Source organism: Erpetoichthys calabaricus, chromosome 13, assembly GCF_900747795.2.
Source record: "Erpetoichthys calabaricus chromosome 13, fErpCal1.3, whole genome shotgun sequence".
Lineage (NCBI taxonomy): Eukaryota > Metazoa > Chordata > Cladistia > Polypteriformes > Polypteridae > Erpetoichthys > Erpetoichthys calabaricus.
The window spans coordinates 67,189,422-67,333,600 of NC_041406.2; the positions used below are offsets into that span (position 1 = coordinate 67,189,422).

At 38.7% G+C, this 144,179-nt stretch overlaps 3 protein-coding genes across 10 annotated transcripts in view; 2 read left to right on the forward strand and 1 right to left on the reverse strand.

Moving 5' to 3' along the window:
- The window catches only part of akap9 (A kinase (PRKA) anchor protein 9), a 268,377-nt gene extending 259,327 nt beyond the window's left edge, over nucleotides 1-9,050 (reverse strand). For 5 of the 7 annotated variants that reach the window (XM_051936181.1, XM_051936179.1, XM_051936183.1 and 2 more), the window contains exon 1: nucleotides 8,790-9,050. In XM_051936181.1, the coding sequence (XP_051792141.1) occupies nucleotides 8,790-8,837 (48 nt within the window). In that variant the 5' untranslated portion in view covers nucleotides 8,838-9,050. The remainder of the gene's footprint in view (nucleotides 1-8,789) is intronic. The other 2 variants (XM_051936178.1, XM_051936184.1) reach the window with 2 other exon arrangements.
- A 38,188-nt stretch (nucleotides 9,051-47,238) lies between these two features.
- Nucleotides 47,239-94,963, forward strand: LOC114663397 (transcription termination factor 1, mitochondrial). Of its 2 annotated transcripts, XM_028817110.2 has the most exons (3): nucleotides 47,239-47,333; nucleotides 87,005-87,058; nucleotides 93,664-94,963. In XM_028817110.2, the coding sequence occupies exon 3, from the start codon at nucleotides 93,704-93,706 to the stop codon at nucleotides 94,811-94,813; it is 1,110 nt and encodes a 369-aa protein (XP_028672943.2). In that variant the 5' UTR covers nucleotides 47,239-47,333; nucleotides 87,005-87,058; nucleotides 93,664-93,703; the 3' UTR covers nucleotides 94,814-94,963. The 2 variants fall into 2 exon arrangements, with proteins under 2 accessions (XP_028672943.2, XP_051791881.1); XM_051935921.1 differs by lacking the exons at nucleotides 47,239-47,333; nucleotides 87,005-87,058 and adding an exon at nucleotides 50,161-50,283.
- LOC127530003 (uncharacterized) lies at nucleotides 69,535-70,596 on the forward strand. Its single transcript, XM_051935552.1, has one exon. The coding sequence runs from the start codon at nucleotides 69,535-69,537 to the stop codon at nucleotides 70,594-70,596; it is 1,062 nt and encodes a 353-aa protein (XP_051791512.1).
- Nucleotides 94,964-144,179: the final 49,216 nt, after the last annotated feature.

The following is a 144,179-nucleotide window of genomic DNA, read 5'->3' on the forward strand; positions in this document are numbered from 1 at the left end:
AGCCATCAAATTTAACTGAACTGGAGAGATTTTATATGGAAGAATGGTCAAAAATACCTCCATCAAGAATCCAGACACTCATCAAAGGCTATAGGAGGCATCTAGAGGCTGTTATATTTGCAAAAGAAGTAATATCTCTGTTGGGGTGCCCAAATTTATGCACCTGTTTAATTTTCTTATGATGCATATTGCATATTTTCTCTTAATACAATAAACTTAATGTCAGTGTTGAAATACTACTGTTTCCATTACGCATGTCATATATTAAAAGGAAGTTGCTACTTTGAAAGCTCAGCCAATAATTAACAAAAATCCAAAGAATTAAGAGGGGTTCCCAAACTTTTCATATGACTGTGTGTGTGTGTATATATATTATATATATATATACCCGCTAGGGGGTGCCAAAGAACATTGTTTCATGAGCTCTGCATTGGATGGACTTTATACAGCCTGGGGAGTGAAGAAAAGCCTGACAACAGCTTACCATCCCCAGGCCAACATGCCAGAGCGAGTGAACCGGACCCTGAAGAACATGATAGCATCCTATGTGGGTCAACGCCATCAGGATTGGGATAAATGGCTCCACGAGCTCCAGTTTGCCCCGAACACCGCTGTGCATGAAGCCATGGGTGAGACACCTGCTTTGGTTGCACTGGGCAGACAGCTGAAGGGCCCGCTTGACCGACTCCTTCCCAGAGCCCCTAGTCCAGAAACCACCAGTTAGAATAATTTATTTAAGCTTGAGGAATTGCGGCGAACAATCCAACAGAGGTTGGCGAGTTCGAAATCTAGACACACCAAGTTGTATAATGCCCGGCATAAGGAAACGCACTTTCAGCCGGGTGATTTGGTCTGGATTAGAGCTTACCATCTCTCGGATGCCTGCAAAAGGTTCTCCTCCTTCCTTCTAACGGCGTTGCGATGTTATTGTAATACGAAGGAAACAAACAGATACTCAAAGACATTCATTAAACAATGCCTACACAGAAGACACCAAAAAACTCAGCAAACAATTGACTCGAACCAGACCCCCCATCCCACTTGGTACACACTCCCTTATCAACATGGTGTGTCTGAAGGTGCAGCATGCATCCTGTCCAAATCAAGCATCAGAATTGCACACAAACCCGCAAACAATCTGCGCACCGTCCTTTTCAACGCTAAAAACAAGAAATCGACAGCAGAAACACAAAATGCAGTTTATAGCATTCCATGCAGTTCTTGCCCAGCGGTATACATAGGACAAACATCAAAAATAATTGCAACTCGCATACAGGAACATTGCAACGCCGTTAGAAGGAAGGACCCACGATCACAGATATATACACATACAAAATCATCAGGACATACAGTACATTTAACTGGGACAATGTACAAGTAAGATTTAAGGCCAGTACTAAAAGTGCCAGAGAACTGGCTGAATCATGGCTATCAGACAAAAACGCCATTAACAGACATCTGGACATAAACCCAGCATATGCAAACTTAATTAGAACATATTCATAATAAATAAAACGTTACGACCAGTACCACCACCACCACCCCCCCAACGAATTGTGCTATATATTGCCTTTGATTCTTGTAAGTCTAAGCATTATCCTGTGATGAAGGCTCCTGGTAGGGGCTGAAAGCTCAGGAATAAAAACTACTTTATAATACGCGATTCATTTTTCTCCCTTTGTGGATCTCCAGCTGCTAATATGCAAACCGTATCACAGACCTTCGCTTCCATATATTATAAAAAAATCTTGGGAGGGAGACGAGACGTGATCTTCTCGGAAGACAATTTGACGTCCCGCAAGACAAGGCAGCAAGACAACATTTAAAACAAGTTCACGGACATGTAACCTCTAAGTTGTTGGAATGCTTTTGGCAGACACATGTCATCTGCTCCCAGCTCTTAAAACAACGACAAGCAACAAGCAGAACATGCAGCTTGCCAGCAGATGATCCGACCGTGTCTCCTTAGCATGCTTTCAACACCAACCCCCTTCACAATGCAAGCAGCAGAGATGCGATGTGGCAAAAGGACAGCTACAGGCTTTGAAATGATTGACGCGCAGGGCGACAAGCAAAAAATGCAGCTCACCAGCAGCAACAAGCCAGCAGATGATCGGACCGCTTCTCCTTAGCATGCGTTCAGCCAACCCCCTTCACAACACGAGCAGCGTTATACGTCCACTACCGGGGCCGGAAATAAAGGACAAGTATTGTTTTTACAAAAGTTTTAAAGTAAATGTAAATATAATGCATATGTAGCAATTCCCATGAAAATAGTTATAAAGAAAAATTCTTGGAAGGGAGACCAGGGAGACGAGACATGATCTTCTCGGAAGACACTTAAAAGACCCGTGAGACGAAAGAGATTGGCCACGGAACGTCTCGCGGGGACCTTAAACATGAGACTTGGTGCCAAGAGATTGTCCCAGGACCGTCTCGCGGGGACGTGGAACATGAGATTCTTGCAAGTCACGCACTACTTACAACCATTTTCAAATAAGACCATGGTCATCAAAACTCTGTCGTGTAAAGGGTTTTAGCAGACACAGGTCCTGTGCTCTCAGCTCATATGAAGCGTATATGGACAATACTGTATATGTATATATAAATAAAATACGCGCATTATATACAGTAATCTCTCACTGTATCGCGCTTCGCCTTTCGCAGCTTCACTCTATCGCGGATTTTATATGTAAGCATATTTAAATATATATCGCGGATTTTTTTCTGGTTTGTGGATTTCTGCGGACAATGGGTCTTTTAATTTCTTGTACATGCTTCCTCAGTTGGTTTGCCCAGTTGATTTCATACAAGGGACGCTATTGGCAGATGGCTGAGAAGCTACCCAACTTACTTTTCTCTCTCTCTCTCTTGCGCTGACTTTCTCTGATCCTGACGTAGGGGGATTGAGCAGGGGGGGCTGTTCGCACACCTAGACGATACGGACGCTCGTCTAAAAATGCTGAAAGATTATCTTCACGTTGCTACCTTCTGTGCAGCTGCTTCGTGAAGTGACATGCTGCACGGTGCTTCGCATACTTAAAAGCACGAAGGGCACGTATTGATTTTCGATTGTTTGTTTTTCTCTGTCTCTCTCTGTCTCTCTCTCTGTCTCTCTTTCTCTGCTCCTGACGGAGGGGGTGTGAGCTGCCGCCTTCAACAGCTTTGTGCCGCGGTGCTTCGCATACTTAAAAGCCAAACAGCCCTACTGATTTGTTTGCTTTTCTCTATCTCTCTGACATTATCTGCTCCTGACGCGCACTCCTTTGAAGAGGAAGATATGTTTACATTCTTTTAATTGTGAGACGGAACTGTCATCTCTGTCTTGTCATGGAGCACAGTTTAAACTTTTGAAAAAGAGACAAATGTTTGTTTGCAGTGTTTGAATAACGTTCCTGTCTCTCTACAACTTCCTGTGTTTCTGCGCAAATCTGTGACCCAAGCATGACAATATAAAAATAACCATATAAACATATGGTTTCTACTTCGCAGATTTTCTTATTTCGCGGGTGGCTCTGGAACACAACCCCCGCGATGGAGGAGGGATTACTGTATTCGGTTGTACTTGAATGTCTTAGGCCTGGGTGATACAGAATTATATTGATTTTGTGATTATTTTGATCCGAAGTGAAATATTCTATGTATCTCGATATGTTCTCAAAATACCTTAAGCCTTTATTCCTTAAGAGGGTTTTGGCATTATTGCGCTTAAATTACTTACCCAAAAATGACTGGCTATTATTCCCCTCATGTAGTAAAGGAGCTTCAAATGGCTGGAGAGTAATAAAACAGTACTCCAAAATTATTTTATATTGTCATGCTTGGGTCACAGATTTGGCAGAAACACAGGAGGTTGTAGAGAGACAGGAACGTTATTCAAACACTGCAAACAAACATTTGTCTCTTTTTCAAAAGTTTAAACTGTGCTCCATGACAAGACAGAGATGACAGTTCCGTCTCACCATTAAAAGAATGCAAACATATCTTCCTCTTCAAAGGAGTGCGCGTCAGGAGCAGATAATGTCAGAGAGATAGAGAAAAGCAAACAAATCAATAGGGCTGTTTGGCTTTTAAGTATGCGAAGCACCGCGGCACAAAGCTGTTGAAGGCGGCAGCTCACACCCCCTCCATCAGGAGCAGAGAGAGAGAGAGAGAGAGAGAGAGAGAGAGAGAGAGAGAGAGAGAGAGAGATAGAGAGACACAGAGAAAAACAAACAATCGAAAATCAATACGTGCCCTTCGTGATTTTAAGTATGTGAAGCACCGTGCAGCATGTCGCTTCACGAAGCAGCTGCATAGAAGGTAGCAATGTGAAGATAATCTTTCAGCATTTTTAGACGAGCGTCCGTATCGTCTAGGTGTGCGAACAGCCCCCCTGCTCAATCCCCCTACGTCAGGATCAGAGGAAGTCAGCGCAAGAGAGAGAGAGAGAGAGAGAAAAGTAAGTTGAGTAGCTTCTCAGCCATCTGCCAATAGCGTCCCTTGTATGAAATCAACTGGGCAAACCAACTGAGGAAGCATGTACAAGAAATTAAAAGACCCATTGTCCGCAGAAATCCGCGAACCAGCAAAAAATCAGCGATATATATTTAAATATGCTTACATATAAAATCCGCGATAGAGTGAAGCCGTGAAAGGCGAAGCGCGATACAGCGAGGGATTACTGTACAGCATGCAATTTAGTGGTTTTAATAACACTATGGCCAATTCAAATACTCTAATCCAGTGACAAGAATTCCTGTGCTAAACAAGACTGGGTTCTTGCTATAAGTAAGGAATAAAAACTTTATAATGTGAAGTGCTTTAATTTTGCACATTAAAACCAAAATATTATGTTTTTGTTAAAATATATCACACAATCCAATATATGTTACATTTATTATTAATATTAAAAGTTAGTAAAGGTGCCATACTGACCCACATATGAATTGCATTATTTTTTAAATAAATAATATATAGCAATATCAAAAAGATCTGCACCACTTAGCCTAATGTCATCACACTTCAAAAAGATCAACTAATCTAGGATGAATCTTGGATCTCACCAACTAATTCAATACAATTTTATAAATAGGCCTCAGAATAATCCTTATATCACCTGATATGTCAGGTACTGCAGAGCCTTCCTTTTGCCATTGAAAATATCATTTAAAGAATTTTGTGTCCATCCCAAAAGCATAACACCCTTATGTTTACCCAGAATAAACCTGTTAGACAAATGAGATCTTCCAGTGCTGGCTTTCGAACATTCTTAGCTGCTAGACAAAACACTACCTTTGCATCTCAGTTTCTGTGGAACTCTCCCTTTTCCAAAGGTGTCATTGACACACAATGTTGAAATGATGCCTCAAAGCACACGTTTTCTTTCATGCATTTAAGCTCTGCTAGTCCTGGATTTTTAGTAGCCTTTTGATGTGCTAATGTTGTTGCATCAATACACTCCTACATACTGTACGTGTGGATCATCACTTTGCTTTCTGTATGTCCTGCCATCAGAAAATCAGCAGACTGTTCCTTGAAACTCAAGCATTTGTTTGTGAACATTTATTAACTGCTATATAGAATAACAAGAATGAGTTCTATGACAGACTTCTCCTTTCAGGGCTAATTTCAACCCTGTTACCATTACAGTGAAAGAATGCTTCCTTCTCCCTGCAGCCCCAGGGCTGTGGAGTTGAAGTCAAGGAGTTGGGAGTCGGAGACAATTTTGGGTGCCTGGAGTTGGGGTCGGAGTTGGCAAAAAATGTACTGACTCTGACTCCTAATAAAATTTAAGTTGTAATGAAAAATAAAATACAGTAAGTTCAAATGTCCCATTTCACAAACAATAGTCCTAATTATGTTCTTCTCAAATGTAAGAATAAAGCCCAGTGCACAGTTGTATTACTACTAGTGTGAAGTTCAGCTGAGCTATTATACAACCTGACATTCACATATTGTAATCTGGATTATGGTACATTGCAAAAAGTGTTTTCATTTTATTTCAGATATAATGTGTTTAACAAGTTCATTTGAGTGTAAACGAGTATAATAATTTAGGTGTAGGTGTGTGCTATGGCTTGATGTGTGTTCAGGGGTTGTTGTCTTTTGTTTAAACTGGCCAATACGGTAGAGAGTCAACTTCCTATCCAGTAGTTCTGTGGCTAAATGACGTGTATGTTGCCTTCCTTCAATCAACATGGAAAATACATTAGCATATTAAATACAGAGGAGTCAGAGTCGGAGTCAGAAGTACCGGAAACTAAGGAGTAGGAAGTCAGAGTTGGAGTCGAAGGATTTATCTACCGACTCCACAGCCCTGTGCAGCCCTATACAAGACAAAGGAATTGTAATAGCATATTTTGCTTGAATATTGTGCATCTTTTGAGGCTCATTATCAAAGAAAGGTAAAACAAAGACTGCTTGAATGTGTTTGACTGGTAAAGGAAGCCATGGAATAATTAAATTGCTGTTTCAGAGGATCTTGGCAGCTAATACAAGTTTACTTTAAAGGGTAAGTGGTGTATACTGTGCACAAGTATTTTTTTTTTTTTTTTTTTTTTAATTTACAGAACATCTTCATAGATCCACCCAAAGAAATCAGAAGAAATCTGTATAACCAAACAAAACAGTGAAATTATGCTTTTATGTGATTTTAATGCTAGGAGTTATTAAAAATTTAATATCAGCTGCCTTAGAAAGTAAGAGAAAAACTAATCTGAAATTAATAAGCAAAGCATTTCTGACAAAGTTTTTGTTTAGGTTTTGATCTTCTAAATTTTAAGTGCTCTAAACAATCATTAATCAATTAGCCACACATTTTGTGAACATTGTACAAATAAAGGATTAGATTTTTAAGGGTTATACCCAAAACCATTCTCAACATATAATGGCAAATAAACACACTAAGTTATTAACAAAAGCATGTTTGTTTTCTTTTAACCGTAGCACTGTAACTAGTGCAGACAAACACTATAACTGGAAAACATTTAAATAAGCCTACCTCTTAAGCCTCGGTACCAGAACACAAATATCAAGTAGCAACAGTTGGTAGCGGTAGGCAAAACCAACCCTACCACAATCTCAACCCAACCATGAAACAGACATTACAATGAGTTTTTAAATGATCATCAAACAAACAATAATTTGGAAGCACAGAGTATCCTGTGATATCAAATACTTCCAGCGATACATAGTCTCCATTCAAAGGGGTCCAGGCATCCTTACCTCCACTGCCAGCACAGAGAACGTCTTAGGTACTAGGGTCTAAAAAGAAGGAGTCTGAACAGGCAAAACCACTGGCTGCAGTTCTACCAAGAAAATCTGTGGAATCTCTGGGTTTTCCAGATGTTACACAATTTCAAAGGTTCCAGCCGATCTCGGTGAAACACCAATAATTTTTTTTAATGTCAGGAATCTAGATCCTATGTTCCACTGAGACCAGAGGGCAGCCCAAAGAGAATGTCAACTGGCTGCTGGGCTGCCTGCAGTTAATTCATGAACGGCTGAGTGGTAAGCACATAAAACAAGTGGCAGACAACGGTCCCAGGCCATAATCAAACTCAATCATTAACAAAAGCAGGAGCATCTGTTTTCCTTTAGCGGTATCACAAGAAATGGGGCTAGTGCAAACAATCACTACAACTTGAAATATTCAAATGAAGCCTCTCTGTTTAACCCCTGTACCCGGACTCGTACACCTGGCAGCATCAGTCAAACCAAAAACTCCACCGTTTTCAGAAGCACACCATGAACAAATGAAACCATTAAACAGGCAATACAAGACATTTTAAAATGAATGTCTAAAAAATAAATGAATAAAATTTAAAATCTAATTGTTAGATGCAGTGCCGCAGAGCACCCCTGGGAAGTCAAATCCCAATTCCCACGCTGCAATATTACAAAGGAATATTTATTCATAAATTCACTAAACTGAGCAATACAAAGGAAAAAATGTACAAGACAAATAGTGTACAGCCCGTAAGTAACTGAATCCCGTTAATATTCACTCTGACAACACAGTGCAATTTAAGCTACAACCAAAAGACGCAAATGGAAACATTTCACAGTAGTTTACGGAAGATTATTATCTGAATCCACCAAAAGGTGCTCCTTTGACTGCAGATCGTTTTTCAAAACTGTGACAATAGTCGAGAAGGACGTTAAAAGAAAATGTTTAACGTTGTAAATGAGTAGAATGCTTTATTACGTTTGTCCTTCATTTGCAGTGCACGAAACATATGCCGCTTGACTTTAAATCGGATGACCAATTGTAAATTATAAGGTCAGTTTGTTTGCTGGTCAGCACGTGCATCGTAAAATGCTGCATCGGGTCAAAATTGTTATTATCACAGTACACTACAATAATGGAACACATGTTCCATTAAACTGTTCATCCCATTAGTGCTGATTCTGATTTTTAAATAATTCCATAAATACTAAAGAAACTACCGACCTTTACTTTAACCCGCCTTGGAAAATTACATTCTGTGGAAATGTGTGATTTTAAAAGCTAATCAAGCCATTTATAAAATACAGTACTGAAGTTTACTTATGTTGCCTTTTCACTGGATTGATGGTATACTTTACAAATGCTAACTTGACAGCACGACCAAAAACAATCCAGCAAACCAAACGTAATCAGATGTAAATCAAATCCATGCAAACAGAACAGTCACTACAAAAACACACTGTCAGAGGAAGGTCTTCAGTTTTTAAATATCAACACTGTAAAGAAAAGTGACAGCACTGAAAGACGAAAACAAAATTCATTAAGACTCTGCTGACAGCTGCCAACATTTTGCACTCACCTTCGCTTTACCGGCCTCCAGCTTCTTCTGCCGTTCCTCGTCTTCCATGACTGTAGTGGCTCCTATATCCAAAAAAGAAGGCAGCAGCTCAAGCAAGTTGTCAGTTTAGACGTGACGATTCCACACAGCTGATATTGTTGTTTACCCCGGAAGAGCTTCTATCTAAGTGTGCTCATAGTGTTTCTGGATTAGCAATGTGAGCTACCCCCCCCTTTTGCCACCCAGTCGCCACCGCCATGTTTACGTCCACGTTAACACCGGACTGGCAATGATGACGTGTACGAGGTGCGCGCGCGTAAGCGAGCTAGCGAGCGATTGAGGATACCTCCTGCAAACAGACAGGCGCAGTCTGAGAAGCACTCGCGGAGCAGGTGTCACACCTGCTCCCTCCCTCTGCTCTTATCTCTTTCTGCTTTAAAGTACGGAGGCGGTGACTGCTGTAGCTGCACCATACCTAACATTTTTTCGAAGCTGCGTATTTTTTCTGCCATTATATAAGCAGAGGAAATTGGATCTGGAAGCAGACTTAACTGAAACTGAGTAAAGGCGCAGGAACACTGAATGGGCAAAACATGTAATGGAAAATTGGGATCAAGCAATGTATGGTTTATATTAAAGGTGTTCCAGAACCAATGGGCCACATTTATCCGTCTACTGAAAAGTAGATTATGATAAATCCCTTTTGATAAATAAATCCCATGGTCACATCATTTTATAAGGAGTCCAGATGCGTACTTGGGCCAGAAAACGAACCAGTTGTGACCATGGTAACGTGATTGTATCATTCATGCATGCATTCCTACAATTTCAAATAGTGCTAGATTTCTGTTCTGAGCAAAGAGGTGACTGCTAAAGAAAAGCCATAAAATGAGTTAAATTGTAATGGCCATAGTTAACTGAGATCAAAATAAGCCAAGTTTCTTGAAAAACACAATATGCTGAATTTGGCACATCATCTGAAACCCCTAGAAACAAGTGGTGATTATTATTATTAAAAGTTATTAATAGATACGAACTTTTAATATTGAAATTGAAGTATTCTATGAATGAATTTAACAGATTTAGGAAGTGAAACAATATGTTATATTGATATATCTTGATATTGTAGATATTGGCCAGGGTTGAATAATTTGCCATATGAAAAACTTTTGACTACAGAAGAGGCTTTAGTTCAACAAACGAATCTAGTCTTGAGGCTACATTTTCATAAATAGTAAAAAAAACACCTGTCTTCAATATTTTACATTGCTGTCATATAAATATCAGTATACTTTGTTCTTGCTGGGATAGGCTCTAGCTGCCACGTGACTGTGCTCAGGATAAAACAATTTTGGAAGATGGATGGATGGTTTTTATGGCTGCACCCTTTACGTGTGTTATTGAGTTGTCCTTGTTTACGGCACATTGACAAAAGCAGGCAGAACAAAATTGCAGTAGCAAATTCGTGCAGGAAAACCTGCACAGCTGAGGTGGAGAAAAGAGGAAGAATTTAATTTAGTGGACATTTATAACATCAAAGAAAAGTTCAACTGCATCTTAAAATATTATTAGCTGTAAGTTTTATGCCTTGTGATGAGATGTCCTTTCCTTTGGAAGAGTTTGTGAATACAGAACTTTACCTCCAGAGCTAGAGACATGCAAATAGGAGTGGGTGATAAACCAGTTGAACCAGTTTACTTGAAGAAATTCCTCTTGTGGTATGGATTTCAAAATATTTTTTCACTGGTATACTAAAAATATAAATTACATTGACTTAGGCACCTTAATCGCTTTTCTCTATCTACTTTATATTATTAGGATGCACACCAATACTCAGATTTATTATATTATTTATGTACTAGCCACCCTACCAAGACAGGTAATAGAAAAATTTAAAAATATTTGCTACGTCCAATATGTACCTTCAGCACCTTTCCTCTTTATTTGCATGTGTCTGAACATCTCTTTACCAGCACTACTTTTCTTGAGCGCTTTCCTGTAAAGCCTGCTTCTTAGACTCCATTATGATTTTCAAGGCATCTTTCTCGCCTTATGTTTGCTTTTATGCATTCTGTCTTTTCTGTCAACATGCCTCCTATGCTGTTTCTTCTCTTCATGTGTCTCACACTCGCACTTCTCAAATCACGTCACCAGAGCCAAACTGACCATTCACACCAAAGCCATACTAATCAATCATACTGCTATAAAGGACTGGACAAACACACAAACCTTTTTGTCGTATTATATAGTAGATCAGTCCAGTTTGTTTATAATGCTTATCTCATTAGTCAAGTTATATAACTCCAATGTGGCACCTTGCATTAAAGTGAATTTTAAAATTGGTATTGGTGGCCATCTTTATAGTCACAGCTATATACACACACATATACTGCAAATAAAACTGCTCTAAAAAATTAAAGGAATACTTTGAAAACACATCATATCTCAATGGGAAAAAAAATCATGCTGGATATCTGTACTGATGACTGAGTAATGTGTTAGGAATGAAATGATGCCACATCATTTGATGAAAATGAAAATTATCAAGCTACAGAGGACTGAATTCAAAGACATCCCAAAAATCAAAGTGAAATAATGATGCGGCAGGCTAGTCCATTTTGCGGAAATTTCATTACAGCAATTCAGAATCATACTCGGTAGTTTGTATGGCCCCCACGTGCTTGTATGCATGTCTGACAATGTCGGGGGGGGGGGGGGTCGTGCTCCTAATGACACAACGGATAGTGTCCTTTGGGATCTTTTCCCAAATCTGGACCAGGGCATCACTAAGCTCCTGGACAATCTGAGGTGCAACCTGTTGACATCAGATGGACCGAAACATAAGGTCCCAGAGATGTTCTATTGGATTTAGGTCAGGCGAGCGTGGGGGCCAGTCAATGGTTTCAATTTCTTCATCCTCCAGGAGCTGCCTGCATGCTCTTGCCACATGAGGCCGGGCATTGTCATGCCCCAGGAGGAACCCAGGATCCACTGCACCCGCATAGGTTTTAACACTTGGGTCCAAGGATTTCATACCGATACCTAATGGCAGTCAAGGTGTGGTTGTCTAGCCTGTAGAGGACTGTGCGTCCCTCCATGGATATGCCTCCCAAGACCACCACTGACCCACCACCAAACCAGTCATGCTGAACGATTTTGCAGGCAGCATAACATTCTCCACGGCTTCTCCAGACCTTTTCACATCTGTCACATGTGCTCACGGTGAACCTGCTCTCATCTGTGAAAAGCACAGGGTGCCAGTGGTTGACCTGCCAATTCTGGTGGCAAATGCCAATCGTGCTTTACTGTGCCGAGCAGTGAGCATCAAGGCCCACTAGAGGATATCGGGCCCTCAGGCCACCCTCATGAAGTTGGTTTCTGATTATTTAGTCAGAGACATTCACACCAGTGGCCTGCTGAAGGTCATTTTGTAGGGCTCTGGCAGTGCTTATCCTGTTCCTCCTTGCCCAAAGAAGCAGGTGCTGGAACTGCTGATGGGTTAAGGACCTTCTACAGCCCTGTCCAGCTCTCCTAGAGTAAATGCCTGTCTCCTGGAATCTCCTCCATGCCCTTGAGACTATGCTGGGAGACACAGCAAACCTTCTGGCAATGGCACATATTGATTTGCCATCCTGGAGAAGTTGGACTACCTGTGCAACCTCTGTAGGGTCCAGGTATCGCCTCATGCTACCAGTAGTGACACTGACCATAGCCAAATGCAAAACTAGTGAAAAAACAGTCAGAAATGATGAGAAGGGAAAAATGTCAGTGGCCTCCTCCTGTTAAACCATTCCTGTTTTGGGGGTTGTCTCATTGTTGCCCCTCTAGTGCACCTGTTGTTAATTTTATTAACACCAAAGCAGCTGAAACTGATTAACAACCCCCTCTGCTGCTTAACTGACCAAATCAATAGCCCAGAAGTTTCATTGACTTGATGCTATACTCTGATTAAAAAGTGTGCCTTTAATTTTTTTGACCAGTATATATATATATATATATATATACACACACACACATATATATATATATATATACATATATATATATATGTATTCAAGTATAACTTTAAAAAATAAACAGAAACTTCAGAGCTGAAAAAAATTGCCTTATTAAAGTGTAAATCTTGTACAATGTAATTTTATATAAGTATCCTAAAAGAAAAAGGCTATATAATAAATTCAAACATAAATATTATTTGCACAATCTCAAGCCAGGCTATTTAATTATCTATCAAAAGCATACTCAAGTGACTGGATTCTAAAAATAGGTTAATAGCAAAATTCATCTTGTTGTGAATGGTTTTTTTTTGTATAAAAAACATGTTAAGTCTTCATAGAATACTTTTGACAAAGCGTGTGCAAACTTTACCATTCAGTCCTAGGCACTTCTTAGTATTTAACTCTCATAATTTAAAAATTAATATGCAATACACTCTGAAATGAGTCTTATGAAATGATTATCATTAAGTAAATGGAATACATAATATGGTTTAATCAAGTGTTATTCAACATCCATTTCATTTTTATTTATTGATTTTATTTGAAGAAAATAAAATTACATGCAATCAAGTCAAACAAACTAGAATTCAAACCCCACCCAAAAAAAGAGAGGAGAGCCAACAACAAGAAAACAGCAAAGAACAGAGAATATCCTTTACCCCAATATATATGCTTATTGTTAAATTTTATTAATCAGATCTTACCATATTTAAAAAAGTTTTAAACAGATTCTCTAAGTGAGAATTTATTTTATTCCAATTTAAAATAGTATAAAACATCAGTTACCCACTGACTTATAACAGGTAGGCTGGGATTCTTCCATCTGAGCAAGATCAGTCTGCCTGCTAGTAGTGTGGTATAGGCAATTACAGCCAATTTGTCTTTCTCCATTCTAAGCCCATATGGGAGTACACCAAACACAGCTGTTAATGGGTTAAGTGTCATTGTGATGCCAAGGCTTTCTGGCAGGCATTCATAGATTTTTGTCCAGAATGATGTTAATTTGGTGCATGCCTTAACATCCCTTTCAGAATACACAGGGTAAAATGAAGAAATAATTATCCTAAAATGAACACCAGGTTCACCTATAAGCAGCTCCTGCTTTACATACCTGAAGTTGATGCAGGTCTTTGTCTCTTGGAGAATGGAGTTGTGCAGCTGATAGTCTGGCAAATTTTTACTTCCACCCATCTTTTTTTAGACATTTCTCAGAGCTGAAGCTTTTATGTTTTATCCCTCGCACTCACCACCTGCAGATGTCAATTCAGGTTTAAGGGAACTGGAGCTCTAGACCAACAGAAAGTTTACCAAATTAATAATTTAAGATAAAGGAGTACTGTGTCTGTCAGTAACTTAAGTAGAAAAGGCCACTTGCTTCTGCACACATACATAGTAATTAGTAGATTCAAAGAAAGGATGACTTTGTTTTTAGAGTTTTTAATAAACATGTTTCAAGTATACTAGTATGTATAGTTCTTATAACAACACCATTTAATAGTTATTTTGCTTTACATCACTAAAGACTGTCTTTAAAAATGTATGTTACTCATAATTGTGTGGCCTGCACAGAGAGCAAACACTCAGGAATTATTACCTATCCTCTTCAGCACCTGGGAGGCAGCAGCCCTAACTATAGCACCACAACATTGTCATTAAAAACAGTTTTTGTCAGATTTTTTAAAATATAAAAGGTTTTTCAAGTCAAAGAATTTTTAGAATGCCATGTTTTTCTGTTTCCTATTCAAACAGATTAATCAATATAAAAACTTATCAGAAGTATAAAAACATGACTAAAAATTCTTCCAAATTTCTTCCAGAGTGAAAGCATAGCAGCAGGAATGTGTGCCTCTCATCAAAAATTTATAGTACAGTCCTCCAATTTCTAAATTAGATACTTAATGCTGAAGAGCATTTTGTTAAAACTAAATTTCCAACATGCTGATATTCTGCATGATATCAGAAATGTGTCAAGAAAACAAAAAAATAACTGAAATACTTTAAATAAATACTATACACTCTAAACTTTATGGTGAGGTGGGAGGGGAAGATGTGGAAAGCTAATTCCTAAATTCTTTTCTTTTGTTATTAACTTAATTATTTTGAGATATCACAGGTTTTAGGGGTAAGCACATGAAACATTTCTCAGTTCAATACAGGCAAAACTGATAACACAACTGAAAAGGACAACAGACATCAGCCACACACATGCACTTTAGAACAAGTCATGCACTTGAAGCTAATCACTCAGGCATAGCCAGTGCTTGGATGGGAGACCATCTAGGAAAAATCTTGAGTTGCTGATGAAAGAGGTGTTGATGCAGCCAGTAGGGGGCGCTTACCCCGCAATCTGAATGTGGATCCTAATGCCCCAGTGCCATGATGGGGACGCTGTGCTGTGAAAATGGCGCTGTCCTTTGGATGAGACATAAAACTGAGGTCCTGACTGTCATTGGAAGAGATCCCAGGGCATCTTTTGTAAAATGTAAGGTGTATCTTGATGTCCTGGCTAAATTGCCCACCTCAGCCTAGTCATTCTGGCCCCCAATCATCCACTTTCTCTATTTGGCTATCTCACCACGTCACCACCTAATAGTAAAGTGTGCTAAGCATACTGGTGCCAAAATGGCTTCAGTTGCATCATCCAGGTAGATGTTAAATGTTAGTGATGGTTGAAGTAGCTCCCCACTCACTATGTAAAGTTCTTTGAGTAGTGAGAAAATAGCTATATAAATGTAAAGAATTATTATTGATTATTATTAAGAAAAATGAAACGTGAAAACAAAAACCAGATTAACTGTGGTTATTCATTAAACTTCATTAGCTGGAATGTCAAGTGTCTTGATCATGGTGTAGAAAGGAAAAAATATCACATAATAACACTTTGAAGTAAGATATCACCATCTTATAGGAAACCCAATACAAGTTCAAATACTTATTTCCCACAATAGTACATTAACCCCAATAGACAATGAATACAAATTCAATAAGCAGTGCACCACATATACATTAAATAAAACATCAGACAATGTATACAGTTGTCAGTTTGAATAGCTGTTGAGCAGCTTTATTACCTGTAGATAACAACCGTCCCTGTATCAAGTGGTCGAAGTGCTAATGGTCCTATACTGCTTGCTAGAACAGAGCAGGGAAAAAGTGACTATGCTGTTAAATAATTTAATTAATAAATTAGTTTAGGGATTATCAGAAAGAGTGATCTTGAGACAGAAGAAGATCATGGCACAAACTTAGGAAGATCTAACAACTGAAAACAGAATGTAAACCAAAAGTTGAAGTCAAAACCTAAAACAAGCAATTATGTTCCTTTATTTGATAAGACTGTATTAGTTTGACTAATAGATGAGTTTGTACTTTTGTTTCAAATAAAATATAGAGGCCAAATTAGAGCATGCCAGCCTCTTTTCTAATGGTGGAATGAAAGACATCACCTCACAATAAGCCCATGTGAATGCACAAAAAGAATGCCTGAAATGACTTCTCAAAATTAGCAATAAAAATTAACAACAGCTCTGATACAAATCATAATAATAATAATAAATAATTTAAATGAAATAATACTGTGTAATGTTTGATAAGACCCTGACATAATTCTGTGGTTGAGGTCTTTAAAAATGCTGTTTTCCTTTCAAATGCAGCACATAAAACATATGTCCTGTACTGAAGGGAGCTTTATGCCAGTAATATTCCACCTAGAGTTTAACACCCTCTGCAGTGTTCTTTGAGCTGAGCAGGGGCTATTTCAGATGTAATGCAGCCAGTAAGAATGGATTCCACTGTGTACCTATAGAGATTGGCAAGCATGGACTGTAACATTCAAACTTTTCTCAGATACAAAATGAGAAATTGTTGTCCTTGCGCTAGTCTATCTCAAATTTATGTGAAATAAATATATGTCAATTCCAAGTAACTGAAGAAGTCAAATCTTAATTAAAGATCAACCTAGTCTGGCGAAAGTTGGACAGGAGTTTAATTTCTACTATGACAATAAAACTAGAGGGCTATGATTATGATAATGTATTTTACCTCCAAGGTCATCTATGACTCTGAAGGACATCATATTGTATGAGTGGGCAACAAAATGAGACAGAGTACAACACTGGATTATCTGAGACAGTACTGGTAACAAGGCTTCATGCGATTATCAGACAATGAACAGACAATAGAACTAAATCAAATATACCTGTTATCAATGTGTGTGATACATGATGTAATTCACATTAAAATTGTATATCACACACATCTTTTTCAACTCAGACTATACAGAATGTACCTGGGTCAAGGATTTATTTGTGAGCAATGTGTTCAGGAATCTGCTTTGTCATATAGTTTGATAATGTCCTTTGCTCAGATATTGTTGGAATAAAATCTATGCTTATTGATCAGTTTATGAATCAGAATAATCACTAATACATAAATAGAGCATTACTGCTTAGTGAACAATTTATTGTGATAAATTACACTATACTGCTACCTTACTATTTTATCTTACTCAGTTTTAAGAAACCTTACCTACCTATCACAGCACAATGGGAAAAGGATGTCATGTTTTACCTCAACATTTGAAAATTTAAATTCAGTTAATAAAGAACAATTAAAAAGGTTTTTAGAGTGTGGAATAGATTTATTAATGTTGTCCTCAAAAACTGAACTTTCTCTATCATTTTGGATATTTACATATTTTTGAATAACTTCAAATTCTGCTTTCTCTCCTCTCTGGATGGGTGTGAGGTTATTTGATCTATTTTGAATAATATGTAGTATTAAAAGTTTACTGACTTGTGTTTAAATTTTAGTAAAGCAATTTCAAAATCAATACAAGTGAGTTTAGAAAATACAGACTCAAAAACTGCTTATTCTGATAATTGTTAGTAAATGTTCTAATTTGGGTGGCACGGAGAGTTGGGTTCGCTTCCCAGGTCCTCCCTGCGTGGAGTTTGCATGTTCTCCCCGTGTCTGCGTGGGTTTCCTCCAGGTGCTCCGGTTTCCTCCCACAGTCCAAAGACATGCAGGTTAGGTGCATTGGTGATCCTAAATTGTCCCTAGTGTGTGCTTGGTGTGTGGGTGTGTGTGTGTGTCCTGCAGTGGGCTGGCGCCCTGCCCGGGGTTTGTTCCTGCCTTGTGCCCTGTGCTGGTTGGGATTGTCTCCAGCAGACCCCCGTGTCCCTGTGTTAGGATATAGCGGGTTGTAGAATGACTGACTATTCTAATTTGTTTAGAAAATGTGGGGGGAAACTACCAACAGGAAAATGTGTTTCCAAAAGGTTTTCTCTCTAGTTATTAGAGAGATGACTTTTTTATGGACTGCACTTCTTTGCTTTTCTAAAATATGTGCTGTTTTAAGCTCTCTGGCACTGTAAAATGCATGAATAGTGTGGAGGTTATCAGATGTCTTTGGAATGTAGGAGGAAATCAGATTAGTTGAAGACAACCCACACAAACATGGACATAATGTGCAAACTCCACACAGATAAAGACCAAGCTGGGAGGGGGAGTCAGACCTAGGTTCCTAGACTGGTATAGCTGCACTATGTCAGGTTTATTCCACTAAACCTTTATAAACTATAAGAATATACTCTACTATATATACTGTATGCATATGAGCAACTTTCTTCTCTTTAAAGTAATTTATCTGAAGATATTTTGGTTGTGAAAAATAATAAATTATTAAAAGAAAACAACCTAGCAATCTAGCCTTGATTTACATATATTTCTGTTGTGCTTCAGTGAGATGTGTGATACTTAAAGGAGAGAACATTCTCTTTTATTGTTACATAAGTCATCTTTTTTAGCTGTGTTAAATGAATTGATTGGAGTTTTTCCAGCAATGAAAATGATACACTCAGCTTTCTCCTAAACAATTTGGAACAATAATTAACTAAGAAATACAAGTACTTAACAGCCAATATTAGTCAATATTAGCCTTTTGGAAAATTTAAGTCTTTAAAATAAACATGCTGTTTTTGTTTGACTTCACTTTAAAAATCCTAATGCTTGAAGAATAAAATAGAATATTCATAAGAGTTCAGAGAGCAGTGCTGATTAACTGGATATAAAATGTATGAACCTCCATTCCCCTGTGATCATTATTACACAAGGCAGACTGACAGAGTGTGTTAAGACAAAATCGCTGAACAAAGAATTGTTAACCCATGGTATAGGAAACTGACTTTGCTGTTAGACAAGCCTGGAAATTGCCCTGACAGCCATGAAAAATATGTGCACATTTAACTAAGCAACCTCATATACTACAAATAAAAAGATCTCAAAATGACCTTGAAATCAATTTACAGCACCATAATTTCAAGTAGGGTGGCGCAGTGGGTAGCGCTGCTGCCTCGCAGTCAGGAGACTCGGGTTCGCTTCCTGGGTCCTCCCTGCGTGGAGTTTGCATGTTCTCCCCGTGTCTGCGTGGGTTTCCTCCAACAGTCCAAAGACATGCAGGTTAGGTGCATTGGCGATTCTAAATTGTCCCGGGTGTGTATCCCCTGTGGTGGATAATTTCAAGTCTGCTGAATTACAGTGAATGTATGGATTTTTTTGTCAGTGGGACACAGCTGATGAAGAATGAGCCAAAGACAAAGAAAACTGCAAAAATTATGTAAAAAGACCAGGGATATTGACACCACTGTGGTGTAATATTACACCACCTTGTTATTTGTTAGCAACAGAGGTTTGACATTCTAGTATGGAATGGGTATTTTGAAAGCAGCAATTTATAACAGGATTTCATCTGAAGATCTATACTGTAACAATCCAGTTAGTGGGGGAATGAGACGCAGACACATAAGATGGAAAAAGGCCCCTCGCAGGACCATTTATTAAAACTTGTCTGAACCGAACCGTTAACAGGTTCTCACTGTATGGCCTCAGGAGACGCAAGTTCTTAATACTATCTCTGCTATTGTGGCCTTGGAAGATGCTTGTTGTACATCTTGCGTTGTTAATCTCAAATCACACCTCCAGAGTTAGTGTTCTTCTAAACAATCCACTAATATCTCCTGAGTAGTTTCCTCTTAAGTCCAGGTGGTCCAGGTGGCCAATTGCCATTTTATTCTGTCTGTGGAATGCTATCTGTGTTATTCTCTCTGATGTTACACTATTGTAAGTATAATCCCAGATTTCTGTAATAGCCACCTGAACAAAACTGCTGAGGATTTGTAGTCATAGGCAACTCTTCAGGTGTTTACTACATGCTGTATGTGATATCTATGAAATATATACATATAATTACATGAAATTGTATGTTTTCATAGTAAAAGGCTCTATACTTAAGACTTAATCCATTTTTAGATGGATAAATAATAAATAATGGCTATTTACAATGTGAAAATATCTTAGACATTATCAGTTACTGTAATTGATTCGATATGCAGAAAAAAATTTGTGAGGCTGCTGAATATCTGTAGGAATGTATGCAAAGTAGTAAAAAACGAACAAACTCTTTAGTACCCTTTTATTCTGTAAAATTTCTGGACCCCATATTTAGGAACTTGTTTGTGTTTTCATCATATTTTTATTGAAAAAAAGAACAACTATCGCTCTGCAGAAAGTAGGGACTAATGTTTAATGTTTAAGAGTCACTAAATAAAAAAGTAATCTTTCAGTGTTGTATTTTTTATGTTTCAGCCAGGGTTTTCCACTGAGTTGTGTTTTAAATTTCATTTCATCTTCTGTTCGTTTCTGATGCAATTGCTTATGTTTTTATTATTAATGATGTCTATTTGTACAATTATGAATTTTGTATGTAAATACTGTAGTTAATATACTTTTATGGAATGTATGTAGTTTTGGTAGTTTATATGTTTCAATGCTTGTTCTGTCTTGTTCCATGTCTTTAGATAGATAGATAGATAGATAGATAGATAGATAGATAGATAGATAGATAGATAGATAGATAGATAGATAGATAGATAGATACTTTATTAATCCCAAGGGGAAATTCACATTTTGTGGGTGGACCACCTGTCAGTTACAATCTTGGTACTGTCCCCAGCCCTATAGAAGCTGGGAAAAGCCCTCTGTCACATTCATATGTGCTAGGTTGTTGGTGAGTTAGCTTGTGTTTATTGCTATTTTTGATTATTACTAATTCTGTGCATTTTTTTAACTCTTTTTCTTTGTGTTTTGATTATTCTCTTAGATTTTGTATAGGGACTGTGTTTGCTTTTGGGATTGCCTGTTTTAAAGGCATTGACTTCTGTGCCTTTTGTGCTGGTCGGGGCTTCTTTTTACAGAACATTTTTGTTTCAAATAAATCATTTAATTATAAACATTCAAAGTTTGCCCTTGCATGACCAGCCATGGAATTTGATGCTCTTTAACTAATCTAGTGGGCACTCTGAGCACGTTTTGGAAAATTTTGGGACTGGGTTGCATTCTTTAAGGCTTCATGCGACTTCAGCCCTTTATGTGATGCTGAAAACACAACAACATTGAACTACCTACAGTCACTATTTTACTAGCTACTAGATTATTATACTTTAGGCTACAAAGCTAATCAAAGATGTACTATATATTAATTGAGGACACATAACTTTTATACTTAAAACACTCTTTACATATATTAAGAAGTTCGGGTGTGCTTGAGGGCTGAGCAAGTACTGTAGCCTTTCAATGGATTGAGGTCAGCAGGTAGATTCTAGAACTTTCTCAGTCTGTTTTGTGGTTGCATGGGCCAAAGGCTACCAAATCAGGATTGGGCAAAAGCTGGAAAAAAGGCCTGGACAGGTTTCTAGTCCATCACAAGGACCCCTCTCACTCACACACACAGACACAGACACAGACACACACACTCACACACACAATATTCATAATCAATTGACCATTTGCAGTTGGCAATTAAGATAACCTAAGTATAAAATAAATAAAAACGTTTGTAATTAATTCCTTATTTGCTTGAGTGTGTATAGACATTCATGAAATAGGACTTTCAAAGCTATTCAGTTATGAAAAATGTTAGGGAATAACAAAAGTGAAAGGCAGACTTTATTACAGAGACTGACCATTATGGATATCAGATGAGTATGGCACTCTGATGTTAGAATACATGGTGACCTGATTATCAAACTTCCAAACTGGGATAGTTGGGTAGCATGTATTCTCAGGCATAAAGCCCATCATCATTTGTTCAGTGCCTGTTTTATCTTATCATCAACAGTGATGGATGAGGGCGCAAAAAATTTGCTTTCACAAATAAACACATATGATTATAAACAGTGGTTGAAGTGGAAACAAATCGATGGCAGAACTGACTATTTTTGTCTGCTTCTTGGTCATCCTTGCAATGCTGTTCAAATTTAACACAATTAAGTTCTTAATTAAGCTTCCCTCGTCTGAGTTTTGAATGCTCTATCATAGGTATATTACACTGTACTGGGATCTGGGGTATGGGAGGTTTCCCCTTGGAGTTTTGAGAGGATGTTTATTTTGGCGGAACAATGTTTTATTAGATGGACAGCCTGTAAAAATTGCGACATTATTCAATTATTTATCAGAATGCATATCCTGCAATAGGGATTGTCCCCATTACCTGGACATCTGGGCATCCTAGTAAATGATAGTAACGATGAAATAGGGAATCGTTATAATGTGTAGATAATGGAATTTTGAACTTGGTTTATTGTAAGATAAACACACACCACAAAGTACTTAATTCATATGTACTGTATACAATCTTATCGTATGTTTACCTTGTTTGCATTTTATACTTAATCGTTAGTAATAATGGTTAACTTACCTGTCACTAATTAAAGCATAGGGAAGACGGAGATTTATGCGGCAGTGTCTGCATGCACCGAGCTGGAATTGCTAATAAAGGGATTGCAGTCCTGCAGATGCATAAGCAGCCAATAACAATGACTTTCTACCCTACACATGGTAGTGTGCTGGTTTTTTATTAACTTGTGTTGGGGATCTGTTTGCCATCAGTAGCATCTATCAGAGGTGAAAGAGGAAAATTTATAAAATATACAGTACAAGTTGGTGTAACCACTCTCAAGGTAGAATTGAAACAGTGAACTGATTCATAGTCACACAGAATGTTTCTGCGTTTTAAGTTAGATAAGTTTTCAGATTCGCAGATGCTTTCCAAAGGGAGATTTTGAAATTTTAAAACAGTGCACAGCAGTATCTGTTCAGGATATCTCAAGGAAAGTGGAAATGTCTTGACAAATTTCCTTTAAGAATAAGTGTGTCACTTTTGAACAAAATTGGTCCCTGGGTGGCTGTTATTACATGCGAACAGACTGCCAGACAGACATATGGCCTTTGCAATAGGTGCTTTTCATATTATATACTAACGCACTTAAAATGTTAATGAGGCAAAGAAAATTTTATTATTCTATGCCATGATCAGGGACGGCATCTGTATTCTTCTTGAGCTGGATATCAAAGAATTTATATAACACATTTAAGTACTGTTTACCAGAAATATATTGATATTTTAAGAAACTACTTAACAGCCAAAATACTGCATCAACCATGCACTGTAATACATTAGTTATGAGAAGAACAGGTCAATCAGGTTGCATAGGAGCTGTTAATTCAGTATTCAGTTTTTGCATTTTGCAATGGAGCATGCATCTGTAGTCTGCAGTGGGCTGGTGCTCTGCCCGGGGTTTGTTCCCTGCCTTGCGCCCTGTGTTGGCTGGGATTGGCTCCAGCAGACCCCCGTGACCCTGTAGTTAGGATATAGTGGGTTGGATAATAGGTGTATGGATGGATGTATCTCTAGTGATTATAAGCATGCCAAGGGGCACACTTCTCTACCAAAATTCTCCTTTAGTGGGTAAAATATGTTGAAATGCAGTAAACTGTGAATGCAAATGTATTACTAGTTAGTGCTATTGGATCATCAGTAGAAACTTTATTATAGAAGGCATTACTTTAATGATATTTAAAATTATCAAAAATGATCAAAACATAAAAGCCTAGATCTTCTTCAAGCAATTTTTTGTGTGATGTACAAGCAAAAAAATAAGGACATATTCATACTTATAAAGAGATCAATTTAGATGTGTCACAAAAGATGTCAGATGTCACTCCTTTCAATTAGCATATTATGAGACTCAGATTAAGGCACTCTCTGGAGCCTTGTCTATTGTCTCAGTGTATGGTCCGACTGTGATGAGTGATGTCTTGGTGAGGGAGACATTCTATTTGCAACTTCAGTCAGTGGTTGATGGGTGTCCGCAAGGTAACACTCCTCTGTTCATGGTTGACTTCAATGTGACCACTGGCACTGACAGGGCTAGCTATGAGGATTGTGTCAGTGTGGCGACCGTGGTGAAAGTAGATCCATGTTCTTTGACTTTGAAAAAGGCCAGGGGCTGCGGATTCCTGGATCCTGAGCCACATTGTTGGACTTGCTACTCCAATACTGCTGGTGCGGTGAAGGAGATTGATCACATCCTCGTGGGCAGACGTTGGGGTCTCCTACAGAACTGCAGGGTCTACAGGAGTGCCCACTTTATGAATTCTGACCACAGACTTGTTGTTGCTACTCTGAAGATCCAGCTTAGGTCCAGTAGGCTACCACCTACTAGAAGAATGAGGCTCGACCAGGCTAGGCTGTTTCTAATGAGACTGCACGCAGTTTGTGTAAGGAACTTACAGACTTGGGTGCGACTGCTGATCCTAATGTGATAGGAATCTGAAGGTTGCTGAGGTTTGGGTTGGTGTTGCCGGTGTTCCGAGAAGGAGGTCTTTCCTCTCGCAGGACACCCTTGATATCATTTCCCGTCTGTACTGGGAACTGAGAAAGATGGCTGCGAGGGTTCTAAGATAAGAAGGTGTTTGTTAGAGGAATCTCTGAGCAAGTGACACACCATTTGGTCTAGTGATTCATGTCCTGCTTACAGAGGAATCAAAGCATTATGCACATATGAATCTGTTCCTCAGAGATTTGCAGTCAGGCCATGTGATGGAACAGTCCTTACAGATGATGCAACAATTGTGACCCACACTGGGCTGACTACTTTGGGAAGCTGTTTAAAGTTGATCCTTCGGCTGGGACATTGGACATCTCTGGGTTCATGGTTCTTGAGGCTGACCCTCCAAATAGCTGTGAACAACCCAATCCCACTGAAATTGCACAGGTGGCAGACCAGCTGTAATGATCTGTGGTATCCAGGGTGAACTTCTCCAGACTGGTGGTAAGACTGTCCTCGTTGCATTGCAGACATTGCTTCATTCCAACTGACCGGAAAAACGACAGTTGTCGTCCCTATCTGGAAAGGGAAGGGTGATTGCCTAGACTGCAGGAACTACGGGGGGAAAACACTGTTCTCGGTGCTGGGTAAGGTCCTTGCTAGGTTTATCCTCAATAAGATTTGCGATCACTTGCTCTCCTACCAACGACTGCAGCAGTCTGGTTTTACATCTAAGAAGTCTACCTTCGACCGCATCCTGGCACTGAAGGTACTCATGGAGTGCAAACACGAATATCAGCAGAGTTTCTTTGCAGCCTTTGTTGATTTTCGTAAAGGTTTTGACTCAGTTGATCGAGCTGCCCTGTGGAGCATCCTGAGATTTTGTGGGATCCCCCCAAAGTTGCTGGATATCATGGCCAGCCTCTACACTGGTACTGTGAGTGCTGTGCTGAGGGGAGGCAGAATCTTTGAATTTTCCCCAGTTGATTCTGGGGTTCATCAGGGGTGTGTTCTTGCTCCTGCTCTGTTCAATGCTTGCATGGTTTGGGTGTTGGCCAGAGTCAGGGGGTCCAGCAGCTGTGGATTATCTGTTGCTGAAGAAAGATTTACTGATATTGACTTTGTTGCGAGACATGGGCACTATCCAGTGATCTGAGATGAAGTCTGTGGAGAATCCTTGGGTACCATTGGTTTGACTTTGTGTCGAATGAGCGGTTGCTCACGGAGTCTCAAATGAAGTACATTACCTGCAGTGTGAGGAAGCGTCAGTTACAGCACTATGGTCATGTGGCGCGATTTCCTGAGAGTGATTCGGCTTGCAGGATCCTAATTGTTGTTGAGTGGCTGGATCAGGCGAAGGGGACGCCCATGGCTGCGGAAGATAGATGGTCATTTCTAATAGGTGGGACTGGACAGTGTGTCTGCCTGGAAGGTTGCCAACCAGGATCCCGAGCTGTTTTGTCGTGTGGTGGGTGCAGCAACACACTGTACCAGTGCATGCTCTCCAACCTGACCTGACCAAACCTTACAAAAGACATACCGTACATCCCAGTAAAGGACTATAAAGACAATTTCTGATAATAAAAAACATTCATACTTAAGTTGATGGAAGTGAAGGATTTTAACAATTTGTATTCACATATATAACCATGAAAGAAACAATTCTAGGCCATATATGTAAAAAATGCTTAATTTTTACTCAGTACACAATGAGTAGATCAGCATACTACACATGTTTTAAATGACAAAATAACATTCAGTCAACAATAAAAACAGTTCTACAACATTAAATCACAGTTGATTTAATTTGGCTTTTTTGACACTGATCAACAGAAAAAAAACACTTTAATGGCAAAGTGAAAATGGATCTCTGCAAAGTGGTCTAAATTAATTACAAATATAAAAAAAAGTAATTGATTTTTTTGATAATTATTGATGCCCTTCAAGTCAGTATTTAGCAGAAGCACCTTTGGCAACGATTCCAGCTTTGAATCTGTGTGCAGTGGTCTCTATTACCTGTGCATACCTGGACACTGCAATTTCTCCCCCATTCCTTTTTGAAAAACTGCTCAGGCTCTGTCAGGTTGCATGAGATCATGACTGGACAGCTTTTTCAAGCCCAACCACAAATTTGTAATTGGGTTAAGATCTGGCTTCTGAATAGTTCATCCTAGGACATTAACATTGTGATTTTTAAGCCATTCCTGTGTAGCTTTATGCTTGCATTCGTTGTCTTGCTTCCTTTTACCCTCTTCCTTCACAAACCTTCCAGGGCCTGCTGCAGAGAAGCATCCCCACAGAATGATCCTGCCACCACCACTATGTTTCAAAGTGGAATGATGTGTTCTTGATAATGCACAATGCTTATGCTAAATATGACACTTACCCTGATGGCCAAAAGCTCAATTTTGGTCTCATCAGACCATACAGCTCTCTTCCAGCTGGCTACAGAGTCTCTCATGTGCCTTCAAGGAAAGTTTTGCTTAGATTTTTTTTTAAAGTGGATTTCTCTTTGCCACTCTTCCATAAGACTACAACTGGTGAAGCACCCAGGCAACAGATGTTGAATGAACAGTCTCTCATCTGAGCCACTGTAGCTTGTAACTCCTTCAGAGTTATCAGAAGTCTCTTGGTGGCCTCCCACACTGTTCTTCTCAGGTCTTCTTGCATTATCGCTCAATTTTTGTGGACAGCCTGCTCAAGGTGTTATGATACGTGAAAGTTCCCAAGCAGAAGTCCCAAAATCTTCCAAGAATGCTCACTAGAGGGGGATATTACCATGAAAACCCAGGCTTTTAATAAGGTCAAACACAGGATCTTTACAAATAAAAATGTTTATTTTTTCACAAAAATGCTGTGAACAAGAAGTAAGCTGTGTGGTGCACAACAGGCAAAAAGGAATTGCCTGAAACTCAAGGAAATCCAACCAAACAAAGTCTGAATACATAATCCAATCAAAAACAGAGCATGATGTCAAAAACCCAGTAAATCACAAAAAGCACATCAATATCTTAAAGAAACACTCACCAATTCCCAAGCGCTTTTGAATAAATTGCATGGGACTGTGGGTTGCCCCGCCTTTATAGAGCTAAGAACAGTCCCTTGTGGTTATGAGCAAGTGTTCCCATGTCTTGGGGAACGACCCACAAAACACATGGTACATAACACAAGATACATAAACACATAGAAGTTAAATAGTCAACTATATTGACATAAACAAAGACTAAAAAAATGAATAGGAATTTGAACCCCAGCTAAGGGAGGAACCCTTGCTGAAATATAACACTAGGCAGCTGTAACATACTCTTTCCATTACTTAATGATTGATTTAACTGGACTCCAAAGGATATTCAATTGACTACTTTCTTGTATTTATCTTGTGCTTTTTAATCACTGTTCACTGAGTTACTTGGAGTGTTCATTTGTTTGTGTTGCGTAAAAGGCAACATTACACATGAACAGAACCCAGACAGGTCATCTGACAGGGTACAAAATAATAGTAATCAGGGGACTACTTAATAATCAGGGAACACCATTAGTGCTTCAGTGTTTAACAGACACTGTAATCTTATTTTGGTTATATATAATGAATTAGTTAGAAAAAAGCATGTTATAAGTTAGGATATGCATATCCAAAGTAGACAAATCACAAAATGGAAGTGATTAACTCTTGGAGGGATTGATTCATATCATCTCAGATGTATTGGAATCATCACGTGAAGAGTACAATAGCTCTGTGATTCTAGAAATAGTGTCCTATGGCCTATTGCCTTAAAAATCCACAACAAGGAATGGACAGTTTAGTCTGATAAGTGTAAAAATAACCCCAAGTTATGTGAGATGGCCTTTCTCAGCCTTGATGTAACAGTGGAATATGGGTCAGTGTGGTATCAGCTCTGTTTGTCCTCACTTTGATGACTTTGACAAAACACAGATAGGATGGCTTCTTGAGTGATGGAAGGAATGCAATGCTGCAGTGGTTCTGCATGGCTCATGTCATAGTCTCACATTTGCACTGATAATGTGATCTTTTAAATCAACAGCTCAGACATTACACTAAAAATATGATCAAATTTTGTTTTTCTAAATCATTTTCTAATCTGTCAATCACCAAATATTTTATGTTCTTACCAAACCTGGTTAATACTTCGGTACACATGGCAGTCACAGAAAAAACATAAAATTGAGTCTGTAATGAAGTAATAAATAAAACAGAGGAATTAAATAAAATTAAAGACACAGCCAGATCAGAATGAATCATAAAATAAACACAAGCATATAAGACCTAAGCAGATCAGATATTAAGACGGGCTACATTTTTTCAGTTTTTCTGTCAAAACTTTATTGGGGGAGATATTTGATTCCCAGAGTAACTGCCAAACATGTTTAAATCTAATTCTTTCAGAGTACTTGCTTGTTTTTAGTTTTAATTTGTTAGCTAACTTCATGTTTTCATATATTAATTAGTTTCATTCTGCGGTGGGTTGGCACCCTGCCTGGGATTGGTTCCTGCCTTGTGCCCTGTGTTGGCTGGGATTGGCTCCAGCAGACCCCCGTGACCCTGTGTTCGGCTTCAGCGGGTTGGAAGATGGATGGATGGATTAGTTTCATTGTGTTTTTTTATTTTGTTTTTTCATTTGGTTTGTTGTTGAATTTGTTTTTGCGTTTTACTCTTCAGAGCCACCATAGAAATCTAACTCCCTATACTTTCTTTCAAGTGAACATTCATGTCAAATACATTTTTATCTGGTGTGGCGGGCGGCTGGGGACTGTGTCCAGCCGGGACGCCTGGAAGGACCGGGAGAGGGACTATGCCTTCCCCAGACCACAAGAGGGCAGCTGCCCTGGTTTGTATGGGGGCCACGGGAACTGAGTGTGAAAGCTTAACCCTGCAAGGGCCCGTGGCCACCGCTAGGGGGCGCCCAGAGGATTGAGGAGCCCTGGACATCAGCACTCCCGCCACACTCAGAAGTGTTGCCAAAAGGATTACCAGGGACAGCCGGACTGCTTCCGGGTGCTCATGCGGCACTTCCGCCACACCAGGAAGTGCCACAGGAAGATCGTCAGAGGGCACCTGAAGCACATCTGGGTGGGTATAAAAGAGGCCGCCCTCCTCCAGTCATTAGCTGGGAGGAAGAAGGACAAAGCTCGGGAAGGAGGAACAGAGGCGGTGAAAGAAAGAAAGGAAGGACCATTGGAAGGCCCTGACTTGAAGGGTGTTTGGTGCAGGGCCACTGTGTGCTGTGCGGGACTTTATTGGGAACTGTAAATAGTGTAAATAAAAGCCGTGTGTGTTGGACTTATCGGTCTCTGCCTGTCTGTTTCCGGGCTAATTTTCACAAAGCTTATATTATTCCTGAAATGAAGGCACAAAAGCAGATGATTATTTGGGTCATTTAAATTTCTAGAATATTATTCATATATTGCTCCTTAATATATTTTGTGTATAATAATTTATAATAAAAATGCTATACATTTATACTGCTCTGTGAACATATATATTTCTATATTTTTTTTTTCCTGAGAAGCAAATGAACACAATTGACTGCTTGAAAATTATCCTGACAGTTAGGGATACCTTTCATTATTTTAGATGAATTTAATGATTGATACAGAAATATCCTGAATTCTCTTTAGATGTCATGTTATAGGATAAGGTAGATAACTACTTATGCTATTTGAACATTACATAAAAGACAGATCAGACATTTTCTCCCAAAACAAAAGTGTTAAAATAAAGCTCTCTAATAAAATAACTAAAATATAATGTATTAAACAAAGCAACCACAAGTAAAAGATAAACCATTAAAGAACATAAAGTAGCAAAATAGAATGATGGAAAACACATCTGAAAAAAGTCTGCTGCGTCTCGTATAACTGTTAAGTTATGGTAAGACCTAAATGCCTGCTAATTTTATTCTGACCACAAGCTCACTTAATTATACTGTATACTAGTTTGATTAAGAATGCATACATTAACAGGACAGCAAAAAATTACCTTGACTGTCATCTGTTCAAGAACAATGTTCTGTAATCTTTAAATTCACTTTGATGAATTTATGTGAACACCCATGTTTTTATTAGTGGTCAGTGTTTTTGTGCTTTGCTGCTTCATATTTTGCCACTACTAGGAGGGTTGATTACTTATCTAAAGTTTCTCTATTGGAGCAGTACAGCTCAGACTGTGCTTTGGTGATGACCTGCAGCCTTAAAATGACTTTATAACTGTCTCCTAACTAACACAGTGGGAATGCTTCAAATATAATGCCATGAATAGCTTTTCAGTAATAAACTTTCCAGAGTGTGCAGTAAATAGAAATAAACATAAATAACATCAATATTTAATGCAGCCACCCTTTTGCCTTAAAAAGAGCAGTAATTCTTTTAGGTATTCTTTTATGCAGTTTCTGAAGGTACTTGCGTGGTAGGTTGTTTCAGGCCACTTGCAGAACTTGTTACAGTTCCAATGCAGAATTTGGCTGTCTTACTTGCTTCTGTCTCTGCAAGTTAATGCTAGACTAGCTTGATGATGGATCAGCGCTCTATAGGGGCCATACCATCTGTTGCAGGATTCCTTTTTCATATGCACATTTTTGTTTACCTTATATGCCAAATAAATGAAAATGACAACAAATGTTGGTGTTTTTTTCTTTGGATTCTCTTGCTATATACTACTGCAATACATGAAAAAAGAAAATTATGCAATAATGAAGAAAAGTAGACAACATCATACAAATACAATATGTCCCCCGTGACCCTGTGCTCGGATTCAGCGGGTTGGATAATGGATGGATGGATGGATGTATACATGTGTGTGTCTCTGTGTAAACTGCAATGGATTGGAAAAGGCGTGCCTTGAAAGAAGGGGTGACACTTTGATAAAGTGGTTGGTACACATTATGGAATTAAGGTATGCTACTTCTTTGTCATTAGGGCACAGCACATGATTCTGATTGAATGGAACTTGGACTATGGTGGCTTTTAAAGTGTAATATCCATGAGGCCAATTAATACTTTCCAGCTCATTAGATGGCAGCACCTGACTGGAAATAGTAGGACCATATTACTTTTTTATAACGGGCTATCTTGAAGCTGCCAGGAAAACCAAGTCCTTTAAGGGTCGCTTAGGACTAAGGGGTCTGGGGATACCAAGAAACACCAGTAGAGTTTTTGCTTGTGTTCTTGTAGCTAAAAATACAGCCACTCACCCTACCATTGGCCAGAAGAGAGAATTAGAGGAAGCTTAAACCTTTGCTGCCATATGCTAAAGGATCTAGACTTGGGAGGAGATTTAGATTGATGGTTTAATAGTAAGACGAAAAGGCTATGTTTGTGAGAGAATGTACCATTTTGGTACTATTTAGTAAGACAAGTGGTTGAACTGCAACACCAGATCACAGATTGTGGTGGTTCTTTGCAGTGGAGCAAGTGGATGAACCCTAACTCCAGATAGATAAGGGTTCAAAAAGCCTTCTTTGAGCTCCACATTCAAGACCACTAGGGGTTCATGCTTGGTGAAAATGAATATACAGTTCCAGTTTCTAGGACTGCATCATCACAGGGATGGGGAAGGGTCCCACTTGCAGTGCCACTTAGAAAGAAACTAGCCATAAAAATGACAGCTGCATGCAAATAATTTAGCAATGCTCCGATTCCAATTAAAGTGCATTAAGCTGATTTATATCCGTATAGTATTACTGGGTTCATTGAATATTCAAAGATAGTCTTCTTTTGTTGTTGTAATATTACCTTGCTCATTCTTAAGGAACAAGTGCTAGATTAAATAATATCAAATAAAACCAGGTTATATGAACACAGTATTAGTGTTCATTCCCATGCCTCTATGAGCTGCATAGATGTCCTTAGGGGAATTATTTTTCCTTTCTCCATTCAGTTGGTGTAAGAATCATCCCTGCTGTAACCCTGCCCTTAGGAGAGAAGACAGCATTGTGCTAATTAGAGCGCGATGCAAGAAAAAGAAAAATAAGAATGGCAGTAGAAAATGGCTGACAACAAAGAGAATTTTACACAGCTGGTTGTCTAGTAAAGTGCCATCCATTCAAACACTGAGACAATAATCGCTGATGTATCAAATGTACTATCGGTAAGGCATTTATTGCCCTTTCAATTTTGGTTTATTCCTTTTCCTGGCAACCAAGATTACATCTTATAATATTTTATAATGATGTGTAACCATTGCTTAATGTTCATAAGTTTGAATGGTCATAGCACTGCCTATTTTATTTTTAATTAGTGTTTTATTGGTTCGCTAGTGTCAGTTACTCAATCAGTGTTTATTTTATGAATTTTGTGAATTAGAATCAATGATTAATTTATGCCAAATATTAGAAGTCCAAACCCACTAGCTTTGTTTGGTTATTTAACCTAACCAAACATTCCCGTAATAATGTAGTGAATCCAAAAGCATTGCTAGAATACAAATAATATTCAATGGAACTTAAACTGGGAATTGTGAAGGACTGGTTCCCTAACTACTCTAGGTTTGCTTTCTGCCTTGTGCACAATGCTGTTGCCTCCTGTTTCCTGTATGTATTTAACATCATGCCATTGTAAAAGTACTACCTGGAAGGGTTGGGGCTTCTTGTGAAAGCAAGAGTGACTTCATGGGTCATCGTGTCTTATATCCTCAGGTCTACAGATGGTAGAGGTAAAGATATGAAAGACAGTACCATCTCTTGACTCAGGATGGAATTACAATCATTACACAAGCCCTGAGAATGCCCATTACTCACATGTGTGACAACACATAGAAAAGTACAAATGAGTATGACCATTGACCAGGCCGCATAAGATCACATGAAGAATTATTATAAGATAACAGTATGGCCTCTGGAAATCAGAGTTATCCCAGCAGCATCTGGAGCAAGACAGGTAGAATCAGAGTCAACCGTAGAAGAATTACAAACTCATCACAAATTCTCACTTACATGCATACAGTCTCACAGTTGCCATTTTAGTTCCATCATTCACCTTAATTGGCATGCCTTTAGATGTGCAAGAAAAACAGAGTAACGGGGGAAAATCTCTCAAGACTGAGGAAGAATGTGTATACTGGATAGACTTAGTGATGGGGACAGTAATTGAACTTAGGCCTCTGGAATTGTAAGGTAGCAACTAAAACTATAGTGTGTTATCTTAAAGAAGGAAGTAAGTGATTTGAAATTCGAATTGAAGGCTCAGGAGAAAAATTAGGTTAAAAAAACAAAAACAAACTGAGGCCAAAACTGAAAGTCAAGAATCGATCATCAAAATCCATAAAGAAAAAACAAACTTCGAAGTCTTATTTTACGCAAGGGTCAAATACCAAAATAACAAAGAGAATTGCACCAGTAAGTTTATCCAGTCTTGGATAGTTTGGGGCTTACAAGGAGTGACCTTTATACTGTCGCTTTTGATGTTATAGTGATGTTATCCAGTGCATGATGGGATGGTTACCAAATCAGGGCTCTCAAAATGGTGTTACAAAAAATAAGAGAAAAGGGTCTGGCTGTCAAACTTAATAAACAGAAATTCAAAACCCATCAAAAAGAAAGAGAGGAGAGCCAAAACTCAAAGCAAAAGCTGCAAGGAAGGAAGAGTATCCTTTTCCATTATATCAAAGCTTGTTCTAAAATGTTATTAATTAGATTCTGCCATATTTTAAAAAAAAGGTTTGAACAGATCCTCTAAGTGAGAATCAGATTTTTTTTCCAATTTCAAAGAGTATAAGACATCAGTTACCCACTGACTTAAAAGGAGTGGGGTGGGATTCTTCCATTTGACCAAGATACGTCTTCGTGCCAGTAGTTAGGTGAAGGTAATTACAGTTTGTTTGTCCTTCTCAACTTTAAGCCCTTCTGGAAGTACAACAAACACAGCTATTAATGGCTTAGGAGTGATTGTGACACCAAGGCTGCCTGATAGGATTCAAAGATTTTTGTCCAGAATGTTGTTAATTTGGTGCACACCCAAAACATATGACCCAGTGTGGCTGGAGCTAGATTGCAATGCTGACATGTTGAATCTTGCCCTGGATACATTTTGGACAATTTTAAACTAGATAAATGCGCTCAAGAAAAGATTTTAAATTGAATGACTGAGTGCTTTACACATATGGAGCTAGCGTGTATTTTGTGCATGGCTGCCTTCCACTCCTTTTCTGAAATAATAAATGAAAGATCCCTTTCCCATTGTGCCCTGGGACCTTTGAAAGGAAGGGACTTTAAAATGTTTTTATAAATTGTGGAGATGCTATCTAAGTTTTCTAGACTGATGAATAATAGAAACAGGTGGAAGGTGAGGAAATTTGGGCAGGTTCTGTTTAGCAAAATTTCTAATTTGAAAGTAGTGGAAAAAGTGTGTTGATGAGAAGTTATTTGGAGCCTAATCGTTTGTAGGATGCAAAGACATTATCTCTGCACAAATCTCTAAGTCTTTTAATTCCGGACATTTTCTAAACATTAAATATTGTGTATGTTTGAGAAGGTAGAAAAAGGTTGGTGTCATGTAGAGGTGCAACAGATAAAAGCTTCTCTGTCTTAAAGTGTTTCCAACATTGGTTCCATACTCTGAGTGAATGAAGGGCAATTGAATTATTAGTGTATTGATGATAATTCGTATTTACTGGAGTACAGAGCAGGGAATATAAAGAAGTACTGCAAGATTTTAATTCTGTTGCAGACCAGGATCTATATATATAATTCACTAAGCCGCCGACAAGTAGCCACCCATGGAAAGCACGCCGGAAGGGGCGTGGATTTACTAAACCGCCGACAATTAAGACGCCAATGGCGCACGCCGGAAGGAGCCACGCCTACCAACTCTAAGACCATTGGATACGACAACTCGCAGAGCCACGCCCACCAACTCGGACACGACGACTTGGAAAAAATGCCGTCATATATGTTTGTCTGTGCTACAGTACACATGCACCTCTGAGCCACGTTGACTTTTCGGTTACGACGCATGACCGCATGCACCATAGCAAACTGTTTTACACACTACATACAGCAATTCGCATCCGCGACAAACATGCGTCTTCTTAGATGGTCCTGCAGGAACACGGAAGACGTTTCCCCACCCACCAACACTCCTTTCTTCCCGGCCCGCGTCTACCCTCGCTCTCTAGGCATTCACACTGCCTGCTCATGTGCCCGGACGCAAAAACTCACTGACCACCCAGTTAGTCCCTTTCGTCTGTGCTAGGAGTCCACATGCACCTCTGAGCCACGTTGATTTTTCATTATTCTTTTCGGTTACGACACCTGACCGCGTCCATCATCGAAAACCATGGGAAAGGAACAACGAAGCCCCGCCCAGAAACTCTACCCCTCCTCCCACGTGATCGGGAACGCACCTCAGAGCACTGCCCGCCAACTCGAACAGCTCATCAAACACATACTCACTCACTTTGGTCTGTGCTGCTGTCCAAATCCAACTGTGAGCCACGTTGACTGTTCATTTGCCCTCCATAGCCACCGCTTCAAATGTATTTCATGGAAACAACACTTCTTTCAATGTTATAGAAATTCCTGCATCAGGTAACTGTTTGTTTCTATCAGTCTGGTTTTTTTGGAAAAATGTCATTGACGAAACTGTTGCTCTCAAACTTCGCAACATGGCTGTTGGCTTTGTTTGAAAACATTGGGATAACTTCGGCGACGTGGTGTCCATTGTTGTCAGTCACAGAGGCATTGTTATACAGTCTGCTGAACAATACGCTGACTACATGAATACGTTCGGAGTCTATGGTGGTGAGGCAGAAATTGTGGCAATGTTCCAAATCCTTCCAGCTACTATCAGCATTTACTTCCAAGAACGTCCTCATGCCTCTTCTCGAGTTTACAATCCGGCCAAGCGTCTCTCCATATCCCTGCTCTTTAGCGGTCCTTTGGATCACAGGCAGTACGAGGTTCTCATGCCTCTCAAATACACACGTGATAACCTTCTGGTGACATCTTTTGACGCAGTCGGTATGTGCACACAGGGTGCACACCCACTTGCTCGCCACACTAATGTGACATCACCTGCCCACTCTCCTCTTCCTGAAAAACATTTAAAGACACACTCCCCTGAACACATGCATTCCACACAGGACTTTCAATGCACCTTTTGTTCCACAAGCTTCCGAGTGCAGAGATATCTGAACGCACATTTAAAAAAACACAACACTAAACGAATTATGCAATGTGAACATTGCCAACAATGCTTCAAAACAACTCGCGCTCTCAAGAAACACTTACGAACTCATTCCACTCTCACCTTCAATTGCACATTTTGTAACAAGGACTTCACAGGTGAGATGGATCTCCACAACCATATGCAGATCCATTCAACACAAAGATTTGTATGCAAAATTTGCGACAAACACTTTTCACGCACACAAATACCTTACTAACCATCTCAAAATACATTCCCTGATGAATTCTTTTCAGTGTCAACACTGCTCCAAAACCTTCACACGCCAGAAATCTCTCAAAGCACATTTAAACACACACTCCACTGAACAAACGCATTCCAAACAGATCTTTCAATGCACGATTTGTTCAATAACGTTCCGAGTGCAGAGATATCTCAACATGCATTTAAAAACACACTCCACTGAACGAATTATACAATGTGAACATTGCTGGAAGTGTTTAGCATTCAATAAATAATTATGCATGAGATTGAGCATTAACAGGTCTGTGATGCCCTTGGATGTCCCGTACTGCACGTGCGCTACACTGAATGGATCAACCGGGGCTTCAATTTGTTCCCCACGAACGAGTAATTCCCAGGAAGTGCGGTTCATACGCTGGCACTGAATGCGTCCCTACCCTTTATACCCCCCCCCCCCCCCCAACTACTACCATGGTTGTGTGACACAAAACACGGTGTCAATCCAGCTGTAAGCCGTGTTGACTGTTCATTTGCCGTCCATGGCCACGGCTTCAGTTTGTTTTACAGTTTCATGCATCAAGTAACTGCACGCGCGCTACACTGAATAGATCAATGTGTGTCTACCCGGCGCAGAGAGGCGTGAGTAAGCCATTGAACCCCATTCATGCTGCAAACCGGGGAATTCCCAGTAAGCACTGATTGCGTCCCTGCCCTTTGTACACATCCCCCCCCACCCCCCCCCCCCCCCCCCCCCCCGCTACTACCGTGGTCGGGTGACTTGGTGGATTTTATATAGAAAAGCAGCCAAAACCGCAAAGAACAATGAAAAGTCTACGTGACTCACAGGTGCATGTGGACTGTGCAAAGAGGAAAACGACTCAGGTGACGAGTTGGGGGTGGGCACATGAGCAGGCAGTGCATACTGCAGACTAGCATGACGGAGGGGGCAGAATGGGCGTCCTTCCCCTCTCCTCCCGTTCCACCCTCCGTGCCCGAGCGCCGTCCACCCCCATCCCTCGCTCTGGGAGGAGAAGCCGCGATGGCGGTCCGCCAGTTTTCAGTCACCGACAATTGTATGTTGGTTCGTTCCGTGCATTGTTACAATGTTACTTTTCGTGGTGATTTATTACATTACCAATTTTTCAAATGTTAATTTTCTCCCTGTGCTTAAAAATCACTAAAAAAGCGGCCTGATTATGTGGTGTAGTTGTGTATATTTATCAACTTGTGTCAAAGTCCAGGGGCCTCATGTATAAACGGTGCGTATGTACAGACATGCTGTGTACTCCCGTTTCCACGCTCAAAACATTTTCACTATGGTTCAAACCCTGGTGTATGCAAGTTCTCCACTTGGTTTTGCAAACTGGCAGCACTCAGCATCAAAGCAGTGCTTTTGTTCCAGTGTGTTTACCCTTTCTTTTTTAGATCCACATCCCAGATGCGGCTTTATCATATACACTGAAATTAACTGCATATTTTTTATTAGTTGAAGGCATCTGATTGTAATTAACCTGTAACAATATAATGGTCCACAGAATAGCCAAACTATTCCAAATACCATAGCTGCTTTAGAGTTGTTACTCTCACTGCACCTTCTTCTACTTCTTTCAGCTGCTCCCATTAGGGGTTACCATAGCAGATTATCTTTTTCCATATTATTCTCACTGCACCACTCGGAGTATTTATATCACTATATCTGAGTGGGGAATCACAGATCTACAGCAGCTGATTGGAAGGAGAATTATCAGTATACAGCATCTAGCACACACTGCCTCAGCCATGCTGCCTATTTGAACTGCTCTCATACGGCAAGCACTTTAGAGCCTTTCCTGTAGTGACCTTGCGGTTCAGAAACAGTTTCATCCCAAGAACTATAAATACAATCAATCAGTCCATCAAGTGCTCCTTGTAGAACTGTTTGTACTTATTAGTACAATTACCTCACTGTAAACTTGCGATACAGTTATAATATTGCAAAACCTGAGCCACTTTAGCACATATTTACATATGATGATGATATCATTTTTAAGATGAAATGCAGCAAAATATGTTTATTATATTATACAGATAAAACTGTAAGTTCATTTAAATAATCTATATTGTTAATAATTAAACATATGAGGACACGGTGTGGCAGCGCTAGCAAGGAGCTGGCGCCCCGTTCAAGGATTGTTCCTGCCTCGCACTATATTCTTGCTGGGGCTGGCGCAACACTGGAAGGATAGATGAATAGGATAATTAAACATGTACTACGAAGATATTTCAATGTTCCTTAAAAGTTTTGAAGAATTTGCGTTGTCAGCTTACAGATGGCTTTACATCTATTACAGAGCTGATTGTGTGGCGATTGGGTATTTGGAGAAAGAAAAGGAAGGACAGGAATTGGGGGTTAGTACATTTGAAAGAAACAGTACTGCTGCAATAAATAATTTCAAGCATCTTGCGTGAGGCATGAACAATCTCTGGACGAAGTGCCAGCTCGTCACTATCACTGCGCCACCGTGTTCCCATGTTTAATACATGATTTAATTCATATCATCATGAAAATGATCATGAAAATGATATCAAGTATACAGCTCAATATTTAAATTATTCAGAAAGCTGTAATATCATGAATGTAATGGATTCTGTGTCCTGTCGGAGGAAGAGAAAACCCGTTTAAGAAGCATGTAGTGATTCACACACATAGAGCACATAGAAGAACACATACAAAACAAAGCATTTAACGTGCTACTTTAGTTATGATGGTATTTGAGAAACTAGTAAATTAAACGATTTTAAGATGAAGTTTATGATGTTCTGCTTTAACGACAAAATAAACTATGTGATTAAAGTTGACATTTCAAGCTTTTTTTTCTACTGTTTCCCTATTTTTTTTCTTTTCTGTGCACCCTAATAAGCTTTCATATGACACTTAGACAGTGGGCTACGTCTCACCTTTCCACGGTGACTTTGATATTTGACAACTTCTTTTTTATTTTGTGAACATGAGCTTTCGAGTTTCTCTGACACTCTATGTCACTCAATCAACTTCATTTTGTTGTTTATACCACTGTTTAAACCAACAAATAGTACGTTTTTCCTTTCCTCCACTTGGTATTCGCTGAAATTCTTCTATCCCCCCCCCCCCCCCCCCCCCCACCCCCCGTGCTTTTGCCATTGCCTTTTCACAGAACGCTGAGCTTAAGGGCTATTTATATTGATTTGCATATTCAAAGAGGCGTAAATCTGGGAGAAGTTTGGGGTGGGGCAACAGGCATGTGCACATGCGTTACTTTTCACGCTGGCTGGGATTTATGGAGTGGAAGAACGTGGATTTATGCATCTGGATTTTTTTGTGCGCACGAACATTTTTGCTTTTGTCCGTATGCCATGTTTTAGTGTGAATTCTACACACGGCGTTATGCATGAGGCTCCAGATCTTTATAGCCTGTATATTTGACACCCAGTAATAAAATTGAAGGTTAGGGAGTGCCATGCCCCCTTCTGCTTTAGGTCATTGTAGAATCGCCCTTTGGATGTTTAGAATTTCAAATAAACAAGGTTATGATTGAATCTAATTTCTTAAAAAATGATTTGTTAATGTATATAGGGATGCTTTGAAATAGAAAAAGAAGCTTGGGAAGGATGTTCATCTTGGCAATGTTGATTCTTCCTGCTAAAAAGAGATAGAGGGTAGACCATCTAGTCATGTCTTGTTTAGTTTTTTTCCAAGCAGACAGCAAAATTTTATTGAAAAAGACCTCTATATTTACTTGTGATATTTACCCCTAGATATTTAAACTGATCTGCAACGATAAATAGGAAGGTGTCCAATCTAATATTATGCTAGAGAGTTCACTGGAAAAAATACATTTTTATTCAAATTGATTTTGAATCCAGATATCTTTCGAAAATCTGCTAGTGCTTTTAGGACTGCTGGCATGGAAGTTTGTGGGTCATATATATACAATACCATATCATTTGCATGTAGTGATATTTTCTGTTAAAGTCCTTCTCTGAAAATCCCCTTTATCTCTGATGCATTTCGAAAATAAGCAGTCAATGGCTCAACAGAAATTGCAAAGAGTAGTGGTGATAGGGGGCATCCTTGTTGAGTAATGTTATTAATACAAATTGAGGCTTCTGGACTAGTATGTAGTAGGTTGATCCATGCACATTTGTTTGGGCCAAACCCAAATTAGTGCAATGTGGTGAATGGGTAGTCTCATTCAACCATATCAAATGCTTTTTTTGCATCCAAAGATAATAAGATGCCTGGGATGTTAGATTTAATGGATGAATATATTATATTAAACAAATGTCGAAGATTAGAACTCATTATAATAAATCCAGATTGGTCTTGTGATATTACAGAAGGAAGCTTTTGCAGTTTTTCTGGCTAGAAGTTTGGAGAGTACCTTAACGTAATTATTCAGGAGTGAGATTGTTCTGTATGATGTGCATTGTAGTAAGTCCTTATTTTTCTTAGGAAAGACAGTAATTAATGCTTGGCAAAAAATGTGAAGTAGAATATTGTTGTCTGAAGCTTCTATAAATGTTACTAATAATAGTGGAGCTAACTTATTTGATTTTTTTTTTTATAAAACTAGACGCTCCGTGGCCATTCTCTTTTGTCTCGCGGGTCTTTTATTTGTCTTCCGTGATGATCACATATTGTCTCCTAGTCATTCCATCCCACAGGATTTTCTTTTAAAATAGAGAGATTCCACTGGGTAGCCATCAGGGCCTGCCGCTTTCCCACTTTAAATTGAGTTTATAGCGCCTAGTGATTCTGAGAGTATCCGAGGTTTATCTAATTCCACTGCACTAAGATTATCTAGCTGTGGTATTTATAATGAATCAAAAAACTCATTAGATTGTGTCTTATCTTCTGAGTAGAATATAAAGATTTACAGTCCTCTCTAAATGTGTTGGTTATATTTTTATGGTCACTGATTTTATCTTCGTCTGTTTTGGTAATTGATACTTTGTGTTGCAGTCTTCCTGCTTGTTAATTTGTTGGGCTAAGGTCTTATTTGCCTTCTTTCTGCATTCATAATAATGATTTTGAGATTTAAAGATGAGCTGTTCTTTAGTAGTCAAGAGGTTAAATTCTGAATGTAAAACCTGTCTTTAGTTATAAAGTGCCTCATTTGGAGATCTGGTGCATTCTAGGTCTATTCTGGTAATCTGGCTGATTAACTCAGGCACCTTCTTGGTTTCTAATTAATTTTTGTGAGAAAGATATGAAATAAAGGCGGCGCAGTGGGTAGCGCTGCTGCCTCGCAGTTGGGAGATCTGGGGACCTGGGTTCGATTCCCGGGTCCTCCCTGCGTGAAGTTTGCATGTTCTCCCCGTGTCTGCGTGGGTTTCCTCCGGGTGCTCCAGTTTCCTCCCACATTCCAAAGACATGCAGGTTAGGTGGATTGGCGATTCTAAATTGGCCCTAGTGTGTGCTTGGTGTGTGGGTGTGTTTGTGTGTGTCCTGCGGTGGGTTGGCACCCTGCCCGGGATTGGTCCCTGCCTTGTGCCCTGTGTTGGCTGGGATTGGCTCCAGCAGACCCCCGTGACCCTGTGTTCAGATTCAGTGGGTTGGAAAATGGATGGATGGATGGATATGAAATAATCTGTCCTCTTAGAAATGCCTTCAGAGTATCCCAGAGTATTCCTGAAAAGACCTCTGAAAAGTGCTTTCTTTAATTTAAAACTCAAATAATTTTAAAAGCAGTAAATGATTACTTATTCAGTTACTCTGTTTGGTTGTAATTTAAACCTTATTTTACTTTATTTTGTCATAAAAATTAAAGAAACAGACAAAAGCTTTTAATTCCATTCCAAAAATAAAAAAGAAACTCATCAAATGGCACAGATGCATTTTAAGAGGGAAATACTGCATATGGTAAAACAGAAATAAAAATGCGAGGTAGGCAACTAAGAACAGTGTATCCATCCATCCATCCATTTTCCAACCCGCTGAATCCGAACACAGGGTCACGGGGGTCTGAAGAACAGTGTATTAAGGCAATTTAAAAGCAGGGGGCTCACATAGAAAGAAGTATTAAAGAAAGAGTAATTGCTTTGAACCTGTGTTTTGGGAAAGCAATAATGATGGAAAGGTTGACATGCAGCATAGTGTCAAAACATCCATGTACTGTCTAAACCCACTTAGACTACTAGAAGGTTTAACAGAAGCAAATACCACATGTTCCAAACACTAGTAAAGAGAGTATGTAGTTACATATATTGTACAGTACACATCTTTATTATGTTGCATTCAGTTCAGTTCAATGTATTGTCATGGGTTAATTCTGGCATCCTGTATTCAGTTTTTATAATATATTTGTCAGATGGATTTATGCAAAGTGACCCTCAAGACTGGGACACATTGCAATTGTTTATAAATGTTATTGTAATAATTAAACCACACACGTGTAAGTGAATTGCTCAGGGTCACACAGTCAGTCAGGTTGATGGGACTGAACTGAGAACCTTGTGGTTTAAAGTCTAGTGTCCTAGCCACTACTCCATGCTGCCTACCTAGACTGGATGACTATAAGTTTTAATCCAATCTTTTTTACTAGCCACTACATCACTACTGTAATTTGATGTACAGTTATACCTTACCAGACTATTGGCAACTTAAACCACATCCCAAAAAAAACATCATCCTCATCCAAGATATACAAAAATGACGAGTTGAATATCTTGAGGGCACCCTTACCAGTTATCTTATATCCTTCTTTCTTGATTTTTGGAAATTTTCTGAAGGACCTAATTCACCTTATGAATAAGAACCATTTTTGTTTTCATCCACACTGCATGAAAAGGTAATGTAAATATATGCAGGAGGAGTATTAAGAGTCAAAAGTGAAGGGTGTTCTTCTTCTTTCGGCTGCTCCCATTAAGGGTTGCCACAGAGGATCATCTTCTTCCATATCTTTCTGTCCTCTGCATCTTGCTCTGTTACACCAATCACCTGCATGTCCTCTCTCACCATATCCATAAACCTTCACTTAGGCCTTCCTCTTTTCCTCTTCCCAGGCAGCTTTATCCTTAGCATCCTTCTCCCAATATACCCAGCATCTCTCCTCTGCACATGTCCAAACCAACGCAATCTCGCCTCTCTGACTTTGTCTCCCAACTGTCCAACTTCAGCTGACCCTCTAATGTACTCATTTCTAATCCTATCAATCTTCGTCACATCCAGTGCAAATCTTAGCATCTTTAACTCTGCTACCTCCAGCTCTGTCTCCTGCTTTCTGGTCAATGCCACTGTCTCCAACCCATATAACATAGCTGGTCTCACTACCGTCCTGTAGAATTTCCCCTTCACTCTTGCTGATACCCATCTGTCACAAATCACTCCTGACACTCTTCTCCACCCATTCCACCCTGCCTGCACTCTCTTTTTCACTGCTCTTCCACAATCCCTATTACTCTGTACTGTTGATCCCAATTATTTAAACTCATCCACCTTTGCCAACTCTACTCCCTGCATCCTCACCATTCCACTGACCTCCCTCTCATTTACACACATGTATTCTGTCTTATTCCTACTGACCTTCATTCCTCTCCTCTCTAGAGCATATCTCCACCTCTCCAGGGTCTCCTCAACCTGCTCCCTACTATCGCTACAGATCACAATGTCATCAGCAAACATCAAAGTCCATGGGGACTCCTGTCTAATCTCGTCTGTCAACCTGTCCATCACCATTGCAAATAAGAAAGGGCTCAGAGCCGATGCCTGATTTAATCCTACCTCCAACTTGAATGTATCCATCACTCCTACCGCAGACCTCACCACTGTCACACTTCCCTCGTACATATCCTGTACAACTCTTACGTACTTCTCTGCCACTCCCGACTTCCTCATACAATGCCACAGCTCATCTTGAGGCACTCTGTCATATGCTTTCTCCAGGTCCACAAAGACTCAATGCAACTCCTTCTGGCCTTCTCTAAACTTCTCCATCAACATCCTCAGAACAAACATCACATCTGTGGTGCTCTTTCTTGGCATGAAACCATACTGCTGCTCACTAATCATCACCTCACTTCTTAATCTAGCTTTCACTACTCTTTCCCATGACTTCATGCTGTGACTCATCAATTTTATTCCCCTGTAGTTACTGCAGTCCTGCACAACCTCCTTATTCTTAAATATCGGCACCAGTACACTTCTTCTCCAGTCCTCAGGCATCTTCTCACTTTCCAAGATTCCATTAAACAATCTGGTTAAGAACTCCACTGCCATCTCTCCTAAACACCTCCGTGCTTCCATAGGTATGTCATCTGGACCAACAGCTTTTCCATATTTCATCCTCTTCATAACTGTCCTTACTTCCTCCTTGCTAGTCCGTTGCACTTCCTGATTCACTATTGCCACATCATCCAACCTCTTCTCTCTCTCATTCTCTTCATTCATAAGCCTCTCAAAGTACTCTTTCCATCTGCTCAACACACTCTCCTCGCTTGTGAGTACGTTTCCATCTTTATCCTTTATTACCCTAACCTGCTGCACATCTTTCCCAGCTCGGTCCCTCTGTCTAGCCAATCGGTACAGGTCCTTTTCTCCCTCCTCAGAGTCCAACCTCTCATACAACTCATCATACGCCTTTTCTTTTGCTTTCGCCACCTCTCTCTTCACCTTGCGCCTTATCTCCTTGTACTCTTGTCTACTTTCTGCATCTCTCTGACTATCCCACTTCTTCCTTGCTATCCTCTTCCTCTGTATACTCTCCTGTATTTCTTCATTCCACCACCAGGTTTCCTTTTCCTCCTTCCTCTTTCCAGATGTCACGCCAAGCACCCTTCTTGCTGTCACCATTACTATATCTGCTGTAGTCTCCCAGTTGTCTGGTAACTCTTCACTGCCACCCAGTGCCTGTCTCACCTTCTCCCTAAACTCAACCTTGCAGTCTTCCTTTTTCAACTTCCACCATTTGATCCTTGGCTCTGACCTCACTCTCTTCCTCTTCTTGATCTCCAACGTCATCCTACAGACCATCATCCTATGCTGCATAACTACACTTTCCCCTGCCACCACTTTGCAGTCTTCAATCTCCTTCAGATCAACTCTTCTGCATAGGATGTAATCTACCTGTGTGCATCTTCCTCTACTCTTGTACGTAACCCTATGTTCCTCCCTCTTCTTAAAATACGTATTCACCACAGCCATGTCCATCCTTTTGGCAAAATCCACTATCCTCTGACCTTCTTCATTCCTCTCCTTGACACCATACCTACCCATCACCTCCTCGTTTCCACTATTCCCTTCACCAACATGCCCATTGAAATCCGCTCCAATCACCACTTTCTGTCCCTTGGGTACAGTGTTCATCACTTCATCCAACTCACTCCAAAAATCTTCTTTCTCACCCATTGCACACCCAACTTGCAATGCATATGCACTAACAACATTCATCATCACACCTCCAATTTCCAGCTTCATAATCATTACTCTGCCTGAAACTCTTTTCACCTCCAAAATACACTTGACATACTGTTCCTTCAGAATAATTCCTACCCCATTTCTCCTCCATGATACCACACCATGATAGAACAATTTGAATCCACCTCCAATCCACCTGGCCTTACTCACCTCCCATTTGGTCTCTTGCACACACAATATATCAGCCTTCCTTCTCTCCATCATATCTGCTAACTCTCCCCCCTTACCAGTCATACTGCCAACATTCAAAGTTCCTAACCTCAGTTCCACTCTCTTTACTTTCCTCCTCTCCTCCTGCCTGCAGACACGTCTCCCCCCATTTCTTCTCCTTCTTCTTCTTCGACCAACAGTAGCCCAAATTCTGCCAGCACCCTGCTGCCTAACAGTACTGGTGGCGGTCGTTGTTAACCCGGGGCTCGACCGATCGGGTATGGAAATTTGTATTGTTGTCGGCATATTGATTTGGCAAAATTTTACACCCTTCCTGACGTAACCCTCCCCATTTATCCGGGCTTGGGACCGGCACGAAGAAACACACTGTAATTTACACTATTCAAAGATGTGTATGTCTTATGTGAGATAACCACACACACTCATTAATTTATGCTGAAATGTCAGTTTCTTTATGTTGCTGTATTATATTTTAGCAATATTGTAACTGACTGACTTTTTATTAAACTCTTTCTTGTTATACTATTACATTTTATTCTTGCTTTATTTCCTTAATGCATTTGTACTGTTTTAGGAGTTAAAACATATGTGTAGATAGTAGCTTTAACCTATTTAGCTTAAAGGTTGGTCTATTTGAATATTCTAGCTCCTTTCAAAAGATTTCACCTCACATTATGTGTATCTTCAGGGAAGAAAAAAAAAGTTGCTGCACATGCGATCAGGCAGTTTGCTTCTACTGCCCTCGAGCGACTGCTGATATGTTGACTACTGGCAAATGGAAGCCTTTCTCAGTTTGTCCGCCAAACCGGCAGGTGGCGTCTCGTCAAACGGCGTCGCCTTCAAGATGCTTCGTATTCTCCCTGACGCTTCGTATTCTTGGCTTATTCCTTCATCGTGGCAATATAATCTTTTTAAGGTAAAACAGTATACTGTTACTGTACCGAGTTGTTGGCCAGGATTTGGTATAAATTGTAAACATATGTAAGGTCCTTTCTCTCTATTTATAGTGCTGTTTGCATCTCCCTTTTTTATTGTAACTTTAATTCAAGTTTGATAAATGCCCTCGCTCATTTATTTTCAGCGGTGACAACATTTGGGTTTCTTGTTTTATTTCAAAGGTTGCTTTTGAAATCAGTTTTAGCGATTGCTTTATTGTGTAAATTAGTATATTATTAACATTCTCAAACCCTTTTAATGGTAGGTCTTAGGGGGGCGTAACCGGAATACCGGCAGCATAGGGCACTTAGGGGGAACATTTCTGGTCGGGACAACTCTTCATCGCAGAGCCCAATCGATTGCACACAAACCCGGGGCCAGGGGATCATCGTCACATTTTGCTGGAATTAAATTCGAATCCTGTGTATATCGTGCGTGGGCAACATTAGTGTTTCTTGGAACGGGGCTTCAAAATGGATTACTGTAACTCCCAGTTCAGTCCTGGGGTACCACCATGGCTGCGGGTTTTCATTCAGACCAGTTTCATAAATAAATGATCCAGTCTCCGTTCTGAATTATCTAATTATTTAATTAGTATTTTCCATCGTTTATTTTGCATTCAAAAATACGTACTAGTATATTTACATGTAACAAAATTCAGAAAATTACCGTATTTTGCCTTATCTGTAAATGTTAACTTTCTTTTACCATATTCTTTTTAGTTCACCTTTTGCTTTGTCGTTTACTCCCTTAATTGTATGCAGATATTGACGATTATAGATTGACACTTTTTATTTTTGGTATTTCTGTTCAAATATACTTTTAATAACACTTTGTATCTATCTATCTATCTATCTATCTATCTATCTATCTATCTATCTATCTATTAACCTTTTTATGTTTCTTCTTTCTACCAAAAATGGAATATTGTCCACTTAATAGCACATCACAACAGTAGTTTTAAAGTACAGTCCTGGAAGCCACTTTGTCTTTAGGATTTTGATCCAACCAGCTCCAGCTTTTATTTGAAATTCTACCATGATATTAACTTAATTTGGCTGCTGCCCATATCCAAGGCAGCTTACAGCATAGAGATACAATTGGTTACATTTCTTTTTGTTTTTTCCAATTTGTGCACAGGTAGGTGAAGTGACCTGCTCATGGTCACACTGTGTGATTAGCAGGAATATCTCTTGAGCTTCTGCAAAGTTGTAATTGCCCCCTGGGGACAAGTACAGTATTTTATCATTTTGAACCCTTAACCTCAGGTTTGAACTCCAAAGCCTTAACCACTACACCACACTGCCAGCAGTGTTACAGTGTAAATCACGAAATTACGAAGCTGGCATTATTGGACTGTAGCAATTATTTGCATATGTTGCATGGAGTTATTTAATGTTGGTTTTAAAATGTTTATCATTGTGATTAACTAAGTAGATTACAAATGCATGCTTTCGAGGCAGCTAAGGCCCCTTCATCAGGCAAGGTGTAACAAAGAAACTGAAAAATACTCTAGCTTATATTGGGACAGCAAAATGATTTTTTTCTTTCATCTTAACAACCTTTTTGTTCAAATGTTGTCAAAATTAATAAACCTTAGATGACTTAACTCTGAAAGAGATGTACCACTTGTTGCCGAGCCACACATAGGGTTTCGGACAATCATTGTCCGAAACTCTATGTGTGGCTCGGCAGCAAGTGACGCATCTCCCTGTTTACAGAACAAGTGTGGCACTTGTGCACATATCTACACGACAGATTAGGTAGTTAAACCACATTGTCAGTAGGACCATAAAATAAAGGGTCCGTTCACATGCAAATCTGCTAATGTGGGCTACCTAATCATGTCCATAAGGTGCCCCAACACTGGACTGTATGTAGGGGAAACTGGTCAGACACTGCGCGAGCGCATGAACTGACATAGATTTCATATTAATCAGAAAGGTATTGATCTTCCGGCAGCTAACAGTAATGGCCACAACATAAAGGATCTGAGGGTCACTATGCTTATGGGTAATTTCAAGACCCAACAGGAGCGGAGAGAATGGGAATACAAAATTATACTTAAATTCAACACTCTACTAAATGGTCTAAATAGAAACAAGAGTTTTATGACCAGATATGTGGACTAACAGACTGATTGACCAGCTGACTACATCAGTGGCCTATCTTACAGACAATGCACTTCTAAAAAAACCTTACAGGACTTTTTCTAGTGATGGTTATCTTATCTCTACATTTTATTAGTTCATTGTTCTCTTCTTTCAGGGTTAAGTCATCTAAGGTTTATTAATTTTGCTAACATTTGAACAAAAAGGTTGTTAAGATGAAAGAAAAAAATCACTTTGCTGTCCCAATATAAACTAAAGTATTTTTCGGTTTCTTTGTTACACCTTGCCTGATGAAGAGGCCTTAGCTGGTTCGAAAGCTTGCATTTGTAATCTATTTATTTAGCCAATAAAAGGTGTCATTTCACCCTATTTTCTCTTGTATCAATCTATGGCTAACATGGTACAACACTCTACTGCTATCATTATGATTCTCATTCTGCTTTTCAAGTAATGAACATGTTAGTAACTGTAGGTCAAACAATGCAATGCTTGTAGCCTGTCAGCATTAAGTGTCCTTTGTGCTGTGTCCACTTTGCGTATTGTTAAGTGTTTCCTAATAATGCTAATCGAGGATGCAGACATTACAGGAGAAGGGAGAAATTGACAAATGAGAGTTAAGCATTTATGTCTATGGCAAAAATATCTTTGTAAGTTTCTTATAAATATAAATCTCACACTACTTCACCTTTCAGAATGCAGAATAAGAGGAAAAAAAGGCCAACACCTGTGAGGTAAAATGATTTACTGATTCTGGTCGGAGCAAAAAACTCCTCAGGGATGAAGCCAATGCATATGAGAACCACAGCATTACAACATAAAGTAAAAAATACAGTCACAACTTGGGACAGAAGATTAGGACATTATTTAGAAAAAAGGTTGATGACTTCTGAATTACCTGAATATATGTTGTGCTCCCCTTTTTAAACTAACCTTTTGGAAAAAAAACCCTCTTCTTTGGAAGGTCTTCATCTTTACATTTTGGATTTACACTGCAATTGTGAAAACTTTATTTAACCAAATACATTGATGATGTAAAGCAACATTTACATGGATTAGATCTAAACTTTATTAGATGTCTACTTATTGAAGGCATTTATATTGGCTTAACTTTCAAACTTTAAAATTGTTTACATTTAGATTGTTTTGGGACTGTGTGGTACATTGACATTTGACTACTCAGAAGCCAGATTCAAGCTAGAATATTTTTCTTATGTAACTTATTATCACATATTCTAAAAAAATATTTTGTGTGGTCAATGTATGGGACAATCAAAATGTTATGAGTCGGACCTGTTAAAAATAAATAAAACAAGATTTATGTTTCAGCATAATTAACGTAAAACTTACAACACTTGTTACATATGCAAAGATATTCTGTGACACTCAAATAAAATGGACTTGTCTTGCTTGTTCAACCACTCTGTGTAACTAACTTTACATACTCATTACTGACATAGCACAGCCCATGGAGGTGATCCTTCAGACTGCAGAACGGATAGTAGTCAAATGAACCAGGAGAGTAGGACTCTTGAGTAGCAACTGATCAGATCCACGGTTTTGTAGAGCAGCCTTAGCAACCTATGCAGTGTGAGCAGGGGCATTGCCATTAAGCAGAAAGGAGATGGGCAACAGCTTTCCCTGCTGCATTTCCCTTATTGAGAGCCACAAATACCAGAGAAATTCAACATAATGTTGACTGGTTATGTGGCCCTTTTGAAGCATGTCATGCAGGGCCATGTTAACAGTATCATAAGCCTCTGTTCAAAATAGTGCACTGGTGCCCAATACGTTAAGACAGGCTTGAGTCAGTACTCTTGACATAATTAAAAATTGTGCATGTGATCTTGTTGGCTCAGGTTTGAATCTTGAAGTTTTCTTGCTGTAGGTAAATCACCATTCTTCTATTTTTTTTATTGTTATTTGGATCCTGGGTCTTACTGTTTTTTTTGTTTTTTTTACCCAGATGTGAAACACGACTACATTTATTCCCATTCTGTATTCATAAGTTCAGAATTCTCAGTCGAACCTTGAAAGTATTGATGCGTAATAGAGTTGAGTGTACCCTCTGGGCACACAACTTGCACACATCATGCTCATGTGTAATTGTTCAGGAAGAATGGATTATCACAGTTCACTCTGTAATGGCATCCTTTTCTTCTTTTTTTTTATTTTGTGTAGAAGGTCAACAAGACCTTGGATCAACTAGTGGAGATGTCTTGCCACAACAGAATTCTGTATCCCACTTGTTGACTGTAGTAGTGAGAATGTTTCTCCAAAGGTGCATTGTTTTCTAGCATCCAAAATTCATTGATAGCATGATACTATACTTGAGTTTGTGGTTTTCAGCATCCACGTTGACTTGACGCTAAAATAAGAAATATGCTGTATAAACCATAAATGCTGGAAACTTTTAAGTCACATATTTTACAACACAGGAAGTAAACCACTTAAAAACACCACAGTAAAATACCCCTTTCAGATTGAAAACTTTTCAATCACCCCTCTTATAATATATATTAATAATGGCACTAGAAAGTGGCAACTTTGCTTCATATTGATTTGCATATGCAAGTAAGAATTTCACTGTAATTTCTACATGTTACAATAATAACTCTATGAACCTTTTTATATTTCATGTTGAAAGAATGAGGACATATAAGACACAGGTATTTTGATGTAGCCCAAACTTTACTGACCTGTCTAGCTTTTAACTGTGCTGCAGGTTCCCCGTATTGCCTACATTGGTGCTACCTAATTTGAGATGAAACCTTATCTTGATTGATCTGTAAAACCTGGAATTTTTTTGTTATGAAGACATTGTTCCAGGTTATGAATTGAGAAGCAGCATCTTGGCATGTGTTTCAGATGGATTTTAAGGTACTTCACGCTTCTGCTATTTTTCTACTTTATGACAGTTACATACAGAGTAATTTCCACTTAGATTTTCAGACCAGAAGAGTAAATATTGGGAAACTGTTTCCATGTTTTTTCTTATCCATGTACTCCTGTTTTTTGCACACATCACAAAGAAGTGTGTGAGGTGAATTGGTGAATGTAACGTTGGCCCAGTATGTGTGGTCGTGGGTGTTTGTTAGCACATTCTGCTTAGGTTTATTTCTTGTCTTTTCCTTTATGGTGCCAAGATTAACTGCAACATCCATAAAGTCTGATTCATCTGTTTCAGTAATTAGGTGGATGTGACTGAAAAAGATTTTATTTATTTTCTTCATGAATCTCTTTTGATGTGTTGCAAAGTGCAAACATATTTTAACAATGATTGTTTTTTCTTTGTTATTTAAAATCGCTGAACTGTGTTCCATAAACTATCATGAACCAAGAAAGGGAATTTATGGCCTTTTAACAAAATGTAATAGAAGTATTACTTCTTGGTAATTTGCAAGAGTCAGTATAATACCAAAGAAACTAAGATACAGTGTATCAAATTGCTTGTTTTGTTGTTTGAAAAAAAAAAAAACACACACAAGAAAGTAATGAATCAAAAAATGACCTAAAATAACAGACATGTAGAAAAGAAACAAAATCAAACAGCCCCTATGGCTTGCCTGCACAACAAGCTGAACTTCTTGCTCACTCTGTATATATTCATGGCAGTGTCATTTCTTTCCTGTTCCCATTGTTCTTGTCATTTTCTCTTTTCATATTTACAATACATAGTATTTACCACTTGATCTTCTTGGTGATATTGCTGACATAGAGGACATGCCTGTAGTGGCTTCCTTTATCTTGGGTTTTTATTTTATAGTAAATTGGCAGAGTCATATATGTCACTCCTGTTCTAGTTACTTGTTATATTAAACTAGGGGGCTCTGCCCCCTGCTCGCTGTACTCGCCAACCCCCGTGTGGGCTCTGCACACTAGTCATTTCCTGGATCTACCGCTTGCGATGAATTGTGCTGTGCTTTTAGATAAACACAAATATCAACTCTGTCTTTGATATCTCCGTCTTTCGAAACTATTATTGCTGAGAATTTGTCACATGTTGGTTTATTATATATGCGAGCATGATCTTTCAGATTCATATAGAAATCCAAGAAAACTTCATTGTCCATGTTTTACAGATACATTTCGTGTAAAGTGCGATACTTTTGGATGTATGGATTTGTATCCATTATTGGCTGTAGACTTTCTAATAGATAGATAGATAGATACTTTATTAATCCCAAGGGGAAATTCACATACTCCAGCACGTCCAATCGTTTAACTCTATCGAGTTGCATCGCTTCTCCGTGATCATAAATATAAACCTGACCAAATTGTGGCTTCTTTGAAATTAAACTTGTAGTAGCTTTTAATGTTGCGGGATCACAGATTCTCATAGCGTATGGTCTTGAATCGTGTAAATCTGCGTTTGAGCATTGAATGATGTGAACGCGAGCAGATTATTGTAGATTTGGATATTTTGGTTGTAGTGTTTGTGGATTTCACTTTCACCAAATAACAAATCTTTTATTTCTTATGGATACGCCTCGTTATTGGGAAGAAACACTACTTTTCCCTGTTGGTAACACAATTAGACGATCTACAAGTCTCTGACTTAAACTTTAAAGCCGAACAATATCTACATACTTCTGTCCTATCACCAATGTCCATATATTCAATCTCTTTTTGCTGTTCCGTTATTTCACTGAGTAATAATTTCCATTTGTTTGCGCTAATGCAATCTTTACTATCAGTTTTTTGAGACTTTTGAATTTTAGTACTTTCATAATCTCTAACCTGCTCTGCTTGTGTATCGCGCCAACATTTTTCAACCTCTTTATGACGTTCTACTTTGTCTTCTTCTCTTTATCTTTTATTTCCGCCCCCGCTTTGATCTTTTAGGTTTTCAACTCCACTTGGCCCGGGCTGATTGGAACTTTTCTTATTTTCCGAAATTACACTTAGATTATTATTGTTCTTTTTTGAGTTCTTTTCTCTCCAATGCTTTTGGGCCTCTTTTCGACGCACTGCCCTTTCTTTTTTGCTTAGTCGTTGATGTTTCATCTAGAACGTTTCATTATTGTCCAGAAAAGGACTACATCAAAGGAAACAAATAGATTGTATGTCTTGTTTTAAAATGAGGAACACATAGCAATTTATAAGAGTTGAGAGCACAGCAGCTGTGTCTGACAATAGAATTCACATGAATTAGATGTGAGTGGACCGTGGGCGTGGTTAAATGTTTTGGCACAAAGTCTCGTCTCGCGGGACTTGAAATTATCTCTCTGAAAAAGTCTTGTCTAATCCCAGGATTTTTTTTATATAATAGAGAGAAGTATCTTAAGTTATCTTTTGCAGTCTGTACACTGATCAGCCACAACTTTAAAACCACCTACCTAATATTGTATAGGTCCCCATCATGCAACCAAAATAGCTCTGACCCATCGTGACATGGACTCCACAAGACCTCTGAAGGTGTTTTGTGGAATCTGGCAGTAGATTCTTTATAAGTCCTGTAAGTTGCGAGGTGGGGTCTCTCTGGATTGGAATTTTCCTGCATATACCACAGATACTCAATCAGATTGAGATCTGGGGAATTTGGAGGCCATGACAACACCTTGAATTTTTTGTCATAGTCCTCAAACCTTTCCTGATCAATTGTTGCGGTGTGGCAAAGCCCTTTATTATGCTGAAAGAGGCCACTGCCATCAGGAAATACTGTTGCCATGAAGGGGTGTACATGGTCTGCTACAATCTTTAGGCAGCTGGTTATGTGTCAAAAGTAACATCCAAACGAATGCCATGATCCAGGGTTACCAAGCAGAGCATTTCCCAGAGCATTACACTGCCTCCGTTGGCTAGCTTTCTTCTTATAGTGCATCCTGCTGCCATCTAATTTCCCGGTAAACAATGCATACACACTAGGCTGTCAACACGAGATGAACGAAAATGTGATTCATCAGACCCGACCACCTTCTTCCATTGCTCCATGGTCCAGTTCTGATGCTCACAAACCCATTTTATGTACTTTCTTAGGCAGAAGGGGGTCAGCATGGGCATTCTGATCGTTCTGCGGCTATGCAGCCCCATACACAATAATCTGCGGTGAACTGTATGTTTTGACACCTCATGTCAGGATTACGTTTTCAGGAGTTTGTGTTACAGTAGCTCTTTTGTGACATTAGACCAGATGGGCTAGCCTTTGCTCCCCACTCGCAACAATGAATATTGAGTGTCCATGACTGTTGCTGGTTCACCAGTTGTCCTGTCCTTGGACCAGTTTTGGAAGATACTAACCTCTGCATACCAGGAATACCCCACAAGACCTGCCCATTTTTGAGATGCTCTGACCCAGTCATCTAGTCATGACAATTTTTGCTCTTGTCAGAGAGGCCCACATTCTTACATTTGCCCATTTTTCCTGCTTCCAACACCTCACCTTCAAAAGCTGACTGTTCACTTGCTGCCTAATATATCCTACCCCTTGATAGGTGCCATTGTAATGAGATTGTCAATGCTATTCATTTCACCTGTCAGTGGTTTTAATGTTATGGCTCATCAGTGTATGTTTACTGGCTTATGATTATCTGCAGATTATTTGAAAAAATGGAGCTCCAAGCGATATTCCAAACTGTACTTGTACAACATTTTAAATGATATGCAGTCACATGAAAATTTAATGCCTTTTATTTGCAATGTTTTACATGTCAGGACATTACTATCAACTATAACCAAATCCAAAAATAAGATATACGGTATGTAACTGCAGGTGACACTCAGCACATATCAAAGTGTTCACTTTGCAATTATTTATTTAACATAAAATAGCCAACCTGCAGAAAAGAACTATACCCAATAATTTAGTATCATGTAACCTTCTTTAACAACAATAAGTTACACACTGTTTCAGCCTATTGATGTTCAAGGGCATTATTTCATTTACCGCTTTAGTCAGATTCTGTTGCAGTATCTCAGTGATATGGAGGTTTGTACTTTTGACACAGCTTTTTTATTTTCCTTTTCATATACTCAGTTGTATATTTTCTGCTGTGTCTCTGACTCCATGGCACTTGGCAGGTCAAGTCATTCATTCATTCCCTTATTCGTTCAGACATTCATACTTACTTACACCTTGTTGTTTATAGTGATGGATGTGATTTTTTTTTTATTTCAAGTCTTCATGGAGAATGGAGATAACAAAGCTTCTGATATAATGGGACCTGCAGGGGAAAACGGTGAACAAGGTACTTGTGTTGCTTACTGCACCTGATCAGTTATCCAGTCTTTTGTTAACAAGACATGCACATGTGTTTTCAATCAATCAATTCAGTTTTATTTGTCATTCAGCAGAACATCCAAGATGTGCTGCAGAACGAAAATACGATGCACAAGACAATAATAAAAACACATAGTTAAAATCAGCCTACAATAAAATACTAAAATGCTTCATTTAAAAGACGAACGGCAGTAGGAAAAAAACTGTTTTTAAACCTGGTAGTTCTACATTTCAGGCTGCGGTACCTTCTGCTTGAGGGCATGAGGGAAAAGAGTTCAGAGGCAGGATAAGTAGGGTCTGTAGAAATCCACACAGCTCTGGCCAGACAGCGTTGTTTTGCCAAATCTTGTACATTTGGCAACGGGGCTCCAATGATCCTCTCCGCAGCCCTCACCACTTTCCTCAGTGCTTTCCAGTCCGAAGCGCTGCAGCTCTCCTGCCACAGAGAGCTGCTGCTGGTTAGCACACTCTCTATGGTCCCTCTGTAAAAAGTGGTGAGGACTGACTTACTGAGATGGGCCCTCTTTAGCCTCCACAGAAAGATCAAGCGCTGGTGAGCTTTCTTGATGACGGAGGAGGTGTGCAGGGACCAGGTGAGGTTGTTCGTCACATTAACTCCCAGGAACTTAGTAGACTGCACAATTTCCACAGCAGTGTTCTTAATGTAGACCGGGATGTGTATCAGCTGTTTCTTCCTGAAGTCGATCACCAGTTCTTTTGTTTTTTCGACATTCAGTATCAGATTGTTTTTATCACACCATTCCACAAATGACTTCACCTCCTCTCTGTAATCCCCCTCCCCGTCACCTCGAATGAGACCCACCACTGTTGTGTTGTGTTTTTAACTAATATAGTGTTAAATAAATACTTGTGACAAATGAGAGTAGCACACGAAAATGAAATGCATTCAAGCAAATTTGAGCAACTGAATTGAAGACCTTTCTCCCCCCTCATTCATTGATCCAGAGCCTTGTCTTTAATTCTAAAACTCTATTTTGCTTGAGTATGCCTCACATTCGTGAACTACTCAAATTTTCCAGAAGTACTTATTTAATAATATTAGCAAAAAATGCATGAGTTTTGATTTTTGAGTGTACACCTGGATACCTGACATGTGGATATGCAACACAAAGTGACCTGAGATTTTTTTCCATAGACTTTTTAATATTATTTGCCATTGTTCACTGTTTGCCCCTTCTGGTTCCTATTGAATTCTTAATATATCAGAAACTTTGCTATTATTGATCTAAATTAAATCAATACCTTAAAAATTCCTTTAATCCAATTCATGATCAAGAAGCTGAAACCTTAATCAGCAACATTGTATTACAATGACAGTCACTCTGATTGACGAAATCAATTTATTGTTGACAGGTATTCTAACACAGACATCTTGAATGTATAAGAGTCTTAGTAATACAGACTTACTTGATGTTGTCCCTTTAAGAAACGTTGCCGGAGTATTTCTCTTTGGTTTTTTAAAACCGATGTTTAACATAATAAAGTCGCAGAAGCAGTTCAAAACAGTAAAATTGTAAACATTATCAGTAAACTTGAGGTGTATTAACAAAAGGGTGTAAAATGTTGTCTTGTTTAGTTTTCTGCTGTTTATAAAAAAGAGGACATTGACATCTAGTGGCCATTACAAGTAGGGCAGTCACTAAACATTTCCTATTACAGTTTAAAGTTTCACATTTCACATGTCAGAAGTTTACATACACTTAGGGTGAATTACAAAGCACTGACCTCAGTCTGATTGAAAATTTGAGGACAGAACTGAAAATATGTGTGTGAGCAAGGAGGCCTATAAACATGTCCCAGTTACAGCAGTTCTGTCTGGAGGAATGGGGAAATATTCCAGCAACTTATTTTAAGAAGCGCGTGGAAGGCGACCCAAAACGTTTTGGTCAAGTTAAACAATTTAAAAGCAATGCTACCAAATAGTAGCAAAGTGTATGTAAACTTAAAAATATCACAACATCTGTAAAAAAAAAAAAAAAAAAAAAAAAAATTGAAGGTAAAAAGAGGATGGGTCCTATGACAAGATAATTATTTGAGACACATCTCAAAATCTTCAATGGAATACCTCAAGAGGCACAAGCTGATGGTTTTGCCATGGCCCTCATAGACCCCCAACCTAAACATCATTGAAAATCTGTGGATGGATCTCAAAAGAGCAGTACATGCAAGACGGCCCAAGAATTTTGCAGACTTAGAAGCCTTTTGCAAGAACAATTGGGCAAAAATACCTCAAGAAAGAACCAAAAGACTCATAGCTGGCTACCAAAAGCATTTACAAGCTGTGATACTTGTCAAAGAGTGTCTTATTAAGTACTGACCGTGTTGAGTGCCCAAACTTTTGCTTCAGGCACCTTCCATTTTTTGGTATTTTATATCTGTGAATGATGGAAATAAAAATGAAATCTTGCTTAAAATATTAAAGAGATGTGTCATCTGTAACTTTTTCCCTTTTGGTGATCAGTTCATCTTCTGTTAACTGTTCACAGTAACAGACATTTTAATGAAGTGTGCCCAAACCTTTGCATGCCTTTGTATAAGAAAGGGCAGAGCAGGCTCTTTTTCCATAAGAGACTGTATTCCTTTAATGAGGGAAGTGACATCCTTCACATCTTCTACAACTCTGTGATGGCCAATGCAGTTTTCTTCAGTGTGGTGTGCTGAGCTGGTAACATTGCTTCAAGAGAAGCCCACTGATTCAACAAGATAATTAAAAGGGTAGGCTTAGTTATCGGTCACACTCTGGACCCCCTGGAGGTATTAGCAAAGGAGAGAATTAAAACAAAACTGAATTCCATTATGAGCAATGCAGTATGTCCTCTCTCTGACACACTAACACAGAGTACTTTCAGCCAACAAATTATTCAGCAGAAGTGTGTCAAGAAGTGCTAATGGGTTTGCCAGCAGCAATACGTCTGCATAATGCCTCAATGGTACTGGGACTGTCAAATCAGGATATTTCTCTTTAATTTTCTTGCTTTATAGTCATACTTCTGTGTGTTTATTTATGTGTTTATTTAATCAAACTGTCTGTCTACCTATTTATGTATTTATTTATTTAAAGACTTTCTGTAAAAAGCCAAATTTCCCCCAGAGATAAATCTCTCAACTGTATATTGATCGACCGATGCAGCCATAAGTGAATGTTGCTTAGACCTGGGTGGTAACAATTAAACATCTCACCAAGTCTCACATTTCTGTACCAATCCAACACCTCATGAAGGCAGCACTCAAAGTATGGGTGGTGATGTAGAACTGCAAAGATTAGAGATGTTCTCGATGACCTGGTTTGAAAGGCTGCAAGCTTTTGTTTATGATGAGCCGTCTACAGTGTAACATCTCCTAAAATAACCCTGTTAGATATATAAATGTGTGTCTTATGTGCATTGAGAACATTACACATTTTAAAATAAACCTAACCTGATTTGTTAAGCATACCATGTTGCAAAGGAAAAACCTTTCATGTAGCATCAAATTATACATTAGCATTCGATGGTATCAATAGACCAATGTAAATGTGAACATTATGTTATCACAGTTGCTATGTGTGCTCTCTGTTGATCAGCGTTATGCAACAACAGTGTAGGAGTTAAGATGAGCTTGAAAGAAGTGGCAGCAATATTCATGAAATTGTGCATTTGAAGTAAACTGTGTGCCACAGACTGTCAAAAAAGAACTGCCAATAAGAATGCTGATAACGGAGAGCCACAGGAGATGCAGATTTCAGTACTGGAAACACCCAAATCAATAAATCTGATTAATGACACCAGTAAAGCACAGACATGGCTGCAAAACACCAACCTTCTGACTGCATGTCCAAACATATAGCTAAAGAAATTTAACATTATTGCCTAATTGGAAATGTAAATTTGCCATGACAAAGTAGCTGCAGCGTTTTAACAAGTTGTATATCCCAGACCTCAGTGCCTATCTAAACTGTATTTGCTGTTATGTCCTATAGTGATGCAGTAGTTAAAATAACAGAAAAATATTGTAACGGGCAGAAACACTTCTCAAATGTGTGAAGCCCAGTAGCTGTGGTGGACTATGTGTGTGTGCGAGTCTGTCTCCACAGTTTCAGTACTTATTACAATGTGCATCTTTGATGGATAACAGCAATTTTAGCTTTTTATTTTCTCTTAGTGTCAAGTCGTTTTGTTCATCACCTTTTGCTTTCTCCTTGAAGCCCCGGCAGTGGTTTAAAACACACAGACTGGAGAAATTGGAGTTGGGCATTTCAGAAAGGAGCCCTATGGGTGTAGCCTTTGCAGTGCTGGATTTTGCCACTGTTCACTACAGACTTTTTAACAGGTTGTCTCCAGATGTGTCCTTTGAGACTCACTTTTGGTCCTGCAAAACTAGTCTGTTAGTAATCTAGCAACTGTTGGAAGTTTGTATGAAGGGTATGTTTTATTACAACTTTAAATTTGTTTTGTCTGTCATTTTAGGTTTTCATGGTAAAACAGAATTATGCCTCTTTTAGTTTTATATTAAAAAAAATACTAGTATAAAGATTATGGGATATGGCGAATGGGCAGTGTGTGCAGTCCTTATAACATTTAAACTACAGTATTTTGATTGCAGGTCTCATAGCTACAGGCAGTTTTAATCATGTTCAAGTTAATATTAACTTTGTCTAGAGACATCATTTAATGATATCTTAAATGTAATGTGCGCGGCCATCTTTCAGAAGTTAGTGCTGTGAAAGGGTTAAATACAATCAGATTGGTGATGGTGAAGCCGTTGAAAATGGCTGGGGTGTTTAGCTAACGTGTCTTTAACGTTTTGTCAATTGCAGAACTGGGTTTATAAAATAAACTGTTTTTTTAAAAGAGCTCCTGATTGGTGTGACTAATTTTAGGGCAATTACTCGATCTCTGTGGGGATGCCACTGCCTGGGTATTAAAGAAGATACTGTGTCTAGATAAAGCAAAGCAAGTACTTGCTGACCATGGAACAGAGGATCAGCTCTGTATTTTTGCACACGTTTCATAGGTTATGGAATTTGTCAGTCCGGCCTTAAATATTTTTGTGCATATAAAGAAAGTTTTGATTTCCCTCTGGAATGTTTTGTGAAGGGGTCTGTACGAGTTTGCAATACGGGACTGTGGAGTACTGTCAGAATGTGAAATTACCTATATACTTGGAGAACTTGAATGTGGACAGTTTAGTTCTGGATTGTGGGCTGCTGGGTTCTATCATGGCAGCACTGGTTATCAGGTCTCCGCAAGGTTCACTTATGCACACATGCATGCCCACACTCTCATAGGCCTATCTGTAATTACCAATTAACATAATATGTTCACCTTTGTGGATGTTGGAGGTGAAAACCGACACACTCTGGAAGAGTGAACAAAATCCACATGGACAATGTCCGGGTGAGGGATTATATTGCGTATTGGCAGCACTACCCACTGTACCACCATGCCTTCAGTTATAATAATTACCACATTAGTTTATTGTTATATACAAGAGCAACAATGGGATGTTGCTATTATAAGTGAGAGAGAACCTTGGATAAAATAAATTATTTAAGTGGCTATAGTGATGTGCCAAAATTCTAATGTAATATGAGACTGATGACCTCCTATTTATTGTTAGTACCACATCAAACTATTTTATGACACTTTAAATGCATTATAATAATTACTACAAATAATTGCTTAAAAAGAAAAAAAAATATTTTTCTATATTTAAGTTCGGCTTTAGCAATGAGTGAGGGAAATAAAAATAGAATGAGTTTTCACATTTAATGCAAGTACCACTAGAGGGTGCAGACTTATCACCAGTTTTAAATATGTCACAATATTCGCTTCAGTATATCCATTTTAAACTGTCTGTTTTCTGTTCTTGCTTTATTTAATGCACTGATTTCAGTGTATGCTATGTACATTTTATTATATAGGAACAGCAGTATATTTGCAAACCTTTTTTCATCATATGTCCTGCTTAACTAAATTTTCATATTTTTTGTATTTTGGGAAATAGTAGAATTAAAGGAATATTAAGCCTGCTGCCATCCTGTATTGGCTCCTCCTTGTTAAAACATTTTTTGTTCTTATTTTTACTTTGGTGAACTTTAGTGCTTTCATTTTTTAAATAACTGCGCCTTTTAAGTTGTATCAATTTTGACATTACAGTCTATACTTGAGCTTATTAGTCCTAAAACAATTCCCTCCTATACTTCAATGCTTCATTATTCAGCTATATTGTTACTTGATAAATTATAAGGAAGCATGCAGAGTATTTATTTAAAATATTTAAAATTATCATAATTCATGTGTTTTAGGTTTTATTCCCTGGTACATTATGGCCTAGAGCAGATCCTGCTGTTAAAGGGTAAATATGCAGTAGCTTTGAGCATCCTCACAGCAGGAGCCTGCCAATGTACACTCCTGGGTCAGCAGTGAATGCTGGGTATGATGCTGAAATACAGATGTTTGCTCCAGGCTATAGATCAGACCCTCTTTCACTTGCAAACATACACACACAAGCACTACAGTGATAGTTATGCATATTTACTGAGCCTCAAACCTTAAAGCCAACTCCTACATTTATATTTTATCAGTATTGTTCCTTGGTGGATGCAAAATTTACTTAGTGACAGATGTCAGACAAGCTTTATTTGCTTGTATTGATCTGCTTCCCTTGTTAATTTGTCTAGTGGGCTTAGAGATAAATGTTCTATTATAATGTAGTCTTTTTGTACTTGTTAATTAGAAGAACATGCACAAGCCTGGTTCCCAGTTGTTTTTGCACTGTTTTTTCATTTGTCATTTTTAAAAGTTAACTCTGTCAAGACAATTGAACTATTTCTGGAATCGATTAAAGCCAGTGGCATGCTGTTAAATCATATAAATCATTATATCAAGTTTATCAGCCTTATGAAATACAGAGTCGTGCTTTTCTTTTTGCTGTTCAACTCCAGGAAGTGTTTTATATGATCCCCTCTGACTGGATTGTCTTCTGGAAAATAATACACAGTTAGGCTGACACACTCTCTGCTATATATGCTTAAATGTTGTAAGTGAATCAGATTGGTAGAGAAAGGAAAAATGAGAGATACATACAAAGGGTCATGCCACATTTAGCATATAGTACATTCCTGCATGTACACTTGTATGTGAAAGATTCAAGCTATCCATGCAGCAGGTGGAAACTCTTTGATTCCTCACTATACCCCGTTATTTTTAAATTACTTCAGTTTATCCTCCTGAATTCAAATCATACACCCATTTACTGTTTATGTGAACTCTTAGGGATCATTTATACTTCACACTCAGAACGCGTACGCGCCCGCATCATGGCTGGACCGCGTTCCCAGCGTTCATTTGATGTGTCCTCTGAGCAGGTCCTCAGAAATTAACGTGACGTGTGCGCGAGTTGCAGTACAGTAATCCCTCGCTATATCGCGCTTCGCCTTTCGCGGCTTCACTCCATCACGGATTTTATATGTAAGCATATTTAAATATATATCGCGGATTTTTTGCTGGTTCGCGGATTTCTGCGGACAATAGGTCTTTTAATTTCTGGTACATGCTTCCTCAGTTGGTTTGCCCAGTTGATTTCATACAAGGGACGCTATTGGCAGATGGCTGAGAAGCTACCCAACTTACTTTTCTCTGTCTCTCTTGCGCTGACTTTCTCTGATCCTGACGTAGGGGGATTGAGCAGGGGGGCTGTTCGCACACCTAGACGATACGGACGCTCGTCTAAAAATGCTGAAAGATTATCTTCACGTTGCTATCTTTTGTGCAGCTGCTTCCTGAAAAGACATGCTGCACGGTGCTTCGCATACTTAAAAGCTCGAAGGGCACGTATTGATTTTTGCTTGAAAAACAAACTCTGTCTCTCTCTATCTCTCTCTCTCTCTTTGTCTGCTCCTGACGGAGGGGGTGTGAGCTGCCGCCTTCAACAGCTTTGTGCCGCGGTGCTTCACATACTTAAGCCAAACAGCCCTATTGATTTGTTTGCTTTTCTCTATCTCTGTGACTTTATATGCTCCTGACGGGCACTCCTTTGAAGAGGAAGATATGTTTGCATTCTTTTAATTGTGAGACGGAACTGTCATCTCTGTCTTGTCATGGAGCACAGTTTAAACTTTTGAAAAAGAGACAAATGTTTGTTTGCAGTGTTTGCATAGCGTTCCTGTCTCTCTACAACCTCCTGTGTTTCTGCGCAAATCTGTGACCCAAGCATGACAATATAAAAATAACCATATAAACATATGGTTTCTACTTCGCGGATTTTCTTATTTCGCGGGTGGCTCTGGAACGCAACCCCCGCGATGGAGGAGGGATTACTGTACCAGCAAAAAGTTGGGGGGCGCAGTGTGCTAAAAGTTGGAATGTGACGTCAAAGTCTCTGGTTACTATCTACATGTGACAGAAAGCCACTTTGCGGATCCTACGTTGATCGGTATGCGCGCTTCGATGTTTGATGAATGGTTCGAAGTGGTGAAGCAAAATGCCGACATACAGATGCATTCGTGGTGCTTTTATATTCAAGTGCTGCATATTCCTGATCATAATGACACAATACATTTTAAAAGTCTCTCATACCGTCTTCTGTGCCGTCTTTTTTTCTAGGGCTTCCTCGGGTACTGACAGCAGTGGCAAACAGCAATAGATCGCCACACTGAGCACATTAAATGTATGATATTCCAACTCTCTGCACATTTAGAATCCTTAGATTTATACTTGATATCACTTTCATGATGAAATGTATTGAAGTATCTATATTACATTTTACAGATAAATCGGTAATTTCGTTTAAATAATGAATACTGTTAATAATGACACACATGGGGGTGACATGGTGGCGGAGCGTTAGCGCTGCTGTTTTGCAGGGAGTCACGTCGCTGATATTGTTTACATGTTTTCCTGCTGGGTTTCCACAATGTGCTCCGGTTTCCTTCCAAAAATATGCAGATTTAGTTACACTAAAATGACGCCAGCGTGTATGTGTGTGCTTGTATTCACCTTGCGATGAGCTGATGCCTCGTCCAGGTATTGTTTCAGCCTCGTGCCCAATACTAATACCAGCTGAAATGGAGAAATCCCTAGACTGATGGATTTAATCATTAAACATCCTTTTCAGAGATATTGCGGTAAGGTGTCATCAGAGTTTAATGGGTGTTTCAGGCAATTCACAACACAGCGAAGCCGAACCTGTTCTCCCCCTGATAATATCTTGCACTGCCACCTGGTGGATTCCTCCAGATTTGTATAAAGTACGTGCACAAGTATAAACAGTACAACGCTTGCGTAGCAGGAGCGTCCGCTGCAGCATGCGTCACATCGCGTGAAGTATAAATCCAGCCTTAGCCCTATATTTTGTCAAGGTTTTTCAAAATGTACTGCAGGTTTTCATTCTTCATCATATCGATATGCATGTCACATTGCTTGGTAAATCAAAATCGGGCCTGAACAAGTGTGTGGGTGCTGGTGTTGGCTCCAGCAGATGCACACATTTAATATACCTTTTGTGGTACAAAATGTGTGTTGTGAAGCATTGGCTTAGAATTCTTGAAAACTAGCTTGGGAGACCGGCATGACCATGTATACATATCTATTATGCCCTCATCTACAACTAGAGGGCCATGTATCAAGGTTAATATAAAAAACCTAAGGCTAACAGTGGCAACTGGATTAGGTTACATAATCATAATGGCGTGACACTTCTATTGCCCCTGCAGCATGGATAGAACAGCTTGTTCATATTTTCATCAGTACAATTTAATAACAATGAATTGCTACATTTTGTGAAATCATGTGGTTAGTTTAGGTGTATACCACATCATTGTGGCCTAAAAGTGTGGCACTGGGACATTGGCTGGATAATATTTTTGCAGAATGGCTCTCAAAAATGCATCATTATGGGAAGACCTGGGAAATCATGTCATAAGCAGCCATAGGACAAACTTGTCAATAGATATGGTTTACCTTGTAATATCTGGGACCTTGGGTTCACAACTCAGAAATGAGGTTTAGTTTACCATGTTCATTACGGTGTCCAATGAACTATTTGCCAGGACTTTGAAGAGATCCTGGCACCCATTTTAAGACAGGCTTGCCTAATACTATTTTTCAGCAGTTCAATGTTGAACAATAACTTCTGCGATCTTTACAGAATGTCTGTGTGATGTCAGCACCACTTCCTGTCAAACTGTTTCCCCAGGTCATCCATTCCATATTACTAACCGAGAATGAGAAACCGGATATGGACGCAGGGACCTGCCCATGGACGCAGGAGACATAGTGCGCAGGCGCCACACAAAGCACCCCTCCCCAGAGTGAAACGGGAGAGACAACGAACGTGCGCAGGCGCCGCACAAAGCCCCCCCGCCCCAGAGCGAAACGGGAGAGACCACACACAGCTCAACTAACGCGCGATCCACCGAGAACGAAGGAGTTACGGCTCAAAAACGAAAGAGCTCCACTAACATAAATAAAAAATGAGGTCACGCGTCCATAGGCAACGACAAACGGGACAGACTATGGTGTTCACAAATCAAGCCCGAGATGGTACGGAAAGTGAATTGTACTAAACAGTGCGATCCACCGGTGGATCGCAAGAATGACGGCTCAAAAATGACACAGCTTAACTAATGCGCGATCCACCGAGAACGAAGAAGTTACGGCTTAAAAATGAAACAGCTCCACTAACGTAAATAAGAAATGAGTCAACGCGCCCATACGCAACGACACCGCCACACAAAAAAGAGGAGTCAGCTCCCAGCAGCAGAGTAAAACGAGACAGACTACGGAGTCCACAAAGGGTCACACATCAAGCCCGAGATATTACGGAAAGCGAATTGTGGTACGGAAAACGGCAGATACTACGAAAGAAGCATTCGCCTATAACGCGCATCTGAAATAAACGAACATACTACACAGCATAATCCACGCACTTCTAAAAAACTGCAAGCAAACACCCGACATCATACATAAACAACAAAAAACCGGACTACACTACATATTTGAATCACATTACAGTAATACAATATTAACAGGACAACTAGAGATAACACGGGCGCAACACCTGATGGGTAATAAGAATAAACGAACGCTCCGTATTAAACATACGTCATCCAAACACATACAAACAATACAGCATAGGTGAATCTCATTACAGTGAATCACTATTAACAGTACAACCACAGAAAACGCTCCATATTAACAGTAAGTGCGATCATCCATTTACTTACCCATATTACTAACGATAAAGAACAGACAAGTAATGAATTCACGATCACGGGTGCAAAACGATATGGCTCGAGGAACTGAACTACAAAGACGAGCCCGCATGGAAAAAAACAATAAACGTAGGCACCTACAACGTGCGTCTGAAACCGCAGAAGCAAAACTGTCTCGGCTTCAAAAACGAAAAGCTCAACTAACACAGCTGCAGAAATGAGCCCAGATGGACAGATACAATGAACGTAGACGCATGCAGCGTGCGTCTCAAACTGCGGAAGCGAAGCAGGCACGGGTTCAAAAGGAAAGAGCTCGAGTGACACAGATACAAAAACGGGACCGACGGGAAAAAATCAATGAACGCAGACGCCTACAACGCGCTTCTCAAACAACACAACCAAAGGAGTTACAGCTCCAAAACAAAACATCCCAAATACTGGACATACAACAACGCGCCTCTCAAACAGCACAGGCAAAACATAAACGTCAAAGACAGGAACGACAAACACCCGCTAAACAATTCCGCCAATTAGCTGACAACGCGTTCTATAATGAGTCCACTATTAATGAAAATTCATTGGGATTAATGAATGTCATTTGCAATCATTGTCATTCACTTAACTTCCCTGAAGAAACAACTGGCAATACAACTAATGAGTTTACATGTTGTTGTCAAAAGGGTTAAGTTAGACTGCCTCCTTTACATGAATATCCTGAATATCTACGGAAGCTTCTAACTAACAATGTACCCGAAAGTAAAAACTTTATGAACTGCATTAGATCCTACAATAGTTCATTTGCTTTTGCATCTACTGGAGTAAATATCAGGCCACCAGCTGGCAATGGCCCATACTGCTTTCGCGTATGTGGACAAATATTACATCGCATTGGAACAGTGCACCCTGAAACAAATCACGAACGCAAATTTGCACAAATCTACGTCTTAGATCCAGATGACGCAATCTATCAACGAATGAACCTTCCTGAAAACAAACAATGCACGGAGCTTATAATGAGAAACGTCACTGAAGTCATAAACAATCGCCCATTAGCTAAGTCTATAAAAATGCTACATGAGGTTGAAAAAGAGGCCAATACAAAGCAACAGCAGAAGGTGTAGCACCAACTACAATTGCTTTAGTCTTAATAAAGGACAAAGAACAAGATCCAAGATGATACAATCTTCCCATCGTTAATGAAGTTGCAATTGTCTTTCAAAGTAAAGATGGGGAGCCTCCATTTGACCGCGGTATTGTTCTGCATTTACATCCTGATAAATCCAACAAACCTAAATTCCAACGCATAGACATTTGTTTTCCACAACTTGATACTTTGACATACCCCATTTTGTTTCCAACTGGCCAGGAGGGATGGAGTGCTATGATTTCCAGATATAAAAAACATCAGGCACAGAAACGATCACGTGTATCTATGAAAGAATATTTCTCCTACAGACTCTCAGTGAGAGATGAGTTTAATCCATTACTCAATGCAGGAAAGCTAACTCAACAATACATCGTTGACGTTTATATTTGAGCAGAATCAAATGATCTACAGTGGATTAGAAACAACCATCCTACACTTAGAGCCGATAAGTACAAATCACTAATGGACTACATACATCATGATGCTGACGTGATGGAGCACCCTGCTGGAAAACCTGTTATTCTACCATCTTCCTTTCAAGGCAGCCCACGAAATATGCAACAACATTACCAAGATGCAATGGCTATCGTAAGAAAGTTTGTAAAACCTGATCTATTTATCACTATGACCTGCAATCCTAAATGGACAGAAATTACAACTAATCTTATGCCATGGCAAAGAGTGGAACATCGTCCTGATTTAGTTGCAAGAGTCTTTAGACTTAAACTAAATAACCTGCTAGAAGATATCAAGAATAGATCTCTATCTGGAACTGTTAAAGCAATTATCCACGTTATCGAGTTTCAGAAGAAAGGTTTGCCACACGCCCATATATTATTAATACTTGATGATGATTCCAAAATCCGCACAGAATATGACATCGATAAAATAGTAAAAGCTGAAATTCCAAACCGTGACACTTCTCCACGTCTCTTTCAAATTGTTATCAGAAATATGATTCATACACCATGTGGCAATAGAAATCCAAACAGTCCATGTATGGTTAATGGCAAATGTTCAAAAGGCTTCCCCAAAGACTTCCAAGATGTTACACTTGGAAATATAAATGGATATCCTAAGTATATGAGACGAAAGACAAGTGAATTGCAAATTATTCCAGGTTGTCCAATTGACAATAGCTGGGTCGTACCATACAATCCTTATTTATGTTTACGATACAACTGCCATATAAATGTTGAAATCTGCGCTACAGTAAAAAGCTTTAATTATCTATTCAAATATGTTTACAAGGGCCACGATTGTGCTAATGTCTCAATATCTGAAAGAAATGATCACGATGAGACTCGAATGTATGTGGATTCACGGTACGTCAGTGCTCCAGAGGCTATGTGGAGAATATTTTGCTTTCCAATGCACAATCAGAGCCACACGATATGTCGCTTGCCAGTTCATTTGGAGCACGAACAAACTGTCTGTTTTCATGCAGGTAATGAGCTCCAAGCGGCAAAGAGAGCAGCCACAAAAGATACTAAACTTAACACATGGTTTAAACTCAATCAAAACGATCACAGTGCTCACCAGTGGAAGTATTAGGAAATTCCTGTTCACTATGTTTGGGTTGACAATGGTACGTTTTGGAGAAAACGACATCACCACGGTGATAATGTCATAGGCCGAATGTACACTGTCAGTATTAAGGAGCCGGAAAGGTTTTATCTACGATTACTTCTTCAACATGAGACCGGAGCTACATCATTTAACGACATTAAAACTGTTCGAAATGGCAACACCATCAAACTCTGTAAGACATTCCAAGAGGCGGTAAATGATAAAGGATATTTATTGGATGATACACTTTGGCAGAAAACTCTACAGGATGCAATATCCTATTCAATGCCAGGTCAAGTTCGACAACTATTTGCTTATATCTGTGCGTTCTCCTCCCCATCAGCTCCATTGAACCTCTGGAATACAAACAAAGTAGGAATGATAGAAGACATATGCCACAAGCTACATGGAGAAAATGATTCCTGCATCAACTGTGAAGCCTATGCACTGAATGACATTTGGTTGGCTCTAATGCTCCTTGGATATACATTGGATAACTTCAATTTACCAAATGTTCCAGATTCATTACCAAATCTACATTCCACAACAATAGATCTGCAAGAAGAACAACAGATTGCGCAGACTATGATTTCCAGTTTAAATACCTTACAATCTGCTGCTTTTAATAAAATTGTTCTTGCCACAGACGACGACAGCCCCATACCCAAATGCTTCTTTCTTGACAGCCCTGGAGGAAGCGGAAAAACATACCTTTATGAAACACTTACACATTTCTTTACTGTAAAACGACAATTAATTATCGCATCAGCTACAACCGGAGTAGCAGCTAATTTGTTATTAAATGGTCGCACATGTCACTCCTTATTCAAAATTCCGGTCCCAATCACAGAAACATCAGTGTCCACTATGAAAATGAACAGTAACAATGCACGTGACATCCGTCTTGCAAAACTGTTAATTATAGATGAATGTACAATGGCGTCCAGTCATTTACTCAACACCATTGATAAACTTCTACAAACGTTGATGAATAATAATATTCCCTTTGGAGGAAAAGTACTTTTATTAGGAGGAGATTTTAGACAGTGCTTAGCTATTGTTCCACATGCCATGCGCTCAGCTATTGTTCAGTCCAGTTTGAAATACGCGGACAATTGGCATTGCTTTCAGAAGATACAGTTGGTACAAAACATGCGATGTCCAGATCCAGAATATACCAATTGGTTATTACAACTGGGAGATGGAACCTTTACCAATACAAATGGACTTCACCCAGATATTATTCCAATTCCTCAACCCTTTATCTGCGACGACTTAGTGACAGAGATATTTGGAGCAGCGATCTCATTAGACCAAATACCCCTATTAACACAACGGACTATATTATGTCCAAAAAATATTAACGTAGGTCACATAAATAACCAAGTCATTGCATTACTTCCTGGAGAAGGCCGCCTCTTTCTAAGTACTGACAAAGTTGATTCTGATGACGACAATGACCATCTTAATTTCCCCTTGGAATATTTGAACACTATTAACCCAGCTGGATTACCACAACACAATCTTAACCTTAAAATCGGAACAATAGTCATGCTATTAAGAAACCTTAACACTAAACAAGGTTTATGCAACGGTACACGTTTAGTCATCAACACCATGACAGACAATGTTATTGAAGCAAAAGTGCTTACAGGATCACATGCTAACGATACTGTTTTGAATCCTAGAGTTGACCTTACAAGTTCTGACCTGGAATTACCTTTTACACTTAAACGACGCCAATTCCCCATTAAACCTGCATTTGCAATGACCATCAACAAATCACAAGGACAGACCATGGACAAGGTTGGCGTCTACCTCTCTGAGCCCGTATTTGGACATGGACAACTTTATGTTGCCTTCTCATGAGTTCGACGTTCATCTGACGTTAAGGTTAAAGTTATAAATAATCAATGCCAACGAAGACTCATTGAAGGACAAGACACCATCTTTACTACAAATGTTGTGTACAAAGAGATATTCCAATAAATCTTTACAATGTGCCATACTGTACGTTCTTTACTTCCTATATGCATCATCTACACCTTCACACTACACTATATCTCATACATACATCAAGCTATTTAGAATTTCCGAACACCAGGGGTTGGCGAGCGAAGCGAGCAGGGGGCAGAGCCCCTTAGTTGTTAGATAAAACGTGTATGACATTTTGTGCTTTGTAGGGTCTGTGCTGCATCCTCAGTTTGTCACTGCCTCTGGAAGAGCTTTTGCATGTTCCTTGGTTGATGGTGCCACAGGAAAGAAACTGATATTTGTTTGACTCCATGCTGTGAAACACCTCAGCTTGTATTACCTGCCACAGCAGTTTTACTGGATGCAAACAACCTACATATGAAGCTCTACTCCGAATCAGGGAATTAATCCTTTGTTCTGGATTTAGAATTATATACTTGGGTGTTAAACTGTTATCTTGTGTTGGCATTTCTACATATTGAACCACTGTTTCTGTGTACAGCTATTTTTTAAGAATGCATAGTCTTATTAGGACTTATGTACCTGTTGTTTCTCAAATGTATAGGGGCCATATATGTAAGTTCATTTTGTCCTATTGTAGTTGCTGTATTTTTCTCCATTGACCTGCTCTTTTCTTTTACTGTCATTGTCTCATGTTTTTAGATAATTATTTTAGACATTAATGCAAGTGAATGGTAGACACCAGAAGTGTTGGATTCCAAATTATTCACTTACATCCTTACTGGCTACCCATTTTACCGTTGATCCAGATGACATACCTTTGAAAGCATGGAGGTGTTTAGGAGAGGTGGCAGTGGAGTTTTTAACCAGATTGTTTAATGGAACCTTGAAAATTGAGAGGATGGCTGAGTAGTGGAGAAGGAGTGTACTAGTGCTGATATTTAAGAATAAAGAGGATGTGCAGGACTGTTGTAACTACAGGGGGATAAAATTGATGCTAAAATTGATGAGCCACAGCATGAAGTTATGGGAAAGTAGTGGAAGCTAGGTTAAGAAGTGAGGTGATGATTAGTGAGCAGCAGTATGGTTTCATGCCAAGAAACAGCACCACAGATGTGATGTTTTCTCTGAGGGTGTTGATGGAGAAGTATAGAGAAGGCCAGAAGGAGTTGCATTGCATCTTTGTGAACCTGGAGAAAGCATATGACAGGGTGCCTTGAGAGGAGTTGTGGTATTGTATGAGGAAGTCGGGAGTAGCAGAGAAGTATGTAAGAGTTGTACAGGATATGTACGAGGGAAGTATGACCATGGTAAGGTCTGCGGTAGGAGTGATGGATGCATTCAAGGTGGAGGTGGGATTACATGAGGGATCGGCCCTGAGCCCTTTCTTATTTGAACTGGTGGTGGACAGGTTGACAGACGAGATTAGACAGGAGTCCCCATGGACTATGATGTTTGCTGATGACATTGTGATCTGTAGCAATAGTAGGCAGCAGGTTGAGGAGACCCTGGAGAGGTGGAGATATGCTCTAGAGAGGAGAGGAATGAAAGTCAGTAGGAACAAGACAAAATGTATGTGTGTAAATGAGAGGGAGGTTAGCGGAATGGTGAGGATGCAAGGAGTAGAGTTGGCGAAGACGGATGAGTTTAAATAATTGGCATCAACGGTACAGAGTAATGGGGATTGTGGAAGAGAGGTGAAGAAGAGAGTGCAGGCAGGGTGGAATGGGTGGAGAGGAGTGTCAGGAGTAATTTGTGACAGACTGATATCAGCAAGAGTGAAAAGGAAGGCCTACAGCAGCGTTTCTCAACCTTTAAGTATTTGCGACCTGTGGTTTCATAACAGTTTTAATCGCGCCCCCCTAACGTTTTTTTGAAACCCTAATAAAATTTAATACTATATTTTTTGCTGTCGATACACCGCTACAAGTTTTAAATTTCCCTACGAATAGCGAAATTACGCCACATATGGCAACATTCACGCCCCCTTTTGTTACTTCAGGATGGTAGTGAGACCAGCTATGTTATATGGGTTGGAGACGGTGGCACTGACCAGAAAGCAGGAGACAGAGCTGGAGGTAGCAGAGTTAAAGATGCTAAGATTTGCATTGGGTGTGACAAGGATGGATAGGATTAGAAATGAGTACATTAGATGGTCAGCTCAAGTTGGACAGTTGGGAGACAAAGTCAGAGAGGCGAGATTGCGTTGGTTTGGACATGTGCAGAGGAGAGATGCTGAGTATTTTGGGAGAAGGATGCTAAGGATAGAGCTGTCAGGCAAGAGAAAAAGAGGAAGGCCTAAGAGAAGGTTTATGGATGTGGTGAGAGAGGACATGCAGGTGATGGGTGTAACAGAACAAGATGCAGAGGACAGAAAGGTATTGAAGAAGATGATCCGCTGTGGCAACCCCTAACGGGAGCAGCCGAAAGAAGAAGAAGATCCTTATGGCTACGTCCACTTCTCTTAACACAACATACTATTTTGAAGCTTACTAAATTCAGTTCATGGTTGGTAGAAAGCTGGCCTATCCTGGCAACATCAAAGGCAAGACAGGAATCTGCCAGGGACTATGTGTAACTCCATTGCAGGACCCTTTTATGTACACACACACACACACACACTCACATAGAGCCAATTTACAATCATTAGTCCACCCGAAGGAAGCCTGTACACAGACAATGGGAAAATGTGCCGACTCTACATGGCCAACATCTAAATGTAGGATTTGCGAATTAACAATGCTAAACATGTGTGCCAATGTTCAGTCCTGTGAAGAAATTCCTGTAGGCTTGTCTATCTTTATGCTCTCTTTCATATGTGTTTTCCTTCTAGATAAACTGTTTTTCAGTTTATCTATTGGGTACAAATAGTTCTGTTAATCATCCACTATGTTGTCATTTATCGTCTTCGTCTTCTCTCAAAGGATACATTTTCACCCTATTTGCCCCGGAAACATTTAAATACAGTACAATTTTAATTTTCAACCAAATGCATTTAAAATGCTTAATGCTAAAAACACAAATGTGAAAATTTTACATTTTCGGACGGTACCAAAAATGGTAGTCCTCCTTTTGTATTCAAGAAGGTAACTTAGTATTTAGAGGCATTTAGAGGTGTTTTATGTCTTATTGTTTTTTATTTACTTTTTTGACAACCTAAAAGAAAGACCCTTCTTGTAGCTCATTCTGTTACAGCCTTTAAAACAGACTTCTTAAACCTGCAGCCTGCATTGCATTACCAGTACAACTCGGGCTGTAACTTACAGATATGCTGAACAGAAGAGTCATATGGGAGAGCTTCATATTAGGAGGCAAAACAAACAGAAAGCTTAATATTAATTACATTCATGAGAACTAGTTTTTTAGCACTAGTGAAAAGCAAAACAAAACATTTCAGTCAGTTGGGCACGTAAAATAAGTAAAGTTTAAAATGAATATGTTTATGTTTAAATAGATTATAAAAAGTACAGCCATACTTGCATATTTCATGGATTATTTAGGTAAAGGGCAAGTGGCATGACAAACTGATTATAAAACTGTCCAGAATCTGTAGGTAATCCTGTTATTTAATTTTGCTAAAAATATATATATACTGTATATATAATCCCAATTGAAATTGCATTGCAGTATTTCCACCCTCTGATTACAAAGTAGATTGACAGGATCAATTTGATATGTGGAAAGGAGAACATGTGAAATGGCACATTATGGAAGGAGTGAGCTGCGAGCGTTTCATCTTGCTTTCAGAGTTTTCACAGACACAGCAGACCCACCAATGTATGAAAATACAAGAATAAACAGTGGGCTTTCTTTGTAGAAATTGAAGGACTGATGCAATGTTGGTTTTGGCAATAAATATGCTTAAAAAAAAAAAGATTTGAGCACAGTTACACTGAAATGCTGGCACATGTACTGAATCACATACATACACACACACACACACACGTATGTTGCTCAGTAAATGTGAATTTTTGTCTCTCTCTCCCCCAGACAACTATACAATAATCACAAAAAGTATTAGTTATAATCATTCATATTTTTTAGTACTTACAGTATAATAAAAAGCATCATGCGCTAATTAAAAAAATTCAAAAATACAAAGTTTATAACCTCACCTGAAATTTCATGGCAATGTTTTCAAAGAATTTGTATTAAAAAATACACTGCCAGAATCGGTTTGACATCACATCCCATCAGTGCTTTAGTATATGTACCAGCATTTCAATATAGCTGTACTCAATTTTATTTCTCCATTAAGAGTACCTCATGTGTGGACCACAGAGTCAGATCAGAAGGGGGGGGGGGGGGGGGGGAATTATGCAAGGGAAAGCATGAACGTGACTGAGAGAATAAAACTGAAAAAAAGCTAACTTTTACAGAAACAGTGATACCTTGAGATACAAGTTTAATTCGTTCCGTGACCGAGCTCGTAAGTCAAAATGCTCGTATCTCAAATCAGTCTTCCCCATTGAAATTAATTGAAATGAGATTAATTCATGCCAGCCCCCAAAAAACCACCCTAATTTTTTGTTAAATGTTTTCAACATAAGAAAAATGTATTTCTAATGAACAAATATTGTATACAAACAAAATAAAACCTAATACATGAAAGAGAATCTAAAGAAATAAACAGATGTTGGCAAAGCCGATTAGCGCATTGCAATGTTTTTTTCTTTCACTTCACTTTTGCTTAACTTAATTTTCTTCTTCACTAGTTTTTTTTCTTTTTTGCCACGCTTTCGTCACTTTCATTCTCAAGGCGTTTCAATAGAAACCTGTCCAAGGAGCTTTGTTTAGTCCTCCCATTTAGAATGTTTCTGAAATGAGTTAGGCAAGTGTCATTAAATAGCGCAGCTGCACGATCAGTTGCAACTGGTTTTTCTTTTCAATAAAGTCAAGTGTTAGGCAAGTGTCATTAAATAGTTCTGCTGCACGATCAGTTGCAACTGGTGTTTCTTTTCAATAAAGATAAGTGTTAGGCAGGTGTCATTAAATAGTGCTGCTGCACGATCAGTTGCAACTGGTGTTTCTTTTCAATAGATAGATAGATAGATAGATACTTTATTAATCCCAAGGGGAAATTCATATACTCCAGCAGCAGCATACTGATACAAAAACAATATTAAATTAAAGAGTAATAAAAATGCAGGTAAAAAAAGACAATAACTTTGAATAATGTTAACATTTACCCCGCCGGGTGGAATTGAAGAGTGCATGATCAGTTGTAACTGGTGTTTCTTTTCAATAAAGACAAGTGTTAGACAAGTGTCATTAAATAGCGCCGCTGCATGATCAGTTGCAACTGGTGTTTCTTTTCAATAGAGTCAGGTGTTAGGCAAGTGTCATTAAATAGCGCTGCTGCACAATCAGTTGCAACTGGTGTTTCTTTTCAATAAAGTCAAGTGGTAGGCAAGTGTCATTAAATAGCGCCGCTGCACGATCAGTTGCAACTGGTGTTTCTTTTCAATAAAGTCGTGTTAGACAAGTGTCATTAAATAGCGCCGCTGCACGATCAGTTGCAACTGGTGTTTCTTTTCAATAAAGTCGTGTTAGACAAGTGTCATTAAATAGCGCCGCTGCACAATCAGTTGCAACTGGTGTTTCTTTTCAATAAAGTCAAGTGTTAGGCAAGTGTCATTAAATAGCACCACTGCAAAAAAACAGTTCTAACTTTTTCAGGGTTTCTTTTCAATAAAGTCAAGTGTTAGACAAGTGTCATTAAATAGTGCCGCTACACGAACAGTTGTAACTTTTTCAGGGTGTTTCTTTTCTTTAAAGTTCGAAACTTTTTCCCACATTGCAAACACTTCCTTTATCTCACTTTAAGAGATAACCTCCTCCACGATACCGATCTCATGCAGAACCTCCATGTGTTGCCGCGTCTGTAGTTCTGTCAACTCCTCTATCATCAGTTCCTCAGAATGTGCGGCGACAAGCTCTTTGATAGCCCGTATTTCGAATTTTGACTCTTAACTCAAGGCAAAAAATCGACCTAGTGACGGCTCGTATCTCAAAAAACTCGTACGTTGGGGCACTCGTATCTCAAGGTACCACTGTACCATACATTTACAGCTGATCTGACGCTGTTCATTTTCAAATAATACTGCATTAGTGCGACGATGTTTTCTGATTGGTACTATTCAGGTCATAAAATGATTTCTTCAAAATGTCACATATATTTGTCTCTTTTCTTTTTACCTGGTGCTGTGTTGACATCGTGCACCAGAAGGCGTGAGCTTATTCAGTGTGTGCAGGAGCACGCGGGTGGCCGGTTGCTTGTGCTATAACACACTTGACTTGGCGGCGATGAACACACATGTGCTGTGCAAGGCATGCATGGTGCCACTGAGAAAAGAAGAGTGTTCTTTGGTCACCTTGCAGTGGAACTTAGTCGTCGCTTCTTACTAGAAAAGGTGATGGATAAAGCAAGAGAAGATGCAAAATCAACAAGCTTCTGTTCCAAGACCACCGCTTCCCCAGTTCCTTCAGTGTAATAGTAACCACAGAACAGAGAGAAGTGCGTACATTGCAACAGGTACACATGTTGTAAATGTAGAAAGGACGGTCCTTGGGTATGTGTGAACTGTTAACGTTTGAATCTGATGATTGCATACAGTGCGGAACTGACCTCTCTGTACTATTCTTTCCTCTGCATGTCCTGGAGTACAAAAGAAACGGCACCATGCAGCAACATGTGAAGACTGGCAAGAGCGGGGGAAAAAAAAACGCGGTCACTGATTACAAGCGCAAGAAGGAATGAATATGAATAATATGAATAATGTTGCATCAGTGCCACAATGTTTTCCGAAATGTACAATACATGTCATAAAATGAGTTATTCCAAATATCCTATACAGTAATCCCTCGCTACTTCGCGGTTCACTTTTCGCGGATTCACGACTTCGCGGATTTTATATGTAAGCATATCTAAATACATAACGCGGATTTTTCGCTGCTTCGCGGGTTTCTGCGGACAATGGGTCTTTTTACTTGCTTCCTCAGTTGGTTTGCCCAGTTGATTTCATACAAGAGATGCTTTTGGCGGATGGCTGAGAAGCTACCCAATCAGAGCACGCAGTTAAGTACCTGTGTGCTGCTGATTGGCTCAGCGACTGAGTGTTGCATTAACCAGGAAGTCTCATCTCACTCATTCATCATTAACGTGCTAATGCTTCAGGGGCCGTGTCCAAGCACCAACAGAAGATGCAAATAATTGCAGAAAAGGTAAAAGTTTTGGATATGTTGAAGGAAGGGAACAGCTACACCGCTGAAGGGCATCGATTCTTTTTATTTAAAAGGGAGGAAAAGCATATAAGATCTACGGCCGCAGTGTCCTTTAACCAGGGTGCAAAACGAGTTGCAAGTGGACGTGATAAGGCAGTAGTCTGGATGGAATCTGCTTTAGGAATCTTTGCAATAAGGTTGACGACGTCATGACCGTCTACAAGCTGCTACGTGTACTTCGCTATACAGTAAGTGTAAACTTATCTACCGATTTCATATTGCTTAGCAGTTGTCCCTGTTTTTAATAGAGTAAATGGTGGATTGTAAACAATACAGGGAGGGTTTAAAAATGTCCAAATACACGGTAAATAATTAAATAAATATAGTGTCCCTACTTCACGGAAATTCAGTTATCGCGGTCGGCCTTGGAACCTATGTCCCGCGATAAGTGAGGGATTACTGTATACCTATGTTTCTGTTTTTTTGTCAGTGCGGCTTTGACATCAAGGACCATAAGGTGTATAGTAATTCAACGTGAGCAACAACACTCAATAAAACTGAATAAAAAAAAATTCAAGTGATGGTGAGATATGAAGAAGGCAGATTCACCAGCGTTTGTGTGTCAGCTTTTATCCCTATAGATCAGAGAATTTCCAGTTCTATTGTCTCAAACACCACTCACATCTACAGTTATTCCCAGTTTCAGATAAAAAGTAACCGTGTCAGATCTGGAGTGGGGGGTGGGTGTTGTATCGTGATCGTGACTGAGAGAATAAAAGTGAAAAGAAAATGCTAACTTTTACAAGTACTATAAATTTACACCGGCTGTTACAGACACAAATCAAATGAATGCTTTTATTGTATAATGTTAACAATAACAGCAGCTCACTACTCAAAATGGTAAATTTGCCAGGGAGCTGGTTTCGAACTCATGACCTCCGGATTATAAGTCAGCGGATCTTACTGCTGCACCACGGAAGCTGTTGTATTGTACAGTAATCCCTCCTCCATCGCGGGGGTTGCGTTCCAGAGCCACCTGCGAAATAAGAAAATCCGCGAAATAGAAACCATATGTTTATATGGTTATTTTTATATTGTCATGCTTGGGTCACAGATTTGCACAGAAACACAGGAGGTTGTAGAGAGACAGGAACGTTATTCAAACACTGCAAACAAACATTTGTCTCTTTTTCAAAAGTTTAAACTGTGCTCCATGACAAGACAGAGATGACAGTTCTGTCTCACAGTTAAAAGAATGCAAACATATCTTCCTCTTCAAAGGAGTGCGCATCAGGAGCACAGACTGTCAGAAAGACAGAGGAAAGCAAACAAATCAAAGGGCTGTTTGGCTTTTAAGTATGCAAAGCACCGCCGGTACAAAGCTGTTGAAGGCCGCAGCTCACACCCCCTCCGTCAGGAGCAGAGAGAGAGAGAGAGAGACAGAGAAAAACAAACAGTCAAAAATCAATACGTGCCCTTCGAGCTTTTAAGTATGCGAAGCACCGTGCAGCATGTCGCTTCAGGAAGCAGCTGCACAGAAGATAGCAACGTGAAGGTAATCTTTCAGCATTTTTAGATGAGCGTCCGTATCGTCTAGGTGTGCGAACAGCCCCCCTGCTCACACCCCCTTCGTCAGGATCAGAGAAAGTCAGCGCAAGAGAGAGAGAGAGAAAAGTAAGTTGGGTAGCTTCTCAGCCATCTGCCAATAGCGTCCCTTGTATGAAATCAACTGGGCAAACCAACTGAGGAAGCATGTACCAGAAATTAAAAGACCCATTGTCCTCAGAAATCCGCGAACCAGCAAAAAATCCGCGATATATATTTAAATATGCTTACATATAAAATCCGCGATAGAGTGAAGTCGCGAAAGGCGGAGCGCGATACAGCGAGGGATCACTGTACTTGTACCTTTTGTGAAAGTGTTTATTTGATATTTGGCCATCAGCCTTCACACATTACACAGTTCATGTCTACATTTTGTTATTTATTTCTAAAACATGAAAAACGTTTCTGTTTTAATGATGTGTTTACATAGATTGTTGTAGACACAAAACACACATCAAATTATTTCCCCTTACAATCCTGGGTAGCTCACTCCCAGATAATCAATCAAGGCAGGAACTGGGAGAACCTCTTGCCCGTTCTGAGGTGGTGAGGGGATGGTATAGCAGGCTGCTTGCTGCTTGGGCTTATCAACACATTTAGATGACAAAAGACACTGAGGGACAGGTGCGAAAGGATTTAAGGTGGGCCAGATTTACAAGTTTTTTCGTAGGCTCTGGTAATTCTAGTGTTAACCCTTTGGTAATGCACCCACCACTCATTAAAACTCCATGGGTCAACTCTCCTCCCCCACCAGCCAGTCATTGTTTATGTGTTGGTGATTTGCAGTATTCAACATTCCTATAAACCCTCCTATCATGGATCATTTATGTATTGGTAAATCGAGTGGCTCAATAACACACCCAAGCTCCCACCACATTCATGTGAGTGCTTCATGTTACTTGATGCTTCAAGGGAATCTGCCATGTTTATGAAAGAGCTTGCTTGCTTTGCGGTACACGATACGTCATGGCAGGAGGTTCACAGAGTGGAACAGATAACAGTAGAGGAAGTGCACAGAAAACGAGCACCATCTAACTAAACTTGGCATCTTCTTTGAGTTTGCCGAACTTTTCATTTCATAATGTGATAATGTCACTTTTTTCCTGTCCAGGACACAACTGGTTATGGTTGTGGTGGTATTTGTTTGGCTTGTCGATCACTTCTACTGAGTCCTGTATTTGCATAAAGCAATATTTCAATGCAGCGCTGAACATGTAAGTGAGCTTAATAATAAATAAAAAAAAAGTGTTGGTAAATTTTTTATAGCGTCATTAAATTTTAATCAAATCCGTAAAGGCATTTTTGAGATATTTAAGTATTTAGTTTTTCTCTTGAGAGGGGGGAGTTACCTCTAAATATTAGTTTATCTGAAAATCCTCACTCAGTGGATACTTAGTAGTCTACGTACCATCCTGCCAAATTTCAGTTTTTTTAACTAAACCAGAAAATAGTGTTTTTTGTTGATGAGTGAGTCAACTTTGCATTTTGTATATACAGTATACTCACCAGCTACTTTATTAAATATACCTGTTCAACTACTTGTTAATACAAATATCTAATCAGGCAGTAACATGGCAGCAACTCAATGCATTTAGACAAGTAGACCTTGTCAAGACGACCTGATGAAGTTCAAACCGAGCATCAGAATGAGGAAGAAAGGTGATTTAAGTGACTTTGAATGTGTCATGGTTGTTGGTGCCAGACAGGCTGGTCTGAGTATTTCAGAAACTGCTGACTACTGAGATTTTCAAGCACAACATAGCATAGTGGAAAAAAGGGAAACTATCAAGTGAGCAGCAGTTCTCTGGACAAAAATGCCTTGTTGATGCCAGTGGACTGAGGAGCATGTCCTGACTGGTTTGAGCTGATAGAATAGCATCAGTGACTGAAATAACCACTTGTTACAACCAAGGCATGCAGAAGAGCATCTCTAAATGCAAAACACATTGAACCATGAAGCAGATGGGCTGCAGGAACAGGAGACCACACCGGGGTGTCACTCCTGTCAACTAAGAATAGGCAACTGAGGCTACAATTCGCACAGGCTCACCAAAATTGGACAATAGAAGATTGGAAAAACGTTACCTGCTCTGATGAGTCTCGATTTCTGCTGCAGCATTCAGATGGTACGGTCAGAATGTGGCATAAACAGTATGAAAAGACAGATCCATCCTGCCTTGTTTCAAAAGTTCAGGCAGGTAGCAATGGTATAATGGTGTGAGGAATATTTTCTTCTCACACTGTGGGCCCCGTATTACCAAATGAGTATTGTTTAAATGCCAAATCCTACCTGAATATTTTTGCTGACCTTGTCCATCCCTTTGTGACTGTTGGGGTTTCGGGGGAGGACCTCCCTGCTTTTTTTATAGCCCGGAAGTGCTCCCAGAAAGACATGGGGTGACTCCAGAAGCATTCTTGTGTCTGGCATAAAAATAAGCCCACTGCCTTACATAGTTGAGTCAGAGTTGAGAGGCAGAAGGCAACACTCAACTTGAGGAGACAAGGAGGAAGATTTGTCAGCTTATTTATTGTACTGTATAATTGTGGCATATTGCTGGAAGGAGGTCTGTGAACGTGCATTGTGGAATAAATAAATATTTACTCTATCCTATTGAAGTTGGGTGCTTTACTGTGTGTATGGTTTGGGGCTCTCTGGCCCCTCCTTATGGTTACACTTGTCATTTTATTAAATCCGCATAAGTACATGACAACATATTGAAATAAAGTAAAAAGTACTGTGGTGTGTATAAATATGCAAACTGTCATCTGTTTAATATATTGATAAGCTCCTAACATGAAACAATGTGACATAAAAAACAATTTTGAGTTTTAGTGCTTTGATATAAATGTATCCGTGAATAATTTTTGGTAGCACAGTGGTTATTCTGCTCTCTTCACTGTTTACATGTATCTCCTTGTCTTCATTTAGTTTTTTTTCTCAAGAGCTTTATATTTCTTTGTTTTTAATCAAATAAGTCCATGTTAGGTTGAATTCAACTCTAAATTATGAACGAGTGAATGAGTGTCTGCTCTGCAGTGGACCAAGGCACCATCCAAGTTTGGTTCCTGCCTTACACCTAATGCTGCCAGGACAGATGGATTAAGGGGCATGATGTACTGACGGATTGATGTATGGTGGATCTAATGTCAAAAAAACAAACAAAAAAAAAAAAAAAACCTTAACTGGCTTGCAGCCAACTGTTTTAAAAACACAGTGTCTCTTCACCATCAGTGTACATATTTTTTGTAGGTTTTAGTTATGCTTTTCATCATAAAGTATGTTATTCCAACTGCAGTTTCCCACTAAATGGCAAAGGCTGCTTATGCTAAGATCACATGGTTGCTATCCTAATGTGATAATGATTGGACTTTTTTCTTTTGGAATTCAAATACTTTAATTTAGATGACTAGCATTTATTTTTAGAAATCAGTAATGAAAAGCCTGGAAGTGTAATACAGAAGCGATTTTGAAATGAATATTTTGCAGTCATGAAAATGATGATTGATGATTAATTTAAAAGCAAGTGTCTCAAAGTTATGTAAATTCTGTTAATGTTAAATGAATCCTGTTTCAAAAAATTTCAAGAAAGTATTTAGTGATATCTCATGTTTTGAAAACTGAGTGAGTGTAAATAATGCACAGTGTTTTTGGAATAGTTATACTCTATGTCATGTTTGTACTAAATAGTCAGAGATAGTCTTGACTTGGTTTTAGCGTGTAGGAAGTAACATTAGGAAAATACACACTACCAGTCAAAAGTTTTAGAACACCTCAGTTTTGCCAGTGTTTCTTCAAATTGAATCAGTTGAAATGTAATGAATGACCTAAAATGGTGAAAAGGTAAGTATTAAACTGGCATAAGTTTACATTTAAAGTTTAGGTTAGCAAAAACTGAAAAAAGGAAATATCAAAATATTATAAATGGGTCTTCTTCAGGGAACATCTAATAGGTTACAACCTACAGATGTTACGCAGCAATCTAAGTTAAAGCAAATTAAGCCTTGCAAGTTGAAGCAAACAAGTTGTGCAGGTGTCCCAACTTCTGTTGATTACTTAAAAACCCTCTTTCTGTCTTAAAGCAGAGTTGGAACAGACTGTGTTATAACACCATCTGAAGTACTACTTGGACAATACTACACTGTAGAAAGATGTAAAGTCCAGTGATAATAAGTAGAAAACGGAAAGTAACAAATAAAATGAGACAGAGCCTTTGTGTAGGTAATTCATTTAGTGAAATTGCAAAAAAATCTAATTGTCAGTGAGTATGGTGTCCTACACAATTAAAAAACAATTGGAAACTGGAAGAATCTCTGATAGGATGAGATCTAGCAGACCCGCAGTCACAACCCAATCAGAAGATACGTTTCTGAGGGTCACAAAGTTGCATGATAGGTGCCTCATATCACAACAGTTTCTAACACAGCTTAACAGTGGTCAAAAAAAGCAAGTCTCAATTACTACTGCAAAGTTCATATTTTGTGCTGTGGGTTTGACAGGGTGAGTAGCAGTAAGAAAGCCATTCCTTAAAGAACAAAATAAGAAAGTGAGGCTTGCTTGGGCCATGAAATACCAGCTCTACTGCAGGCTGGAAGAAAGTGTTATGAACAGATGAATCAAAAATTTGAAATCTTAACTTTGTCATGCATGGTGCTTGTAAACCGTTGCATTGGTAAAAGGATAGAAAACAGAAATTAACAAATGAAATGAGACAGAGCCTTTGTGTAGGTCTTTCATTTAGAAAAATTGCACAAAAAAAAATCAAAGTGTCAGTGACTATGGTGTCCTATGCAAACCATAGGCAATTGGAAACTGGAAGAAACTCTGTTAGGAAGAGATCTGGCAGACCCAAGCTCACATTCCATTCAAAAGACAAGTTTCTGAGGGTTACCAGCTTGAGTGATAAATGTCTCACAGTACAACAGCTTCAAGCACAGGTTAACAGTGGTTGAAAGAAGCAAGTCTCAATTTCTACTGTTAATAGGAGACTTTGTGCTGCAGATTTGATAGGGCGAGTGGCAGTAGAAAGCCATTCCTTAAAGGACAAAATAGAGCTTTGAAATACCAGCTGTGGACTACTGCAGACTGGAAGAAAGTCTTATGGACCGATAAATAAAAATTTGGAATGTTCGGTTTATCACACAGGGTGTTTGTATACTGTTGACTTGGTGAAAGGATGGTTCCTCAGTGTGTGACACCAACTGTCAAACATGGAGGAGGAAGTGTGATGGTCTGAGGTTCTTTTGCTGGAAGCAGAGTTGGTGAATTGCACTGAGTGATTGGAATTCTGAATCAAAAGGTTTACCATAGTTTGGCTGTCAGCAGAAGGTGGCTATTTTGAAGAATCAAAAATATGAATAACATTTTGTACACTTAATGATTCCTTGACCTATTTTTTTGTTTGTCATTCTTCATTTGTTCTCTGACTTGATTTCATGAAACATTGAGACATTAAACTGTACGCATTTGCATAAAAACTGAAATAACGGAAGTGTTCTAAAACATTTGACTATTAGTGTACATTCCCACTACTTACTTGCCTAAGAGTATTTGATAATTTTGACTAATTGATAGAGCTGGGAGAAACTGCATACCCAATGATCATCCTTTTTTTTCCTTTCTAAATTACAGATGACATTATCCTTCACATTGAACTTAGTTACTAAAATCTGGCCAATGAAATAAGTAAGTAGCATTCCAATTTTATATTCATTCATTTTTATTATGTAAACGTAGTTGCACAAAATCCTGTAAACTGAATTAATTCAAATCAATCAGTCATGCAATTAGAGAAAGTAAAGAAATGATTCAGATTTGATTTATGAATTACTTGACATCAAAATACATGCATGATCCGCTGTAGCAAGCACTAATGGGAGCAGCTGAAAGAAAAGGAAGAAGAAAATACATTCCTTATTATACCATAATGCACCTTCAGTATATGTTAGTATATGTTTTCAGACAGCCCTACAAATTATATGAGAATATCTTCTGACAAAAATGTTGTAATGCAGGTTACGGCATCTTCAGTAGGAGATTTTCATTTATACAATAGCAAAAATTGTAAAGCTATTTTTTTTTACTTTTGTAGAAGATTAATTAGATTGTAGTAATTAAATTATAGATTTTGATTAATATTTTGTCTTGCCACTAAATTGGGCTTGTTTAATTGTGATTGAATAATTAAAATAGTATAAACCTGAAGCAAAAGCACTAAAGGGCTCCAGTGTTCAATCTGTTGCATATCTCTACTGCGTATAGACCCAGAGCTTTTAAGATTAGCCTAGAAAAGAAAACCTGTATGAATGATATTTTTGTGTTGAATAAATTGCCTCCTTATGTTTATGTCTACTCTATCAAGATATTCAGCAGCATTAATGAGTGCCAAAGTGATAAACCAGATAATTCAATGAGCTTGGAATAGTGCAACAGATGTGCATCATAATTATCCTTTCCTTTCAAATCTCTTGCACTGTCTTGAGCTCCCTAGATGATGCTTCTTGTCTCTGTCTCAAACCCCTAAAAGTATCACTAGGCTTTAGTTATTTGCTGTAGAGATATGTTGGGAAATAGTCCTGTAGTACTTTTCTCAAAGTATGTCGATTTTACTGGAAGAAAAAGGTTAAAAATGGTATACAAACCCCTCCTCGAATACAGACAAGAATTATAAAAAGAGAAAGCTTCTTACTTGGCTAAAGATAAAGGAATATCTTTAGCGAGGCATTGCAAAGGCACATTGCCATAGGTATAAAGAAGCTGCAGTAGTGTTTCTTAACACACTTCTGTTACATACTTTTTTGGCTAAAAGTTCTTTATGATAGTGTGTCAGGGAGACAGTGAGCTGCATTGTTCCGAATGGCCATTAGTTTTGTCTTTATTCCCTCCTCTGCTACTACCTCTTCTGCTACTACCTCCAGCGGTTTGAGAGTGTGTCCCATTATTAAGCTTGCCTTTTTATTAGCATGTTAATTCAGTGGGCCTTTCTTTAAGTAATGTTACCGGCCTAGCACACTATAGCATAGAAAATCACACTGGCTATCACAGTTTTAGAAGATGCGAAGATATGGCTAACCACATTAACAGAACATAGTCTCCTGAGAAAAAAAGAGTCAGCTTTTTCTTATATAGTTCCTCTGTGTTACTACTAGATCAGTCCAGCTTGTCATCAATGTAGAACCTAAGTACTTATAGAAGTGCACAACATCCACTCCTTAATAGTGACCAGGGCATAGAAGCTCTTTGGTGAAATGAAAGTCAATAACCAGGTCTGGTTTTGTTGTTGTTGAGTTGCAGACAACTCTCTTTCTACCAAGAAACAAAGTTCTCTAACTGACTGGTATACTCTGTCACATCTCCCTTCTCAATACACTCCATAAGTGCAGAATTATCTGAGAATTCCTGCAAGTGACATGACCTAGTGCTATAGATAGATAGATAGATAGATAGATAGATAGATAGATACTTTATTAATCCCAATGGGAAATTCACACTATATTTAAAGTCCAATATATATAGGATGAACAGTGTTCTCCATTGTTCACGTCCACATCAGACACACAATCCTTTCACCTCACAAGCTATGGTTTGATAGACAGACAGTCTATTATCTAGAACATCATAGGCTCATCCACATACATAACCCCGAGCCTACCCCAGGCTGGATTGTATTAAAGGCAACATTCAGATGTGAATGGATGTTGTGGAGTTGATAGATAATTGTATCTTCCACTCCAGTCTTTGTACAGTAGTCAAACTGTAGTGTGTCCAAGTGGTCTTTCATAAGAAGACTGATATAGTCCAGTACCGACCTCTCAAAGGTCTTCATGATATAGGACATAAGATCCACTGGTCTGTAGATATAAAATGAAGAGGTGCCTTTCTTCTTTGGAACTTGAACAATACAGGATTTTTATCTTCAGCAGTGACGCTTTCTTGGGCCTTAGTAATAGACTGAACAAGCAGCAGAGGATATCACAAAGTTGATCAGCACAGGCCTTTAGAACTCGATGAGTGAATTCATCCTGTCTCATGGCTTTTCCTGTGTGTAGCCTCCTCAGTTGTCATCTCATGTGGTCATCAGTTATGGACGGCCCATACTGATGGTCAGAGGTAGAGTCATCACTGGTCATGTGAGTTCAGAAGGTAGGAGTTGTTGGTGTAGTAGAGGTGGTGAGCATTGGGGCTGGGCTTTAGAAGAAAGGTGATGGTGGGAAGGAAGATCTTAGAAAATGCATCTGACATGGATTTTAAAATAATTAGTAATAGTAATATAATAATAACGATAATAATAATAAATTTTATTTAAAAGTGCCTTTCAAGGTACCCAAGGACACTGTACATCAATATACATGACATACTCCAATATACAAACATAATTAACAAGATCAAAAAGCAATATTAAAAAGATAAGTTTAGTTTTAAAAACAGAAAGTGAGGTACATGTACAGAGTTCCAAAGCCAGGGCATTCCATATCTGTGGCCCTGACATGATTAAAGCCTTATCACCCTGCGCAGTCTGCACAGTGGAACAGATAAAAGCAAGGAGTCAGAAGAACGAAGTGAGCATGATGGAGCATATGGACGTAATAAAGAAGACTGATAAGGTGGGGTTAGACCATGAAGCACCTTAAAAACTAAAAGAAGTTTGTATTGAATGCAGAAAGGAAGGTAGCCAATGCAATTTTAGAAGTGTAGGTGTAATATGCTCCCAAGGGTTTAAATGTGTAGCCACCATTGCCACTGAATTTTGGACATATTGTAGCTTGTTTAGTCTCCAATCAGGGATACCAAACAATACTGTGTTGCAATAGTTAAGTTTCGAGGTGAGAAAATCATGAATTAAGTGTCTTAGTTGCAGTATCAGAGAGCAATGGACACAGCCCTGAAATTTGTTTAAGGTGAAAAAAGGCAACCTTCGTAATATTAATATGTGGATCAAAGGAGAGTGTGGAATCAAGAGTAACACCCAATATTTTTAACTTGTGCAGACAAACATGTAGTACAGCTTGGAATTTTTAATGAGACATTACCTATTTACCTTAAAGTGCCTGGAGATGCAATAATTTATCAGTTTGATCACTATTCGGTCTGAGAAAATTTTCAGGCAACCAGTGGTTTATGTCCACCAAATAGGCAACCAATGCAGAAGGAGGTAATGTTTTCATAAGCCCTGTGTGTAAATGTGTATCATCAGCATAACAACGAAATTGATGACTGCCATCTAATAATGACACCAAGAGGAATCTCATAAATGATAAAGAGCAGAGGACCAAGAATTGACCCCTAAGGGACACCCTGAAACAAATAAGATGGGTCAGACCTAAACCTGTCAGTCTTTAAGGTACAACCTAAGCTACGTGGGAGCACTTCCAAAAATATTTAACTCATTCTTAGTTATAAACAAAAGAATGTCATGATGTACCGTATCAAAAGCAGCAGTAAGATCTAAAAGTATCATTAGTATTAAAAGACCACTATTGGCTGCGATTAGGAGATCATTAGTCACCCTGATGAGTGCTGTCAATGTACTGTGAATGGCCCTTAAACCAGACTGAAATTCCTCATACAGGTCATTAGAGGGAAGATGGTCTTTCTAATGGCCTGCAATAGCACATTCTGAGATTGTACTAAGAAAGGGAAGATTTGAAATAGGTCCATAGTTTTTAAAATCTTCAGGGTCAAGTCCAGGTTTTTTGAGGACAGGTTTAACAACAGCCATTTTTAGGCTGGAATGGACCATGCTAGTATAAAGAGATGTATTGATAATACAATGATAAAAGTAAGAGTAAAAGCAAAGTGTGGAATACAGCCAGTTAGCCTAGTGGTCATGACAAGCTTATGAACCGCAGGATCATCTCAACAATGGAAAACTAGATAAACAGCTTCTAGTTAAGATAGAAGATGGACACATTTTTGACTGAACAAATGGACCTTTTTGAAATTCAGTTTGAAATTAGTATAAAAAGCAGTATAAGGATAACAGGTTCCTTATAGGTAGTTACATGGGTGACCAAGCTTGTTTTTCTATTAAGGTGTTCAAGCCTACACCCACAAGCTTTCATGTGACTCTGCTCTGGAGAAAACCATGGAGCAGAGAATGTAAATGTCTCGCTACAAGATTTAAGTAGAGCAAGATGATACAAGCTAGTTGAAAATATATAGTCATAATGATGAACTAAGGTAGCAGGCAATAAAGAAACACCAGCTGGAGGAGGACACTGCTTCAATTTACTTATAAGAGCAGGGACACTGATATTTTTCATGTTCTTAAAGGTAATATTATAAAGTGATTGCCTATGCGACTCACCAAGGATAAGCATATCAAACAAATAGCCTTATGGTCTAAGATAGGTAGATCAATACCATACAAATTAGTAGGAGTAATACCAAAGGTCAAGGGTGTGTCCTCTAGCATGAGTAGGAAAATTAACGTGCCGAGTAAAATCAAAGCACTGAAGTACATTAAGAAAATCAGCCGCATGTAAAGAATTTGCAGAATCTATATGTAAATTAAAATCACCAAACAATAGCACAGCAGAAACACAGAGAACTAAGCAACTCAGTGAGTTCTGCTAAGAAGACAGATAACTTTTTTGGAGGACGCTAGATAAATAATATCAACAGTGACTTTGCACCAGACAGCATTAATGCCAGATGCTCAAATGATGTAACATCGTGAGCAGAAACTGGCTTGATTCTAAACTTGGAAGAATATATAACTGCAGCACCACCCCCACAACCAGTAATACGTGGCTTTTCCAGATAACATGGTGGAACAGCCATATTTAATTCAAAATAGTCATTAGGTTGTTGCCAAGTTTCTGTCAAGCACAAGAAGTTAATATAATGCCCCACAACAAAGTCCACAATAAAAGCTGATATACTATTAAGAGAATGGACTTTGAATAGGGCAATTTTACCATTTTGCATATAACTAGAGGATTATGGCATTTAAGGCATTAATGATATAAGCTGCAAGTTTCCAAAATTTACAGCAGGAGACAGTCCTATAGTGTTAGAACAGTGACATAAATAAAATGCCGTGCATGTTAAACAAGCTGTTGTGACAGTGCATGGACCGACACATAATTCCTAAATGTCTGAACAGAAGGAGTGATATTGGGGTTCAGCGCTCAGCATGCTGAAAAGCATAAAGCTCTGAAAAAGTGTACCTCAAAGCCATGATCCAATTGAAGAGATAAAGAGATAAAAGTGATATGTCGAATCAAAATGACCAGACAATAAGTGCATTTACAATCCAGATTCGGCAGAAAAGCCACATGATTCACGAAGCAGACAAGCAGGTGGGCAGGCAGCAGACCATATGGGCAAAAACATCCTTAGAGAATTCAAGAAGATTTCAGGACTTTCAAAAGAACCCCAGACACATTGCACAGTTCCCTTTCCCTTTTGTTTTTCTTTATCCACTGGGTAGAATCAGCAGCCAAAATGCTCCAGCATGATCTCTTGAAACCCAGGAGAACCACTCAAGAATTATGTAGGCAATACTGTCACTCTAATATGCTTTTGTGATATTTATAACATGGATGGTGGAATTTTTTTCTAGGATTTGAAAGCTATTAGTGCTTGGTTAAATATCTTTTTTTTACATAGGCTACCTTTCTTGAGTTTTTCCTTAGTTTCTTATGCATTTCCCACCTCTTTCAACAAAACAATGCTTTTGGTTTGGGATGTGCAGATTACTTAATTTTCATATTGTCTGCATTACTGATTTTATTTTTCAATCCTCCTCTTCCCCCTCATTTGTTGGTCAACAATCCTGTCAATCTAATATGGCTTGTTTTCTGTTTATGATGTGCAGTGATTTTTCCAGAAGTATATTTTTAACATTTTAGAAAAGAAGCATTTCTTTTGCATGTTTTGTGCAAATGACCCGATAGTTGACATATGGATTCTGCTACATGAGTAACATGACATTGTTTTTCCATGGACGTTTTTCACATTGTTTACCATTGTACAGTGTTGGTCACTATGGGCTTTTATTATATCATAAACTTTTTTTCTTTCCATTCTGCTTGAAAATGTGAGATTAAAATTTTTTCTGGGCTATCACTACATTTTACATGGGGTAAGTAATATACAAAAAGTAATTTTTGGGTGAAGTATTCCCTCTAAGAGAGACAAATTGGTTTTTAACCAATTATAAAAAATAACATAATGGAAGTAAATCAAAAAGTGCCTAGGAAAATGGAAAACTGTGTGCAAAATTTTATATAAGGTGTATAAATATGCACAATCATCCACATTATTCTTTTTCCTTTTTTCATTAGGTTGCCGAAATTTCAATAAAACAAACAGATTTTGTCACAAATGGCGGGTCCAGCTTTTTTCACAAGAATACCAATATTGAAGAACTGTTCCACTGCATCATTAATTATACGTTTTGTGCGATTCTTCACCTCAAACTGTCCAGATGACACAGTTAAGGAGAACAACTTTTTACTTCAAAATCTTTCCACTTTAGGTGTTGACATCAAAATGGTTAGGCGCCGGCAGCCTGGTATTTTAAGGAAGCAGATTACGAATGAGAATGGTCTAGTAAGCTTCTTAAAAAGTAAAGGTGCAGAGGACAAGACAGTGGCCAGTATTATCTCACGATATCCTCGTTCTATTACTAGGTCCCACGATTACCTGGAAAAGCGCTGGCTTCTCTGGAGGAGTGTGTTCAAGAATGATTCTGAAATTATAAAAATTATTAAACGGTCTCCTGAATCATTCTTTCGTTCTAGTGACAATAATAACCTGGAAAAAAATATTGCTTATCTATGTTCACTGGGACTGACTTCCAAGGATCTTCATCGTTTGCTTACCACAGCTCCAAGGACATTTTCAAACAGTCTGGAACTTAATCAACAAATGGTTGAATTTCTGCAAGATATCGGCTGTAGTCTTGGTGGAAAACATAAAGAAAATTTTGCAAAACAAATTATTTCAAAGAATGTTTATATTCTCATCCGTAGCACAAAACGTGTCAAGGCTAATATTGACTTTCTGCAGGATGTTTTACATTTAAATAATGAAGAAGTACTCCACTTGTTGCAGGGCAGTGGGAGTGAAATTTTAGATCTATCAAATGAGTATATCAAAAGGAATTTTAAAAGTGTGGAAGAGAAGTTAGATTTACTTGGTTGCACCAACGAACAAACCACAAAATTTATAATTAAATACCCGCTTGCATTGTATGTATCATCAGGGAATTTAAATAACAAAATAAATTGTCTACTGGAAGGGGGTATTACTATTAATCAGATTTTAGAAAAACCAAAGGTGCTAGATTTTAGTTTTGAAAATATTAAAGGCAGACTAAAAACATTAGAGGAAATTGGATACAATTTCAAAGAAAATGGGATTTCAGTTTTGGACTGTAGCAGAACACGTTTTGAAGTTAAGATAAACAAATTAACAAGTATTAAAAATTAATGATGAGGTCTTATTGGAAAAATGTGGGCAATTAAACATCTGAATGAACCAAAGTTGATCGGAAATGTGTCAGTGCAGAAGCCTTGCAAAATGTTAAGATCTTATTCCAGTTAAATTTCTAAATTATAATAAAAGTTTTATTTTATCAAACAGTTTTATATGGTTTTTAATTAACAGCTTTCCTTTTTTAGTTACTTAAATGAGTACAGGAACTTTTTAGAAATATCGTTTTTTTTGTAATCCTGTGGCATGAATGGCACTGAGGCAAATGTAAACCTTGAGACTAAAATCCCCCCAGTATTTTACAAAAAATCTCAACAAGAACCTCATTTAGTGGTCTTGACTTCTCTAATTGGAAGTATTTGGCTGCCAAACTTTATATTGATCCTTTTTCATGACTTCACTGACATTAAACACTTCCTATAGTCACCCAGTCTCTCATTGATGTTTAACAGGGTGCAGCTTTCTTAGTACCCTTTGCCAGTCTTTTTCACTTTACTACTTTCTCAAACTTTTTCTTTAGATTTTAAGTCATACTTTAAGCTTCAATTATTTCTAATTACAATCTGCAGATAGTAGTTAGACAGACTGTCATTATACAGTAAATGTTGCTGCACAAAAGATTCTCTCCAGCTGTTAGTCCACCTAGAATTTTATCTTACATTAAATACTGGCGGTAGACTTAAACAAATTGATCATTGTCATTTAAAATAGTTGGTTTGCTAGTAATTTGATGAATAGCATTTTAGAAAAGAATTGGACAATGAGATTGTTATTCTTTATTCTCTTTTACTTTCAAAATAAACCAGACCTAAATTGAAAGTATTAACTATTTACTTTTAAAGTGTAAAGTAATATTCACTTACTAAATTGTGTATGTCCATGTAGCTTTTCACATTTCTGTTAGCTTTCAGAAGTTGTTTTTAAGGGTAAGTCCTGAATTGTGATTTCAAATGAAATTTTATGGATAAAAAACCTTTCCATTAATTACTTTCCCTTCTTCTCTTTTTTGTACTTTTGAGGTTGCTTCAGATGTTTTCATATTAATCTTGTTAGATTTATTTTTATCCATGAATTTTTTTGTCGGCCCTCCTTCCAATTTCCTGTTGTTGTACTGGTTAATGCAACTTTGTATAATTTTTCATTGTCCTTTCTTCAGACATCACTAAACTACTGGCATTGTCTTCATTTTATTATATTTAGTACTGTGTTATCTTTGACTATATTTGCTGTTTTCATAGTCGTGTGTTTTTAATTTTGTGATAGCATTTAATGTTCATAATTTACTACTTATTACTTATTATTTAGAAGAATTTTCATTTATCTTTGTGCCCAGGTTTCACTCACAAACTGTATCATTTTTGCCATCTCTCTCTGCCAGTTTAATCGCCATTATTTTTGGCTATATTGCTGTTGTTTACAATCTTATTTTTGTTTTCATTGCTATATCATTTCTTTTCCATATACTATCCATTCTACTTGCGCTAGTAGATCTACAGCTATTTTGATTTTAGTATCTTTCCGTGAATAGTTCAGTTGCTCAGAACTATTCAATAAATTTTTTTCATATTGTTTTATAGAGTTATTTTTGTTTTTAATGACATCTTCAACGATTCTGTTTACCACTGTAAGCAATTTTGGCCATAATATTGGAAACATGCCACATGGTAGAACCAAAGAAGAGCAACTGGGGTGTGCTGCTAGAACATATGTAAAAGAGTTAACAAACTGGATCTGGAACCAGCCCCATTAAATGGCACTTGTAGGGACTTGGATATAATTTATAAATAATTTTAATCTGAGTGTACAGGTGATTGGTGTTTTAGTAGAGTGTTTTTTAGCATGTCTCAATAAAGAATTCCAGCACACTGTTGAATTTTAAGGAAAATAAGTAAGGAGAGGTGATGGGTTTGGATTAAAGGGTTATGGAAACTGCAAAAGTGTAAATTCAATGATGGGGCGAGAACAATTGAGAGAAAAACGAAATGTTATCAACACAGACCTCGGAGATAAAAGAAGCATGAAGGAATAGCAAGCCTGAACAAGATTTGGAGTGACTTGAGCTGCTGAAGAATCAGTATACAGTTGTAATTAAGTTGACGAAGCCTATTGTAGTCCAGACCTGCCAAAGGAAACATCATTTCATTCTATCAAAAGCCTTCCTGCATCTAAAAAAGTAGTGCAATGAAAGAGATGGTGCAGCGTGAATGACACAGAGAAGGTGGTGTATATTATTAGTTGCATTTTGGGAGTTAAATAAAGCCTATTTAGTCACAGCAAATTAATATATGCATCACCAACTGTAGCCGATAAGCTTGTATTTTAGCCTATAGCTTGACATTAGCTAATAATCTATACATTCTTTGGATTCTTTACTTTGTTTGGGCAAAAGACTGCTAATGGTCATTAATAAATGGATTAAGGTGAGAAGTGGAGATGAAAGTCATACAGCTGATTCAAAAATGGAGAAAGCAACCCATCAGAAGCCAGAGATTTTTGAGAAATCATTGAGTCCAAAGTATCTTTCAGTTAACTTAATTTTACTGGCCTATCTAGGGTGGTGGTTTTACCTTCATTGAGACCCAAGAGGGGAAGAGAAAGGAGTCAATAACTGGAGAGGGAAAGAAGGAATCTGATGTATATAAATTAAAATATACAGTGGAACCTCGGTTCACGAACGTCTCGGTACATGTGCAAATCGGTTTACGACCAAAAAGTTCGCCACACTTTTGCCTCGGTTCACGACCACACACTCAGTATACGAACAAGCCAGTTTCCCTTTCGGTTTCTGCATGTTCAGTCTCTCCCTGTGCATTTCCTGTGCAGCGAGCAAGAGAGAGAGAGAGCGAGAGAGTGCGACACACACTCGAGAGAGAGACACACAAACACACAGGCAGCGCGAGAGAGACAGAGAGACGCACACACACAGGCAGCGCAAAAGAGTGAGCTGGACGCATAAGGTAGGAAGGCAGTTAAAGAATGCACTGGGCTTGATTTTGTTTTCACTTCTGTTTACAGCGATTGGTTCGTAGCGTGCATTGTTGCAATGTTACTTTTCTTGGTGGTTTATTAAATTACGGATTTTTTCAAATGTTAATTTTTTTCCCTGTGCTTAAAACTCATTTAAAAAAAAAAGTGTTTTTAGCCAGCTGTTGGTAGCGCTATAGCACGAACTATTACAGTGTTAGTTTTCTCTGTTGTTCAAGGTTTTTTCAGTGTTATTCAATGTTTTTACATTTAGTTTACTTTTACGCTGTGCAGTCTATAGTTTAATTAACTATATTTGTGCTTAAAACTTTAAAAAAAAAAAAATATTTACATACAGTTCGTATGGTCTGGAACGGATTAATTGTATTTACATACAATCCTATGGGGGAAATTGCTTCGGTTCACGACCAAATCGGTTTACGACCAGAGTTTTGGAACGAATTATGGTCGTGAACCGAGGTTCCACTGTAACTGGAAAAAAACAAGGCTTGGTTTACAAGGGTTATTAGGAACGAGTCATAGTTTTTATAGTTGAAATTGAAGATAAAGTGTCACATTTCTTCAGTCTTAGGATTAAAGTATTGCTTGGTTTAGAACAGGAATAAAAAATTAAAAAATAGGCCATACTTTATCATTTTTGTGGTGTGGTCATGAACAGAACATTCCATGATGTAGTGTTCAGGTTAGCTACAGTACATACACAGGTAAAATAGAAATGAGCAAGGAGAATACGCAAGTAACGGAGAGAAAAAGGATCTAACATCTCCTCCATACTCTTACTGTAATCCATGGCTTCTGCCCCTTACAAGATTCCCACCTTCATGCCCAGAATCCTCCCTGTAACCCAATATTCTGCAAGTTTCACTATTGACAACAGAGATACTTTAATTCATCAGTTCACCCATCCAGCATGTTCTAAGTCAAGAATTATCAAACCATACTGTCACAACAAATCTTGAATATTTTTTTTTTCTCTTAATAAGAAGGAATCCATGCCAGAGTGGGACGAGCATTAAACAGTTGACACGATCCCCAAGAAAGAAACGTTACAGCTCACTATTTCTGAGAGTCCCAGAATCTGTTCACCTTCTGTAATGATCCAAAAGTGCAGTCTTTATTTGCTTTTTGGTGGCACATTGATGTAGTAGGATTGCTACCTCGCAACAAGGAGGTGCTCCCAGCGTGGAATTTGCATGTTCTCCCCATATCCACATGGTTTAGTCTGGATGCTTCAGTTTCCTCTCACAGTCCAACAAGATACATGTTAGGTGAACAATGATGTATGTATGTGTGTTCACTTTGTGATAGATGACCAACCTGGCCAGGTGACTGCTTGGATAGGCTCTGACTGCCCCGTGACCCTGCCCTTGATAAGTGGGTTAGGAAGTAGGATGGTTGGTTGTATTTGCTTTCCCAATACACAAAAAGTTTCAAAGTGTCGTATGTCAAGCTTTACACCAATCCAAAACAGATCTGGTTATTTCTTGGTGTTTACAAAACACTTCTCTTCTGTCTTGCTGCCAACCATAACATTTGATTACTTCTTTGTTTTTTAAGATGGTGCAAACTCCCTCTGAATTCCACAAATATTAAAGAGATCTCAAAGAGAAATGCTTCTAATATTTCCCTATTAAATTGCCCAGACATCATTGACATTGGGCTTAAGTTTAAATGGGAAATACTGGAGGAAACAAAAAACACATTGACACATTTATGGTGTTCATTACCATTTGTCTGTGATATTGCTGGTTTTCATAATTATTACAAACAGTGATTAAATATTAAAAATTTGTAATAACTAGGGGGCTCTTCCCCCTGCTCGCTTCACTCTCCAATGCCTGGGTTTGGTCCTGTGGAAATATAAGTTAAAGTGTTTTCTTTTCATGGGAATTGTTACATATGCATTATATTCACTTTTTATTTTAAAACTTCAGTAAAAACAATATTTGCAATAAACTTTTCCTCAAGATCTCATTGAATTTTGATTCCTTGCTTGGTCTTACAGTGTGATAATGCAACGTACAACTGGCCATGAGTGAATATTGTTTTTTTGTCTCTTACAAATAAACCAACTTTTTCAAATGTTTGTCCTTGTGATTTGTTAATTGTCATTGCAAAAGCCATTCTCACGGGAAACTGTAAACAATTTAATATGAATGGCATATCAAGATGTCCTTTTTTGCCCGAACACCGTTTCGAGTTCATTCAACAAAAATAAGACTTTCTGATAAAACAATCTACTTACGAAAGTGGGAATATCCAGAGCTGATGTGGCCGGTGGCATTGTTTTCAAGAAGCTGCGGATTCGTGGCTATTGTGGATTGCACGTCATTGTAAGAAATAAATCTGGCCGACCAATAGTTCTGAATCATGATATAACTGTTGCAATGCTCTTGGACCATCTTTATATGATGGTGGTAATATTACTGCTTTACCTATTTTGAATTTGTGTGAACTGTTGTTATTTGAATTTTGAATCTGATTAACAAGACCTTGCATATGTTCCGTTCTAAGTTTAGCTTGATTTGATTTAATAAAGAAGAGACGATTAGCTGCGACTTTTACATACACATTAATAATGTAATGTTGCAATAGACGTTGAGATGATAGAAGTGGGTTAAATACATGGGAACATAGCGTTAATTTTGACCAGAAATATTGTGTGGGTGTTATTCTTTTTTCTGAATGCGTTTGTTTCATACTGTACTTTTATCCTGTTTCACCATCTGGGAAAAGCAAAGGAAAGAGTAAAGGGTTGGCATGTGGCAATGTATTTGACATAAATGACGAATCATGCTTTGCCTTTGGATATACATGAATATCAACTCTGTCTTTGATATCTCCGTCTTTCGAAATTATTATCGCTGACAATTCATCACATGTGGGTTTATTATTAATGTGACTGTGATCTTTCGGATTCATATAGAAATCCAAGAAAATTTCTTTGTCCATGTTTTGCTGATACATTTTGTGTAAAGTGCGATACTTTTGGACATATGGATTGGTATCCATTATTGGCTATATAATTTCTATTACGTCGGATTGTTTAACTCTTTCGATTCTATGTTGTATCGCTTCTCCGTGATCATAAAGATACACCTGACCAAATTATGTTTTTTTTTTCGAAATTAAACTTGTATCTGTAATAGTGGCTGGAACACAGATTCTCATAGTGTATGGTCCATTATTGTGTAAATCAACATTTTGTGCATTGAATGATGCTAACGCGAAAAGATAACGTAGACGCGTATATTTTGCCTGTAGTGTTTGTGAATTTCACATTCACCAAACAACAAATCTTTTAATTCTTGCGGAAACACCTCTTCATTGGGAAGCAGCAATACTTTTCCCTGATGGCAACACGAATTAGATGATCTACAAGTCTCCATCTTAAACTTTAAAGCCTTACAATATCTACATACTTCCGATATATCACCTGTGTCCATAGATTCAATCTTTTTGCTGTTCCGTTATTTCACCTAGTAATAATTTCTGTTTGTTTGCGCGAATGCGATCTGTAGTCTCTTTTGTTTGAGCACTCTACTAGGATGGTGAGCTTTAACATGTCAAGTAGGGAGGGTCCTTCACACTTGATCCTGTACCGTCGTGATTTTTTTTTTTTTTTTTAGACTGCAAATTTTCATCTAGTCATGGAGCTAACTATGTGTCTTGTGGTTTACTGTGCAGTTTTATTTTGTATTGCTTGGCAGCTTAGTAGCTTCTTGATAAACACTCAGACTTGTTTTATAGTTTCTACATTAGCTTCTTTAAATTAAGGCCTCTTTAAATAATAAAAAATGAGAAGTACTTGTACTGCTCCTCGGGACCCTTTTCCTGTCCCAGGACAACACAATTATCATATGCGCTACTTACTGATCCCTATAGCGGCAGCAAAAATAAATAAATGATCTTGAGTGTAAGTGACCAACAATACTTCCCTACAAACCACACAACAAGTACAGAGCACACCAACAGAAACAGAATGATAACTGAAAAAGAATTATTATTGTAAACAAATAAATTGGCTATTCACACAAATCCTGTGCTAGTGATCCTCTTTGTCGAAAAGACCTCTTGCTTTCTGTAAGTGAACCCAGGTTCACCTGACCAGTACCTTAGCTTAAATAAAAAAGAGTGTCTTGTAGCCCCGTAGTAGCAAAAAGAAGCACAACTGGGATAAATAAAAATTGATAATTTGACTTTGTTTAATATGTTCGGGCCATCACAAATGACTTTGCCTTGGTTATCTTATATAATTTTAAACAGAGAGAGTGTGCCATGTTCCACATTCTTTTTGATTGTCATTTTGTATAGGTATGGAATCCCATTTTTGTCTTTGAAAGTGTCACAGTCATTTGAAAGCTGAACTTTTCACATACAGGTGCATCTGTGGTGTTATGGAAGACCAGGATGCTTTGATAGCGGCCTTCAGCTCGTCTGCATTGTTAAGTCTGGTGTCTCTCATCTTCCTCTTGACAATTCAGAGAATCTATGGGGTTGAGGTCGGGCCAGTTTGCTGGCCAATCAAGCACAGTGATACCATGGTCATTAAACCAGGCATTGGCTTTTGGTAGCTTGTCAGCAGAGGGAAGCATGAAGTGCTGTAAAATTTCCTGGTAGATGACTGTGCTGATTTTGGACTTAATGAAACACAGTGGACCAACACCAGCAGATGACCTAACTCCCCAAATCATCACTGACTGTGGAAACTTCACACTGGACTTCAATCAACTTGGATTCTGTGCCTCTCTACTCTTCCTCCAGACTCAGGGACCTTGTTTTCCAAATGAAATGCAAAATCTACTTTCATCTGAAAAGAGTACTTAGAACCAGTGAGCAACAGTCCAGACTTTTTTCTCCTTAGCCCAGGTAAGACTCTGGTTCAGGAGTGGCTTGACACATGGCATGCTGTGACAGTTGTAGTCCATGCCCCAGATACGTCTGTGTGAGCGTGACACCATAAGTCTACAATATTGAACTTTTTCACAGTATTCTAATTTTCTGAGATGCTGTATATAGCTATAAGCCATAATCAGCAAAATGAAGAGAAATAAACGCTTGAAATATATCACACTGTGTCTAATGAATCTGTATGAGTTTCACTTTTTGAATTGAATTACTGAAATAAGTGAATTATATTCTAATTTATTGAGATGCACCTGTACTTGTTTTATGTCACAGTGCACAAGTCATAAGCCTTCTTGCTGTGTAGGCACGCTGCAGAAAAATACAGTAAAAATATTAACACAAAAAATAAAATAGAATAAATAGAACACACATTACAAATGTAGCACCAAGAAAGCTTAATCTACGTTTGAATATATTCAAATATATACTTAAGTTTTGGCTGTTTTGACTCCTAAATGGGGTTTATTTTCAAAGTCATGGGTAAACCCTTCAATGCTATAAGGCCATTAGGTCACAAAGCTCAATGTGGACACTTGGTTTCCCATCAAACCTTAACCACGATAGTCTCCCAAAGCAGTAGAGCACTAGTAGCATCCTCCAGCCGTCCTCAATACCATCTTTATTTGAGAGATGGTTTTGGACTTTCCAGCAAGCTCCCATGTTCCAGTCATGTGGGGAATGTGTCACAAGGGTCCAGAGCACACATGGCATTCTCTCATCTTGGTGGCAGCCTTATCATGCCAGCCACTTACAGTTATTCCCTCTCAGACTTGAGGTTGACCAGCAATGAGTGTTTCTTGTTGCAGCACACAGCTATTCATGGCAGTCAGCAGTAACCTTCTGTCCTTTTCCTGACTGGTTTCTCTTACCCATGGAAGAGGCTTGCATTCTTCCAAGCCCACCTGTTGAGTTCTAGCCATAACCCCCTTAAGCAGGTCACCCCATGGAATCTTCCTTACCTTCAGCTGGCAGAAATGGTTATCAGCTACAGACAGAGTGGTTGCAATGAGAATTTTGTCGGGGCTCCAAGTAGTGCCTTCCAGGTCTGGCATATCATCTGGCTCCTTCTGTATCCTCATGTAATTCACAAAATAAGAAAAATCAATATTTGGCAAACATATATCTTTTCATCAGCAGCAGGTAGCTGGTCATATTTTTGTTTGAGGCTGGCAAACTTTGAAGGGTTGTTTATTGCATATTGTTGCCCAGAATCACAGTCTAGAGGGTTTAAAACACACAGCACAGTGGCTACAGGTTTTATTTCTAGTTCTTAACTAGAAGCCAATTCATTAAACTTTTAAAAGAACATGCCATGTCTTCTGTCCTAGAGTTTATCACAAGGGCAGTTTTACTTTTCTCTAGAATTCAAAAAGATACTTATTATTGCAGCCTTTCATATTCACTTGTTGCTTTTCTTCTCTTGTTTAAGATATTTCTTCTGCTCTGCTTGCAGATAACAAAGTGTTTTAATAGCAAAATTGCCAACTGTGGAGCTGCTAATTTGATTCATTTTACCCCATTATAAAGTGGCTTTTTAATACAATACAAATGCATATAAGTGAAACATTGTTGATGGATTGAGAGGTACTGACAAACATAATTATTATAGTGATGTTTTTATTTCTTTTTATTCAGTCCTTGGCTAAAACAATATTTTTTGTTTATTTAAATGTGGTAATATGCATTTCTTAATGTACTTTGTAACGCTGCCCCTGCCTCATGATTATTGCTGTACACCTTGTAATGTTACTGACTCAAGTTTCCAACTTTGTGGTCGATCACACTTTATTAGATTTCAGCCTCTAAATTCTCAATTATCCTAACCTCTGCTGCTAACAACACACTCACCACAGCAATCTGAACTGATAAAGAGAAACAGCATGTGGAACGCTCATCACAGAAGAAGTTGTGATATTCACACGATGAACAAACATTTGAATGTTCAACAACCCTAATATAAGTATGCAACAAACATAATATTTATGACTTAAATTGCAGTGGAGTAAAAATGTTAGAAAAATGAATATTGATTGGAATGCATATCAAGATATAAAGTTTCCCAGAAATGGAGTGAAGTCTTTGGTCTACCAACTAAGTCCATTCCCACAATTTTAGTGCATATGTTAAAAAAATGTGCACTTCTGGAAAATAAATAGAATTCCCTTCCTTCACATTTCTCATTGATAAAGAATAATAACAGCCACAGGCAAGTCTTACTCTTCTGATCAGTCACACTCTTTCACAGCTTCTTGCTGTGTCCTCCTTCACACTAAATCTGTCCCTTGTTGTTATTCAGTCATCCACCAATCAGATTGCATAGCAACTCCACAATTCATTATAGGGAACTCCATGAAATATATAACAAGCAATACTACATACATATGCACAAATTCCCCAGAAAGCAATTTCAAGAGCATTCCGAAAGAAAGCCATATTGGCAAAATGACTACATGTTCCCCATCCTAGTACCACTTGAAGCCCCAAAATACGGCTTAGTATTGGACTTATGTATGGTGTCACTTTTTTCTTCCTGTCCAAATCTCCACTGAATATGATCATTTACTGGTCCTAATTTTTGTGACTTATTTTGGCACCAGTTTTGCTGTATAACTTGTAGCAGCCTAGGTCAGGGAGCTGATAGGCTTTCAAACTTGATCCCCCTATTGCATACTGAATATGTCACTGCTGTCTATTTTAATAGAAATCTATTATAATAGAAGAGGAGATATGACTCTTCCTTATGGTGCACCAGTGTTGCTTACATCTGTATCAAAAACTCAGTTCTTGAGCCTCACCAACTGCGGTCTATGAAATCGTCAAGCTAATTAAAGGGGCAAGCTCAGCTATATGCTCTCTCTGGACCCCCGGGAGGTCGTAGCAAAGGAGAGAATTAAAACAAAACTGAGTGCCATTATGAACAATACTGCACATCCTCTCGCTGACACACTAACAATAAAGACTTTCAGCCAACTAACTATTCAGCAGAAGTGTCTCAAGGAGCACTACTGGGGCTCATTTATACCAACAGCAATACAGCTGCATAATGCCTCACTGGGACTGGGACTGCCAAGTCAAAAGTACTTTCTTTTTAATTTTCACACCTAAGTGTGTGTGTATATTTCTTTTTTTAGTTACGTACTTACTTATTTATCTACTTTTGTATGCATTTATTTAAAGAACCTCTATAAAAAGCCAAATTTCCCCAGATTGACAAACAAAATATCTATCTATCTATCTATCTATCTATCTATCTATCTATCTATCTATCTATCTATCTATCTATCTATCTATCTATCTATCTATCTATCTATCTATCTGTCTGTCTGTCTGTCTGTCTGTCTGTCTGTCTGTCTGTCTGTCTGTCTAATACGGAGCTTGTCTGGCTTGAGCCATCCCTAGTCTTCTCTTCCATATTTATCTAATTCAAGGAAAACTACCGTAAAATATATATGTGAGTTAAAAACTGGAGGAGAGAGGATTCGTTCAAGAGGTCCCTTTAAAACGGGGCAGGTTTAAAAGCGTTTTACGTATAATGCAGGACAAGTTTATCCCAAAATTTAGCAGCATCAAGGAATTCAGGGAACTCTATTGTGTATAAGTAAGTAGCTAAAAACGAATTTATAAAAATATAACTCCATCACTGATGGTAGGTCATGCGAGAAACGGTTATAAAGGATATTAGGAAGGCTAAAAGGAGGGAAATATTTCAGAAAAGGTGATTCAAAGATATTCTTTCAGGATTTTAATAGTGAAATAATTAAAGAGTAAGAGTAATAGGAACAGTGAAGGTGAGCTAGAATATATAGACAGGGAAACAGAACATTTTTTGAATTTGCATTATACTAAAGTTTGTATGTGTGAAGAAGTCGATAACCTCGTAAACATAATAGAAACTATTAAAGAGGTACTTGTATTATATAGATGGAGTAGCAGATTAGATTAAACAAGATGAAATCCTAGAAATCACCATGACCAGATAATATTTATTTTTGTGCACTTAAGAAAGTTTATAGGTAGATATCATAATCCTAGCCACATATTATTTTGAAAATCTCAGCACACACGGAGGAAATTCTTATAGATTGGAGGCTAGCAAATGTTATCCTTATGTATAAAAAGGATGATTGGGCTGATCCATGTAACTATAAGCTAGTAAGCTTAACACGCATCAACAAGTAAATTAATGGAAGCCATTGTTAAGATAAAGATCAAGCCATGCATGTCCAGAAGAGGAGTATTAGCAAATAGCATGGGGTCAGACTTGGAAGTTCATGTTTCACTAAAATGTTTGAATTCTATGGCAACGAAAGAATGTGATGAGAAAGGTACACATGATACTATTTATCTTGAAAGGATAATGGTGACACTAAGGCAAGTGTGAATTCAAAGCAAGTTATGCAAGTGTGTACAAAATTGTCTCAAACAGAGGAACGAAAGGGTAATGGTGAGTGGAGCCTTTTTCAGAATTAGGTGATGTTAAAAGTGGTGCCTCTCAAGGATCAGTGCTGGGGCTGCTGCCCTATGTAATATACATCAATGATATGCCTAAAAATATAAATAACAAATGGGTTGTTTAAAGAAGATAACAAGCTGGGTATTAGGGCAAATAATGTAGAATCAGGTCATTTATTACAGTGGAATGGACAACACAGAGGCTTGTGCAGAACAGGGTCAGATAAAATCTAATGTAAATAAGTGTAAGGCACTGGATGTAGGAAATAAAAACATCTAGATGTCAGTATGCAGTGAGAGGTCTATAACTTGAAACTACATTTTATGAGGAGGATTTCTGTGTCATAGTGGACTCATCACTGTCTATATCAAGTCACTGTGGTGTGGAGATAAAGTAAGCTAAGTAGAATATTAGGTGACATATCACAATGTTTGGAGTTCAAGTCAAAGGAAGTTATGATTTAGCTACTGTATATAACACACTAGTGAGTCCTCACCTGGAGTGCTGTGTTCAATTTTGCTCTTCATATCTCTCTATATATAAAAGAAAATCCTGGAATGGAAAACAAATGCAAGGCTACGATACGTGATAATCTCGAAAGACATTTTAAAGACGCGCGAGACCAAGGAGACTTGCCACGGTGCGTCTCATGGGGACCGTAAACATTAGACTTGGTGCCAAGAGATAGTCCCAGGGCTGTAGCAAAAAGGACAGCGGCTGTACAGGCTTTAAAAAGATCGAAGGGCAGCACAACAGCAGCTACCCCAACTGAACGCGAGCAGCGTTATACATCCTGCAAGAAAGAATTCAACCACGCCCGGGGCCAGAAATAAAAGACAGGTATTGCTTTTACAACGTCACGTGAGACCAGGCAGTGAGCCATCATTTAAAACAAGTCAACAAACCTCTAAGCTAGCAGTTGTTGGATTGCTTTTGGCAGGCAAGCATCATGTGTTCCCAGCTCTTAAAACAACGACATGTGACAGGCAGAAGAGGCAGCTAGCAAGCAGCAAAAAGACAGCAAATGATCCAAAGGCATATCCTTAGCGTACGTTCAGCCGCAACACCCTTCACAACACGAGCAGTATTATACGTCTGGGAAGAAAGAGATGTAACCACGCGTTGGGCAGGAAATAAAGAAACAAGTATTGTTTTTACAAAAGTTTTTAAAGTAAAAGTGAAAACAATGCATATGTAACAATTCCCAAGAAAATAACAATCTCTTTAAATTGTAGATTGCCTGCCTAAGGTAAAGTCATCCCTGATGAATGGGGACGTGGGAATGAGGGGTCCTTTCATCGGATTAGCGCTATTTCAGATGTGGAATGGCAAAATGGGGGAGGCATCTTGATGAATGAGGTCTCCAGGACTTAAAACAAATCCAAATCATATTATGTGATATCATCTAATGTGAAATTCGACTCCGTACTTCTAGAATTTTTATTTTTATACTGTATTGAGGATTTATTCTGTTCTATGTATTGTACTGTATTGTATTGACCCCCTTGGAAAGGGGTCTCTCTTTGAACTGCCTTTCCCTAAGTTTCTTCCATTTTTTCCCTACAAGGGTTTTTTTTTTTATTTTGCATTTGTCTTGTTATTTCATTTAATATAATTAATCATTTAATTTTACATATCTACTTTTGTGTGCTTATATTTACACCGTCGATTGTGGGGGAAAAGCTTAATTTGTTAGAGGTACGGCTTGATAGTTAGATTTAACCTCAGTAAATTATCCAGGCCACAGGTCTTGGAGGTGTAGCTGCCGGCTGGGTAAGGGGTCAGCTGTTACAAGTTGAACCTTTTTGGTTTAATTAAACGGAGATTAAGAGGTGACATGATCACACTGTTTAAAATTATAAAAGGAATTAGTACAGTATATCACAGTTATTATTTTAAAATACAAGAACACTATGACATGGTTGGAAACTTCCTAAGGAATGATTTCAACCAAATGTTGAAAATTGTTTCATTACCCAAGGAACCAGACACATAGAAGAGATTGCCTAGTTGTGTGATGGAGAGTAGACCTTCAAATCTTAAATTGATGTTATTTTGAAGAATCTAGATGAATAGGATGGAGGACCTTTTTAGGCTGAACGACCTGCTCTCATCATACTTTTTGTAACATTCTAATGTTCCAAGAGTTGTTAAGAACTCCTGTTAAAATCTCCTTGTTCTATGAGTATTGCAGCTAATGCATGACGCTGGACAAAACATTACCTGCCTTCTCCCAGTATGTGGATTGTAACACCCGGGGAAATAGGACTATTGACCTATTGTATGCAACCGTTAAAGACGCATACAGCACCACCCCGCTGCCTGCGCTTGAGAAAGCATGGTCATAACCTGATTCTACTTCAGCCTCACTACAAACCAAGAGTGCTTTGGAACTACGGACTGGGATATCCTGCAGGGATCATATAGTGAGAACATTGAGGAGGTTGTTGACTGAACTACTGACTACATCAATTTCTGTATGGACATTGTAGTTCCAGTAAGAACATTACATTGCTATGCTAACAACAAACCATGGATTACAAGTGACATCAAGGGCCTTTTGAACCAGAAGAAAAGGGCTTTTAAAGGCGGCGATCAGCATGAGCTCAAGCGCGTGCAGAAGGAACTCCGAGTCCAGCTCAGGGCAGCGAAGGAGCAGTACAGGAGAAAGCTGGAGCAGATGTTGCAGATTAATAACAGAATAGCAGAATAGAATAACAGCATGAAGGAAGTGTGGGATGGGATGAAGATCATCACTGGCTGCAGCTTGAAGCGGGGTGCTACCATCGAGAGAGACGTGGAGAGAGCAGGTTTGACCACCCTAACCCACTCTCACCTTGGAGTACTGCACCCTCCACCCATCCTTCTGCTGATACCAGCATAGGAGAGAGTTTCCCCCCCCACCCACAATTACAGCAGCCCAGGTAAACAGAGAGCTGAGGAGACTTTGTGCCAGCAAAGCAGCGGGTCCAGATGGAGTATCGCCGCGACTGCTGAATTGCCTGTGCGTTGGAGCTGGGGAGTCCTCTACAGCGCATCTTCAACCTGAGCATGGAACAGGGGAGAGTCCCGAGGCTTTGGAAAACATCTTGCATCACACCAGTCCCAAAAGTATCATGTCCTAGTGAGCTGAGTGACTTCTGGCCTGTCGCTCTGACGTCACATGTGATGAAGACCATGTAGCGGCTGCTGCTTCACCACCTGAGGCCACAGGTCCACCACGCCCCCGACCCTCTGCAGTTCGCATACCAGGAGAAGGTGGGAGCGGAGGATGCCATCATCTATATGCTACACCAATCCATCTCCCATTTGGACAGAGGCAATGATGCTGTAAGAATTATGTTTCTGGACTTCTCTAGTGCCTTCAACACCATCCAACCTCTGCTCCTTAGGGACAAGCTGATAGAGATGGGAGTAGATTCATACCTAGTGGCATGGATCGTGGACTATCTTACAGACAGACCTCAATATGTGCATCTCGGGAACTGCAGGTTTTACATTGTGGTCAGCAACACAAGAGCGCTGCAGGGGACTGTGCTTTCTCCAGTCCTGTTCAGCCTATATACATCGGAGCGGGTGTGTTAAACGTTAACATTATACAAAGTTATTGTCTGTTATACCTGCATTTTTAGCACTCTTTAATTTAATATTGCTTTTTAGCAATATGCTGCTGCTGGAGTATGTGAATTTGCCCTTGGGATTAATAAAGTATCTATCTATCTATCTATCTATCTATCTATCTATCTATCTATCTATCTATCTATCTATCTATCTATCTATCTATCTATCTATCTATCTATCTATCTATCTATCTATCTATCTATCTATCTATCTATCTATCTATCTATCTATCTATCTATCTATCTATCATGTGCAAGCAAATCCTGATCTTGGAAGCTTCAAGTGTAGAGTAGTGGAGACAGAAACATTATGTAAAGCCTTACTAGTTTTTTGGAAATTTTTACAGAGTGAATCCCTTTTGATTTAATTAATTAAATTAAAACTAAACAATCAGGGATTTGTTATTGTTTTGGGTGTTGTTTTTTTTCTTACTGAAATGTTGAGCCAAAAGCATTTTAGTAGTTTGTAGGTTTCAGCCCTTTTGAAGGATTCCAGATTTTTTGAGTTTTTCAGCCTAACATCACCAAGTTTTCTTTAGTTACTTTTTTTTTCAATAATTCTTCCCATGCCTTTTGGGCTAAGCAAATGGTAGGCTAATCGTGAAAAGAAAACACGTGAAATGGTATTTTTTCCTCAGTCCGTTTGATTTGTTATGTTAATCTATGGACATATAATGGCTAATGTAGTCTTGTGTACATATGGTCAAAAATGTTTCCAATGTTGTATACAGTAAATGCAACACTTGTTTGTTTCACTTTTTACAGGGTTATGTTCTCTGTAGTAAGGCATCGACTCTGCTCAGTATGTGATTCTCAACAGTGTCATTGTCAAGACAGAGAATGGCTTCCAAAAGGCAAGTATTTTTAGACTGGTAAAGAAGATTCAAGGGACGAACACCAGAGAATATTTAATAAAAATGGGTCTGAATTTATTACTGGGAAACCAACAAATGCAGGTGACCAAAACCAAAATGCTAAACAAAACTCAAAAGTAAAAAAAAAATAAAAATCCAGAAGTCATAAACCAAATTAGAAGCCTTTAGTCCCCAACCACTAAAAGAAACACTTGTAGAAATCAGTAATTTTTTTTTTGCATCCCAAAAAGCTAGGAAAATGTGAGCTGCATGTCACCATCTTCAATAGCGCTGGAATTAGTCATGTCACATGTGGTGTGACATAAATCACATGACAGCAACTGTCATGTCGTCAATCTCCATTTCCATCTCAACCTAAACATATATTAGATGATGATCTAGTGGCTGTGTAGGCCTTGGGAGTAAACTGAGGTCACTATTGTGTTCCCCTTGAGATGGAACAGGCTTAGTGACATGGTGTGTTATCCTCCTGGAAAATCATATTTGATAAAAGATGCAATTTGGTCATAAAGTGATGCACGTGGTCATCAACAAAGCTAGGTATGGGGCAACATTCCAATAAAGGTGGAATTATTGATATTAACTATGCTGTTTGCTAGTCTACCCAGAGATAAGTGACATCTCAGTCCTGTACTTTTTATCGCCATGTTTAGAGAGACTAATGGCAATCTGTAATTTAACTTTTCAATCCCATGATGGAGAAACTTGAGCACCTCATAGCAACCAAAAAGGTGGGACACCATTGTAAATTAAGGAGATGTGTGTTTAAGAAGCATTTCTTCACGCAGAGAGTTGTGGAAACCTGGCACAAACAACCAAGTCATGTTGTAATAAATTACATATGGTAATTGGTCCGTGTTCTCCAGTTGTTTCTGGTAAGAAAAAACGTAAGCCTAAGTAAGGTGTAAGATGTTGGCAATTTTTGTTTTAGAGGCAACCATATTATTGTCAGAAATGAGGAGGCTTTGCACTGACTTTAAAAAATAAAAATGTAGACAACACCGAAGGAGAATAGAAAAAACAAGAGACTGGTGTGGATATAAAAAGCATGAAAAGAAAAATGCAGTGGTCACCAATAAACAGGGATCTATGTTGGCAACGGGTGTAGTGCTCAACATCAGACAGTTTGGGAGTACTGTACTTGTTGATAGTGGCGATCGTTGGGAAGAGGATTTGCTCCCAGGACACAGGGAACTGGTGAGCCTTAAAAGTTTCCAGTTTTGGATATCACAGTGACTGTATAAGTGGATCCCGTGCCGGCATGGTTACCTGTTAACAGAATGGAATTGTTTATTTGAATGGAAGTGTATTCAGTGCTTTTACTATACAGTATGTAAATGTACCCTGTATGTGCTATATTTAAAATATCAATAAAAAAAGTGGATGGGAATTGGTGTCTGACTTGAGTATATTTATGTATTAGAACTACGTGTTGCATCACCTAAAACAGAATTTCCAAACCGCCTCAGGAAGCAACATCAGCCCAAGAACTGTGCATTGGGGGTTTCATTAAATGGGTTTCCATGGCTGAGCAGCTACAAACCAGCTTAATATCACTAAGTGCAATGCCAAGCTTCAGCTGGAGTGGTGTAAAGCATGCTACCATTGGACTCTGGAACAGTGGAAATGTGTTTTCTTGAGTGACGAATCACACTTTACTATCTACCAGACTGACAGATGAATATGAGTTTGGCAGATGACAGGAGAACGCTACCTTCTGGACTTCATAGTGCCTACTGTAAAGTTTGGTAGACAAAAGAAAATGACCTGGGACTGGTTTACTGTGTATGGGCTAGGCCCCTTGATTCCAGTGAAATGTATTGTTGATCCTACAGATTACAAAGACATTTTCGACATATGTGCACTTTGTACCAAGCCAGGTCTATAAAGACCTGGTTTTGATGAGTTTGGTGTGAAGGAAGAGCCCTGACCTCAACCATACTGAAAACCTTTGGGATGAATTGAAACACCAGTTGCTTGCCATTGTCTTTTCATCAAACCAATTGCTTCTTTGGTTGGGCACAACTTCCCAGAAACACACTCCAAAATCTTGTGGAAAGCCTTCCCAGAAGACTGGTGGCTGTTATCTCTGCAAAGGGGGTGGTAACTTCATATTAATGCCCATGGTTTTGGAATGGAATGTCCAATCTGCTCCTATGCTATAGATGTAATGATCAGGTGTCTGCAAACTTGGCCATATAGTGTAATTGTAACATCTGGGAACTATAAAGAAAGGAAAATCAAGGAAAGCGGAAGCCTTACTGAAATGTTTAATTAATCGTCACTGCCAAAGGCACAACTGACAACAAATTAATTGATCAATCAATTCATCTTCCTTCTCTAACACATTCCTGCATATTTTGTGAGGATGGCTTTTAGCACAGTAGCACTCCTTCTTCAGATTTTACATATTAGATTAATTGATGGACTTCATTGGACGTGTGTTCTTGTAAAGGAAAGTTTATATCTAAAAGAACCCTACAAAGGTCAAGTGTCCTGTTTAGCATTAACTGCCGTGCCCCCAATGCCAGCACAGTGCTGTGGCCCCTTGTGACCCTACTTATGTGGTATTAGTATGCATGAACCCGACTGAAGGAAAATGCTTTGATTTTGCTGTAATGGACATTGATCATGTTTTATTTTAGGTGCTTTTCTATGTTATTGTTCTGAATTGTTATTTGTACATTTGTAGTGTTGTGGTAATTGCCTGTATTATGTGTCTTAATGGCTAACCATCATAATGAGACACACATACAGCAGTGAAGATGCTAAACAGTAGCGAAAAGACTGCCTGGATGTCTGACTAGCAAGCACTGTCAGGTTGTATGGTGTGGGTGGTCACATCTTGTTTTGTTTTTTATAATGTTAAATCTTATTAAAGTATTTGCCTTTTTCTCTGGCTTGCATGTCTCTGTGCTCTGTTGTTGGGGGCTAAGTGTACTAGTTAGGTCAGCGAGCGAGAGCGAGCAAGATGAGTGATTCAATAGTGCAATAAAAAAAAAGTGAGGATTGTATAAGAACTGATGCAGTAGCACAATACAGAATAACATGTGGACTGTACACCCAAGTTAAAGGTTGGAGAAAAGGAGAATTAGACACAGATACTGTGGGTCTGCATTAAAAGGAATCTGCACATTATAGAAAAGGGGTTTAAGTTTTAAGGAAAGCTATCCCTAAAAGCCTGTCCATCATAAAACACCCTCTCATGAAAATAGCCAGGTGGCTTTAAATGTCATACCATCCATACCCAGTTTTGCAACATACATTGGCATGAAATAACAATCCCCAGGACTGCAATGTAACTGTCATGATTTAGTCTGAAGATTGAGATTTTGTAGCCTTTTCCTGTTAGGGAAACCATTTTTGTGTACTGTTGTCAGGGCCATGTCCTGCGTTTCTAGGGGTGTGGTCTCTGGGTTCGTGACATTGAATTAATCAGCAGACAGGATAAAAGGTAAGCCTCTTGCTCTGAGCCTTATGTGATCTGCGGATAAAAATCTTATCTTTTATTTTTGACTTCTCGTGTGATTACTGTTCAAGTCTTGCCTGGTTTTCGAGTTAGTGTTTATTTATAATAATAATAATAAATATTTTATTTATATAGCGCCTTTCCCATGCTCAAGGCACTTTGACTGTGATTTTTACCTGCCACCTGGATTTCAGTTGCTTTGGTTTATTTTTAATTTTATTTGTTTTGGCTTTTGCTCGCAACTCCTGGTTTACTCTAGAAACTAGTCATCTGTGTGGATAGCGCTTTGAGTACTGAGAAAAGCGCTATATAAATGTAATGAATTATTATTATTATTATCTGTTTTTTCTACCGAGTCAGGACAGCAACATACAGTATACATAAACACAGGGCAAGTGCAAGACAGGTAAAAACCTATACTATACTAAATAAATAATAGGTAAATGAATGGATAGTAATAATTTAAAATAATAACAATCGCTAATAATAAATAGCAACAGTATTAACAAATATACTGCATATAAATAAGGTACTTGGAGTAGATCTAGGTTGGTGGGCAGCATGAAGTTCAGAGTCTGGACAACCAAAGGGTAGAAGCTGTTGCAGAACTGATTCAGATGCCACAGTACCTTCTGCCGGATGGAAGTGGAACAAAGAGACCGTAGGAAAGGTGGGAGAAGTCCTTTACAATGCTATGGGGTTTGTGAATTGAACACTTTATATAGATGCCCTTAATGGAGTGCAGAGAGATCTTTTCTGCTGTGTGCACTAACCGTTGCAGGACCTTGCAGTCAGAGACACTGCAGTTCTCAAACCAGACAGTGATGCAGCCGGTCAGAACGCTGTCTGTATACGGATGGTATGACAGTAAAGCTGTTTGATTTGAAATAGCACACCACAAAACAGGTAGGTAGATTAATAGTAATATATAAATTCTTGCCAGTGTTTTACAGACTCCGGGTCACACAGTGAGCTAGTGATCAGTCTCAGACTAGTAAGTATGAATTCTTTTTCTGAAGCTTAATGTTTCCTTTTGACTTCCTGTACATTATTTTTCCATGCAGTAAAGGTGGCTCAACTAACAATGAGTTTTTCTAAGATCGACTCCACTGTCTTATCTCATTGTTACTAAAGAGCAGTTTGCACGTAGCAGTGCTGCTCAGTTGCTCCAGCAGACTCCCAGAGGCTCGGTTGAAACTGAAGTTAAGCTGACCCTAATGAACAGAGGCACGATTTCTAAAGCATATTGCATTATTTATTCTTGCCACATATCCTTGATATCCAGGCTGAAAACCTTTGGGAGAAAGATTTGGCTACAGTTTGAGGTTTTCTGGCGGCAAAGCATATCATTGTGAAAAAGCGAGTGACAGGCATCAAAAAGACCCAAATCTACTAGCAGACAGACTTTAAGCGCAATGCTGTTTTTTCAAGGTTAATGTATTCATCCCAGATTTTAAAAATGACATTGAAGAGCACAGATGGGTTGACTTGTCATCCTGGGGTTGACGGCATGTGGTCTTTGCTTTTTAAAATGTCTTTTCACAGGTATACTGCCATAATGTCATGAGCAGAGGGTCTCACCTGTGGTGCCCTTTGGAAATGTACAATAAAAGGACGGCCGGGTTCTTTCATGGGGCTATGCTGTGTGCACATGCTAAAGTCCTCCCTTTGTTGGCTCTTAATCACAACCTGAATAACGCTTTTAATTAAACTTCGTTAAGCCAATTTTTTCTCTGCAGAACTGTGGATTTCAAAGCATCCTACAACAAAACTGGATCAGATGAAGGATTCGATTGAGATGAAAAACAGGAACAACAGGGGGTCCTTGGAAATACTGTGGCAGCCTAAATGTTATAGCAGATATTTTGCTTTCCTAGAAAATCTGTCAGAGATGTGCAGCTTTCCCAGAAATGTACAGGCAACATTTTGCTGTCTTATCTTCTTTTGCATTTCTATCTATAAGCCACTGATGAATTTCTTTAATTTATTTGTGAAATTTGCCTTTTGTGAGTGTGTGTGGGCGTGTGTGCATGAGTGGCCTTCTGTCCAGGACTGTTTCCTGCCTTGAGCCCTGTGCTCAACCGTGACTTGAACTAATCAGGTATATGTTATGTTTTTTTCTTACAATTTACAGATATTAGAAGAAGGGATACTTCATATCTCTACTTTTCACGGGTTAACTCTAAACACAAAGGTGAATACAACAGTGCATCTAAAAGATGCAGACCTATTTTAGATCCTTCAAAATAAATAAATTCAGGTCAAATTCCATTAGAATGAAGGGTTATACTGAAAAAATAATTGTTTACAACAGGGTTTTTGTTAAAATGGGATTGAAACATAGTGTAGACTTTTGGCACGTACAGTTGACAAAGCTGATTGTTGAACTTGATGGCAATGTCTGTTTTCTTCCTGCTAGCATCAATGGCAGCGAGAAGTTCCAAACTTTTTTTTAAAATGGCACCTCTCAGTATCCATAGTGTGCAGTCCACATTCTTCAAAGTCTAGAGTTAGGGGAGTCTGGGGTCCCCCTCAGTGTCCGGAACACGGCCCTTTTAGTAAATAAAATGGTCAACAACAAGAACTTCCTTGAGCACGTGCTGCTTGAGTAACATAAACAGTGTCCCACTGGTGCAGAGTGTGTGCCACTTAAACATACGAGCCTTCATAAACGGCGTACTTTAGGTGATGTCGCCCCAGTGGACTGATCGACTCTCTCTGGCTGCTGTATGTTCGTTTGTAAATCACCCTTTCTTAACTTGGAAAAGTTTTACAAAAAAAGATCATGATAAAAACTTTGAGGAAATGAAGGTCACATTCATAAATAAGAATCATTGAATGCATAACTTTGTGAGCACAAAATTCAAAGGCCATTCAAATGCAGCAAAATTAAAAAAGAAAAAGATTGTGATGTACAGGTGTTTACAGAGTAAAATCTTGGCAAATTCATGAAACACATCGAAAACCTGTTGAGTAGTATAAGCATGAGGGACGCTCAGCAGCCAGCAGATTTGCTAAAGGGTGAGGCAAAAATTAATCCTCAGTCTGATTATTGTGCTTAGAGAAATCAAAGCACACCTCAAGAAACCCAGAAAGAAACTACAGATCCTAGGTGTGGCATACCTCCAGAGCTCCGCAAGTACAGGTGAAGTCTAATTTGATTGATGGTTATCCCACCCGTAGATACACCCACAATGCCTCTGGCCTGCGCTCCACTGCAAGAATGGAGTAGCAAGTAAACCAAGTGACATAAACGACCATTCTAATTAGCTGTTCTGCGGAGCTCCTGAATCACGATATTTGGGCCAAGCACAGAAGAAATACGTGTGTTTTGCTGCTTTCTTTTGAAAAGTTACTTTATCAAAATAGGATTTTGCTGATAAAACAAATTTTGCTGCAATGAGAATTTTTTTAACATTAGTTCTATATGAAAGTGGCTAGATCCAAAGAAGAAAATTGTTTAAACAAGTTCCTTCTAACACAATTTTTCTTGTACATGAAAACTAACATCATCAATAAATTCTGTGCCTATAAAAAACCATAAGGGGTTTGGGACAAACGATAAAGGCAGCACAACAAAAAATTAAACAAAAAATGTTCATTGCAATTCTTTATCCTTAACCCTTAAAATTCCTTGTTTTACAAGTTATTGTTAATTGAACTCGCAGCCAGAAGATTTGATGGAAGATGTGAATATCACTAGTTGCTGCTTTGCTACCACCCACGTCTGGAACTGGATGCCTTGTTAGCATCAACTGGATAGTCGTTTTTGCAGCAGTCACAGGGTCCAGAGAGGTGCGTGGGGGGTTATTTCCATTTTCTTCCAGCATAATACTCCTTGAATTTATATTTTATATTTAAACCAAAACTTGTTTATGCATAAATGTTTACTGGAAATGTTCTACTGTATTTTCATCTCTTTAATGAAAATTGGATCACAGAGTCCTTGTATGCGTGCAAAAGTTTGTGAGCACAGTAGAACTTTGTAAGTTTCTTAGACAAATTTTGGGAGAAAACTAAAGACATTAGAGAATTTCTAAGCATACAGTGCCAAATTTTATCCCCTTTCCAGAATATTACACCCACAATATGGGTAACATTTCTGAGCCTGTAGGATGTGGGGGGTAGTTAACTGATTACGTTTGTGGGCCAGTAAGATGGCTGCTGTTGGCCTGTGGATATAGAAGTGGCTAGAGAGTGACTGACTAGGTGAGTGAGTGAATACAGGAATATAAATGTTCCAATATTTTTGGAGTGCCAAACACTTGCAAAAAAAAAAAAGACATTATTTGGGGGTCAAACCTGTTAAATTCTGTTTTGTTTCTTCTTTTGTTCCTCTTTTGTATTCACTGTATTTTTACTTATTTGAATGAAAATCCTGCCACTGTAATTTTCTGGTTTTTGAAAATAAAATGTTAAAAAAAGTTATTGTTCTTGCTGACTTATCAGTGCTAGGGTCCTTTGGCATATTCAGTCATTGCTTTACTTAAATCACAACTCTTAACAATGGCATTATTGAACCTGGACATTTTTATCATTTTCCTTAGGTGCAGAGCAGACACCACTGTTTTACTCCTTTGTCGTTTCTGGTCATTTTAGTTTTCTATTGAATACCAAGTAATTACAGAAATTGTGCAACACCTGCCTTGCAAGGATTTCTAAAAGGTACATCTTTTTTATAACTGAAATGATGCTCAGATTTAAATTTGTTTCCTGCTTGCCTACCCAATATGGAGCATCTTTCATGCCTTCACAGTGAAGTCTGAGTGGATTACAATATACTGTAGTTATAGTCAAGAAATTAAGTACAAATTAAATAAAAACAAACAAAAGACAGTGTTCATGTGGCTTGAGAACAATCTTTAACGTGTTTTTATTTTTTAGGATGAAAGGTTGAATTCTCACTGGTAGTACTAGGTTGAATGGCCGAAAGAACTGAAGGTTGAACAGGGCAGTGATAGGCCCATTTACTTATGAGACTGGTATTATGCCCGTTAGTACTAAAACATATGCCCCTTAATATCTAAAGAGAACATAAAATAAGGATATTCTTAATAGTCTTAATATATCAGACAAACACAGGGATTCAACAAATTTTGGACAGTGGAACAAAACAGAAAAATATATTCTGCTGTCCAACTAGTGTATTTATGATTCATAAGTAATCCAGTTCCAGGTCACGTTGAGCTGAACCCTCACTTGGGGGCAATAAGAGAAAAGCAGAATCCAGCCCTAGATGATATGCTGATTTAGGGGCTTTATTCCATGCTCCCAAAAAATATAGTCTTTTAGAATTGCTGTCATACTACAACCAATATATAACTCCCTGGTAGCCATGTCAAGCTTCTAAGACAATGAAGTATGGCACTAAGTAAAGGAAATACATAACTTTCTTTAAAATGTGACTGTCACTCCCATACACAAACAGCTGAAGGAAGCCCATAGGTTAGTACAACTGTCTTACAGTTCCTCAGTGGGGTGTATATTTCATATGTATTCAGCGATTATGTATGTGTCTTCATGGGAGTCACTGGTATCTCCCTTGACAGGAAGAGAGGAATGTCTTCAGCCTGTCCATTAGGGTGGGCTTAGCTTCATTAAGGTTTTTATAATTATTTATACCTTTATGACAGTCCTTGTTTCCTTTTTTCCAAAAAAAGTAGCCAATCGAATAAAAACAGACTTTCTCCTGACCAATGCTGTATACAATTTCTTGTACTGATTTTGCAAATTCATTAACCATTAACTGCTGGCCATTAATATGTAAAATGCTAACACTGTACTTGTTTCTGCAGCTAATGGCCTCCGTTGAAAAGTCTTTATTTCTGTTTTTGGCTACAATATATTTCTACAGTGTAATTATATATGCACATGCTGTACTACCTGTCTAAGATGGGTAGAAATCAAAATAATATAGAGCTGAGCATCAATGTTTGCAGTGCAGCATGAACTCCGTTATATACCATTTGGTATGGGGTTCATAAAAGGTGTGTTAATGCCTGAAATGTGCCATCTATTGGAATGACAGAGACATAGCAACTGTGTAGTGGTCTGGTGCCGCTCAGATTCACACCGTCGATGGGACAGTGATTTATTTATTTTTGGCCTCGGCCTGACTCAGACTCACTCACAGACAGAGACACGAATCAAATAAATGAATAAATAATATATTAAATGTAAATTAAATATAAACAACAAAAAAATCAGACAACTGTCCCCTTCTCAAATACAACACACAACAATAAACACCTATGACAATGTCCATGAGTCACTCCCATGTAACAGATGCAAATGAAGCTTGGGGTGGGGTGGCAGATGAATTGTAGAAGAGAATATAAAGTTTGTCCTACCATTTCTGAACCATTTCAGGATGAGATGCGTGGGAGCTCTTTGTCTGAAGATGATGCAGACAGGCATGAGACAAAACTTGAATCCAATGCAACAGTAATGCAGGACAATCACGTAATATCCACCCAGGCAAACAGCGACAGTGATGACAAACAACAGTGCTCCTTCTCTGTTTAGCTGGCCCTCTTTTAAAGTTCCCGCTAGCCCTTCTTCTCCCCAGCAGCCCCTGTGCCCGTTGCAGACGTCCAATGAGGTCAATACCCTTCGGGGCAGCTGGGAAATGAAGTCCATCAAGTTGTAGCACTGCTACAACTGGACAATAAACACAGACAGGCACACAGATAGGTTTCCTTTTATTAACGTGGGTTTAGGTTAAGCAAGAGTATGATAAAATTATCCAGGTTCACTAGTTGTTTTTCTGCTCTAGTTACTGGGGCATCTAATTGCATATACAGAATGTCTCTGGACTGTGGAAAAGATGTCAGTGTGAACACTGGGATACCAGCAAGCTTTTAATTGCTACAGTGAGGCAACTCTATCTGCTAATAATCATGCCGTTGATATCACAAATTAAACACACAAAGCAATAGTTGTACCAAAAAGCAACTGCTCAGTTTGCATGAATGGTGGCTTACAGAATAGTTGATGTGGAATAGGCTATGAAAATTATTATGTATGACGATCATTTGTATTACTTTTGGAAAAAGAAGCCGTGATTGTTCTGACACCCCCGGCAGGTGTTCAGACAGTTGTTACGAGGTACCAGGAATTGAAGCAGATGAAACAGAATTAAAATATGTGCCAAAGTCAAAAAAAAAAAATAAAAGATAAGCCAATCTTTCATTTAACCAAAGGAAACAGCAAATTTGAAGTCTAAAGCACAGAATGGTAGTTGTTTGCTAGAAATTTTCAAAGGAGATTTGCACAGAGTATTCACTCTGTATCCCCAAACTCGGATGGTGAAGTCTCTGGGGCGTCGCCTTATAAACCATTGTGCCAATGATGTCACCTGGCGTGACCTCTGGGGACACACCCCTAGGAACTCCCTTTTTCATACTAGCAATGGGGCTCAAAACGGTGATGTCCATGTAAAGTGTTGCAGTAAAAATACTAAAACGAAATGGCAATGAAACTCTCCTCAGAGAAAATGACTTTGAATAAAGTAGATATTGTTATTGATGAATTCTTTGGTATTTCAAACATAAGTCTTCTTCTTCTTCTTTCGGCTGCTCCCGTTAGGGGTTGCCACAGCGGATCATGTTCATTCATATCTTTCTGTCCTCTGCATCTTGTTCTGTTACACCCATCACCTTCATGTCCTCTCTCACCACATCCATAAACCTTCTCTTAGGCCTTCCTCTTTTCCTTTTTCCTGGCAGCTCAATCTTTAACGTCCTTTTCCCAATATACCCAGCATCTCTCCTCTGCACATGCCCAAACCAATGCAATCTCGCCTCTCTGACTTTGTGTCCCAACCGTCCAACTTGAGCTGACTCTCTAATGTACTCATTTCTAATCCTATCCATCCTTGTCACACTCAGTGCAAATCTTAGCATCTTTAACTCTGCTACCTCCAGCTCTGTCTCCTGCTTTTTGGTCAGTGCCACCGTCTCCAACCCATATAGCATAGCTGGTCTCACTACCGTCCTGTAGACCTTCCCTTTCATTCTTGCTGATACCCGTCTGTCACAAATTACTCTTGACCAAAATTGCCCCGAAGAATTTATACAGTTCACGAAAAATTTAATCAAAATGAAATCACAACAGTGATGGAATGAAGTCATGCAGGTGCTGAATGGTTTCAAGGAAGGAAGGAAGGAGGTGATGCCCCAGTATGCCTCATGCCCTGAAGTCACAGCTGAACTCCAAAAGGTTTCAACATCGCTTAGGAGTTGGTGGCTGTGTGATTGGAAATTGCTCCTGTTGAGAAATAAAACCAATCAGGCCTGCCACGAGGCAAATATAATCTGAGGTTTTTCAGGTAAGGGAAACAGAAGTTTCAAGGTAAGGTTGTTATACTCGTTAGTTACAATACTTGAGATTGGTGAATTTCTCTATACTTTGTACATGTGACAATAATGACCCTATAAAACTAAAGACCCTATAAACACTGATGTCTGGTAGGATCACTTTAACACGATAAAACCGATGAGGTGTCCAGCTCTTGTAGACACTGTGCTGACTGCTGCTGTGATGGTGTGCTGTTTGACAATATTATGTGGATTTCAATGTTGCTGATGGCATTGATGGCTGAAGATGACATAAAATCACTTCACAGCAGACCAGGCTAGTAGACACAATGAAAAGTGTTTCCACTTTGCAAGTTGTTGGCCCATGGTCCAAATCCACAGACGACACGATATCTCTGTAGACAGTGGAAAATTGTAGAATAGGTTCTATAATGACTTGCTGCACAAACTGCTTTACTGTTTTCTTCTGTGTTTCTCCCCTGGGCCTGTTGTGGGTATAAAATCCTCCACACAACAATTACTACTAATGTTGTGTCACTATTACATCTGTATGGCAAACGTTGTTTTTACAAACACCAACCATTTGCCCCGATAGAATGTACTTCATTTGTTCGCATGACTGGTGAACTTATTGTTAAGTCATTCTTAGTATGCTGTACAACTTTGCCAGATTCACAATAAACCAGTTGTGTTCATGCATTGTCGCTTCATGGCAACAACAACAATAATAATGTACAAAATGTTATTTACAGAATACGTTTACAGTACTTACAGCACTTTTTATATGAGAACAATGGGAAGATCAATAAATGATCCAGACCCAAATAAAAATCACTGAGTTGATGGATAGATAGCTTGGCAGACATGAGTTGTTCTGTATTACAGTATATCGATTGACAGATGGCGCCCCAGTTCACTCCACCTCTTAACTGTGATCAGTTATTTTTTATTGAACAATGTTTCAAAATGAGAAGTAATCAACATGTAAAATAAACCCATGCAGTGCCCCTCAGCCATGCCCTGCCCTGTCCAAAGTCCAATGTCCTACTACCAGGAATTGCAGAAGTGCCAACTGACCAGACCACCACACTCAATCAAGGGACTGACTAAATCACAAGTCTCTGCACATAAAGAACTTAACCGTGGAGGCAGCTGACTCCCAGTTACGAATGGATTTGCTGATTTCAGCATAGTTATATCAGGGGTCTTCCAACTAGAGGCAAGAAAAACCTTTGCAACTATAGTGTCAAGACATAAGAATTTGTGCTGGTGCACTGACAGAGCATGGCCTAAAAGATGCAAGAGTGTAAGAACTTCACCTCTGCATGAGACATGAGCTGAGAGCACAGAAATAACATTTCGGGGACAAACAAGGAGGTACATGTTCGGCTTTCTTTACAGTAGAGGAACAGAAGGACACGCACTTGGAGGGAACTGAAAGTCCCCCGCCCTGCACAGCAAGGTCATTTTCTGGGAGATGTGACCTCAGTCCAGTATAAAAGATGGCCTCACCCTTATACTGCCAGTTTAGTCCCAGCAGCTGCTAAAGGAGAAACTCCACCATGAGAGCCAAACAGCTATGGAGAACCCTGCAATGATAACGAGAGAAAAAGCAAAGCTAAAAGCCTTGAGAAAGATTGACTTTTATGATTCATTATAAAATGGAGGTAATCTCTGTTAGCTGCCACAAGCAACTGCTTTAGTAGCCGTTTTTATATCTGCAATTTTTGCTTATTGCAAACATTTTACTATACTGGTGGTTGGAAACCCTAATCAAGTAGTTGGTGCTTTGCTGAGCTGACTGTTCCTCTAGTTTTCCAGCAAGATCAGGGGTTCCCAACCTGGGGTGGCCACACCTGCATTGGGTGCAAGATGGCATTTCAGAAGGTGTGACAAAGAGAAAGGCAGCATCGCGATTTGCCTAAACTGAGTGAGGTGCGTTGCTTGACTTAATCGTGATGTCTTGCAGTGTGCCATCATTTGTAGGTCATTTATTAGTCTGTGCTTCTGTTCTGTTACATGAAAAGGATCAAACATCGCACACGCAACCGTGACCTGTAAATGAGCTGCAGAAATGCGTATTCTCGCGGGTTTCAAGCTGCAGGCGGAAGGTTCATGAAGGTGAATAACTTTTTTTAAGAGAATAGAATTTGGACCTTGTAATGATCTGAGGAGAATGGTGAGGTCTAATATTGATTTCTGTGCAAGCCCTTATTGTGAAATGTCACTGATTTCAAGGCTTCATTGACATTTTTGCCTTATGGGGGACAGATGCAAATGGATGTTGCACCTGCTGTTTACACTGGAAATAGTGCAGCAATTTTAACTGTGTAGCACATCTGTTTTTGAACTGCAGTGCAGGTGTTATTGGGGAGCAAGGCTCGTTGACTGTGTTTCAATGCTCAGCATCACATCAGCACCCATTGCTTCACGGGGGGTCTCCAATCCCTCAAACCCCTCAATCACTGATTGTGTGTCATTTCCTCGTGGCGCTTGATTCTTTGCGTGGTTACACCAATCCCCCAGATCGTCAATCAAGTGTCTAAGCTGCCCAGGGGACACATTTACAAGATTATTGAGATTTGTAAATGTAAATTGCTCAATTTATATTTAAATTTGTATAATACGTTAAAATCCTTTTTTTGTTCATTTTGTTCACCTACAATATTGGTTCAAAAATGACAAATTTGACTTGTTCATCTTTAAATGTGATTTTATTTTTGTAGGGGATGCAAACTTAAATCAAACAGTTTCTAAGAGTGAGGGGTAAAGAATAGGTAGGGAACCACTGGACAAGATAGACAAATATGAAGGTTATTAGTAAAACAAATGTGTTTGGCAGTTTAATTAACTGATAAACAGACAGTATCAAAACATGTAGGCCTGGAGAATGATTTATATGTGCAGAAAGAGAAGGATGGACATGTAGTGCAGTAACAAACATGTTACCTGCTTTGGTTCTTAAGAGGGAAGGTCTGCAGCTAGACTCTGTTGAGTCCTTCTCAATCTCCATTAACAGGAAGTGGTCATCATTTGTTGGATCAACAGACTCCAGTCAAATACAGCTCAAGGAGGAAAGGCCATATCTTATGCCTTTCTATTCTACTTACCTTTTCTCTTTATCCTTTTTTTCTTTTGTCTTAAGGAAGTTTAAGGAAACGGTGTTTCCTGGCTGGGATGCTATCTTATGTTTGTAAACTTTATAGTGCATAGATAGATGACTGTATTAGATGGACAGAACTGAACACCAATAAAAAAAATAGAGATATAGTATTGCATTTAATAGATAAATAGTCAGATATGACTGACACTGTATTAGATAGATAGATAGATAGATAGATAGATAGATAGATAGATAGATAGATAGATAGATAGATAGATAGATAGATAGATAGATAGATAGATAGATAGATAGATAGTGTGAAAGATGCCTGGCTACAGACAGACACCAAGGACACACAATGTTCAAATGCACACTCTATTTATTTTACAGTTCTTTTGTTGCACACAACACAGTGCCCAAAACACTCACAGCGATAACTCAGTCCTTTAACTTTCCTTTACTTTCTTTGTTTCTTCTGCTGCCTCCACTCCTCCCTCGCAAGCTCCATCCTCTGCCTCCCAACTCTGGCTCTCTGAGGTGGCCCCTTTTACAATGCACCCAGATGTGCCCCAGGTGCTCTCTGCTGACCTTCCTGCAGCGCTTCCTTGTGTGGCAGAAGTGCTGCATGGGAACTGGGAAAGCACTCTGGGTGTACCTGCTTCCTGGTACAGCAGCACTTCCTGGTGTGGTGGAAGTGTTGTATACCATGGCTTCTAAACCATCCAGGCGCTCCCTGCCGGTGGCCATGGGTTCCCACAAGGTTGAGCTTCCAGCTCTGTGGTTACCATGAAATCCTGGTGGGCTGCCCTCTTGCGTCCTGGGGTAGGAATTGCTGCTCGTCCTGTGAGGGCTGGCTCTTTCCATGTGAGGTGCTGGCATACCACAGTCCTCGGTCTCCTCCTGCAAAAGAAAAACAGGAAAGAGGTGTGGAGATACTGCACCGACGCCACCTCCAGGCATCCTCCACAGTCCACTGAGACCTTTACCTGGACGGGATTACAAGATAAAGAAGCAGTAGCAGAAAGCTCCTAATGTTGTATATTTTTATCGTCCATCTCCTAGATGACAGCATCCCAGGACTACAGTAAAGATGTGGGACTCTGCGGGACATGATAGGAGCTGTAGTGCCCAAAGTCAGCCCTGCTGTGTCCCATAGGTGCTGCCAGGCGGTGCTCCTGGGATTCATGATCTCTACTTTCTGGAACTTCTGCCTGACCCAGTAGTACTTCCTTTGGGCTATGTCCTGGCACCAGAAGTGCTCCCATAAAAGGAACCTACCCATCCTCTTCCAGAAACTCAAAATTCAGAAGGAAGGAAGGCAACACTCACTTGTTTGAAGTTGGGAAGATGGAGAAGAAATGGAAGAAAGAAAGAAGAATAATGTTTCTGTTCATTCTTGGGTAACCTTGGAGAAATGTTTGTGAGGTATTTTTATAATAAAAACCTCTATTTTGAACCTGTGACTGTCTTTGTGGCAGTTGTATCCTGGGTTTGGGGTTCAGTGGCGCCCCTATCTGTCACAATAGATAGATAGATAGATAGATAGATACCTGGGGAAGAGAGAGACTAATGATGGAAGACAGGGTATGAATGTTATAATTAATATATTAAGTGCCTTCTTAAACAGTTTAAACATAAGATGTAAAAGTGCGAATGAAGTCATCTGATGTTAGGGCTCAGTACCATGAAAAAGTCTGGAAATGTCATATAAATGAATGTTACTTTATGCTAACTGGCAATTTAGAAATATCCCTCAAAAGATCTATAAGTAGTCAGCTTTGTCTCAAACTGAGTAGGTTTGAAAATAACTGAAATGTGTACAGAAACTCCCTCTGTGGAAACATTGTTTTGTTAAGTTTAGAATGATAAGAGTGCAAAATGTATATAATGTCACACTTACACATAAATGCATACACATAAAAACTCCTCATGAATTAAAGTCAGAAAAAAATCATTTTTATTTTTAATTTATTTAGCACAGCTTCCAGAACAAACACATATTTGGGATTAAATGGGCAGCACATTCAAAATGATTCTGATTATATATTACTTGAGATCCCAGATAAGGTATGTTTGTGATTTGTCAAATACATCACTGTATTTTTTTTTATTATACTGACACTAGGTGGCGTTAATAGACTTAAAAACGATCTCAAATATTTAACACTTCAGTTTTCAAATCTGGCATTATTGTAATTTCAACACTCAAGAATTTTTGTTGTGTGTTTCTGTTGTGAAATTCAAAAGCCCCTCATATCCTTGAAATACGTATGCAAACCTGCTTGTACTGTAGCTGCCGCAGCCCAAACCCAACCCCAAACCTGCATGCTTTGCCTGTGCAATGCCTTCTGAGGAAAGGGAAGCCGCAAAATAAGAAAAGGTCAGAGCTGTGAGTCACTGAACAAAAATGTAGTTAAAATATCACTGCCTTCATTTCCGAATTGAAGAAGACTGTATATATAATACAAGCACTAGCAAGGTTTAAAATTTCTTTCCAAAATCTCGGATAACCTTGAAGTGTGTGATTCTGACCTTTGAAACTGCCCTGTGGTGACATCACGAGTCGTGAGCAACTAGTCCTGTATAGCAATGTTGATAACAACAGCACTCGAATTAAGCCCACAAAATAAACAAAATGGTGTCACGATAAAACGTATAATATTTTAATGGTTTTAATGATCATTTTCAGCACATAATATACCGTAAATATGGATCTTCATAAGCAAAACCTCCAAAGAAACACAATGAACATTTTCACTATTTACCATAATGCTGAATATTAACTTCTTAGCCGTACCAACCATATTAAGAAACCTTCACATAGCATTTCCCTGCTGCAAATTCATAGGGACAAATGTCTCCACTCACTAGTTTAACAAAAATTGCCTTTGTTTCCTCAGCTAAATGCTACCAAGCAGCACAGTTTGCTTCTTTCTGAAATAATAATGGCTGGCTGCTGAGCTCAGAGTGTGCGACTCCTTTCCATCTGATTCTAAGTCCTTCTCCAAATGCCTGACTTGTGCACAGCTGCTTGCTCCATTTTTGTTGAGTTTTGCTCAGTTTTGTTTTGAATATCTGTTACTTGAAGCTTGTAGCGTTAGGATTTAATTTTAATACGTAAAGAAGACTTTTTCAATGTGATGGCTTTTGTTCATATTCAAAGCAACCGCGTTTAATGGAGTTTTATTGCACATTACAGGAGACGCAGTTTGTCATTCTGCATTTTCTCCGTGCAGATTGCCAATTCTTGCTCCCATGTGAATCAAAAGGTCCTGTATCCATAATTGTTACATTGAGTCCCATAGGATTGTAATCACTGCACACGTCTAACACACAACTTCATTGGCTAGTAATCTAATTTACTGTTTACTTTATGGGATAAGGTTGTGTGTTACATTATTTGAAATTAATGATTACCGACCAATCACAGTAATAATGTCCCCTATTAATACTGTGGATAAAAGTGCTTTTCACCGACTCCACAACTGTTTCTGTTTTAGATCAATAATCAGGTGGCAGTCATGTGACGATTTGTGAAAGAGAAATTAAAGAGAGAGCTTCAGATGGGCCATTCATTGTTGCTTTGTGCTTTCCTCCACTGCAACAGACTTTTGTCAAACTCCTTTCATCATTTTGGGTAATTGGGGTGAGCCCTGTAATGTTTGTTTTTTGCGGATTTCACTTGTTTTTCAATTCTACCTTTGCTTTAAATCAGGGGTGTCCAACTCTGGTCCTGCAGGTTTTCATTCTAACCCTTTTCACTGCTAATTAACTCCTTTTCCCTTCATTTTAATAGCCCTGTTTTTAAGTATTCAGTCCTCTGAGTTGATTCGTGTCTTCATTAAATGTCAGCCAAACACAAATGAGATGTGAAACGAGCCAACAGATGATCAGCTAAATTGGAACATCAAACTCATTTCACTCCAACCAGTTTCTTAATAAGAAGCCAATTCTTGCTGTTAATTAAAGCTGTTATTGAATATCATGACTTGTTGCTGCTCTCATTCTACCACAGCAGACTGTTGATTTTCTGTTTTTTCTAAGACCACCGTCAAGATGTTTTGGTGACCTGAGTAGGCCAACATGATCGAGACCTTCACCTTTCTTTACTTTCAGGTGGTCATGTGGTGGCTTGTTTTGTGTCTCATTATTGTTTGGCTGCTCATTAAGGAAAAAGAAACAACTAAGGGGTCTGAATCACGTCAATTAAAACTAAGGCAAAACAAGTTAATCAGCTCACTAATTAAGAAGGTGGTTAGAATAAAAACATGTAGCCACTGCAGCCCACCATGAACGGAGTTGGACACCCTTGCTTTAAATCTTGGTTACAACAACAACAACAACAACATTTATTTATATAGCACATTTTCATACAAAAAGTAGCTCAAAGTGCTTTACATAATGAAGAAAAGAAAAATAACAGACAAAATACAAAATTAAAATAAGACAACATTAGTTAACATAGAAAAGGAATAAGGTCCGATGGCCAGGGTGGACAGAAAAAACAAAAAAAAAAACTCCAGAAGGCGGGAGAAAAAAAATAAAATCTGTAGGGGTTCCAGGCCACGAGACCGCCCAGTCTCCTCTGGGCATTCTACCTAACATAAATGAAATAGTCCTCTTTGTAGTTAGGGTTCTCACGGAGTCACTTGATGCTGATGGTCATACAGACTTCTGGCTTTTAATCCATCCATCATTGTTGGAACATCATGGTGCTTTGGGTAGATGGTGGTGGCGCAAGCCACCACCAACAGGACACCGGAAAAGGAAACAGAAGAGAGAGTAGGGGTTAGTACAGATTTTGAATGAATAGTTATTATAATGAATTGGATATACAGAGTATCAGGATTAAATTACAGTGAAGTTATGAGAAGGCCATGTTAAAGTAATGTGTTTTCAGTAGTTTTTTAAAGTGCTCCACTGTATTAGCCTGGCGAATTCCTACTGGCAGGCTATTCCAGATTTTAGGTGCATAACAGCAGAAGGCCGCCTCACCACTTCTTTTAAGTTTTGCTCTTGGAATTCTAAGGAGACACTCAGTTGAGGATCTGAGGTTACGATTTGGAATATAAGGTGTCAGACATTCCGATATATAAGACGGGGTGAGATTATTTAAGGCTTTATAAACCATAAGCAGAGTTTTAAAGTCAATTCTGAATGACACAGGTAACCAGTGTAGTGACATCAAAACTGGAGAAATGTGTTCGGATTTTCTTTTCCTGGTAAGGATTCTAACAGCTGCATTCTGCACTAATTGCAAACGATTGATGTCTTTTTTGGGTAGTCCTGAGAGGAGTGCGTTACAGTAATCTAGCCGTCTGAAAACAAACGCATGAACTAATTTCTCTGCATCTTTTGATGATATAAGAGGTCTAACTTTTGCTATGTTTCTTAAGTGAAATAATGCTGTCCTAGTGATCTGATTAATATGCAATTTAAAATTCAGATTACAATCAATGGTTACCCCTAAGCTTTTTACCTCCGTTTTGACTTTTAATCCTAATGCATCCAGTTTATTTCTAATAGCCTCATTGTATCCATTATTGCCAATCACTAAGATTTCGGTTTTCTCTTTATTTAATTTGAGAAAGTTAGTATTCATCCATTCTGAGATACAGGTTAGACATTGTGTTAGCGAATCAAGAGATTCGGGGTTATCAGGTGCTATTGATAAATACAGCTGTGTGTCATCAGCATAGCTGTGGTAGCTCACATTATGTCCCGAGATAATCTGACCTAATGGAAGCATGTAGATTGAGAAGAGCAGCGGACCCAGGATAGAGCCTTGTGGAACACCATATAGGATATCATGTGTCTTTGAGTTGTAATTACCACAACTAACAAAGAATTAGTTAGTATTGTGTGTTCCTATTTAGTTAATTCTTCCTGCCTACATTGGCTACTGGTTTTGATCTGGGACTTTCTAATAATTATTGGAACTTTGTCATACCTCTTTTTGTGTCAGCTTGTTACAACGACTACAACTAAGAATACCTGTTGAAAATTACAATAATTAAACTATCAGGCTAAGACTTTAGCAAATAGTTTTAGTGCTCAACTGCTCATTTCTAAACACGTGGACTAGTGTGCTGCAAGATATGCAGAACAAAACTCCACTCTGAGATGTCTAGAAAAGAGCAGATTTACTTGAATGAAGAGCACAAGTACCTAATTTTGTATGAATGCTGCTGTGAGGGAGAATCAAAAAGTAAAGACAAGTTACCCTTTAATATCGGTAACTGTGAGCAGATAATCATAACAGTGATATCACTTCTCTGAATAGGTTCATGCATGTCTTGTATCATTCCACCAACTGCTTCATTCCTTGGGAGGAGAAGCTTTTCGGTTGCTCCCGACTCCAGGCCGGCATTGCTTACAGAGGTGAACCTGTGACCACGTAGAGCCTCTTTAAGGGGCCCGAAGATGTGACAGTTGCATGTTGGTATATCAGGGCTGTAAGGGGGACATGGAAGACGTTGCATTGTGTGTCTTCATGGAGTATCAAGACTGTTTTTGACGATATGCCTCTTCTGTTGCTGCAAATTGCAGGTTTCAGTTTCTCTGTAAGCATAACAGTACATTGCACATGTCACTGATTGTCCATGTTCCTGAAAATGCACCATAATAGGACTCTTCATGTCCCAAAAGAAGGTCACCATGATGTTCTTGGCAATCGATTGAATTTCTGCTTTACTGAAGAAGATGGGTGTTTTCCCTGCATGTTTTGTCTCTTGCTTGTCTGCTCACAGTGATCTCCACAATGTTACCAGCCTCAGGCCTAGGAGAACCTGCGCCAGGTACAAGCCACTGTTGCATCAAAGAAGCAGACAGCAGTTTGGAATCTCTGACCATACTTACTTTTTTATTTGTATTCTCATTTAGGTATATAACTGCTTCAATGTCAACATGACGATCGGTTAAAACAATGGTACATACCAATTTCCTTTTGTTAAGCAATGGTATTGTTACTAACTATCAAGATGTACAAAGACCACTATATGCAGAATAGCAACCAATGTCCCCAATTTTCAAAGGAAATAATTACAAACATTTTCTAAGGAAGCAGTTCTCTTATCACAAGCATGTTGAGGAGATACCAATGAAAGCAGTCTGATTTTTCAAGGCAGGTGACTTTTTTGTGGAGGAGGTTTGGGAGCGTGAGCTGATAGCGCATTGCCGCACCCATCACACAATGAGCCACCTGGACTGGACCCGAGTGTAGCAGGTGACACCTCAGCACCACACTGGAACAGTGTGAGGTTTTTTTATGGTGGCTGGAGTGCCAATCCTGGCACCAGCCCCCAAGTTTTCCCTGTATGTTGGAGGACCTCCTTGCAGGGCTGGATGCAGATTAACGTCATATCCAGGACGAAGCAATTGCAGGTTAAGGGTCTTGCTCAAGGGCCCAGTGGAGTATAGTCACTTCTGGTGTTTATGGGATTCGAACCTGCAACCTTCTGATTGAATGCCTAGCCTCAGAGCCACCACTCATTATATAAATAAAGGGCGGAGAGGTGGCTCTGACAGGTAAATATCTATGTCCTGTAGACAGCTACCAACAATAATCTGTAACAAGGTTACTCAGGAAATTTGCCTTTTCATTTATCCCAGTTCCAAACAAAAAAAAAAGAGCCTATTGTCCCTTTGCCTAATGGCTTTTCCATTTATTATTGACGTGTTTTATTTCTAAAAGCAACACACAGAAATGTTCTTTTCTTTAAAAACACCAATTTCTAGCCCATTACAAAAACACTATGATTTCCTTCATAACGGTTCAGGAATTGGGTTGTAACCTCTGTTGCTTGTGCAGATCAGTAAGATTTTTGGGTACCCATCTTGCGCAGACTTTATGGTCCCCCAAGTAACCATAGTATGGCAGGTGCAGATCCAGAGCTAAGGTCCAAATGTGCAGCAACAGCAAACAATGTAATCCACCGGTCTTCTATGACAAAGGCATTCAAAATGTCGATGTGGGCTTTTGTGCACGTACTGATAATCAAACTTCGTCGGTTTACACTTCTCCTTCTTGCTTTAAACCCTTTTTATCCATTTCTGAACTTTTCACTGAGCCAAGCTGTTTTTACTTTCGTACTGAGCTAACATTATTTGGGGAATTTTAACAGAATTCACTTGCTGTGCCCAAACAATTTCTCTACGTGTGTTGTTAAGCAATCATGCAGTCCCACAGCGGTGAGTCCATGTTCATTTGACCTTGGCTTCAAGTAGACTAACGGCAGAGTGCTGGACTGTGTGTGTTCGACTACCCATAAGCCAACAGGTAGGTTGTATTGCGTCAGCCTCTATCCTTTGTGGTTACTGCGTAATTTGCCTATTCCCTTTACCTTTTGATTCATCCTTGAATGTAATAATACAATACCAAATATACAGTAGAAAACAATGTGAACTCCAAAGTGATTATGGTATATAAAATAGCTTAACCAGTGGCGTAGTTAGAGTTCATGCCGCTCAGGGTGGGGCGGTGCGGTGCTTCAATTTGCCGCCTTCCAACAAATCTGAATATGTTAACCTATTTAAATAGAAAATTAAAATGACATATTGAGAAAAATTGAGATAAATTTTGCATAGCTTTATTCATATATAGAGAAACAGTAATCATTTTTCACATACAATTATTTATAAGCATCAACTAGACAAGAATATGGTATAGACGCAATGATAAGCCGTGTTCTAATTATTAGTTTAATATAATTACACTGCGAAAACCAGAACCAGTGTAGTGTACAAGTGATAGGTGGGGATGTTTACTGCGCAGAGCAAGAACGCATTCAGATTGATAACGAAAAGAAATTATAAATTGTAAATTAGTTGTTTATCTTTCTGGACATTATTATCGATGTAATATTTATGTTTATTTTTATTACTGCCTCAGAAAAGCCAAGCAAAATGACACCTTTTATTGGCTAACTAAAAAGATTACAATATGCAAGCTTTCGAGGCAACTCAGGCCCCTTCATAAATTTCAACTGCTGTGTCTGATGCCATCACAGAAGAACAGTCTGAAAATTATTTTTGAAGCATTTGTGGATAAAAATCAGAGAATTTTACCTTTTTCTTTCACGAGTGATATTTTTCCAAACCCTGCTGCTTACACACAAATTGTACTGAGCCTTTCGGCTAAAAATTCCACCCCCAAAAATGTGCCACTCGGGGCGGACCGCCCCGTCCGCCCGCCCCTAGCTATGCCACTGAGCTTAACCCATAAATACAGTATATTTGCCTACCCTCGGCACAGCATACAATCCCAGGGACAAAAGCTACAGACTCATGGTACAGTACCCTTTCCTGTGAAGACTAGATGCTAGTCCATCACCAGGTACAGTCACACATACTGTATACTGTATCCTCAATTTTACAGTAACCTTGTCACCTAACAAAATGTTTAAGACAGTGAAAGAAAGCCAGAGTTCACCATAGAATGATAAATCTAAAATAAACAGTTCAGACACAGATATCCATTTTAGGACATCCTCAGTTTTCACTTCTCCAGTGATCAAACATCAGTATTACTCCATTATCATGTATCAGTACTCACTCATCACTGCTCACTCATCACGCATCACTCCTGATGGGTATGTTTGGATTTTATAAAAGATGGCTTCCTGACCAGCACCATATCACCCCCTTACCAGATGCAGGCTCAGCACTATTTCATACGTATACAGATGTGTTTAGGACAGTTCGAAAGAAGGATAGAGTGCCCTGAGGATTTGAATAGGCATTCTGACCTGGAGATAAAAGTACCAAGAAGAATTGGGCTAAATCTAAGTTGTTCAGCAGGCGCAAGTGAGAACATTGACTAAAACAGAGCTCCAAATGACTGATATGAAGCACACAACTAGAATCAAGATAAAAAAAAAATGGAGCATGGCTCCTAATGCCAAATTGTGTTAGTGTCCTTCTCACATAAGAAAGAAAGAAAGAAAGAAAGAAAGAAAGAAAGAAAGAAAGAAAGAAAGAAAGAAAGAAAGAAAGAAAGAAAGAAAGAAAGAAGAATAATTGTAATTGTTTGTTCTGTAAAATGCAAGGAACTAGCACAAGGGTGTTGCCATCTTAATTAACATGATGATGTTATGCACTGTGCTGCCGTCACATGGTAGTATTGAGATGTTGTTGTCATAGGCACGATGGTGGCAGCCATCAAATCATGACATCCATGAGAGATTTCCAAAAACATACTTCATTCAAGTGGCATCACAAATGTACTGATAAAAATAAACATCTATATAAATAAATAAATAGGAAAATTCCCGCATGAGAGTTATCCAGACATCAATTCAAATAGATAACAGAATGCTTACCTTTAAAAATCTCAGTTTCGAAAGTTAACCAAAAAAGGGACATTTTTACTTTCTCTCCCACCATGATAAAAATCTCCCATGATACAGTGCATTCTTTGAACAATAAATAAAATAATACATAAAAATTCAAAAATAAATAATATATTTTATTTTGGTAAAAATGTAAAAAAATGGAAATAATAGCTTTAAAACAGTAAAATATACAAGACAGTAGGTATTAAAAGCAATATATACATTGCCATAGAAGACAAGGATTGGCTGGCATCCCAACCAGGTCAGTTGGTTTCCTACCCAGCCAGGACACCTTAGTAATGGACGAGTCAAAGGAGACTGCCACCTTGGGCCATGTTCTCCCCCAGTACGATAGATGGCAGCAGCTTTCTGGTGCGTCTCCCATATACACACCCGCAGGGCTTCATGGGAAATGGAGTTCCAATGGGCAGCCCTTTTCCATGTCGTGGGAGCCACCAGAGGGGTGTGTGGGGAGGCGGTTTCCTCATTATCAGAACGTTTCGTCTGACCCGGAAGAGCTTACTGGATGCAATGTGGTAGCACTAGAAAGCACCCAAATCCGGCATAAAGGAAGCCACAAGGAGAGTCAGAGTTTGGGGAAGAGGACAAAGCTCACTGACGAGGAGTCGAGGAAGAGATGGATAGAAAGATTTATTGTGTTTGATGGAGAAGTCTATATTATTAAGGTATTTGTTCAATAAAAAAAATATTTACACCAGGGAATTTCTATTGAGTTTTGTGATTGAAAAAGTAAATGTAAAGCTCACTTCTTCTAAATACTTTAGCTATTTAAAAAGACACCTGTCCTCTTTTAACTAAACAGACATTGCATCCATAACTGGCACCATGATAACATTCCAGAAACACAATTTTACAAATTGATAAATCAATATATACACAACAGAGTATGAGCCAAAGTCATGCACTGACCTGTAACTAAGAATGCACATACATTGTTTTGATTCTTGGAAGCTTGTGGATTGGTGAATTGTAGCAAACTGTATTATGTGAAATTTGATACTTTAAAAATGAAAATATTTCTCACAATTTTTAAAGGTGGTATATAAATAAGAGACTGGATGTCTGTGTAATTCTTGAGATCATACTTAACTGTCATTTCCTTTGAAAATTATTTCATAAATTAAGAAAAAAAAGCCTACTGCATGAAAATGCTGTCCTTATCAAAATGCCTCCTGAAAGAATTGTCTTGTCACCTCATCCCAAGTGCTGGCCCTGATTACACTGGCTGCTTATGTCCTTTAGGAGTGTCTTTAAAATAATTTAAATGTAAATAAGGCTCTGAATAATCTTCCTCCTTCTTATATTTCGGAATGTCTGTCTCCTTGCATTCCTAATTTCTTAGATCATCAAACACTAGTGTTTGTTTTTTATTCTGAGAGTTAAGCATAAAATAACTACTTAGGTAATCTTTTGATCTTACATACCAAAAATTTGGAATTCTTTACTAATAGAGATACACCAGACATTGAATTCCAAAAGAGATTGGATTTGAATTTAATTGGTTTATTTTTGATTATGTCAAGTAAAGTTTAATTAATTAATTTGAATATAATAATGAAGAATACACCAAGTAATTTAAAAGGACAGGTCAAATAACTGAAAACAAAGAATAGGCTATATAATTCAAAAATACATTAAGGAAAAAAATGGCCAATTAATTGAGGAGGCAAACAATTCAAAAACAAAAGAATGCAAAATGCTAACATACAAAAGCTGCAAATTACTAAATGTCAAATTATAAAAAACCAAGGATTACAAAATACCTAAATTCAGAACTCAAAACTAACCTTAGAAAGGAATATATTTAGAAATAGGAGGTAATGACTCTAAAAACTGCACTGAAGCACCTATGGTTGCCTGGGGCTTGCATAGCGATTACATAGGAGACAGCATAAGGAGGCCTGCCCCCTTTGGCTCAACATCAGTAGAGAAATGCAGGAAGTGAAACAAGAAAGAACTATTAGAAAAATCATTAAAAAAACCACAAAATTAACAAAAAACAGAGCACTTAATGAAACATAATTAATCATTAAAATATAGGAAAAACAATTTCATTAAAAACAAAAGCTTTTTATAAAATAAGAAGTAAAAATGTATAATATAAGAAAACTAAAGTCAGGAATTAAGCCCAAGCAAAACCATGACAGTCAGGCTAATTATTATGGTGTTATTTTACAAAGATATTGTCTGCTGCATGTGGTAACATTATGCTTTGATTCTCTAATGACAGTACTTGAGGAAGAAGCTAAGCATGTGTGTAGCTTGCAATCAAGTGACTAGAGCCGAGCAGACATTACAGGCTTTTACTGTCAATCAGACAGACTTGACAGATTGTTAATCAGTGACATAACATTGAAGTGCAGAGTCTTCTATGGGGAAGCATGTGGAAAAAAAATGTCTAGAGAAGTCTCACAGACAAAACTGCGTTTTGCACCATGACAGCGCACCTGCACATACCGTGTTGTCAGCCAAGGAGATTTTGACCAAAAGCAATGTCACATCCCTTTGACTTCCTTTTGTTCCTGAAATTAAAATTGAAACTGACATGAAGAAGATTTGCTTCCATGGAAGAAATCCAACAAACAATCTAGGAGGCTTTAGACACAGTACCAAAAGATGAGTACAGAAAATGTTTCCTTGCATGGGAGAAAGGCTGATGCAAGCGTAAGAATCTCAAGGCTAATACAGTTATCCTTTGCGATTCATGGAGTTTAGAGGCAGAAGACCTCCTTGAATGCGAAATTCTGCAAATATGTTATGGGTCCAAGGTTATCATATTGGATATAATTCCAAGAGCAAAACTTAAAAGAAGTGGTGAGGCGGCCTTCTGCTGTTATGCACCTAAAATCTGGAATAGCCTGCCAGTAGGAATTCGCCAGGCTAATACAGTGGAGCACTTTAAAAAACTGCTGAAAACACATTACTTTAACATGGCCTTCTCATAACTTCACTGTAATTTAATCCTGATACTCTGTATATCCAATTCATTATAATAACCATTCATGGTGGCTCTAAAATCTGTACTAACCCCTACTCTCTCTTCTGTTTCCTTTTCTGGTGTCCTTTTGGTGGTGGCTTGCGCCACCACCATCTACTCTAAGTACCATGATGTTCCAAAAATGATGGATGGATTAAAAGCCAGAAGTCTGTATGACCATCAGCATCAAGTGACTCCGTGAGAACCCTAACTACAAAGAGGACTATTTCATTTATGTTAGGTAGAATGCCCAGAGGGGACTGGGTGGTCTCGTGGCCTGGAACCCCTACAGATTTTATTTTTTTCTCCAGCTTTCTGGAGTTTTTTTTTTGTTTTTTTTGTCCACCCTGGTCATCGGACCTTACTCCTTTTCTATGTTAACTAATGTTGCCTTATTTTAATTTCTTATTTTGTCTTTTATTTTTCTTTTCTTCATTATGTAAAGCACTTTGAGCTACTTTTTGTATGAAAATGTGCTATATAAATAAATGTTGTTGTTGTTGTATCATATATTCTAGGTTTGTTGCAAGAAACGTGAGATTGAATAATCACTACACAAACAAATCACATGTGTGAGGATGGCAGTTCCAGCTAATGTACTTTGGCAGTTCTTTACTGAACAGTAACGTTTTACAAAGCGTAATTTATCATACATATCAAAACATGAATATATTTATGGTAGTAAATGACAAAAATGATTCATACTACAGAGACAAAAGAAATCCAACAAAACACTAAGCACAAAACGATAAAGACTTACGATACTGTCCAGTTTCACAGATGCAGATGATGATGGTGTATTTATAAAATGAAATTCCCCATGAACAGCATCTTGAAATTTATGTAAAGTTTTGTCCTACCATGATGCCGATGTATGTAAAGATTAGCAGAACCTGGGAACACTCCCAGAGGAACATGTTTTCCAACCCACACAAAAATCACATGAGAAAGTCGGCACAGGACTAAATAATAAATTAATAAATAATATTATAAATAAATCCAGAGAATACTGTAATCCAATGGGTGTAAATGTAATCCAGTTATGCAGTGAAGCATTGAAACAGAAAGATCCCATCAACTACCATCCTGACCGGTTTCTTATGGGTCACTTTCACCCAGGAGCCCTCACAGCATCTTCTGAAGGTGCCTAATAGCACAGTACTCCAGGTGTGGCTGGTATTTGCAGTCCATTTCATTGCTGCTACAACAGGTAACCAAACTCGCAAAAGAAATAATTATTGATGAAAAACCCACAAATAGGTCCATCTACAAATTGTAAATTGCAAGGGCTGATCTGAATTTTGAAGGCTATTAAAAGAAAATTGCTATAATTTTTAAATATACATTTATTTGAGCAATTCTGGGAATTTTTGGGTCTCCTCAACGTTTGCCTATGTGTTTTGTTTGAGTTGGTGGTTGGTGTTGAAGAAAGCTGTCACAGGCACCCTCAGCCCCAAAGAAGGCACTCGGAGTCTCAGGACAGGCAGCAGAACCAGGCTTTATAGTACGATGCACAATCATCCGATGGAATAAGTGCCCAGCCATGGGCCGCTCTTACATTTATTACAGTTCTTATCATACAAGCCATTATTCATCCTCATCTGACTTCTAACATTCCACAGCTCTACTCCTGCCTCTAATCGATTCCACCAATATTTCTTAGCTGAGGAGGTGTCAAACCCCTCTCTGTCCATCATGTCTGTCTTTATCTTTACTACATACTAGCTCAGCATATGCCACCAATATATACAGCTGAAGAGTTCTCATTCCTTTTCTAAACGATGGGGCCCATCCTTTCCAGCTCTCTTGCATGTCTAACGTTTGGCTTATGAAATATTGGTTGTTTCTGGCGTATACAGATTAATAAAAAATATGTAGGCATAAGCCTTTTTAATCCTACCTTTTACACCTTAATGCTTAGTGAAATACAGTGTTTACTTTCTCATGTGCTTATAATACTTTTCTAGTACATGTACGTTACCAATTTTAAGAATACATTTTTATATATTTTGAGCTGTTTGAGATGATGATTATTGTTGTTCTCATATCGTTTGTTTGTATTATTGTTTTATTTGAACTTCAACAAGTCAAAATGCATACAATTCACATTGTTATGGCAATAAACTAAAGTAAGTAACAAGACCATGAGCAGAAATTCGAATGGTTTACATAGTGAGAAATGGTTGGGGCCTACTGGTGTCATGAAAAGATAACTAACCGGATTGGCTTACTGAAAACTGTGTTTGTCGATGGCGGCCATCATCACGGGTCACACCAGGCAGTAGCTGATGGTGAGAGGGGGGCAACAGTGTTTAGATAATAATTTGATTTGCCGAAGCTGACATGGAAAATAGTTGAGTTGGAGATAATTGTCTTTTATTGGTGAGTAAACTGATGAAAGCCAGTTCGAATTTTGAGCTGAATCCTGGGAAACGAAAGAAGTAAATAAGAGGAAGATCTGGACATCGTCAGTAAAGATGTGGTAAGATATTTAATACTGTACATTCTGTATATACATAAACCATCTCATTTTTATTAGGGTCTTAACACTTCTAATATTATTACTATAAATAAATGATCATGTATAAATACATTAAGCTAAGGCCAGCTGGCAACAGAGAGGAAAATAAAACTCCAGCCTATACAAATTCCTGAGAAAATAAACCTCTGGGACAAACGGTTATTAGGAAAAGGCAAGTCCAAGTGTAACTGACCTAGGCCAACTGGCGGCCCAGCCTCTCCCTCGAAAACTGACATAAGTTGACATAAAAATGCCGCTGTTAGTGCACCAAAGCAAATATCACAGAGCCAGGAACGTGAATGTTTCAGCAGCTAAGCCATCTTTTTCCTCCACAAACTTTCCTTATCCAGGTGGAGTGAAGGCACAGCACATGCTGCTAACCCAGTTTGTCTAAGACAGTTTGTTTTCAGTTTTTAAACTGCTTATTTGTGCTTCAGCTCAGTTTGTTTAAAACTCACTGTTTTAATTGGCTTCCATTTGTCATGGTTTAACTATGAATTTTCTATTTGAAATATAAATCACAGTCTGCATGAAGAAATGCCTTCTTTTAATACAAAACCCATACTTTGTCTTGGCCATCTCAATTGTCGACTTAAAGCTAATATTTTTTATTCCTAGTAAGGATAGGCTTGATGTAGATGATCTGTGCTGCTTGCAGTTTGTTATGCAATCTGTCTGTAAATTTCAGCATCAAGGCACAATCTGCTACCAAAATAATTAGCTGTAAATAATTGACTAAAATGAAATCAATTTTTGACACACTCAATAAATTATAACATTCTTCCTCTTGGCAAAATTCCATTATAGAAGGCTGACATAAAAATCAAGATTAACATCAAAAGCCTTCAAGTACCAAAAGTAAAATAAAGTAACAAAAACAAATCACTTTTCACAGTGTAGGAAAAAAGCGACAAAATGAAAATGTTTTTTCTGGCTCTGCCCCTGCTGCCTTGTATAATGAAAAAATACAACTTTTATATAAAATGTACTAATTACCACTCCCAAGAATGTAGCACTTATACACTGGGGGAAAAATTTGCTAATAAGAAGTTGCTCATCTTTTTAAAAATATCTCTCATTTCAATAACAGGTCATAAGTAATATTGAGTGAAAAAACTGCATGAGAATATTTAAATTTCATTTGTAATGATGTATTTTTTGGGAATGTCGTTTTTTTTTATATTTTTGCGAACATATTAAATTCTAAATGAGTGCTATTTTTTACCATTATGCCATGGCCTCATTTTTGTTCTTGTTTTAATTTTTTTGTTCTTTATTTCACCTTATACAATTTCTTGTATTAGGAATTTGTTAGTTTTCGCATACCCCTTGGGGTCAGAGCGCAGGGTCAGCCATTGTACAGCGCCCCTGGAGCAATTACAGGTTAAGGGTCTTGCTCAAGGGCCCAGCAGAGTAGGATCTCTTTTGGCAGTGATGGGGATTCGAACCGGCAACCTTCTGGATACCAGCACAGATCCTTAGCCTCAAAGCCACCACACTTAAAGAAAGTTCTGATGTCAGCACATGGAGACAATTTAAGATGGCAACATGCATTATTCAATGTTGCAGAAATAATAGAATGCACTTGGTATACTGTATCATTTGTTGCAAGACTGTTACAAATGTGTTCTGAGATTTTTCAGGTAAGGAAGACAGCAGTTTCAAGGTAAGGTTTTCCCATGGAGAGTGGTAAAGTGTTTTATAGTGGTTAGCACATGCAAGTAAGAATGTCACTCCACCCTACAAACATGACAATAACAACCCTATAAACTGTTTGGGATA

What these genes read in the sequence shown, in the direction of transcription:
- LOC127530003 (XM_051935552.1), top strand. Translation starts at nt 69,535, where the DNA reads ATGGAGCACCCTGCTGGAAAACCTGTTATTCTACCATCTTCCTTTCAA.
- LOC114663397 (XM_028817110.2), top strand. Translation starts at nt 93,704, where the DNA reads ATGGCGGGTCCAGCTTTTTTCACAAGAATACCAATATTGAAGAACTGT.